Below are 144,179 nucleotides of genomic sequence, written 5' to 3'. Positions count from 1 at the left end.
GGCATTGTTCTGATTCCATAACAGTGTTTCTGGTATATTTTGAGCAGTCTACTGTTTCACGTGGCATGCTGTGTTCAGACTGCAACACAGTGTTCCCTCTGTAGCAGATAGAGGAAAAAAAAACCTGTCATAGTTTAAAGCAACAGGGTATGGATCTGCTTTTCAATACCCCACTTTAAGTACTGCTTACCAATGAGCTGTACAGAGCCATTTGTTTGAAGAGGAGGCTTTGACACTTAAAAGGAAATTGGCTTGTTTGCATGTTAATTAGATAAGTGTGACCTCTAGTTTTTGGGTGAAATGATAAAAGGAATTAAATCCAATCTATAAAGTGAATTAGGGGGAAGAAACAGTCCAGGAATGATGCAATGACTATTCACACCAGTATAATCGAGTCTTAATGCAGCAGGTTTTAATAGAGCTAGTTCAAACGGTTTAGTTGGAGTAATTAAAACTAAACAGACCCTCTACTGGAGGAGACCAATGGGTTTATTTCTTCTTTCAGAAGATTGTGTTTGTGAACTGCAGGCTCTGCTGTTTCTCATGTGTAATGCTGTTAGTATATGTCTGTATAACATCTCTGCATTATTTACCACTCCATTAGAGGACATTTAATCGACAGTGCTAGATATTTTGCTCTTTCCTCATCTTCTACCTCTTTTCTGATGCCCTTGAGAGCTATCAGTCTATTTTGGAATTGTCAAAGAGCGTATATGAAATATGACAGAGCCGTGATGTGTAATGTATCAGTTATTCAAACAAACAGTGTATAATACGACAGCAGTTTCTGTGTACGCATCTTGAAATGTTTGCACGTGTCTGTGTAAGTACCAGATGATCAGATGTGAGCTGGTGGTTAAAGGTTAATGCATCACTGAGGGATACGCATATGTGTGTGAGTGTGCATGTGGCATGTGCATGTCCATCTGCATTAATTTGCCCAGAGGGTATCTAATGAGTAGTCTGGGGAGTAGGCATGTGTCATGAGGTAGTCACTCAGAGTCTTGGTAAACAAGATTTACCAATACTAGACAGTGTCGACTTCCAATGGCTTTGATCCAAATTCCATGTAGCTTTAGCAAGAATGAAGGACTCTTTACTGTAATGTATCATCTCTTGAGTCCATAACTGGTAAGAAAACACTAAGTTGAATGGAAGCAGGATCATGTTTTATGTTTTCCAAGTGTGAGAAACAGTCGGCGAACAGTCCCAGTGTGTTTCATATCAACATTTTGGGAAGTGGATGTTATTTATTAAAGTAGATGCTCCAGACTTCAAATCAGTAGTCCAGATATGTTTGTTGTCAACATAACCTTTGACTGACCTTTCTTACCTTCATGTGGACAAGTTTACATCCAACACCTGTCACAAAATCTTTACATACTGTACATCCTGAGGTAGCCAGTATCTGTAAAACATCCAGAGGTTTTTGAAGCAGCACACAGACAACCTGAGCAAATAAACAAACACTGATGCTCGCTGTGTTTTTAAATGGTTTCATCTATGTATAGGTTGTTCAAGATTAGGCGTCTAACCTCACCTTCACACAGCAGATGTTCAGTTACTGCAGTTACTGAAAAGCTGCTTATGCAGTGCAACATAATGGTTCACAAACAAAAACAGATTGACACTCTATAATAAATTCTATGTATGTGTTGTTATTTTATGACAGAACTGCAGAAGCATCAGACCCTCCTGTGACTCTGCCATACTCCCCACTAAAAGCAGCATCAGTGAAATCTTTTAGGTGGATAAGCTGCTCATTAAGGCAGGTTTCATTGCAGGTTTACAGGAAATGTTGTAAAATCCCCCCCAAACACACTGGAATGATTTTTCTAGTCTGCTATCTGAAATGATAACAATAGTATGGATGTTTTTTTTTCCAGCTGCAGAGTGCTGTATGCCAGGTACAACCGAGGCACTGTACAAAAGAATCATGGCAAAGTCATATTATATATTGTCCTTCACACAGTACTACACATAATACTACACAGGCAAACCCTGCACACGTAGCCTGAAAATTGAGTGATTGTGCGAACATACCTTGTGCAAAGGAGTGTGTAGTTTGATTGTGCAAGTAAACAGCTTAATTGACTTGATTGACCTAATTGACTTGACTTTTTGTATTGTTTGCAGATGTATTTAGCAACATTCAATTAAAGTAGGCTGAGCCATAAAGTTCAGTACATGATAATATCAACTAGAACCACATGCCACATATGATGTCTTACTGAAAGATTGTGTGTTCTGTGATAGCATCATTGGTTTGGTAAATTCATAGTTAAATATCAGTGCAAGATACAGTGCTCACCATTTAAATGCTCCATTCTTTCTTTCCCTCAAAGAAAACAAAGACAACTACAAAAAATCTGACAGCAAAGATAACAGAAAAACTGAAAGACATCACCTGGATAGCCACCAACCAAGAACTACAGCATTAAGTAGCAGTCCTCTACTGATCCAAATCCTCAACAAAGCCAGAAAAAATCAATACCTCAAAATTCCACCAAAGCCCTGTGACAATAAAATCACTTCTTATCCAAGCATTATTAAGATACAACTCACCTTCACAAACAGGAAACATGGAGCACATTCTGCCAAAACCCCATAGACACAATCCTTGCTGACAAAGCCATACACTCCTGTAAATACCTTGGAAAATACCTACAATAATCTATTCACTTCAAACAGTTCTCAGTGTGCAATACCATCCCCTTACAGTACACAGTGTGCCTAAATCCCTCTCCAAAATAATAATACACAAGTAAATCTCACAGTCACACAGGTAAAAACAACTTTTAAAAAAACTTTTCTAACCTATATGAAAGCAACGGGCCTTCTGGGAATTCTCCAAGCCAGAGAGACGCCACAGACAGACTGCCTGAAGACATGACAGCCTAAAGAAAAAAAAACACCCAGGCAATATATTTTGACAGTGAAAAAGTGTCCAATGAAGAGTAATGCTAGCAAACAGTGGTGAGTACAGAGTCTCTAAAGGGCATGGGCCAAAATATAAAAGGAGGCCCACCTTGGTTGGAGGGGTGTGCATATGTGATAAAATAGTCCCCAAACTGTGACAGTTCTGAATGGCTGAATATTGTTCACACAAACACAAGACACACATGCACATACAGAAGATTTCATGTAAACAGTGAAATCAACCAACCATTTAGGTTGACCTTTTGTTGAAGAAACATGTTCCATGAGATGTTATGGCAATAAGTAAGCATGAGTCCCTTTAGGGCAGCCCTTCAGATGAAGAAGTACTAGCTTTTGGCAAAAGGTTACATCAGAGCAGCACTTGTGCGAGCCAAGGGGGCAATTGATTCAACCAGAGAAGCACCACGGGGGCACTTTGGACTGTGAGGTGGTTTAATTTGAGGTTTTCACTTGAGTGGTCCAAGTGTCCCTCTGCTATGACTTGAAGCATGACAATACTACAATAGGGGGACAAACATATCCTGGTTGAGTGGATGTTTTGTAAAGGAGCAGTTTTGCGCTCCAAGCAAAAAATGGCAAGAAACAATTTTCCTCTGTGTAACATCACAAAAAAATATGCCATTGATGAACACATCATGGAACAAAACACAAACCTCAGATGAAAGTCTACTGGTGCACAGGCTCCCATATCACATCTGGAGTCATCACATAGACATCATACTGGCACTCTGACCATTAGACAAACATCAATCCCTGCAGATCACCATGAAAGAAGCACAACTGACCACTGACACCAGACATGCACCACACACACACACACGCAGACAGAATGATCCCCACGATGTAACTAAACTAAAACAAATGCCCACATGCTCTGAACAATAATTGATACATTCATTTATTTGATACATTGTTTTAAGATGAAGTTATATGCATACATATACTTTATACAGTATATGATACTGTATGCATGTCCTGTATGTCACATTTGATTGTTTTAGTAAGAAAAGAGTTGATTAAGACAGTAATTTTCTTATTTACATATATATATTCCAGTCTCTCAAGCCTCCCTTGTCTTCTGCTAACATAAAAGACTGACTGACAGACTGAGAGTTTGCTATCCATAGCTCCAAAAAAAACACATGGATGTTTTTCATGTCAAAGCTCGACAACATGACAGACCAATATCCAATTTATATTAAAATTGTTCCATTACAGGAACTCTACTTCCCTTCGCTGCATGTTTCTGTGTCTCTTTAGCATTTTGTTCCAGAATTGCCTTTCTGCCCTTTTTGCTCGACTCATCGGAAAAACCTTATGTGCTATTGCTGTACCGCCCTTCCTCTGTCATTCCCTCTGCTGTGTTATTCCTTTTTCATTCTCTCCCTTGCTCTTTTCTGGCATTAGTTGCTCAGCAACATCAAGTGGTATTTGGTGGTACAGAAAAAATAGAGGGGAAGAAACAGCACATTTAGTGTGGGTTTTTTTTTTTTTTTTTGTCATTCTGCAGAGCTGTTAGGTCTAAAAAGCACTTGGATCTTTGAATTGAACTCTACTAAGACTGTTATTCACAGATTAAACAGATTTTCAAAATACACATATTTTAAAGTTTTTCTTTACAGTTGTCATATCTAAATGGTGAGTTCACTTTTTCAAAACTCTTCACACAGTCAGCACAACAGTAATCGATGTGAACTGCGAATAATTTTTAATTGCTTCTATGATTAATTAGATGATCGGTTCCTTTAATCACAATGACTGCATCTCTCAAATTTCACAAATTGCTTTCTCACTCAAACTCAACCACCATAAAAAACTGTATTTACAGTCAATTTTGCACAAGCTTACATATTATTTTAAAAAATGTTACATTTACTGTGTTCAAAACCTAACATGACACAAAATTACTGTAAATTAGACTGCAATTTGCTACTCTCTGCTACAAAATAGAGAAAAAAATACATAAAATGAAAGACTTGTGCCAGGTGAGAGAAAAAAGGGGCAAGAGAGGACAGAGGACATATATAGGACATGAGGTGTGATGTGGATGAGAAGTTATGGCCAAATGCAAAGGACAAAGAAGACTAGTGATGCTGTGTATCTATATCTGTAGCTATCATATAGTACAAGTATATATAGTATATATAGTGACATTTACATTGTTTGTCTTATATTGCATTGCTGGAATTACTTCATGATAATAAATAAATCAGAAATACTGAAGCACACTGCAGTATTTCTGATTAATTTCTGTAATATACTGCAAGGTAGCATCATTTATGCAATAAAGAGGTGCCATTTTTTTTTTTTTTATTAAAAATTAAAATAAAAGCTACTTAAAGGACAATAGTAATACATATTGTAATGTTACTTAAAGATCTCAAGACATTCAAAAAGGTTTCACTAATGTTCTATGAGGTAGGAAATGTACTTGTGATGTTTATAAGGCCTTAAAGGCTTTGCACACAAACACAGGTGTCACTTCCGGCTAACTGGACCTCTGCTCAGGTTGAAGTTAGGTGGAGCAAGCCTGGAATTGTGTGATGTCAATGTACAGAACTAATAATCTCTATATACCAAAAAGAATGATGAAGGTTTACTTTGTCCCTTCCTGAAAGGTGCAGCAAACCTAACAGAATCAGGGAGTTAGTATGTAAGGACCTACTGTCCTGAGAAGAGTTATAATCACCCCAAAAAACACCAGAATCACCTGGGTGTGCACAGGAAGCCTGTCATAAAAAGTGATGATGAGAAAGTCAGTTTGACAGTGAGTCACAACTGTTCAGAGATGTATGTCAATGGTTAGTTCCATATTTTCATTCCCATAGAACAAAATAGGTTGTGTAATTTACCTGACCGTATGAATAATTCACCAGGAGAAATGTCTTACTTTTTAAATATGTATCACCCTGTACATGATGGAGCACCATCTTTCTCCCCACTTCCTTTTGATTTTCAACTACTCAAAAATGGAGGATGGTCCTCTGAAGGAGGGGCTATAGCCATAACACATTCTATGTGAAACCAAAAATTTACTTTACTTACTTTAATCAGCTAACTTGCTGATTTCACTGACTCAACTTTAGAGAAGCAAGTGTATTGTTATCATTTATGATCCCTGTTGGATATGAAATAGTCTTCAAATGAAGCTCAAGAACTTTCCACAACAACACATTGATCCCAGTGTGCACCTCTAATTACAACGTACAGTACACCAATTAGCTCTAATATAATTGCCTCTTGAATGCTGAAGGTTGAGTGGCCTCTAGAGTATGGCTCCTTCTTTGTTTGAACCAAATATAGATCTCTTTATTATCCTGCAACCATGAAATATGCCTTTGCTTATTAGTCACAATTGATAACTAAGAAAGTACTGGCCAAGTTGTGATCTGACTAGGGAGTTTAATGCATCCTCCCTTTGCATCTGGCACTTACAAGATTATGCTAATTTAGCCAAGGGGTTAGCGCAATTAACTGAGGACCAAACAAGCCTTTCCCCTTTCTACTTTACGCTAGTGTAATGAATTTCTGTGTATGTCTGGGAGGAAATCCAGGATCCTCCCTCTGGATTTCCTTGAAATAAATATCTGTGCAGCAAGAGAATGCACAGAAATTGCTGTCACGTGAGTGGAATCGTATATGTGAAAAGATATGCATCGCACTTCACATAATTAGGATGATGTACAATTTAATCAAAGTTAATGCTTTTATCATTATCCATCAATTAATGACTACAGTTTTGTCATGTGCTGTGGAAACATTAAACATGTCTTCAAGTTCAATGAACACAAGCAGAGCCTTGTAACAGGGCTCTGTAAGTTTAGCCTCTCATCGCAGAGTGTCCGCACACTGAAATTTGCATAATGCATGCTCAGCCAGCCAACCTGGGATGACCCCACTACGAACCCTTTAATAAAATGGCAAGCATACCGGGTGGGGATCTAACATAGACAAGAGATTGGAGCCTGAGGGGCATTTCTGGGAGATGTCATGCATTTGGTTTTGTGCAATGTGCAGCATTTCTGTATTTGGTTGTTTTTTACAGTCTTTGCAGCCACGTATATGTTGTCAAGTTAGTGATATATTTCATTTCTTTGCAGTACACACACACTTGGATTCACCTATCAATACAGTTCAATCTCACCACTAACGACAGCCTCCAGAACAATGTGACATGATGTTGACTGAGACTTGTAGCAAGACATATAAAAGGGTTGTGTTTCTTCAGTCTTCTTTCTTTGCTGGTGTGTTTTCTCCTCAGGTCACTTATCTTATTGTAACTTACCTTCTTGCATGACTGAGATGACTTGGGGAAATGTCAGCTTGCCCATACTGAACCACATGCTGAATCAAGAGTGCTCGTGTATACTAAGGTTCAGCAACACTACAGATTTTTAAAAGTATGAACATCTTTGTATTGAAGCTACTTTTGGCTTTCAATGACACCCACTTATGACTCTAACTAATTGACTAACAGGCAGCACTTTTAAAATTTTAATTAAAAAAACTTTAAAGATGTGATTTACTTCAGGTAGGTCTGAAAAAGCATCAGTAAGCAATATGAATTGCATATTGAGTGCCTTCCTCCCTCTGTTCCTTCCTTTGTTTGTTTCTGTCTTTTCTTTCTTTTTTAGACATTTACTCAAAATAGAAGAACAGGGTATCATTATCATTACTTAACATGTAAATTAGGATATGAATTACATTTTATTGCAGGCAACTTGCCAAAGTTGAAGCCACAATGATTTTCTTTTGTGAGCCATCTAAAAAAGACAATCATTTTCCAATATCTTTTAGATTTTTTGTATTTTATATAATTGTAGTCCAATATAGTCTAACACTAATGTACTATACTATATATTGAACATCAAGTTCTCACCTCCCATGCAAACTGTAACTCCAAGCATCCTCAGGAACTTATGAATCCAGTAAAGGTACTGAGGTTAATCACCATTTCCTTCACATAGAACCTCTCATTTTCTTTTTTGTACTGTCACGGCCACCACTGCTCTTCTCCACCCACACTTTTAATCAAAAGCTGGATGCAACAAGTTGAGACCTATATTCTGGGGATTGTTGAGAGTCCTTCTGGGAACACAGAGGAAATAATAAACTGAAGAAGAAGTAAATAGAAAGAGGCTACAACAGTAGAGTAAATTAAAACATTTAATCGCAAACTGACTCTTAGAATATACTGATTATCCTTGCCTGAACACCTAGGGTTATTTAAGGCTTAATGCTTCCATTACGACTCAAGTAATACTTTAGGGAAGACTTGTAATTTATTAAAACCGCCTCCATCTTCATATGGAGATCTGTTGATAAGGTCAACAAGGTGAACATCAAATCGTTATTTACAACTACTCTTCATGTTAATCAAAACTCTCATCTCTGGTATTCTACTCTAATAATTTGCTGAATATTTGTTCTGAAAGTGCTGTATTGTGCCTTTACTGAAAAAAAAGGATTTTAAGCTCTTTAACTTGCACAGCAGCAGCAACTGAATTTTATAACTCTGTTTTATTCTGAGTTGGCACCCTATAGGTATTTCAGTTGAGCCATGCTGTTCCCGTGTTTTCATGAATTCTATGTTTACCTATAGGATGTTTGTTCTTTTCAAGGAGGGAATGTCCACATAGACTATTAAAGGACAATGAAACTTTAAAACATTAAAGTTTAAAGAAAAGGGATTAGCACCACCAATCATAGCTTAGCAACTGGTGTGTTGTTCTTCAAATATCTCCACACGTGAACTGGTGTGTGTGTGGGGCTGTAGTAAGATCGATTGCCTACCCCGAGTTTGGTGGTTTCTTTTCTTACTCTGTCCAAAAACTAAAAAACCAAGACCAACTGTAAAAGTAATGCATGTTTGTCTGCTCTGTAAACGTTAGCATGCCCAGCTACCTATAATTTAACATTACTTCGGAGGCCGGGTGCATGTCATACATTAAAAAGAAGCCCAGTTCACCACTTGCACGTCTACTGTGTAGTAGTTCCCTACTGTGTGGGAGGTGGTCCTGGATGCTACATCGGAGTGTAAGCTAACGTTAAATTTAGAATAAAATAATACTCTCTGAGCTTACATTTTTCTTCATCATACTTAAGGAGTAATTAGCTCCACACTGCAATACAAGAACATGCTGTTTTCTTACTTTTTGCCTGGGACCTGTAGCTTTAATCTTAGCCTTTTAGCACAGTATGTAGCCGTTAAGTGTCTATTAAAGATCTCTGGGTCCTCATTTAAAACAACTCAGCAGGACACATTAAAAAGTCAGCCAGAGACAACCAACTCATTAAGTTAATGCTAGCTTAACTGTAGCTATAGCTGATAAAATCTGCTTTCAAGCTGTATGTTCATCTGACAAAATGAAACAGCTAGAAATGAAAAGCCTGCTTTTGTCTACCACTTGTCTAAAATCAAGGAGCCACAGTTTTTGAAAATTATGAATTTTGAGTTGCAAATCCGCCCCTCTAACCATTGGAAACTGCTTATATTTTGTGCAAGAACAGAGAGCTTGACTAAGGTGGGTCTTAGCAAACGGTCAATTGCATGTCTATAATGCTGCAGAGGGAAAATTGAATAAAAGTCTCAGAGAAGTAAAATGAATCTTGTTTTGTTTGTGCAGTCAGGGTCTGCTGGCCATTCCCCTCCCCTCCCTGATGTCCTGCCCTTCACTGCAGCTTAGGACTCTGACTCATCATCTTTCCTGTGTTTTCCCACCATGTCTCTCCTCCTTTTCAGACTGCTCCAGCATGCATACAATTCAAACTTGGTATTGGAGGATAGAGCTTGCGGTACATGTCATCTCTTCATTATCTCAAGGCTTCGGGCACACACATCATACATTCTCTCTGAGTATGTGTGTATGTTACAGGTAAGGGTCAGTTCATTCTCTCAAACACTTTGTGGAGAGAGGGGCACTCCTTTGACCAAGCCACACAGATGTAAAATTACTACTGAAACATGTCATTAAAATGTCAGCCCAGCTGGCTTATGGTCAAAGTCATTGTATCTCTCTTAGGCTGAAGCTTACAGTTCACCTCCTTCCCTGAGTGTTTTCCAGTCTCACTGTGAAATGGCCTCCCTAGCTTTTCAAATTTAAATGCAGAAATAGTCTCTGCTCCTGTCTGCAGTCTTCATTTACTGGAATTTAATGTCAATAAATACTGTTACAGTCTGAGGTAGAGAGCTCTGCCTCTCTTTACAACAGTCTTTAATCAACATGTGCTGAAGTGATGAGACTGTTAAATGAAATTTACATTGTGTGAAGAGGCTTGCTGTCTTTGCTTTTGAACTTTAAACGGATATAAAATGTGACGACATTCTCCCGGAACGTGAAGGCAGGAACGAAAATGTTTCCATATTGCAGTGTGTTAATGTCCTCTAAATTCAAGGCTGAGTTTTCTCTTGTCACATAAACACGAGTACTGTGCTGTATGTCCTGGATAAATGACTTGTTATGTGAGGGAGTGAGGCTGAATGAGAATTATAGATTAGATTACATCATGTCATTTAATTATCCATTCAGATCAGAAAAAAAACACATAGTCTCAGTAGTCAATTGTTTCTATCACAGTATTACCAACTATCTCACAGGGGACAACAGCATACAGACACCTAAACTTACAACAGACTGTAGACTGCACATATCAGTCTACATTAGGGCGTAATGTACAACCAGGCAGCATGGGGATACTGACTAGACTGTGCTGCCTTGGAGGGCTTTTTCAACTCAAAGGATTAGACCATTGATGTGTGACATAATCAATTTTCAGCTCAAATAAGGGATTTAGCTCGCATAAGTATTCCATTGCCTGGTCAAATAGAAGTGCACAACAATTGCCTCCAACTATGTCTGATGCCAGCACTGACGGTTTTGTGTAAAACTATGGATTTTTAATGTTAGTCAGGTGCGGACTAGTTTTGAAGCTGCGAAGTGAAGTTGCAATGTAAAAATGTAGTGTTAATTATTCCTGGGAGGCATAAGCCTGGAAGGAGATCGTGTGTTTGGTTGTTTGTGTGCATGTATGTGTCTCGCATACTACTAGACCTATCAGCCTAACATTTTTTGTGCACATTTATGACTTTATGCTCAAGGACCTCTTGTGGTTGCAGTGATTCACAATTGTTGAAAAACCATAGACTGTATAAAAATATGGACGTAGTTACCATGACATCACCCATTGGTTTCTGAAGAGCGGTTTTAAAGCTCAAAGCGAGCCGCTCCGGCCGTTGCCATCTTGGCAGTGCGTGACGCTGCCTAACTCCCAGCCAATCAAAAATGGACAAAGAAGCAGGCCGAATGGCTGAAACAAGCCACCTAGCGGCTGGCGGACCTGTCACTCAAAGCAGCCATGTCCTTCATTATGCATAACTTTACGGCTTAATAAAACTTAAACGGGTGAGTTATAAAAAATTCATCCCCCGTACAGTTGTCATGAAAGGGGAAATTAGCTATAGAGACCAAAACCGTTTTTTCTACCAGGCTGTAAACATGTTTATTTCTGCTGTAAAGTTGGGCATTTTAACATGGGGGTCTATAGGGAATGACTCGCTTTTGGAGCCAGCCTCAAGTGGCCATTCAAGGAACTGCAGTTTTTGGCACTTCCGTATTGGCTTCATTTTACAGCCCCAGAGGTTGCCGCTTGTGAAAAATGTATTTTATAACACGTTTTATACTGCCATTGACTGCTGACTTCTCACTCCTCTTAACCAGCCAGTGAGAGCCGTAAGGGATCAACAACTACAGCAAAAGGCATTTACGGCAATCAGCTACTGAAGCAACTGAATGCACTCTTCTAGTTATGGTATTATTTCAGAATTTGAGGGTAAGATCACCTGTTCTGCAAACTGACACAAGTTTCACAAAGAGAAAAAAAAATAGTGATGGGAACCCAGAATCATTTTCAACTGTGGTGAAGAATAAAAGGGACTGGACATAATGTGAGAGCACCAGAATGACGACACCACTTGGGTGTCGTATAGTTAATTTCCAAGTGAAAATGCCAATCTTTGAGGTAGAATATTTTCCCCCTGTGAGTGTGACAAGAATTCAAATGGCTGTGATGTGAATAAGGCTGTTGGGGAGATGTGGGCTAAATATCAAATCCATCAGAGACAGGTCGATAGGTATGACCTTGTATAGAACATTCTTCCTAACTTGTCTCGGAGGGAAAAACATTTCTCATAACTGTGACAAGAGAGGAGCATCCTTTATGGGGGAAACAGTGGATGCAATGTATTCCTCTTAGATTTATTTTTTTATAGCTTTCCCTTTTTCTTGTCACATTCATGGGATTTATTTTTTTAGGCCAAGGTAATTGTGTGTTGTAAGAAATGAAATTAATCACAGGAACTGCAAATGAAAGAATCACTCACGCTGAAATGTGAAGTTATTCATAAACAGTTTGAATGGATAATGTCAGTATGAGAATGTGGAAATAACATGTTAAGTAGCATGCTTATAGAGAGCGTTTTGACTGCGGGTAAGAATGATTAACTGTTGTCATGAAAACACCAAGAATTAACTTTCAGTGCTCATTCAATATTTACTAATTAAATCCTGGCATTATCTTGCCGAACACTGTGAAACAAAAATTGAGAGAGCAACAAAAAAGAAATGGAATATCAGACTGTTTGAGCAAATCAAAACACACACATGCGGTGGTAATTGCTCAACCAACTAACCACAGTGTTTTTAGTTAATTAATAATTCACAGAATCAAATGTACAACCACTCACACTGAGAAAGACAAGGTCTGCTTCAAAGACTATAACAACCTTCACTCAATATGTTTTCTCTCAACATACACTCACACTACACAGGAACCAGTTTAATCAAGGCAGTATTCTTAAACGATCTATATATATATATACTATGATATTCTTCATAGTCACATTTATTTCACTTAATTCCAATAGTATTCATTAAATATATAAATTGAGGCCCATCCCTGCCTTGTGTTGCCCCCTCTTCCTTCTCTGTTTTCATTTTCCTGACATCTACCCTTATCCCTTCAAGAAAAGAAATGGCTTCTGAAAAGCCTACCTGTTAAATGTTTTAACAGGGGCTGCCAAGATCTATCCTGCGCTGTCTTCCTCGCCCTGTGAGATTTGCCTCCCTTGTCCTTGGCTGGTAAACACAATCTTCACGCTTGTCCCTTACCTGCTATTTAAGAGCGCACCGGCTCACTACCTCTCAGGAGATGCACTAGAATTTATTGGTAGGGAGGTCAGAGAGCCTATTGTCCTGTTCGGGATTCATCGCCATGCGCAGCTACGATACCTTAAGCACAAGACAGGAGAGTGCATAACAGTGCTCATCTGAGAGCATGTCTTTGATTGCATGGGGTGAGCTTTTTTATGGGTCCCAGTGGATCGGCTGTTGACAGTCTCTCAGGTTTTCTAACGAGGAGAGCCTTGGCATGTGCCTTAGGGCTTGTTCACAATCACTTGGTTAGCCTCTCTGATCACTCGCTCTTCTGCTTTATCTCCCCTTTTAAATGTGGCCTTTAAAGTCCACTTGAGGATTTTGAAAGGCAAACACAGAACAAGAACGTATACACCAGGTACCGGTTCAGGGCTACCACAGGAGCGTCATTTAGTCCACTGAATCATTAATAGCAGTCCAAGGTTTTCTCCAAGGATGTTCTGAGAGTGACTGATGCCTGGACTCCACTCAGTGGATTCAGGAAACTGTTACATGCCTCTCTCCTGGCAGTTACTATCTATCACCTGATTACCATTACACACACAGGAATATTAATAGTACTATTTGATGATGTTCCGCAGGAAGAGATGATACCATTCATTACCAATCAGGGAACCATTATTGTTTACTGTAAGTATAATAGTATGGCTGTGGCTTTCTTCTTAAAAGAATCATTTTACAGTTTGGAAAATACACTTATTTGCTTTCTTGCCAAGAGTTAGATAAGAAGATTGGTACCAATTTAATATCTGTCCATTAAATATCATGCAACAGCTAGCAGCCGATTAGCTTAGTAAAGCACAAGCAGGGGCAAATAACTAGCCTGGCTCTGTCTAAAGGTCAAAAAAAAATCTGTGCCACTAAAGCCAGCAAATGAACATAGCACCTTTGTTTAAACCATACAATCCAGAAGTCAGAAAATTACTAGTTGTGGTTTTAGTGGAAGTTATGTCAGCAGAATCTCTAGTATGTCACTGTGCCCTGCTAAGAAATAGTTCGGCACATAACCACAACCTGTCAGTTTTATACTTTGGTTCTTGTACAGATTAAAAAAACAAGATATGACCTATTATTGAGCTTTGAGAGGTTCTGGAAGGTGATTTTTTTTTAGTCTGGACAAAGCCAGGCAAGCTGTTTTCCCCTGTGTTCAGTATCTCTGCTAAACCAAGCCAAAGAATCTTGGCTGTTGCTTCACAGTTGATGGGCAATGGTATCGATCTTCTCATCTAACTCTCAGCAAAAAAGCAAATAAGAGAATTTCACAAAATGTCAAAGCATTCTTTTATTGGCCGTACTTCATCCCTTTGGGCACTTTTAAGAAGAAGAACTAAAAGTCACAAATGACCACAGAGTTCATGTTAATTTTATGAGCTATTTTAGTCTTAGTCTTAGTCCTGTGTCAAATGTCCTTGTTAGTTTTTAGCCTGTTAGCCTGTTTTTTTAAGTCAAGTTTTAGTTGACTAAAATCTGGGCATTTTAATCTAGAAAACTGTAACTATTTAAATATAGTTTTAGTCAATGAAAACTGTTGACATTTTAGTCATTTTTTAGCACTGATAAAAGTTAACAGGCTTGTTAATTGATGTATTTTGGTGATATATTTGCAGGCTACATGCTGGGCTTTGAGAATGACACACAAACTAGCTACCTACAAGAACATACAGTACACAGAAAATGGTCTGCATAGCATAATTTTAAGCAAAAGGTTAGCCAGTTAAACTAGTTGGGCTTCTACTTTTTCTCAGTAGAAAAATATACATGAAAGACATCTAACGTTAGCAATGTCCAATTGTTGAGAGATGCTATCCCGTCTAACATTATGTCTATACAAGATACTCAATCCTTTGTTAGCTTGACCACTCATTTTCAGCTCCTGCACAACAATTTGCTAGCCTAGCTTAACGAGTTTAGTTTGGCTATAAAACACTATCTACATAATGTAACACCACCGCCTTACTAGTTGGCTTAATATGGCTTAAAAAAAAACCTAATGTTACTACCAGGATGTTAACCTATCTCAATTTTTTTGTGGTGAGCCTTAATGCATTTCTTCAGATTTGTGGTATTCTTATCAGCTATTTGTATTTGGCCGCATTGATTCCCTTCTGATAAAGCAGTGCATTCATTTTTTTTCTCAGCTTCATTGAAACGAAAATGGGCCCAAATATCAGCTTGTTTCTTTATCCCAAGCCTTGTTGTCATTATTAACGTTAACTTGCTTTCTGTAAAATAGTTGATGTACTCCTCACTGTGCTCATTGTTCTGGTACAGTCCTGATATAGTCCTTGAGGCCTCTGCCGGGACTTGTGTGTGTTGCTGTGTTGTGTTGTCTTTCATTGTTACTGATTCTTTGTTGTTTGGAGCTGGTCATCAAGGACGTTGGAGGCAGTTGGCCACTGTCTCCAGGTTGCATAAAACCTGCCCCATCCTTGTAGTCTGGCGGCTCCCTTTTCCCTGGCACCATGTCGTGTTATGTTGGAGTTTCTTTTCATTTTCTGTATATTTTTTTTGGCATTATCTTGGCAGCATGTTTTCCTCGCCAGTTACATTTGTTAAACTAAATGAATATCTGTTAAATTATATTCCTTTCTTTTAGTTAATCCCTCAGGTGTGCTTCCCTTATGTGCCATGTTCTCAGAGCCGCACAATACAGGACATGAAACTGGCGCGTGCAGCACAGGAAACGGAACTGCTGCACATGCCACCCAATGAACAGGATATTTGGATTGTAATTTAGAAAAAAAACTGTAATAAAAACTGTAAATAATATTTTCTTGTCAATTAAATTTTTTTTAAAACTGTTTTAGGCTCATCTTTTTTCGTCAACAATATTGCATGTTGATACAGTCAGTGTTTAATGATGTTGGTGCAGTCTTGTCTTCGTCTCGTCTTAGTCATGGAAAAAACGTCATTGACAAACATATTTAGAAAAAGTTTCGTTAATGAAATGAACACTGAGTAAAATGAACAATGAGTAAAATAAATTAATCTTGCAATAAAATTAGAAATGATCTGAAATTATATATATATATATATATAAATCAAGTACTATAACGTATTCTGTATTCTTTGAGGTGCACTATGTGGTCTATGTGGTCTTTTCGATCATTCTTATATATATATATATATATATATATATATATATATATATATATATATATATATATATATATATATATATATATATATATATGTATATCAATAATGTGTGGATGGTGGATTTCACTCAGTGAAATGTTGTAGGTTTATGACATGCATTTCAGATATCCAATATAGATAGGCAAAATAACACTACAAAAGCAATTCATTTTGAATAATGACAAGAAAATGTACACAAAATCACCACTAACAATCACACAAATAGTGTCATGCATATCGACATTCAGTTTTTGAGAAAAGCTACTAATCACTTGAATAAGGAACACAAAATAAACTTAAATGAAACAGATTATTTGACTCTACAGACAGACAGAAGGCAGCATACTTCATAGACATCTGTATTTTACTGTTCTTTAGAGGATCATTTGTGTTTAGCTGAGGCTTCATTGTATTTCAAAGATCTCCTTTCCATTTAAAATACAGGCGCTTTTTTTATATCAAGTGGCTGATTTATGGAGGGAGGGAGATAGTTTTTGCAAAATTGCATATATCCACTTAAATCCTCTATCCCAAATGCCTGTGTGTTTGACAGACTTTTATCCACTGTTTTGCTGCTGATGCCCCCAGAATGTGATAAGAGTTTCGATGACAACAACAGTGCTTTTCTCGTCTGCTCCCCATTTCTGTCGTCTCTTAGCAGGAGTTTTAAACTTGTTTAGAATCTTTTCAAAGTTTTTTTGTTTGTTTCGTTTTTAGAAAAGCATATAAATAAGTTGCCTGATTAAAGCCGAGTTCCTACATGACTGAAATGAAGGCCTTGACAGAACCTGAATAGCAAAAATTCTGCAGTCCCAGAGCTGATATGTGGCAATGACATATACACATGTAATTGGCAGTTGTTATGGAGGTAATTTCAGCTCTTTGGCTCCCTACAGTAGTTGATCAGGCCCTTCATCTCCTCTATAGAGAATATAGCAACATCGGGTCGCTGAGGTTGCTAATTAGCGGAATCACAAAAATAGCTTAGAGCATATTACATCCGAGCACAAACTTTTCTAAGTATGGGTGTGATGGTGACAGAATGGATGGAGTCAAGATCGTTCTCTTGTTTTTCCCAGCCAGTCAGTGTATTGAGCAAATTTCCCAGGTTCCTTTCTGAGGACTGTGTGGAGCTGGGAGCCAGGATCACGCTCTAAAATGATTGCCACTCAATCCCTATTTGTGCTGACCGAGCACTCTGCCTGCATGCTTAATGTACTGCTTTGGGTTGCTGAGTTATATAGGAATAGTAAAAATGAAGTGTACATCTGGTGATAACCCATCTGTCATGTAGAAATGTTCTCTGCTGTATATGTGAAGAGGAATTCATCTTTGAAGTATATACTGTTTATGGATGATTTGAAATTATTACATTATTGCATTTGTAATGGGAATTAGAGGGTATAGATATTATTACAAAATGTAAAGGACTCTTGTCAGCTATAGTTTTAAGCAGCAAAGGGGGTCTACAGATATTTCAAGCCTGTTGAATCAAAAATCCACCTTTTTCCAGGGATTTTCAAACAAGCTCTGGTCAGCAACACAATACATTCGGGTCCTGATTGCCACCACACAATTTAGTTTATGTTTGAGCTTGAAAGCCTCCACTCAGCTGGTCTGCTGCTGTTGGCTGATCAGGGCCCGCTATTGTGACTGCTCTGACAACTCGCAGTCTTCAAAACGTATTAAATTAAAGCCCTTTTAACTAAATTGCATTTATTTGCGGAACATCATGAAGAACATTATTCTCATTCTACTTGAAAACAAAATTATGGTAATTGAGTTATACAAAACATTTAATTAATTTTCCAATATGCTTTCCTGGTGTGACACAGTAAGCCAGCAACCTCCGACATTAAACGCTACAGGCTGTGTGTATGTGCTGCTGACATTTAGGCTTTTTTTCAGCCTCTCTTTATCACTAATTGCAAATGGCCAAAATTACCTCTTGAAAAGGTGACATTAAAATACTTAATAACATCAAAGAAGAATAGTTTTAGTCACTCCATAGTTGGAGGGATGTGGTAGAAAGGGTATTTTTCAGCAATTACTGCCACAAATGCGTCAAACATCAGCCTTGAAAAAGTGATCTGAAAAGCTTAGTGCAGCATGTGAACCATTCACCTGTTTGTACAATCAAAAGCACTGAAACCTGCTGAACAAACAGCTCTGAAATTGTTGCATTATTAACTCTATCTAAAAGGCAAGCTGCATAGGCAGAGTTATATTTATTTATTTATTTTTATTTATTAATTTATTTGACAGGGATGATACATGTAGGCATTGTTACATTTAAATAAAATGCAACCAATGCAATGTATATGGGACAAACAACCACTACAAACAGTAATTGAGACAACAAAGACTACTGTCACAATTAAGAACAATGACTGAAAACGATGATTAAGAACAACAAAAAGGGAAAGAAAGTATGTATGCTGTATAAAGACATGTATCTTTAAAATTAGTTAATGTTTTTATTTCTGATAGCAGGGTATTCCAAATCTGTAGGCCTTTAACTGGAAAAGAGGATTGACAGAATGCAGTTTTAAATTTTGCTGGTTTGCAGTCCACTAACTGCTCTCCTCATAGTGGCTCCTTTGCTATTATTATTTAAAATAATTTGACTAGTTCTGAGGCAAGGCCATTCACACACTTAAAAATCAATTTTATAAATGAGAGATTTATAAAATTCTCAAAGCTTAATAGATTAATATAAATTAAATAAAAATTAAATACTTTTTCTGAATTTTACAATGTAGCCATTTTACTGGCTTCTGATCCAATATTTTCAAAGCTTGCTTGTATAATGAAATTGTAGATTTCATTGCCGATTGGGTTGCGTGGTCCCAGACAGTTACACAATAAGAAAGATGCGATAGAATCCTGGAGTGCATATATAGTCGGGTGGCCTTTATGGCTTTCTTTACAAGATCTTATTAGTCGAAAACAGTTAAGGTTAGTCCTGATGGTCTTAGACACTTTCCTAATGTGTGCTTCAAATTTGAATTGGGAATCCAAGACAACACCTAGATATTTGGACTTATTTATTTTCTCTAGTTCCTCCTGATCAATAGTAATTGTAAAGTCATCACAGATTTTTTGTCTTTTTGAAAAGCACATTGAAACAGTTTTTGCACAGTTCAGAGTTAGGAAGTTATTTTGAAGCTACTGTGAGACACTTACCATTTGCCTATTCAAAAAGCACCAGCTTCAGACTGTTCTGAACACTTGGTTTCCAACGGTTTTTTCTACTTTCAGTCCAAGCTGATGTTGGCTCATGATGGATTTCTTCTTATGGTCATCTGCTCCACACGCAGCGTGCGAGTTCACTGCTCTGCTCCATTAACATTATGGTGTTTATCCATTATTTTGGGGGTAGTCACACAAAGCTATGATTGGAGTCGAGCTGGCACACTGAGTGTTTTTCCATTACACAGCAGAGCAAAGTAAAATAAGTTGTTTACCTGTTGGAGGTGTGCTGGTGGTCTGAAGCTCTTCATCAAACATCATCACCACTTTGGCTGTTTCTGTTTTTACTATTTCTCCCAGCATTATTTGTGACTGATCCGCTGAACAAAGGGCTCCAAATATCTCCATATCTTGTTGTGTTGACTGGTTGTTAGCACTGCTAACAAAGCTCCGCTAATTCAGTGAGGAACATGTTTAATTTCCTGTACATTCTTCACAATAAAAGTCTCCCTTTATTTAGTCATTTAAAAGCTTTCAATTTGAGGCAGTAATCTTGAATGATCTAACAGAAGAACAATATTTCAGGCGGAGGTAAGACCATGTCAGACGAGGCACCTTTTGCTGCAGCTTTGATGCATGTTTTGTTTTGTTTTTTTGTACAGGTTCTCTCACAGTGGACAGTTTTCATGTGGGGTATTTCTTAATATTTCCATGGAAATCATACACAGTTAATTATTTATTCACCTCCTCTGTGTTGCTTCTGTTATTTTTATTATTCTTTTTTTTGTAATGCATTGAGTGCCACATTATAAATTCCATCCTCTCATTTGTATTGAAGGTGGAGGCAGAAATCCCAGAAACAGATATCTTAAAAAATAAATCAATAAACAATAAACAAATAAATCCCAAACTACCTACATGCATAGATGCCACCAGAGGTAACTGTCTTGGGTTTTGTTTTTTGTTTTTTTTAAACTGTCACTTGAACTGACCCTTTAAATTGACAGGCAGTGTCTTTGAGGGAATAAAGTGAATCACTGTTAAGTCCCAAAACACATAATACAACACCCAAATATTAATATACATTGCCTCAAATATGATGTTAATGGCAGTTAAAGTTAATATAAGCAATCCAGCCAACAGTTATGTAACATCTGGAGACAAAACCCATAACCAAGACAACAAACACAATCAAGTCAGAGGAGTGTACTATGAAGTAAGTTCAACATATCTAGGTTTTCTTTGTGTGAGCTGGCTCGACAAACCCTAAACTCACAGTCAGAGATAAGTGGTATGACAAAGGTGGTTATGAACTTTCTTTGTTAACCCGGGCTCTCTGCTTCAGGCTCTGTGTGCATTCCCATAAAAGGGGGCGTTTGGCGCATCATTTCACTTTTCTTCCGCACAAAATGGACCGATTGTGTGCTGCCTACTTCAGCAAGGAAACAGGTCATTATAATGGAAATCTATGAAGAATATAAATACATTATCACAGCAAAAGGCAACACTTGCTGCAAATAAGGAAAGAGGGGAATGCTGGCAGAAAATTGCTGATCGTGCAAATTCTAAAGTTAATATATTTATTTTCCCACTCAATGCACTCTCAATGCCTCCCAGATTCAGAGCTCTTAAACTTCAAATTTGATGCAGCAGATTTAAACATTATACTCAAGAAGTGCATTTAGTTCTGACTCTGTCCCCTGATGAAGGATAAGTGGAAATCATTTTAGTTTTTGGCAAAAATCAATCAAATCAATCAATTTTTGTTCAAAGTATTTTTATATTAGTTTTATTAGGTTGTTTTTTTTACAATTTGAAATACAAGTAACCCTAACCTATTGCACCATTACAAATTTACAATATGACATATCAAATCAATGGTAAGTATGATAAAAGACTAATCAGTTTTCTAATTGGTGTTCTAATAGCTGCAGTACCAGCAGTGTTAAACAGACTTGGCAGCAAATCAGATGGTTAGGAAAGGACAGCACTTTTTATAGCCAATTTAAACCGAAACATGGAATATTACCTGTTCTGCACCGAGTTAAGTTTACAGTATAAGTTACCATGGTGATCTAACCAGGTTAAAAGAGAGCCACCCTCGTGACATTGAAAAGCCTGGCTTTAGGCTCAACCTACCTTGCTAACTCACTAATCTCACTTTGTAGTACACCCCTCAGGTAACAGTAATTTACTTAGAGCTCAGACAAAAAAGACAGGCAAGGGGTCAAACAAGGTAATTGGTCTGTAAGGCAAACAAATCCAATAAGGGGCAGGGGAAGGGAATTCAAAAACCAGTCAAAAGGGTCAGCAACAAGTAGGCAGGAATACAGGACAGGAAGGCTTGGCAGAAAACACAGGTATATGACAGGTATATACACACAAAGGGACTAATGAGGGAATGGGATGCATTTGAATAGGTGGGCGGGGAAACTCAGGTGAAGGGAATGAGGTAATAAGAGGCTGGAGGGAGTGACTGGATCTAAAATGACGGAAGAACTAGAGACAGGATCAATGACAAACAAAGCATGGCAGACCACATGTGAAACACATTGTGGCGCTAAAGAAAAAATACAGTAGGATACTCTCATGAATCATGAATGTCTGTACAAAATTTGATGCCAATCCATCCAATACATAATGAGATATTTCCCTGGGTATGTGAAAACTTCAACCAGCTGGTGGTGCTAAAGGAAAAGTCAGGGGGTTTTCAAGGTCAGTAGGATTCATCCTCTGGGGACCATGTAGCAAATTTAATGGCAATCCATCAAATAGTTGTTGAGATATTTCAGTCTGGACCAAAGTGATGGCCACCCACAGAGCCATGTCACTATCATGGCTAAATAGACCTCTTACAATAGCTCAAAGTGATTTAAGGTGTTTTTGATTTTTCCTTTGTGGGTCCAAATGGAGGATTGCTGCTCTCTTGTCTCAGATGAGTATCTCAGCTGCATTCTTAAGCCCACTGCAGCTGTGAGGTCCCTGTGTGATCCTCGGGGTGCGACATACTCTTTTAACATCCTCTGATTCAGAAGAATTGAGGTGCAATTTGGACAGCTACATATGGTTCTTCTTTCGTCTGTGTTGGGGAAACTGGGAGTGTTCCTGAAAGCTGAAATGGCCCCTGAGAGATGTCCTTACAATTATATACATACTTTACACTCACCCAAAACAAACTGAGTTCAAAAGGTCAGTGCAGGAGCTGGAAAACTTTGACAATGTGCATAAAAGTGCTACAACGGTAAGTCTCAACTAACATCCTTGGTCACTGTGATCTGAATGGTAGCCGTTAAGTCGAGATTCAGGGATGTAAGATATTAAATGTAAGAATTAAATCTTATGAAAGTTAAGAAAGCTAAGGGAAACAAAAAGAAAAACCCCAAGATGGAATTTTCTTGGAAAACTTAATGTGAGGTTTTGCCGCTTGACATTTTTCTGGAGCATCTTTCAAATGGCACACCTCCTCTATGTTGTTAACAGGCCCTGCATCACACTCATGAAAAATCTGCCAGTCAAACAATGCAGTGGTGTCTTTTCCAATTGATTCTGTTAGTGTGAATTTCTATAGGTGGCATTCACTGTCAGTTCTCCTCTTTTCACTCTAAACAAACCAGAAACACAAACAAAAAAATATAACTTCCTGTGGGCCTGAGAGTTTTCCCTGTGAAGGACCTACCACAGTGTTTATACCGGCAAACATAGAGGCTCTTACAAAGTGGATATATTTTAAATCACAATTGCATTTTGTCATTCAGTGATCATGAAAAACTGACACTTATTTATATGATAATGTAGGAGATTATTACTATGATCTTTCATAACAGCTCAAGTAAATTTGATTGCTTCATTTAAATAACCTGTGTGTCTTGAATATGTAAAAAGACCCATTAAGGATGCAAGTAATCTTCTGAGACAAACTGTATTTGTTAAAGGACTCAAAAGCAGGTTGAAAGTAACATGAGTTTGTTGAGCTGAATTTTCCCCTGAAGCCATAGGGAGCATTTCTTGATTGTTTTCCTTGCGCTTGTGGTTCCGCATGAGTATTCTCTTTGGTCGCCTCTCTACAAAGACCCCCACTCAAAAGAAAGAAAGATAAAAAGAAATTACAAAGTCCATTTCTTTTTCTGCTCAGGACAGACTTGTCAGTTGTTATTATGTAGACTTCTTTTGCACTTTTCCAGGAAAAAATAAAGGGTTTAGCAGTGGTCAATCCTTTGAAGTGACAGAAGCCATCGCTTACATTTGTTTCAAGGGGGAAAAGGAGGAATGAATATTAATTAGGCTTCTTTTTCTGCCTTAAATTTCAAGGAGAGAAGAAGAGTTGCAGGCTGCAACAGTCTTCACGGTTGTATTAGGATCATAATCAGACATGTGGACATGTTTATGATAAATTCAATGAAATGTTAAAGATAAAGAGGCGGAGATGAGAACTTAAAGCTAGTTTGACATTTTTGGAAATACACTTACTTCCCTTTTGGCCAAGAGTTAGATAAGAAGACAGACATGAAAGTAGAGGCAATCTTCTCATCCAACTCAACAAGAAAGCGAATGCCTATTTCCCAAAAATATTGAAGTATTCCTTTAAGTCTACTTTTCAAATAAAATGATACTAACTGTTAGATTGGAGTAAATATTTGTTATATTACCTGACTTTTGTAAATTTTTCATGTGTGAATACCAGCCTCGAGTCACACCACCACTCCTGTTCTTTGTTGCAGTCAACAGCCCTCTTTACCCCAGCTCGTCATGCATTTAAAATTTCATTTAAATTGAAATGTTCTCATTCAGAAGTCACCATGTTCTGCTTTTAACAGTCAAAACACTTAAAGGTAATTTCAAGATCATGAAGAAGAATTCCCAGTAGTTTTACTCCCACAAAAGCAATTCAGGTTTGGTATAAAAGGTTTTTGTCACAAAAAATAATTTACATTTGTCATAACATGCAGCTTTGTAACACATATGCTAAGATTACTGCGCTAAAATCCCTCTCCTCCCTATTGGAGCCTTTACATTCTTTCTGTATAACTCTTGATGTTTCCCTCTATCTAAAGGAAAACATCCAGTGGAGATAAAGTGACTGTGTGTATGTGTGTGTGTGTGCGCGCTTCACAGCTAATCCTTCCCAGTAGCACATCCACCATATGTCGGAACACTTACGTAAGAAGACCTTTTCTTTTTCATCCTTTCTATGACAAACAAAAGGAGACACTTCATTGAAGTTTCAATTCATGTACTAAGAATGAAAAGAAATTATTGTAAGATGGTACTTTATTGGTTTCAAGAGAGATGGAATTGCACCAGCCCAGAGTCTTTAGTTGAATTAACACATCTTTGATTTAAAGCATTTGACATGTACAGTAGGTAGATCTACTCCAAAGTCATCTTACACAAACAATTGAGACATTCACTTCACCGTTGTTTAAAATCCAGTTTTAATATTTAAATGAACTATAAAAAGCACATTAAACCATTTTCTCATTTTAGTTACAAAAATGGGTCACCTAAAGGGCTTCTCATTGCATTCACAGAAGGATTTGAACAGTGGATGTCTAGCAGTTATGTATTTCTCTCTTTAAAAAAATCCCCACCCAAAATATATAAACTTAATTGCTTAACCAAGGTATATACAGGGCATAACATCCTTGCATCTTAAAAGGTTATCAAGAAAGTTTGAGGTATACAACCAAAATAAAAGCCTGTCAGAAAACAAAACTGAAAAAAAACAACAAATAGAATTAAATAAAAGAAAAATGAATGCCATGATTGCTTCCTACTAGCACAGGATCACAACATTAGTGGGAGATGTTGCCGTATACGTGTTGGTGTGATACTTCCAGTTGTTTCACCTACGGTCAGAAGGGCAAAACAGCAAATAACCTCAAGCTTTGGACTGTCAATATATACAAAGGGCATACAGTCTAATTTAGCAATAGAGAATTGTTTGAATGCTCACTTTATTTGCTTCATGACAAGTACACAGTATGTGTTGAACAAACAAAAAATACCAAAATTATAAATTTATTTGATTTAATGATGTCTTTAACTTACACTGTATATCTTTGAACCAACGTTGAAATTAAAGAGCCAGAAGCAGAATCTGATACACATGCAAGTTTTGAAAGTGGATTCAGAAATAACAGTATTGTACAAAATAATAATTACAGTTTTTATAATTATCAAAATACACCTTCTTTTCTTAGCACCTCTTTATACTTTTTTGTGTGTTTTGAACAAGCACCATTTGTAGTCGTTTTCATACAGCACCTGGAGAATCCAGAGAGGAGGTCTGTGTCCCCTATGTCGCCTGACCCCCTCTCTTGGTTACCTCCGATTCACCCTCCTCTGCCACGCTTTCAAATGTCCTTCACCTTTGCTCCGTGACGTGGTTAAGTCATGTGGTTCGAGCCCTACAAGGGCAACAAGTATTTTCCTGGGTTACACGTACATACATGGAAAGACATGTTTGCTACACCATCTCTTATTCAAAACTTGCATGTGGCATAGAAAAGGGTGGGGGGCTAGAAATGGGGTTTGGTGGTACCCAAAACGTCTCAACTTGACTTTCTTTGCTGGCCCCATCAAGTCCTTTTTTTTCTTTTTTCTTTTTTATTTAGCCAAGGAAGCAGACGGGCCCAACTTCAAACCCAAATTTCTGGTTAGGGTCCCCAAAGTCAGTCAACATGACATCGATGATTGGAACCTGATCAATTTTGGGAGTATTAATCTCCATCACAGTCTTTCCATAGCCCTTCCTCATCTGCAGAGAGAGAGACACACAAACACAGAAACACATTGGAGCAGATTAGAGAAGCACACCCAGAAAAATGAACATATTTTTTAATGTTTTCATTTCCACGACACATTTTACTGTGTGTTCCCACCGTGAGCAAGCTGATTATCAGGTCAGTCAATTCATTTCTTTTAGACCTGAGCTATTGAAAAAAGTAAGACTTGGGCTGTCAGCAGCTGTCATCAGCTACAATCATAGCTCTCCACAGCTCCTGTTAACATGCCAGTTGGATTTCATTTTAGGTGTAATAGTTCAGCTCAGCAACTGCCAAATGGATGAGAAACCGATTACAACCATCAAAAGCTTGACAGTTTTTCAACTTTTATTTCAAAGACCACCAGGAGTAAATGTGTCAAAAATCATGCTTGATTTTTGTTGAATAATAACCTCTTAATTAGTTTTTTTCTCAAGCACCAGCTAGCTAGGCTAACTCATCCAAAAAATGAAACATGACAGGCAAAAGAGCAGATCGCACATATTACAATTTGTCTTTTGAATCTCTCTCATTACTTGTATTAACAAACAGTCAGTCTGGACACTTGCTGCTGCTCACTCGGACACACGGTATCTATGGACGGGGCTTACCGCGCATCCGTCTGAGAGGGCCTTGATGTAGGGGTTATTGTCATAGGACATCTCCTCATCGTTGGCACCCAGGAAGCGCAGCGCCTTGTCGTAGCTGTCGCTGGTGGCGTCATGCCATGCCACGGACTGGTGGCAGCTGTAGGTGAAGTTTTGCCTGGCTGAGGCTGTCAGTAGTCTGAGGAAGGTCATCTGTACCATGTTTATTGAGTTTCCTTCTGCATCAACATAGGAAAGCTGTGGGGGGGGGGGGAAGTCAACATGTAAGAATATAAATATGTATTTTCACTTAACAGTTGGATTCAGTTATTTGGTTATAAAACATAAACATAGAAATACAAGAAAATTAAATAGCCAACACTGGGAAATAACCAGAACTTGTTCAACATGTTTTTATAAATAGACAAAGATGATAAATGTTGGGCTTCATAAGTACTTGTACAATCGTTTAGCCAGCTTCACTGTATCTCAGCTGCATTACTAGAACCTAATACAAGATAAAGATACTGGTAAATGTATAGGTCAATAACTCAATTAGTTTGAAAGAAATTCTAAAAACTCTTGAGTGCCAGCAGAGAGAATTGAACTAGAATTAAAAAAAGATGAAGTCTGTAGTTTATTAATTCTGAATGCTGTTAAAATGTTAAAAAAAAGGTGCTGATAGTTTATTTCTATGAGAAGAGGCAACTAATCTAACAAATTCCTTTTGTGTTATGTAAAATTCTCTAAGATATGAAGAGTATTACTGGCCCATAAAACACTGATGTAGGTTAGGTAAGGATCGATCTAACTATAAAAAATGGTTGAAGGACTGTGTTTCCCCTGGCTGATGTAAAAATACCAGCAAAAATTGGAGAGAGCGTTTCCAACTGAGCGTAGCAATCGCTGTGTACTGATTCAGACAACAGCTTTTACAAAGATAGTGTGTAGTTGCACATCAACACTTTGTCTCTACTACTTATAACATTACTGAAGGATCCGCAGTACTTCCATCCAAATGAACTGCTGAGAAGTTGAAATATGTTGAAATAGACTTAATTTGATAATAAATAAATAATTTAAATTTGATAATCAATATTTATTTCAGTCATTTAAAAAAGTGTCCCAAATTCTCTGTTATTAGCTTCCTCTGTCATGCTTAACAGTAAACTGAATATCTTTGGGTTCTGGACTGTTTGTCAGACAAAACAAGAGCTTTGAATATGTCACCTTGGACTCTGGGAAATTATAATTTGCTTTTTTAAAAAACTATTTTCTAACATTATTAGACAAACAATTAATCTATTAATCAAGGGAATAATTGGCAGATTAACTGATAGTGAAAGTAATTGTCAGCTGCAGCCCAGCTACAGAACACACGAGACCCTGACTGGGACATTAACTCTGTGTGAACCTTGTCTGAACATGTGTATTAAAGAGCTCTCAGTTCAGTGACAGGAAATGTAATGTACTTTTGATACTACAAAGCCGTACAGCGCTCTGTCACACTCAGTCTTTTAAAGTCTAGTCTCTGTGGAAATATATCAGCATGACACCAGTTTGATGGAGCAGGACAAACTTGTTTCTTTCATTTGACTACAAGAAATAGTAGCTGATGTTTACTGAGAGATTTTTAACTGTTCAAGGGCAGAGTGAGGACTACTGGAACACTGAGGTATTCTCTTTGAATCCTCTGTAATGTTTTATTGATGCACTGTTTTTTATAAGGAACTGTGTAAGAATTGTAATGTTACCACCATTAAGAAAAATGAGCTTCTAGTTCAAAAGGACATAGATTATTTTAACTAAAAGTCAATCTTGTTCATGATAAAAAAATCCCTTGCTCTTTGAAATAGTCTCTGTTCTGACTTTGCCTAAAATATGAACACACTCAAACCATTAGGTAGTTTGGGATTTCTTTATGGGAAGCAACTTTGGGTCACTGCCTCACAATTTCATGGGTGGTGCTGCTATTTGAGTCTATTAGCAGCAGCTTGCCGTTTTGCAGAGTCACTGCACGTAGATTGCAGGAAAGAATGCAGGAAAAATAGGAGAGATGAAGCAATCCTTTTAGTACAGCACGGAGTGAAGGAGTCTCTGGTTTGTGCAGTGAGTTAGAGAAGGTGGATGAAAGAAGAAGAGAGAAGACTTACTATTTTACCACGCTTAAATTCACTGAACCATGACCCAGGGACTTCTTTGGGCCATGAAGATATTCTTACCTGTGGAAAACCAAACCAGATAGAGCATATTATTGTAGACATTATCATGGGCTTTATTTTTGGTTATGAATCAGTAAACATGGAAAAAAAACAAAACTGTTGTATAAAGCACAGCCTCATGGGTAGCATCATTTATCTTCTAGGAGCATAAGATAACCCTGTTTGTTATTTTAATATCTTTGAAATATTGTTTTCACAAACTTCATAGAGTCAGATCATTCTATAGTATTTGCCTTTTGGAGGTGTTTGTGTTGTTTGCAGAAAAGTGAATATCAAATCTGTACCAGCTTAGCCCTGAAGCAAATCAAACAACTTCTTCTGACAACATCCGCCAAGTGCTGTGCTGTCTGCTGATGTGTCAGTTTAACATGATGACTTAATATTCAAGGAGAAACGATGATTAGAAACAGGCGGTTAGGAATCTCGTGGGTAAAATTCCAAAGTCACTTACTCCGTTGGACTTCTTATCTGGGTAGATGCAGGTTTCGCCCCCGGCAGTGAAGTTACAGTAGACTTTGAAGGAATCCCCCGAGCAGCCTTGGTTTGGATCAATCCAGTATTCGCCTGAGGAGAACCAAGCACACTCAAACATCCTGTTCTACTGATGTCCACAGAAAATGGCTTAAAGCTCCATTTCAAAATTAAGTGTGCTGAATTCCTTGATCCTATATGAAGTTGTGCTTAAAGGTAACTTAGTGCTCATTTTCATGGCTTATACACTGCTGGATGAAATTTTATTACTATGCCTGAAGCAAAGTATAATTCATGTGTAACAATTCAGTTGAAATGTTTTCCTCAACAGAAATAAAACAATAAACCTAAACCAGTCCACACTGCTGTCTATGATAACTTTGTTTTTACCAGCCTTACTGCTCACTTGGCATGTTGATGACCCTTAATGGTACTGAGGGGACTGAGGGCCCAGAAGTCATGTAGAATTATTCAATTAAACAGAAGGCACATATTTACCTAAATGGCCAGACTAAAGGACACTAAAGGAACAAGAAAAGCAAAAGCTTTAAACCTGCAATGCAGAACTTTTACATAGAAATGAATGTCTGTAACATTCAAGCCCTTGCCAAACAAGTTCACACAATGCTGATTAATCCTATCACCGCCAGTTAAATCTCTCTGTATTTCACAGTATACTTGAGTTTTTAATCTGGTGTCAGTGGTGACTTTCCCGTGCCGGCTGGCCACACTGCACAGAGCATGTGCATGAGAGACTTCCGCTGGCTGAGCGGTTAGCCTCCAGTTAGCTCTCTGCTAACTTGAATGGGGATAAAAATAATCTAATTGTGTGTAGGTCTCTTGACTTTTCAAATGTTATCGGACTGAATGGATCAATTCCTGATTTCACAGCTGTTGTGTGACAATATATCCACCGTTATACAGCAGCAACAGTAGTGATGGAGTAGGCTACAGTGGAGCTTATGACGTCAGCCTGTGTCAACAGTGTTTTTGTAATTACTCTCACTTCCAGAAGGGGGAGACAAAAGTCCCTCACCCCAGCTTTAACACTGACAAGTCCAAGAAAGTTTGTTTTTTTCACTTGAGTTTCATTTTGTCCAGAGAAATGGTGTCCAGAACTAATAACAAGATTTGAGAAAATAGGGAGCAATTCTGGTGTCTCAATTACACAGTGTTATGGAGCCTGAGACCTGTGATTTACACTGATAAGAGGGAAGTGTTTTTAAACAAAAATCTCTTCACTTTTAACTTACCATCAGGGAACTCTGGGTGGCAGAGCTGCAGATCTTTGCATGTTCTGGCAGGGTTGTTTTGTGTGCCCATGGGGTATTTCATACGTTCAATGTCCTGTTTCAGGTTGTTGAGTGAGCCGAAGATGTCCTCCATACCCTCGCCGTAGTCCATGATACCAGCTGCGTCTGACTGCATGTCACTGGAGCGCTTGGTCTTCTTGGGTGACCGGATGGGAAGAGGCTGGATAACCTCACCTGGTGAGCCCTATAGTGGGAAGCAATGTTTTAGATTTCACACTAGAAGGCTGCCCTTAGAGATGCTACACAACGTATACAGTGATACTTTGACAATTTTAACTTGGTCTTAGTTTAAAAACAGACAAAAGTAGTGGTCTTAAATACTCACAGGAGGACCAGGAGGACCAACTGCACCAGTGTCTCCTTTTGGACCAGCAGGACCCTGGGAGAAGCATGAATAGAAACATTCTATCCAAACTGCATCTAACATACACACTTTGCAGAAATTATTATCACAGTGACAATATGCCTTTAAAACATGGATGTACTCACAGATGAACCCTTGGAACCCTTGGGACCTTGAGGACCCTGGATGAGACAAGACATAAGCACAGCAATTTAGCAAAGTCATTCTACCTGCAGTGTAGAATCTAAATGAATGATTGAATCAGTAAAAAGCCTTACAGGCAGACCAGGGGGACCTGGGGGACCGAGAGGACCAGAAGCTCCATTGATACCCTGTGATAAGATGAGATGAAAGCAGGAGTCAGCCATATATTAAAGAAACATTGGAGATGAAAGTATCATTGTGAGACTTGTATAATGAGAGAATCGATGTGCAGAAAAAGCCAGAATGTGATGACGCAAGACGAGCTCAACAGATGCATAATGGTAGTCGCCTTTCACATGGAATTATGGATTTATTTTTTTTATTAACCGAGATAGAGACGAAGACTCTACTTTAGCTATGAAGAGAGGGCCAAATACTGCACTTGAGGGGTGACGTTTCTTTAACACAGTCATTCACAATCTTACAGCTCAATTTTGGCAGGAAATGAAGCCAAACAATATGGGGCCTATTTTCAGGCCCTGAAATAGAAATGGTAAACTGAGAGAAAACTTTTTTGAAGCCCTTGTGCTCTGACAAAAGTGGACATTATGATTTCATTAGGGTTAATCTCCAGATACTTAATCCAACCCATCAACTTAAATCACTCAGCCAGGGCAGGCTGAAGGCCACAGCAGGACAGAATAGCATATTCAGTCATTCTGCAATGTTTATTTAAAAATGGATGAAGGGTGCCATCAGTCCTTTCTCGAGACTGAGTTTCAACCTCTTTTCAGTGCTGTCTGTTTCTAACTATACATGGAGGGCTCAGTGGTTGAGAAAAAAAAAAAGTCTTATTATCATCGTGTTTTCCACAATGCAGGGTTTTATATTATCACAATAGGAATCAGATGCACAGACCAAAATGACACTAGGAGGTTTTATGGTAAAAAAGAAAATCTGCAGAAGTTAAGTTCACAGTGTTCAGGATGCTTATTAGAGAACAAAGAGAAACTGAAGAGAAATGGTTACCTGCTAACATAGCTGAAAAAATGAAGTTGTATATATTCAGACCAAGGTACTCCAAAAAACAGTGAAGGGAGAAAAAATAACTTAAAAGTTTAAACACAATGCCTCATAGTCATGTTAATAAAGATGTTTACTTACTAAGGTTTTCACATCTTTTGACTAAATTGAAAGAGTGATCCTATCTGTTAAAAGACAGAACCAACAGAATGTTTGCTCACTATGGTGAGTGAGGAGATGTGAATTGCATTGCAGGACTCGGCAAGCAAGTGACTGCGGTAAGTGTGGAAGGGCAAATGGGCTAAAAAATGGCAAGAGGTGGAGGGCCAATGACCAGAGGACCAGCATGGGAATGGAGTCATCAATCACTTACACCATCGCCCTTGCTACCAGGAGAACCTTGGGGCCCGGGCAAACCTCGGTCTCCCTTCTCTCCTTGTTCTCCAGGGGGTCCAATCAGACCAATCAAACCTGGGTGACCCTGAAGGATGAAAACAAATGCACACACACACACACACACACACACACACACACACACACACACAAAGCACATTAAAATATTAGAGCAATTCAGACACTCAAGCTTTAAAACTACTGTTATGACTATGACTGTTTATTTCAACAAAATGAAAAGCACATGGGAGGCTGTGATGGGTGAAGTTTCATTACAATACAAATCTTCAGGCATTGTAATTGAAATGTCTCTCCTGCAACAGACACAAAAAACTTTTCTGTAAATGCGAACGTGACCAAAACCAATTCACAACACACGGATGATGACTTTGAAATAGGTGAGCTTTAACCAGGCCCAGTGATTTGACAACGTACAAAAACACAGTGCCTCTATTGTGTGCTTTTAAACTGCTCTCTCTCAAACCATCATGTCAGTGTGTGGGAGGCAATTTAGATAGAGTAATGTGTGCTGTCTGAATATCCTTTGCAGTTATATTTCACCAGCAAATTTGACGGTGGCAGAGAAGAAAAGAGCGAGATTAGGCAGATTAGAGTGATACATCACATTCAGCTGCATATTCAATCCTGTTAAGAGTTTTTCTCTTACAGTGACGAAGGCAAAAACTAATTTGTTTCCAAAATGTTAACACAGGCCTACATTGGTATTAATGCAGCTTTTCTAATTCTGAAAAATGTGTTTCTTTTAAACAGTTTCAAAGTCTTGAAAGCTGTGTGCAAGGTGTGGGTAGCCTCGAAGTCTGAACCAAGATCACTGTCCTTAGGTTCCTTTCACTGTTTTGAGCTTAATCTTCCAGCCTGTTTGGGACCTGGGAAATGAAACCAGCGTGCAGTCAGACACAGGAAAAAGGGCAACACTCACCTTTTCACCCTTAGACCCAGGGTCACCTTTCAGACCAGGAAGACCAGGAGGGCCCTAAATAACAAGAACAAAAGTTAAAAATCAATTTCACAGAGAAAAGAAAAAAACAGAGACAGGACAGTATGAGACTAGCAAGACCAAAAACTTGAACTAGAGAATGAGGCAATAAGTACAAAGCCACATGAAAGGGACTGTGTCAAGATGAGAGGGAACAAAAGAAGAGGCAGGAAAAAAACATCAATTATCGAGAGAAAAGCAGAGAAAAGAGTGCAGAACAGATGAAAACCGTCAAGGTATTACAATTACTACTTATGGGGGCAGTGTAGCTTTTTGGGAAAATCACAAATCCAGAGACAGATAAGACGTTTAATAGCATATTCACCTCTGTATGTCAAGTTTAGCCTATTTAGACTGGAAGCAAGGGGAAGCTTCCTGCCAAACTCTACCTTCCAAACAAATCAAACTCTTGCTGGATAGATAAACACTGAGTGAGAGAGAGGGGGATATTAAGCATACTAACCATGGGACCAGGTGGACCATCTTGTCCTGGGGAGCCGGGCAGTCCTTGTTCACCCTGTGAAAAGCCGTTCAATTGTAGTGAGCATTATAGCATGCTGTATTTTCTCCAGCCTGCCATTGATTTTCTGTGCTCAGCACGATGATTAATAGCCCAAACAGGGAAAAAAAGTGTGTTGGAATAAACAAGCGAAACTAAAGTATAAGCCAAATGGGAGTATTGATTATTCCATGAAGTCTATCATCATGCCTTAGCAGTACTTTTTTACGTGTACACGCTGGGTGTATGTCTGTCTTCTTGAGAGTGGAGCTGAATTTACTGTATATACAGTATAAGCGGGAAAGATCATTGTTGTAACTCAGACTTACGACAGGGCCGGGGATTCCACGTAGACCCTCTGGACCAGGCTTTCCTGAAGGTCCCTGGGGCCCAACTGGTCCTGTTTTACCTGCTGGACCCTCAGCACCGGCCTCACCCTAGAGGATAAACAGGAGTTGTGACTCAGGCTGAACAATATAACAATATCCAGGGATTCAAAGTTATTGTAATAATGATAATAAGATGATTTAACTAAACATAGGGTTCACCTGATGTATAAAACTAACATTTTTGGATCAAAGCTGCTGATATTTCAATTATATTTTGAGGAGAATCAAATGAATGTCAAAGAAGTATTGTGTTTTCCTCCCATGATGGCAGGAAAAGATATAGTGATTGGGGAAAATGTGTGAGATGTTACTACCTTGAAATTCAGAATGTCTTTGATCAAAACATCAAACAGTTGAATAAACAAAATTAACAAAAAAAACTAGCAAATAAACTGAATTGCTATTTTATATAATATATATAACACTGCAAATTATAACAGCATGCAAAACGACTGCAGCACATAAATAACACTTGATATCGGGTTGTCAGGTTTTCTATGAGAGCCTCTTGGCATCTCAGAGTATTTTTTAAATCAGAATTCAGGTGTGGGCTGCTTTTAGCTTTAAATTATGCTGAAACAGTATGCAGGGTGTAGATTGGGCAAATGGGGACACGTAAACATGAGTCTGAGTTAACAAATGAGCCAAAGTGCTTCTGTTCCTCAAGGGTCAGAACAGGCACAACAATGGATGTTGCTGCATCCTGCTGTTTTCATTTGAAGTCCATGTGAAAACTAGTATAGCCCAAAGATCAGAGAGTGCCACAGCAGAATACTGACCAACTGTTATCTAAAATACATCAACATGCACAGTGACTAGACAGAGTACATGAAAATAAGATATCAAGTTTGGGCTGCAAGCTATTTATAGAGGAGGGACTTACTGCAAAGCAGCCAGAGCTACTTTACTGAATTTAATACAACCACTGTGTATTATTGGGATCCTCAAATGTGGGGAGGTATGTAAGAGACAGCTGTAATTCTTTCTTTCTTTCTTTCAAGAAAGCACAAATTCAAGGCAGATGTTTCATTTTAAAAACAATGATAGAGCATGTAACGTGTTTCATTAACTGTGGAATATAGAAAAAAATGCTTTATTATATAAAGAGTTCATAATGCTATTAACATATGACATTGCAAAAGCATACCGGAAAATTGAGTTTTACATCTATACCTATGTAGCCATTGGAATAAATGAGAAGTGAGGTATCTTTTTGTAGTCAATCTGGTTGATATACAGTATGCAATATGTATAGATACACACTGATGAAACCTGGAGATTGATGTAAAAATGCAGACTCAGAGCAATTTCAGTGAGCTCTGATTCACACTAAAAAGAAAAGCATGATAACTCTGAATACCTGAGGGCTAGACATAAAAAGCGTTGACTCCTTTTGTCGGTCTTGAAATTAAGCCACAGAACAATGCAAGAAACAAGTGAAACTTAGTTTTACTCAAATAGACTGCGTCCATAAATTTCCATCTAATCTACAGTGGAAATTAAATTACATCTGCTTTTCTGTGCTTTTAATTCAAGACGGGGAACAATGTGGGCACGGTGAGGGGGGGAGGACAGCCAAGGGACTTGCTGAGATGGCTCTACTGTGCAAAGGGTGCATTGATTTTGTTACCTTAGCGCCTTTCTCTCCTTGCCTGCCCTCTGCACCAGCGGCCCCCGGAGGTCCCTGAGGAGGATGACAGGACAGTGCTTTAGCATTTCAACACAACATCAACACACACTCAAACTGTACATCCAGACTGTACAGACAAGTGACTGATCACCATTGACCGTTTCAGAGACATAATTAAGCAAAAATAACAGTTTTTGTATTTTTGATTTACTTCTATGAAAATGATGTACAACTCACAATGTTTGCTGTATAAATGCTTTGGTCTTAAGCAATGAATGATAGTCATCACCGTAGATCTTGTCTGGTTGTCTCTCCAGCCTCTTGGCATTTCAGTTTACTTCTATTAGATTTCATATTGAACAATTGTCTTGCCTGATAAATACTTGGTGGGTGCTGTCTTTGAACAAGAGTGATAATAAAATGCCCTTGAATGTGCACTACTTCAGTTGTGTCAGGATCTATTTGAGTGACTTGGACATGCCTTTGTTTGGCCACAAAGATATACGATCATGCAGAGTGTACAGAGAGAGAACACACACATCCTACTTCAGTCATGCCAGGGATTGGCAGGTCATCTTTTCTTTCTGGTCAGGATCTCTCAGCCCCACAATAATTTCTTTCAACTCCACCTCCAGTCGTCCCTCTTCAAAACCGCTCTCCATCCAAATTTCACTCTGATCTGGCCGACTGCAGCCTGAGTGCTATTGACTGAGAGCCTATAATGTGAGCTCGCCTCCTGTCTTGGAGCTTTCATCTTCTCCTGATGTGTACCTCTCACTGGTGGTGAAGAGGCAGGCTCTTGATCAGCACAAAGAGCCATTGCGATTGTAGCACGATATACAGTGACCAGAGTCAATGTGTAGGTGTGTTCTCTTTTTCAAGGTTGCCAGAAAATCTTTTTGTTGGCTCTGCAGCATCAGGTGTATGAGACACAGTTTATTACTCTTCTTAATCGCACAAAATTGCTAACCATCACTGAGAATGGATAAAAGGATAAAAAAAATTAAGGAGTGACCTGAACCCAGATAAAAAGAATTAAAACCAGATGAGGTTAATGAGCAATTCCACATTACTTTTATCAAGAAGCAAAGCTGAATTAATTTTCAGTATCAAGACAATAGTAAATCCAATGATATTAAATTTGGTGCAATGCTAAATTGACTTATTCAGAATCAGAGGCTGAGCTGGAGAGAGCTTTAAGGATTATTGCACATTTCTACATGCAAAATGCTGAGAGGACACAACAAGGGCCAGCAGATCCTAAACAACTCTAGCTGTGAAATTATGTATTCAAAGGAGCAACCTGTTGGGAAGTAGCAGGGATCATTTTAGGTCCTTTTTTCCCCTCCCAAGCGATTAAAGACCCGTGTGTGATAAAATAGCCCTTTTCCTTACCATAATCCCTAGGCCATTTAGGTGCAGCATATGCTGATACCATGCTAAATACTCAGAATGTAAATTTCATTGGGCATATTAAAAAAGCAATCAACCCTGGTTTAAAAATGCATGACATGTTTTTGTCCCCATTGGACTGAGTCACAGAGTCTTTCTTTGAAATGCAGTCAGTCACTTGAAATTGTGACTTTTCTTTCAAAATTCAGGAGAATAGCTGCTGATTTTCATGTGGACTTAAAGCTTCATGTCATATTGGAAATATGTTAATGTTCCATCTTGGTTGTGTGCATTCAAAAAGAAGCTTACTGGCTCTGATATTTCACTCAGATATCTCAGCTTCCTACTGTGGAGTTCATGAAGGGGATCCACTAACCGGATGGAGTGAGAATGAACATCATGGGAATATTAACTTTTAATGTGGTAAAATCTTTGTATTCTATCGTAACTCAGACTTTGAGAAGTGTTCAGTAGTATAGTAAAGACCTAGTTCCTCTTGTAATGCCTGACCAAAATCCCCTTCAATGATAATGCCCCAAAAATACCATAAACACCAATTAAATTAAAGTTATTGCTTTTTGAAGGGGGGGTTTGGAGGTGGGAACTCCTACATCCCACCCCTCTCCTCTCATAATCTCTTAACGACTTTACCATGTCCGTGTTATGCCTTTGTTTTGCTCCAGCTGTCAGTCAGGCAGCCATGGATCAATAATGTGTCAGACTTGCTATATCTCTCTCACTTTCTTCCCACTGCCACAAGGAGTTTAGAACCCAGGGCTCCTTTTTTCAAGCTATTTTTTGGTAAGCCTTTTCAATTTCTTGCTAGGAAAAAAAAGAATTGATTCATGATTTTCACATCCTGACGTTCATTTCTCAACAGGCTTTGAGGCGGCTTTTCTTCGCAGACAGCGCAACGCTTTGACCCCTTAAATCTCCCACTTTGTTTCCCGCACTCTACTTTTAATGAAAATGAATCTCTCCTGCTTTACTGTCGAGATTGAGTTGTTGAGGAGGAATTATTGCAGCGAGGAGGGATACCGGTTGGCTAAGGAGCTACTGTACAATGCCAACAGATATACACTCCCTTCATCCATTTTAAAACATGGCTAAGAAATTTGACATGGGCTTGTTGAGTCATAAATTTAACACTAACAAAATCTTTGGTCAGTAAGAGATTTCATATCAAAACAACTCACTCTTGTAATAATGAAATGCCGCTAATCGGGATCATCAATCTGGTCTATCTTGGATTAGTACCCAAAGCACATCAATGATGCATACACACAAATAAAAATGGAATAAAATTAGTCTTAATGGCCTTGAACTCACCCTCTTGCCAGGTGGGCCAGGTGGACCAGCTTCTCCTGATGGACCTGGTGGTCCCTGAAAACAAGCAAGAAAACAGAAATGCAAGATGCTATTAAAAGACAAAGACAAAAAAAAAATTTAATAGATATAATAAAATATGAATTTTGATGAGAGCACAGCATGCTTCACTAAATCTCTCGTTATGTCTGCCAAAAGGACAATAACACAGAGAGCATATTGACATTTAGGGAATATTCAACCCCAGGATAGTCCAGAAGAGTTGAGCCAAAACCTAAAGTTGGATGAGGCTCTGCACTGACTGAAATGATACTCTGCTCCCTGAGACACTTTCATCCAATTATCTCTGAGTTAATTGCAAGCTATCAGACCAATTTTTATCATTTGCACTGGTAAATAGTATTTCACAGTACTGAGAAGTGAAAGCAGAGTTGTTCAGCTGTTTTATAGGTGTACACAGTTATGTATACATATGAATAACAGAGGGAGACATATATTTTCCTCTCTAAGTCACTGACTCTCTCTAACACTGAACAATTATACTGTATACACTATTCTCTCTCCACACACTAAACACTATTTTTCACTGTAGCATTGAAGCACACAATCAGTATTCATAATCAAAAACTCAAATATATTACTTTACAAAGCATAAATATCAGATTTTCTTTGTTTTTCTTTGGCAATGATAAAGGCTTATTTGCATTCATAAATGTTAATAAGAGCTGTGATTTGTTGCGCTTTACACAGGGCCAGCACATTACTGTTTGGCTTTTATTTCTAATCACACTTAATGAATCTACAGAATGTGCAAAGCAGATAAGTCCATTTACCCTACACCCAAGAGTATGAAGTAAATATCATGAATTAAAATGCTGCAGTGTAAATTATTTACTCACTAGATATAATTACAACTTTCACTGCAGGCAAACTTGTGGTGGACTACTATAATGTAACAACATAATGACATAAACAAGCGATATTCATACTCATTCATGCGCAGTGACAATGTAGCTGATTGTCAAAATAATGAGATTATATTATGTGCTTGCAAAGAACCCCTACCATATACACAATATGATAAAGTATATGCTTATGCAGACATGTGTTTGCTCTGTATACTGTGAAATGACAACAACTTACCGGTTGACCAGCCTCACCATCCTCTCCCTTCTCTCCTGCCTCTCCATCCGTGCCCTGTACAAGAAAGATGTGCAGGTTAGACTATATCTTCTAAATCTATCATATATTATAACTATCACACTGTTTACATTATGATTCACAATACTAAAACCTGCAGTATATGGTCTACATGGGCCTATAAAAGGTTAATATTGCTTTAGATTTCATACTTACAGCAACACCTGGCTCTCCAGGTGGACCAGGGTCTCCAGGAAAACCGACGGGACCCTTTAAGAGAGACAAATAAGATGCATCAGTGCAGCAAAAGAACCCGAGGCGTTGGTGCTGAGACACGATTTCCCTGGATACAGGTATTAAGGACATGGTAAGTAATTTAGACAGTGATTTAGTCCTGGTGTATCTGGTTATGGCCATTGAAGGCAATTTGATGGACTTAATGATGATGATTTTGCAAATCCATGAGAAAAGGCCTCACTGCATTCCATTACCATGCGGACATAAAATATATAATCTCCCTCAATAAAAAGGCTTTTTAGCTCTTGAATATGTTCTAGGATGCAATTGCCTGCCTCAAGGCTGGTAGGAGATATTTCCTTTTAAGCAGTACATTTGAGCCTGTGTGACTGAGTGCCGGAAAACACTCTTTACAGATTTTGAGAGCATTTGGCGGACTTACAGGGTTGCCCTTTGGACCATCATCTCCGGGGGGTCCTTTGGCACCAGCAGGTCCAGCAGCACCAGGGGGGCCAGCCTCTCCTTTTTCTCCTCTCTCGCCTTTAGGTCCCTATAGTGGAAGGGGTGGTGGAGGGCATTCATTACATCAGAACCACAGGTGGCAGCAAGAGTCTGTACTGAACTGAACAGGGGATAAAAACTGACGTGCAGTCAGAGTCCACTGAGAGAAATTGAATCCAAAGCTAATCTCAGTGTGCGTAACAGAGGACAACAACTCTGAGTGGTCAACACTGCTGATGTGAAATGATACTGAAATGCCTACATGTGTTTTTCAACTCTCTGAGCTCCTATGCCTCTACAGTCCTGATACAAAGGGACAACTCGATCTAAAATGTTTGATGTGTAGCATCTTAAACATCAACGTACATACAGTATATCACTGCACTATTTCTGAAGAATTACACTTAAGACCATGGGGAGATGGTTGGTAATCTTGGCCTCACCAGTGTCACACTAATTTAAAATTAAAATGTTTTTAAGAAACACTATGCTCCCTAATGAGAATAAATATGTTGAACATGGTTTTCATATCTGCCTTTATTCCTCTTCACCATCTGTCATTGCCAGGAACTTTGAAACCCCCCACTTCATTGCATTTGTGCTGATATAATGGTGCACTCTTCCTATTTTATATGACAAAGCACTTTTCCTTTGTGCCGTGAAAGAATCCAGCATATTCGCCAAAATATGATTTCAAGGGAAATCTGATTATGATTTGAATAAGAAATTATACTGTACGTCCCCTTTTGCTGCACCACATTTAGGCAGTCAGCTTCTTCTGTTGATGCCATTGTTCAGTGCAACTCTTCACCAGATGACATAAGAGAGCTGAAGTTTCAACTATAGCTCTAAATTTCCACATTTGGCTAAATGCAACATTGTTATTATTGTTTCTGCATTTTACTTCATGTTTGTACAACACACCAAAGCTCTTTTTAAAATGTGTTAACATCCACATCTTGATAGTGTTTTTATAATACATTATATATTAATCGTGTAGTGTAATGCTTTGTATGTTTGTCTGTTTGTTTAATGTACAGTGTCAGTGCCTGTTTTCAAATGGCCTGTCAAGGGACTGAAGATACAAATGAGCTTTTAGAAGACTCTAATATAATACAAGTTGTAACAGTTGTGTTGAAATTGTAAATGGTCCCTTAACAAAGCAGTTAAATAAAATTTACATTAAATTAAACTTGATTGGTGTTTTTTTCTGAGATAAATATACATATACAGTATATGGTGCTGTTTATCTATAAACTGTTTGTCTGTATGAGTTTCACATGATGAAGGTCTCAGGACAGAAATGTTAATAAAGTGAGTACAAGTAATCAACATTGTTCAAAATTTTTGTTTTTTTCACAGTCAGGGTTTATGATCAGAGCCACCTTGCTTCAGCAGTGCAAGAACGTTGTAGTGACTAAATTCTATTCAATTCAATTTTTCTCAATGCCATTTCTTTTTGTTGTAGAAACTATTGTATAATGATGTTATATTGTAGTAATTTTAAGTTATTATTCTCACATTGTCATTGATACTAAATGTAACACTTCTATTTAAAAGACAGCTGAAAGGCATTGGCTTGAACTGTGCTTATGATGGGGCCTTAAGCAGCACACTGACTTTGGAAATGTCAATGATACCAGCAGTTGATGGGGAACTAGCAGGAGACATTATGAATGCTTGTAATCACACTCCTCTGCCACTCCCACTGGAGACAGGCCATCTTTTCAATCTGCTGCTGTACCTTAATAATGATAAATGATGCTCTAGAGCTAATAGAGCCATCAATGATGGGTGTTTGGTAAAAGTAAAAAAAAAGCTAAATAAATCGTCATAAATCTCTGTTTGGCAATAACACAGGCAAGCATATGGTTATAGTAAGTTAACATACAATCTTTCAAAAATCTTTTAAAATGACATTCAATACAACAACACTAATTCTATGAAAACCTAAATAAATGGTATTGGAGAGCATCTACAAAAAGTCCCTCACTACTGCCCCACCGTAGCTACTGAAACAGGACAAATCACAGCTAAAAGCTGCACTCATCAAAGTGTGTTACTGTTGTTTTGAAGCCAACTTGCTTCATAGTGGCTGCAATCATTGTTCTTTAGAACAGAAACAGCAGGCATATCCTCCTGGTAATTATGTCTTAAGAGTCAGGGAAGAGACTCAATTTGGCAGGCCATGTGGACATGTGGTGCAAAGCAGAAGAACCATGCTGAGATGAACTACCAGCCTCAATGTGAGGAGCAATTATTTTCACTGCAATGAATACACAGTGTCACACTGTAGGAAAAACTGTTCCCATTAGTTTGGATTTTGTATCTATTAAAGCAACTGTTTTACTGTGGATAACTTACAAATATGTGTTGCTGATGCTGCTGACACTGTTACCTACCATGCTGCAGCAAAAATAAATTCTACCAACCTTAGTGGTGTGTATATTAAAGTAAATTAAGTACAGCTAAGTTACATTGTAAAAGTAAAGCCATACAAATATTCATACTAAGGCTGGGTGTGATGTTAAAGACTGAAAATGTAACACATGAAATGCATGTTTATCTGCAAGATGTGCTGTATGTCCAAACATACATAGGCATGCACACACATACATACAGTACATAAAGACATACAAACACAAAACATGACTGCAACATATATTTAGCTTGACAGACTTACTTACCCCAGTTCCAGGCTCTCCAGGTGGTCCTGGGTTTCCAGCTTCACCTTGTTCACCCTGTGGTTAGACAAATGTCAGTGTCCGGACAGATAAACATTCTCCCTCATACATGGAGTCCAAATTCAGACACAGCATTTGAAAAAAGTCACACCTACTTTAACAAAACACCTCCTGCATACTAACTCTTAATGACAGCAGCGAACTTGAATACATGTCTGTCAGAATGACGAATGGAACTTTTTTTTATTTATTTCTTTCTGCAATGGATAAAAAAAATAAAATATTATAAAAATAAAACATTTCTTGAATTATTTAAAGAATACCCTAACTGCTTAACATCTTCCACTCCCCCCAATCACAGATTTGGTACAAAATGGAACCATTTTTGATCACTTGAGAATTGATAAAAATGGTCAAAAATCTCTCCAAAATATCACATTAAGACATTGAGGAACACCATAGAAAAATCCATGCTATCATTTGATATCAAAAACTTTTGACATTTGGAGATTTCGGTAAGAATTGTATTGGCGATTGGATGGTGAGCACTTCTGTTCTGGAAATTGCTCAGAAACCTCCTTATTGTCCATATACCTAGGAAAGCCATACATCCTCTGAATGCCCTAGATCTCTAGTTTGTAGATGTAAACTTTCATGAGACTGTGATTATCCTAGAGGCCACAATAGGTCATTTCATACAGTGAGGTCAAGTTTCAAAAAATGGTCTCACTACAATGAAATGGTTACTGTGGGGATTAACATCATCACACATGAATACAATTGGATTCATTGAATCCACAAGAGTCTCAGCTTTCTAGTCATACCCAATTCATGCAATTCCAAGACCGTTTAGAGACCCCAGTATGCAGAAATATTCAAATACATCATTTTTAGAATAGGCGAAAATAACATATGTATACTGCATGCAAAAAACTGCATGGATTTTGCACAATACTGCGTGGGATTAGCATAAAGTAGGCATGTCTGTAATGAGGAGACTCATGGGTCCTCATAGAAGCCATTTTCATTCAGATATCTTGAGGTGAGAGGTCAAGGCATCCTTTTGAAAATGGCCATGCCAGTTTTTCCCTCACCAAAATTTAGCCTAACTTTGGAGTGTTATTTAGCCCCCTTCCTGACAAGCTAGCATGACATGGTTGGTGCCAGTGGACACCTAAGGTCATCTAGTTTCATGTGATACCAGTATTTTCACTCTAAATCTTTAAAACTGAGCCCGCTAAAGTCTCTGAAAGACAATAATGTCGGCCGAGGATGCTGTCATCTTTGTGGAGTTTAAGAGGTTAAAGAAAATATAGAGGATGGCTAATGTGTCAACTTAATGTCAACAAAAGCAAGCCTTTTAACTTCTCTGCATTGTAGGAACATTATAGTCCATAATTGTAGTTGATTATCAAAGGTGTTAAAAGTTACTGTACTCCAAGTGCCCTCCTAAAGTGTTGGTGGCCCCTCATGTTTCATATTCCAGAGTCATTTTAACAGCCGTGGTACAGCATTAAGTATTTATAGTTCAGCCGTCTGCCAAATGGCAGTAAAATGGACGAATCTTGTTGGAAGCGTTGTAAAATAGACATTAATAGTGTCAAAGCACTAATTCAGAAAAAAAGAGACTGGGCATATGAAATGAACAGACTGCAGGTGGTAACAAAGAGAGGCAGCTGGGTGGTCTAGAGTGGGCTGGAAGGGGTGGGCCAGCAATATTTCACAGTCTCAGTGCCCACCATGCTAGGCAGGCAGAACACCCTTGGGTGCCATGTTCTGACGCTTACCTTCTCTCCCACAGATCCCACGGGGCCCACTCCGCCTGGAGGACCTTGTGGACCCTGCAGCAGGAAATAAAGAAAAAGATGAGTCATCATCCATCACCTTGGAAGAGGACACTTGATGATATTGAGGCTTTGCAGTGTAAGATACAGTAGGTAAAGTAAAACCACTTAGGATGTAGTTATTTGCATTATGTCACAGTCTTACATGGAACAGATCCTTTTTAATCTATACAGGTGATATGGTTTTTTTATATAAATACATTGTCATCAATTAGCCATACATACATCAGCTCCACTAGGACCTTGAGGACCTCTGGGACCAGGGGGACCAGGAGGGCCCTGCAGAAAAGAGATACAGTGTTGTTTAAGTCTATTTAACAATTGTAAGACAACTTACAAGAAGCAGATGTATCTCTTACCATGGGGCCGACATCACCGTTCTCTCCTTTCTCACCAGGAGGTCCAGGAAGCCCCTGAGAATGAGAAAAATGAATTCACAAACATATTATCATACAAGAAAACAATCATGTTACAAACACAAGGTGCTATTGCATGAATAAGCAAAGGTTTTCTTAATGATTTAAATTTGTTTATGCTGTTAACTGTATTCACAACAGCTGTTCCTGCTTGAGATTTAATTTGAGATTGGATTTGACTGCTGGAATACATTGTAGTGATGCACTGAAATATTAAATATATCTGTGGGCCAGAACATGCATAAATGAATTAGTTGAATCCATGTTTTAACTGCAGTCTTGTTCTATTATCTGTTCAATGAAATATTCAATGAAAATATGGTGAGCATGGCCAAGAACAGGTATACTACAAGATCAGCCACATACCTACAAAAACTAGTCAGTCTTATGTGGACAAAGAAAATAGAGCACTAGTAGTACTGAAAGCAGTGTAATTAAGTAATGACAGAGGAAATTTTATTTTATTTTAATCTTTTAAGAAGATGAAATACATTAAAAGGTCTGATCTAGTTAGATTTTCTAAAATAGCTGCTTTTAATGAGGAACTCAGTAATATATCACATATCTCCACACTTGGGTTTGACCACAACAGGTGGTTTAAGCTTTCTTATAAATACTCAGGCAAAGTCTGAAATGATTTTATGCAATTCTGCCTCCAATTCCACAAACATGAAGAAAATACCCCTTTTCTGTTTGCTCTCCTTTTTAGTAGTAGTCAGTGACTTGCTCGTCTTCCCTCAAAGGTGGAGACACAGATCCAACTCGCTCATGCATGTTAAATGAGCAGCCTGGTCAAGACCTCATATGTGCGTTTGATCCCTGACATTTCTGCCAGTAATTGCTGTGATTAAATTGCCGTACGCAGCTTTTCCTTCTGTGTGTGTCTGCTCTTGATTCAGAGGCAGTTTGTCATCAGTGTTAGGTGTAAGGTTGCAAGATATGATATCAAAGACTTCAATTCCTCTACATGTGCTTACACCAACCTCTAATACTCATGCAGCTGAGGGAAAAACAAAAGACTCTTTGCTGACTGTTGTAAGTTTGTGTGTGTGTGTGTGTGGTATGTGTGCATTGCCCTACATTTAAATATGTATGTGTTCATGCCCCTGTTAGCAAGTTTTTTCGGTGGATGTTAAAAAGTGTGTGTACTGCATGCTGATTCCTCCCATGCTGAGAAATCTCATCTGTGTAAAGGTCTCCTCTAGTCTGAGATCGTTAGATGTGCTACTAATTATGCGGAATGCTAAATGTGCTCAATGAGGAACTGACTATTGGAGCAGGTCAGTCCGCGCAATTAATGGAATTGCGATGGGAAGTGAATTACTCCCAATTAAAAGTCCATTGAATACAATCCTGCAGAGATAGGATAGCACCTTGGAATGAGCAGTAGTCTAAGTAATTTCATCAACACAATGACCCCAATCTCTGCAGTAAACTCTTAACGTGTTTATTTTAAGATGCTGCTTACTAATAAAACCGATAATTACTAACAAATGGGCTGCTACTACGGGAAGGTCCTACCTTGTTAAATTATTATTATGGTGCTACAAAACATCATTAACCCTAGTTGTAGTGTAGATTAGTTTATGGGTATGTTTTTGCAAGCTGACATACCTCTTCAAATCATCCTAATATTTAAGCTTAAACTATGTCCTTGGACAGGTAGAATCTACTTTACAGATGAATAACAAATAAGTAAATTGTAATACTGATGATAATGTCTTCTACTTAAGTTCTATACACACTGACAAGACTTGTTGGTCTTTGAGAATTCGTAGCGAGGAGCAGTGGCAAAATAGACATTTTGATGAGAAAAAATCCTTACTGGCCTTTCCTAACCCAGGTGGTGATGGAGAAAAGATGTTGCCAGTGAGTGGAGGTGAAAGGTGTAAATATTACCAGTCAAAGCTAGGTCACAATACAACTCACACCACAGATCCAAACAAAGCGGAACATACTGCATGGGCAACTGTGTAAATGTGAATTTGTGTGTCTTTATTTGCGTTGTAGCATGGTGTGGGATGAATACATGACACAGTGTCATAGCCCCATGCAGTTTAGAGAGGTAATTGAGTGATCCTGATTCTATGTCATCACTAGACGTTGCTACTGCTACTACAGGTTGGAAGAGTGAGTAATTGACTGAAAAAACATATTTCAATTCACTTTATGGCAGACTCTAAGTTCATAGTAGTAAAAGATATGAAAAGTTAAAAGATTAGAGTGTATAAAATAGATGTTTGAGAAAAAATCTCAATCTTGTCCTATAACACATGTAATGTGTAGCCCATAGTATAATCCAGATGTATGGTTATAATGGTATATTGTTATAACAGCATTGCACAAAATATGAACAACATGATGCATATAAAATTATTTTGAAGTACTGCCCTGGATTCAAGATTGTACTGTGTGCTATTTCAGGCAATTCCTCATCTGAAGAGTCTGGCTCCAGCTATATATGGCTCAACAGGAAATGTCTTGTTTAATATTATCTTTATGAAGCCAGGACTGTGGCTCTTAGAGGTCTGGATATTTTTATACCTCAGCAATAAGTTTCCCTTCATCCTGCAACAGGCCAGCTACCACCTACGGGCCTGGTGGCAGCCTGAAGAAGGCAGGGGAGCAAAGAAAGCAAGGAAGAGGAGAAGGGGAAAAGAGCTAAAAATTAAGAATAAAAAAGGATAAAACAAGCAAACAAAAAAAGAAAGGAGTAAAAGGGAGGGAAAATAAATAAAAATACATAAATACATGAAATTCTGCCCTGACCCAGCTGTCTTGACTTGACCCGCCCCAGATCCACCTCGACGCCTCTTTATACTTAGAACCCAACCAGAGATGCCCTCCAAGAGCAACTTAGCTATTTTATTTTTTTCTTTTTCTCTTTCTTTCTTTCTTTCTTTCTTTGGTTAATACTGTCTCCACCTTTTGCTCTCTCTATCCTCTATATCTTTCACACAGAAACCCTACCCACCCACACAAACACGCACACACTAACACACACACGCTTACCTACACGCATGCGTACTACAATAATAAAATCTAGGCCAAACATTATGCTTTTTCTTGTTTTTCATGTTGTTGTTGTTGTTTTTGTTGCTACTGGTTTCCCTTTTCCCCCCTTTTGTTTCAGTTCTTCCTCTTGTCTTGTGCTGTGTCATATTTGTCTTCATGTTGGTCACTTGTATTGCACTATATAAAAAAAAAGTTTCCCCTCATCCAAGGTGACAGCTACAAGACTAAAGAAGGAGAAATGCTATCTCCTGACAAGGGACGCAGTATCAGTGCAGTAGGAGCAAGTCTGAGAAATACCCTGGAGTGTCAGCACTCCCAAAAGCAGCTGGAAAATATGACAGTAGCATATTTGGTCACAGGAGTGGGACGTCCACTCGGGCCAACATGCACAAGGCAACCACAGGTGTGTGGTGTTATATGGAAAATAATTGGCATGGCTGTTTTGATGCACCCATATTCCACTGATACTCTACGTGTTGGACTAAATATGGATGAAACTGAGATAGACAAAATGAACATTGTCCGACTTCCCTCCAGACAGGAAAGTGCAATAACCATTATCTAATTTCATATTAGATATATGTAAGATATTTAGACATGTTTCTGTCACAGAAATGTCTAGCCATACTAACATTTCATCTTAATAAATCATTTACTCTATAATTGAAAAAAATATTGTCTTTAAACAAGTGAAAAAATCTGGAAATAGGTCAAGATTGATTTGAAACCAATTTGAAGAATTTTGCATAGAGATGTGTCCCTTTCATCGTACCAGTGCAGCATTCTGTCTAATTCTGTCTTGTTTCATGTCGATGACACTTCTGACACAAATGAAAGTGCATCAGATACGAGTGGCATTACCGACGGCAGAACTTCCCCTATTTTCTACTGTGAGTCCAGTCAGTGTGTAATGTCAATGGAAAGGTGGTGAAAGCAGGTTTGGCCTTTGTTTTGGCTTTTGTTTTTCATTCATTTTTGCGCATATTAACAGTGCTGCCTCACTGTCTTAAACTAAGGCTGCAACTAATGAAAACATCTTTGCTCAATTAATCTACCGATTATTTTCTTAATTTATCGATTAATCGCTCCATCTATAAAATCAGAGAATTGTGAAAAATACTTATCACAATTTCCCAAAGCCCAAGATGGTGTCTTTAAAAGTCCAACCACACCCCAAAGATATTCACTTTACAATGTTATAAAACAGAGAAAGCGGCAAATCTTCACATTTGAGAAGCTGGAACCAGAGACGGTTTGTAATTTTGATGTAAATGATTAGGCGGATATCAAAATAGTAGCTAAATACTTCTTTGTCTATTGACTAATCCATTAATCAACTAATTGTTTCATCTATATCTCACACATTATGTCTTTATTGCTAATGTAAAATTGGATTGGTAAATAAATTAATTATCTACACAATATTTATTAACTGAAGGTCTCAATGTACCCATAGCATAAACAAAGACAAATGAAATTGTGCTGCACTACTGCAAAGGAAAGCCAGTATAAATGTATAAAAGAGGAGCCCCATAATGGCTCTTGCTGTTTGTAATCATAGCTGGCTTTGTAAAATGTAGACCTCAATAGTGAGAGTTATGCGAGACAGGTGTTTACATGACACAAACAGGAACACTATATAAACAAGCACCATATGGGCTTAATGTAAGTTACTCTTTATATTTGTAGCATGTGTTTGCACGTGTGTACATGTGTGAATGATACTAACCTGCAGACCAATGGGACCAGGGGGTCCAGGGAAACCTCTGGAACCTTCATCTCCCTTCTGTCCAAACATACCCTGCTGACCTCTGGGCCCAGGCTCTCCATCAGCTCCCTGAGAAACAACAGACACACATCTTCTTGTGACCCTCTGCTCAGGTTTAACATCTTGCAGATTTCAACTATGTTATCTGCATGGTCTGTGATTAAGAAATTTGAGGCTATCTAAGCTGAACTTAAGCTTAAGCTGTCAGCTTCCAGTTTTTCTGTCTGTCTCTGTCTGGTTTGTGATGCTACAGACACCACTCATTCATGTTCCATTACCGCAATTTTGTCAGTGCAAGATAGGTGAGTTGTACTTACAGCAGGACCTGGGGCACCTATGGGACCTTGGAGACCAGCTGGTCCAGGAGGACCCTGAACACAAATAAGAAAAAGTTATTATAAAGACATCCCAAAATGGTCACACAAATGTAAAAACACTCATGTATGGTTTTGTGATAAAACACAGCTCACTCTTATTGTGTTATGAACGTTAGCATGATGAGTATGTTTGTGTAAGTAGATATTCATTGAAAACTATGTAACATCACCAACTCCTGAATTACTGCGAATAATGGATGTAAATGTGTTTGCAAGAAAGGAGTGGGTGGACTTTGCCTCCCATAACTCACCTGTTCTCCCTTGTCGGCTTTGCTTCCCTTCTGACCGGGCTCTCCAACCTCTCCCTAGGAAAGACACACATACACACATAAACAGTCAACCATCTCAGATTAGCCTTGCTTCTTCTCTAAATGTCAACAGCTTATGAAAAATCGTTGAAAACCCTCGGCTTAACACAAACAACTATTATCTGTAGCCATAATCTTGACACAGCACTGTATAGGTGCAAAAATATGGAGATATAAGTTTTTAAACCTCTAGTTCATTGCACAGCAAACCTCTGCAGTGACAATTGTTTGGCAGCTCAATAGAATCCCTGATAGGAACCTTAAGGGGCATAATGATTGCAGGAGATGAAACCAGCAGCAGTATTTCACTTTTACATATCCTCTGATTGCGTTTGCTGGCACATTTGGTTATGAAGATGGATAGGCAACAGTGAGGAGAAAAGACAGACATATTTTTGATGCAGATGGCCTGACTGTGAACATGGGAATGAAGATTGATTGGCAATCTGGTTCAGTCCCAAAACGTATCCCAGTCTGGGAATGGAGAGGGGAGTTGTAACTGGACTGACAGGATAAAATGGGGGGTGGTGAGTGTGGTTAACAGACCTTGTCACCATCCTCTCCAGGTGGACCCTGGGGTCCAGCAGGCCCGGGCAGACCGACAGGACCTTGGACACCATCACGACCAGCTGGACCTTGAGGTCCTTTCTCACCCTAGAAGAACAGACATTTGTTCATATTATATTTTGAAAACTAAAATCAGCAGAACTGAGGGTCAAAGGAAGAGAAACAAAGAAAGAAACTGTTAAGTTGACAGACATTTTTTGTCTGCCTCTGTGGGAGAGAAATAAAATACTTACAGGTGCTCCCTTCTCTCCAGCGGGCCCTGGGGGACCCTGAGGGCCAGGTCTACCAGATAGGCCAATGGGACCAGCTGGACCAGCAGAACCTCTCTCACCAGGGGAACCCTGTGTGTGTGTAAGAGGGAGAAAGAGTGTGAGTGTGAGAAAGAGAAATAATGAATGAAAAATAAAAGGCGGAAGCCAGGTTTTATCTACAAAGATATATCTAGTTTTGTCAGTCTGCACATAAATATAACCTGAGTATGCTGAACAATAACCATTGCCATTAAGACAGCTACAAAGCAAGACTCAACTGAGTTCCACTGCTAATGGATTAATACACACATACACAAACCCTTTCTAAGAGGAAAACTGAGAAAACAGCAAGAGCAACACACAGTGAAAGGTGGCTTTTAAGTTCTAATAAAGCAGTGCTGCTCCTTGAAAGCATCAGGCATTATCCGCTGTTCGGGTGCTGACGCCTTGGTGGCTCTTTAAGCTCTGAGCAGCTCACTCCTGCTGCTGGAAATGCATTAATAGGGAAGCTTGTGGCTGCGTTGGATCAGTACTCAAATACAGGAACTGTGAGGTGAATTCACAAAGAATGAATTGTGGCCTCTGATGGCACCATGAAATGTGCATCACTTGCAACAAAAGTTATTGCACTAATCATATTACAGCACAAATACACTATAAAGTTTTGCAGCTGAGTGCAATTTGCCCTTGTTTTGTGTCTGATTGCAGTTATTCATGTGGCAAAGTATAAATGTTGCTTTTACACCAAGAACACAGTAGGCAGGACAATGGCAGAGCGAAAGAGAAAAATCAAATTTTCAGACTGCAAGCTACAAGTCCTGATCAACAAGGAGCAGAGACATTCCTAATAAAATTCAAGCAAGGAATTTAAATGTGACAGAGAAAAAACATATTTGGGATTTAATTTGTTTATTCGTTTATGTAATAACCTTATTTTTCATTCACTCCGTTTTTTTCTCATGTATTTTCAAAAATGACAATGTAGGGGAGCTTTATTCATTTAGTTTTCATGACACAACTGTGATTGCATCCCGTCACTGCATCCTCTAACAAAATAAATGAGTTTGAGCGGAGCTCTGGTTCTGCTACCCCTTATAAATGCGCTTCAGTTACCACCAACTCTCTGAAGACACTAATAATTTCACTCTAACTGCATGTGGGCAATGGCACTTATCTTTGTGAATTGGACTGTTTTTGCAATGAGGCTCACTTGTGTAGAAAGGGGCCAATTTTGCACCAAATGTATGCATATTACCTGATTTAAATACGTGCAAACAGCAAAGGAGCGCTGAGATGCTATTTGCTTGGTGACGCAGTTAGGGGTGCATTTCACCCTTTGTGGGTGCTTTGTGAATTACATGATTTCTTTTTGTCTTATTTGTGCAGGTTTAGCAGCTGCAAAAGCCACACAATCATTTTGTGAACTTGCCCCTCAGTGTTCAACTAAATCCATAAAACATGATGGTGAATGACACTCAGCATTTTTATCTCCGCTGCACTGAATCAACTTACTGTGTACCTGCATGCATGTTAACGTTATGTTTCCAGGAATACATTGCATTATCATAAAACTGTCAATACATGTAAAGAAACAAAATATAAATTAAGACAGTTAAGGCTGTGAAATCAAAACCTATACCTATATATTTAAAAATGGTTCTTTTTTTAATCAATTATGTGAAGGTTGAGATGCATTATCTGTCATTTAGAGGAAGAATCACACTGCTTTCTAAAAAAGTGTGAGTTTTAGGCCTTACGTCCTGGTAAGAATAACATTCTGCAGGAAACACAAAATACTGTAATGTTCAACATGGAAAACCCTCAAACATATACACATACTAACTACTAACCCCATGTGTTCTCCTCTACAGTGTAAACTAAGTGACACTCGGCTTAAACCTACATGAGAGTCATTTGACTTTCATTACCATCTCTGCAAAAACATTCAAGGCAGTTATTGCTTGTAAAAATATAATCTAAATGCACTCATGGAAGATAGTGAGGGGGACAAGCAATATGATGTCTCAATAATCCTTTTCACACCCAACCTCCGATTTGAAAGTGTGTCTAAGGTTAAGATAGTATTTGTACATACAGTCTACAATATGTATGCATGTTGATGTGCGAAAAGTTAACTTAAGTTTAAAACTAAAGCTTATTTATTGTGTGAAATCTGTGGCCTTGGGTAGGAAGATATAAATGTATTCATTTACCATTGCTGTGGTGTAGCTAGATTATTCTCAACGATCAACATGTTTACACTTGCATAGTAAGTACCAAACACTAGACAAGTAAGTGTCTCCTGAGCAGAATATTATATCAAGAGAAAAAGAAGTAGAACGAAAACCACAGTGTTTGCCATGAAGAAAATTACATTATATGGAAACTTAACTTTAATACTGCAATAAATGACATCTAATACAGTATATGCAACTTCAACAATGTACAGCATGCTAAATGTAATATCAACATGTCTAGAGAAAGGATAAGGGCCTACTAAATGACTTCATGAAAAAGGTTTTCATATTAAGCCATATTTTCTGGCAGCTTGTGTTTTGTGCTTGTGTTTTCTGTTGATACAAAATACACGAGTAGGTGCAAATTTATAAAAACAAAAACAATAAAATTCATAATCAGGAATGCTCAAAAAATGTTTTTGTAACAGCAGAAGGCAATGATATCATGCAAACTCTAACCTCGAGTCTAGAGTCTTTAACAATCTGAGAAGTACAGGCGCAAAGAGCTTGAATGCAACCTCTGGGACTGATGAGGGATGTGAAGGGAGCAATGCCTGGGATAACTAGACTCTGTGACTCACCATATGGATGCTCTCCTCCCTGTGTGGTTTTGTTGTGTGTTTGTTGGTTTGTTTTTTGTGTCTGTGTGCCAGAAGGCAATGGAGCAAACAGTCTTGATACCCAGCTACTCTAGCGCATGATTGCTCTGATGACAAATCGCTGTGTGCAGTGGGAAGAGATGAAATCCGCTAACGCTTTCATTGGAAAATGATGATGACATGACCATGATGGCTTAATGATTTTATACCTATTACACATGTACTTAGTTCACTCTACTTAGTTCAGTGCAATTACATTTATACTATATATTCATATGTGTTTAGAGGAAAACTCAGCGCTTCTTCCTCTGTAGCTACAGTTGTGGTATCCTTGAGCAAAGCACTTTTACCTGGATGCTTCAATGATTTAAACGCTGGACATCAGCAGAATGTGTAAATGTGTATAGATTCATGAATGTATAGCACTACTCAACTGAAAAAGTGCATATTGCTCATCAAAACCTTACCTGAGGCAATAAAAGTTTAAACAGATAAATAAATGTAATTTTCTCCCGTAACTTTGAGAATGCTGCCTAAAACCATAGAAGCCTCCCTGGTGGTGATGTCAAAAGGAAAGCAAGTATACAGATGGTCTAGCAGTTAGCCAAGCAATTTTTAAGGCATTTCATGTCCAAATCATGTCAACTGCCCTCTAGTACTTGGCATGTGCAGGCCTCAGTAAAAAGACATATACTAAACAAACTTCCACACTAATCAATCACACAAATCAAATACAAAAATGTCATGAAAAATAGAGAGAAGAAGGCAACCATCAAGATTAGCTTAGGCTTTCTTTCTCTCTCTTTTTTTTTAAGTGAACTTTGATCTAGTAGTGTACTTACAACAGGACCAGGTGGACCTTGGGGCCCCTCTCCTCCCTTCAGACCTGCTGGACCCTGAAGAAAAGAAGAAAGAAAGGCATGAGTATTGCTTTGACATAGCTTTTAAACCCAGTGTAACTTTATATCAGCCTATGTCTTCAGTGTACTGCCCTGCATTTCAGTGTGTGATGAGATTTTTAGCACATACAGGGATGCATAAGTCATGACAAACATGACTGTGTGTACAATTTTCTCTGTCTCATTCTGCACATGTAGGTTTGTGTGTGTGTGTGTTTGTCTGTGTGTGTGTGTGTGTGTATGTGTGTGTGTGCGTGCGTGTCCAGCTCCCTAGTGGGTCACAAAAGAGCACATGGCAGGATGGGTAATGAGTCTCTGCTGGCTCTGGCTGTGTGCTGGAGTAAATTACAATGGCAGAAAACAATCAGCTGTGCTGCTGGCCTGCAGAGTCTGACTGACCTTGGAGAAGCAGGCGGCACAACACTTCCGCTCCCTACAGTATATCCATTCACAGGCACCACAATCTAATTGCCAACATTTCTCACTTAATAATTTATTAACTAAATAATGCATACAGATACAAATAACTTTCCTGCCCCCCAAAAAATGCTGGCACTGAAATATGAAAAACAATCCAAGTCCTTGAGTTAAACCAGGGAAAGATTTTACAAGTGGAACCCTAATCAACAATTCCCTACTTCTATAATAAAGGACCATGATGCATTGCAGCGGTTAAAACAGTGGTGTCAGTGGCAGTGGAGCGATTCAGAGGCACGCCTGTTCATTTGTAAGATGTCGCTTTGGATTTCCTCTGCACTGGATTGATTGCTAGGAGTGAATTCCAGGGCTGGTGTCTCTAATGAAGTGAATAGCTCTAGATAGACGCTGGTTCATTTGTTATGTAGCAATGTTCTGTCACTTTCTACTAGCAAACACATATAAAGGGAGGCTATGATGAATAGGTGCAGGTGGAGTGGAGCTCTTACTGTGGCACCAGGTAGACCTCTCTCTCCAGGAAAGCCTCGAAGGCCAGGGGGACCGTCTTTACCGGAGGACCCCTGTGGTCCAGGGTCTCCCTAAACACAAAATCATACATATCAGTGTTAGAGTTAGTTTGCATGAATGCAACGTTTTAATAATTAGGTGATTCTAGATAACAATGCATGAAAAAAAATAATTATGTGCAACAGGGAACATTCCTTTTCTGCTGGAGGATGAAAATACCAGACAAAGCCACACTACATCATGAACACAGTTTTCACTACAGTCAAATCTGGAAAACATCTTCCTAGAAATGATTCAGTCTGACCAGATATGTGCACTGCACAGCCTATTGCATATCTCAGATTTATTAAGAAGCTGAATTTGGTAATGATGTAGATAATGTAATTAAATTTGACAGTGTTTCTGGAACAGCTGTTGCATTTTTCCAGTTTAAAAATCAGAGGCAAAGATCAATCACAGCCCAACAGGCGGTGTGTTAGTGCAATCAGGTGTAGGAAAGATGTCTGGGTAAAGGAAAGTGTTGCCCATCATCTACTCTTTGGCCTGCCTGAAATGAATCTCATCCAAGAAAAACACCATTTGAGCTTTGCCAGACAATGAGTGTAAATTGTAGGCGATGCCAAAAAATGCCAAAAAAATTATTATACTGAAATTAAAAGGCTTGACTACTTCCTCAGGCAGGTTGTTACACAGTTCAAGCATCCAGATGACTATCAGCTTTACACCCTTTTATACAGGAAACATGTGTATGATGAGCTTTACTGAATACCTGTTCAACCTTTGACCTTTTCATATGAGACTGCTATCACATGTGAATCATTGGTCACCATTTACAGAGATTTAAGTCTGCAGTTGTTGTTCCATATAAAGCATTTTTACATAGATTAACTTAACCTAAAAAATAACTAAATAAATTAAAAGAAAGTTTAGCCGTTCTCCTCACACAGTGTCAGTCTCAAAGGGCTATCAGTGTTCAGTCATTGCTGCAGCACCAGCGTGGCAGATTAAGTCTTGGCAACAGCAAACTGAGAACTTGGAACTTACTATGTTTAGATAAGTTTGTTATTCTTTATTCAAAGTTGAGTTATCCACATACTCCACCAATATGACTCTGTTTCCTGTGAAGTGTTAAATTGGTGTTGGCATAGTGTCGTTGTCAGTTTGGAGATGCAAAGCACATGACAGCTAAATCTTGCATTTCAGAGCTGCACTCCACTCAGACAGAAACTTGCGAATCACAAGTTGAAAATGTCCATCCCACTTAAAGATGCTAAACGTCTGCCTCTTCTGAGCCCTCTAGTGAAATGTTTACATGCAGGTACGGTTTAGCATTTGTGTATTAAAGTAAGGTACTAATTACACCGTTTGCAGCTGGGTAAGGATGAGATCTAAATTTCTAAAACAGAAATGAATACAGAATGTAAAGCATATGACAAGCTAATATCGTATATACTAATGGCTTTGTTCATCCCACCAGGAACAGAAATGTGCTTGTTTGTTGCTGACATCCATCTTAATGGGCCATTAGCTGCAATTAGTTTGAATCATGTATGTTTTCTATGGATGCATTAGCACTGTCACCACAATGTCAATACATAAGCTTTGACTCTAATCAAAACCAATGCAGTATTGCTTTCCAGCAAAGATTTTAGGTCTTCTAAACTCAATGACATTTGTGTTTATGATGTTATGAGATGGAGATAATACACAAAGGGCTGCTTAAAGACTAAAGGGTAAAAAGTTCAAAACATCATGACCACCAAAAGCCTACGGGCAGAGATCTTTTTTAACTTTTTTAACTACACCCATTTGCATGCTCTTCCCCCTTCCCCAACTAACTCTAAAAGTTACTTTGTATTTCATCTACAAGAAAGGAATAGTGTCAATAATTGCAGGGTAACTTCATTTACTTTCCAGTTCATTTTGTACAGCACATCTCTAAAACATGGACATTTTACTTCAGAAAAAGTTACTTCTGGCTTCGTTCTCTGTTCCTTTTGTATTGGCAGGCTGACTTTATCTGCAAACAGGAAGGTACAGAAGAGTGGGCTTGAGAGGTATAAGAGGATTTGGGCTCTGGTGCCAAGACCTCCACAAACTGTCCCTGGCATACTGATGCACAGGCCAGGCGGAGTGGAGAGGAAAGGGAGGCTGTGAATGGCGGAGGGTTTGGAGTTGATAAAACTGTCTGCTTGGGGAAGACAGGGAGAAAATGAAAGCAGAAGACATGGGGGTTTGAGGGAGGGGATGGGGAACAGGGGATGCTGAGTGGTCCTGGGAGTCAGGGGGTTGGTTTGGAGCAGCCCATACTTCTACAAAATGGCTGCTGTCTGTTCCTAATGGGCACTCAATTGCCGGGCGGGGAGGGCTGGGGAGGGAATTTAGCCTCAAATCGTAGGTACTGTATCTTCAGCAGTCACTGCTGGAGTCTTGTATAGCACAGAGAGTAAAGATTTGGCATTTGCTGGGGTGTGTTTCTAGGTGAATTTATTGCTATATATTTGTTTCTGTGTTCTCAGTTTTATTTAAGCAATCCAGTAGTATATTGAGCTTTGCATGCCCTCCAGAAATATAACTGCTTGTGAATTCAGCTGGCTCAATCTGCAAAATCAAATTATATACGATAATTGCAACTGCATAAGTTCAATTTGCAGCCCACCTCTATACTGTTGATCTCTCTATCAACCTCCTTGGCTTCCTCTCTTCAGTGTAACTAACGCAAATCCAATATGAGAAATCCATGAGCAAAGCCGAACCCACTCTTTTAAACAAATTACTATGTATAACTGTAGGAGTGAAGGAGAGCTATTGGGCCATGTCTGGCATGCTATGCTACTACAGAAAATAAATGGTTAATTATTTAACAAGAATATTTTTTAGGAATACTTCTGGCCCAACTAACAACTACTTACCCAACTAACTACTGCAGTATACTGGACATTGCCTGTTACCAAGTCTGTATGAAACTCATTTAATCGCTCAGTAGTGTAAATTGGTCTTGCTCATTCATTCGTCTTACCTTTGCTCCCTCCTTGCCAGCAGCACCTGGAAGACCCTGCTCTCCGGGTGGACCAGGGGGTCCAGGGTGACCTCTCTCACCAACAGGACCAGTCTCTCCAGTGGGTCCCTAAGATATCATCACAAGGTTGGATATCATTTGCAGTGTAACATAGAGATGATAGAATATGGCCAATTCAGAATTTTTTCCCCTTGTTCTATAAATAATGAGATACAATAATTAAAGGCCTATTCTAGTCTTTGATTTACACTAATACTTCAGAGCTTATGAGTGGAAGTTGTAATTTTGCTTCATTTAGTCATAGAGAGTCCAATATTCATATAAATGAATTTTCTGTTGCAAAAATGTGAGCTTTTATCAAAAGATGCACAACAGATCAATCACATTTTGTTTTAGAGCTCAAACAACATCCAACAGCACATTAGTAATTTGTATCTTTTTGTTGTCCCATCGCCCTCAAGATGTCACACTCAAAAATGTACTCTTTAATGATACATACATTTATTCTTAATAATATATTTCTCTTACCTGGGGCCCAACAACACCTCCTGGGCCTGGTGGACCAGTTTTTCCTTGGAAACCCTAAAGAAAGATTACAGAGCTTTATTCACACAGTTATAATAACACTGGAAACATAAAGCTTATCTATTAAACTCAAGTAAATAAACCACAGCAAATCTACTTGAATTTGTTTCAGCTGATAGGTAAGGATTTACATATTGGCTTGTGTATGACCTTGATGTATGAACAAGGGGTACACAAATTATATTCACAATCAAGGATACAGTTATACTGATAATCTATTAAAATGCTGGATGGTAAATAATTGTCAGTAAATGCATAATCTTTTGATATGCTGTAAACATTGATCTCTTCATGAAGTAGATGGATACCCATTCTTTAAATAGATAGATCTGATCAGAGACAAAAAATACTGCAATATTTTACCCGTGTGGATCATTTGCATGCTGTATGCTGTATATGCATGTAAGATATAAATGTCAATTACAGAATCTTTTCCTTCTGGTAGGTTGTTTATGGTGTACACTATATAGTGTTTCCCCTATATTCATTCTGCAGCAGCGCACTGCCACTGCAGAATTATGAGCTCTGCTGCTAAAATTTCACATGATCATAAATATAAGTGGGCTACTAATGATTTTCACCCGCACACTGTGCAAGCAGGATAACGCCCCGTGTTATCATGGAATTGTTTTGAGTCATCAACTAGTGCATCAAATCCCAGAATCCTCCCTCTCCTCATTCTTCAAAGGACATCTGTGTGAAAGGTACTGTTATAAGAGTAGCAAAACTGCTTTAAGGAGTAGGGTAGTGTGTAATGTGTGTGCGTAGCAAGTGTGTGGTTGGGCGAGTGCCGAGAGCAAGCAGCAAAAAAGTGACGGTGAATGCGAGCAGAGCAGAGGAAAAGGTTAGCAGTATGTTGTCAGTCTGGCAATAAATGTACAGTACAGGCTACAGTGTGTCAGTTAATAAATGCTGCAGCTTCTCAAGACCAAGAAAAGTCTCTTCTATTGCTTCCCCAACTGCTGGAAAAGTGAAGTGGGTTAGCCCCGAAGTTATCCACAATGGTTTAACCTAAGCTGACCAGGCTCACTGAAGGTGGACTGACATTGAAGGTGGACCAGCTATTCTCAATTTAGTGTCAATCTCAGCCGCTCCTGAACAAAGAAATGTCTGGCTGCTGAGTCTCTCCCAAGTTTTGGTCAGCACTCAACCTACCCACCCACTCTGCAGCTCTAAGCCGATTTTAGATACTGCTTTGGAGAATATATGTTTCACAAACAATCCATATAAAACTGTAGGCACTTGTTTCCAGCAAACAAGTGGCTTGTTATACCCACTTAATTTTATTAGCAGTTGGTGAATAAAACCATAGCTACAGTAAAATGTCAGTGGATGTTGGTCTTACTTTCTGGTGGCAAGAAACACAAATTTAGTGGGTTGACAATGTTGCTATTAGTCTGCTGAATGTGTAATTAGGCATATACTAGCTATCATATTAGCTACAACTTCATAAGCCGTTCATTCTGTCAGTGTGTCTTCCTGCTCCCTAGAAGTCAGCAATTGCTTGCAGCTTTAAATTTAGCCTTTCCTTTCCTGATAACACTTTAAATGACACTGCTCAATCTGAACATTTACTGTATAAAAACCAAACAACTACACCATGCATTTTGTTTCCTGGATTTAAGAGATATCAGAATGTATAAATATTAAAAAAAGAAGAATCATCCATTGGAAGTTAGCATACAATATTCTCTGGGGGACTATAGACTAAATAGTTGAAGTAAACATGTTGCATACATTCAAATTCAGTGTGTGCCTGATTTGCATTGCAGTATGGATATGCTTAAACTGATTCAAACAGCAGAGCAGACTAAGCCAAAAAGATAGAAGTTGAACATTTCAAGCATCGACTCCAACACTGCAGCACAAATCAAATAAACTTCTGTCTTCTGAGAGAGGAACAATCCAATCTGTATTGACTTAAGTCTTCCTCTAAGTACTCTATATTCATCTAATATTACCCCAATGTGATGCTAAGAAGTCAGCTATTTAGTGAAGTAACAAAGCAGAGAGTGTGAAGATAAAGAATGGCTAGTATCCTTATCATAGATTTTATAATCTAATGAAGAAATATTTGTTAGTTTTATCTGAGTTGCTAAATGCTGGGTGTATTTTCAGGCACGTAAACATGTAGTATTTTAAAACAGACATGAGTGAACACAGTGTAAGTCTATTAACGCTGAAAGTGATTAGCATAAAACAAACATATCAGCCTCCAAGGGCAGAGTGTTGGGTGCACACTGACTTTGAGTACTCCACTGATTAGGGTTCCAAGCAGTGAAGCTGCTGGAATCCTTTTGTTTTTGTTCTCATTATTCTTCTTATTTTTAGGGGTCCAAACAGCGAAGCTTCGCTGCTGGAACCTTATTGTTTTTGTTCTCATTATTAGGGCCCGAGCACCAAGTGGTGTGAAGGCCCTGTTGTAATGCAAGGAATTATTATTCTTTTTTGTCCAAACGAATTGCATTTTCGAGTGGCTAAAGGTACTTGAAAACTCACTGAACATTGCACATGTGTCAGAAGAGGTGAAAATGTTGTGCTTGTGCATGGATGTGGCAAAATGGCTTGATAGCGCCCCCTACAAAATTTCAAAGTTGAAGCCCCCACATTTAGGTTTCACCTAGATGTACAAAATTTGGACCAAAATGCCTCTTCTTAAAAAAAGCCTCTGGAAGTGATACCCTAAATCCAGCAGGAAGTGAGCCACTTTGAATTTACTGTGCAATCTTTGCACAGTTTTTGCCATTACCCGGTGTTGTACTTTAACAAACTTCTCCTACAAAATTAAGCAGGGCAACTTCAAATTTGGTCAGTATCATCTGAAGACCTTAAGTAAGTTAAGGCCTTATAAGTTATAGGCCTTATAATTTTACAAACTACTCTAAGCAGGTTAACTAGATCCCACCTAAAATTTGGTCAGCTAAGTTTTAGAACGCTGATGAGGCTAAACAGTGAAGCTTTTGAGTTTTCATCAAATAGCCATAGCGATGCATTATTCGCCATGAAACAGGAAGCTGTTTTTGAAGTGCTACAGATGCTTGAAAGCTCACCAAGCTTGGCACACGCGGGCACAAACAAGGGGTGTACTTTGTTGTCTGATATGGGTCTTGGGCTTAAGGTGTGGTAAGGGGGCTCAATAGCATCCACTAAAAATTTCAACAGAGGAGCCCTTGAGGTACGTTTCACCTAGACATACAAAATTTGGTAGCCAGCTGTAACATCTCCAGACTCCAGAAGTAAGCCATTTTTCCATTTTTATTCTGCTATTTTTGCGCAGCTTTTGCCATTTACAAGTGTTGTACTTTAACAAACTCTTCCTAGAGAATTAACCATAGCGACTTCAAATTTGGTAGGTGACATCTAAAGACCTTTACGATGCTAAATTGCAAAGCTTTTGAGTTTTCATGGAACGCCCTTGACATGGGGTGCCGGTCAATTAGCATGTTTCGCCATGAAACATGTAACTTGACTGGACTTTGTCAAATCTCCCCCAGTCAGCCTTATGTGACAAACATCATTTGATTTACATGAAATTTACATGGTGTGGTCTACACATCACATACAGCAACATGACGTAAAATTAGTGGGTGTTCTCTTGCGCGACATAGTGGACACAGGAAGTGATATTTAACTAAACTAACTAACCTAAAGTCAAAAGTTTTTCATCATTTTCATCTCTGAAAATCTCAATTTTTATCAAAATAGATAAATACAGTAGATCTCGCCAATGCATTGTTTAATTTAACATGTTCTTTACGACATTCTGTGGATGATCCCCAATTGTCGTATAAATAGACAAATAGGAGGTGCTATAACTACTTTTTTTTTCAGTGACAAATTTTCAGAAAAACTTACGACTCATAATGACATTTTCTAACTAACTCAAAATATTGCTTTATTAATTTGTGTTCATGTGTTCATTTGACTCAATTTCAAATGAACACATGAACACAAAGTATACAATTAACATAAGTATCTAATCTGTAAAATTCATTCAATTCATAATGTATGCATACATGCATTCAACACTGACTTTGTCAGTAACTAAAAGGGAGTTTGTTTCCCGATCCAAAGGCTGAGGGTTCAAACCCTGCCTCTGCCTTACTTCACCTGGTCTTACTGGTAAATTGTCAAGTTCTTGAGCTGACTGTGTCCCATCATTTCAGCTTGCATTCATGAAAATCACATTTCATCAACAGTTAAATAAGAAACAAGCATCCAAATTCTACCAATCTTTTTGGACCCTGATCATTGCCGCTTGCGGCTATATTTTCCATTTGATCTTTGAAACCCTCAGCCATCAAACTCCGTCCACTTTTCCACAACCAATTTTCACTGAGGGATTGCATTTATAACTCATTTTATTTGCAACTTATTATCCAACAACCAAACAAAGTTTTCAAATCCAAGCTCTTAGAAAGCCGATCCTGGCTGACTTATAACTCCAGGCCTATTGATCACGATGTGTTGTGATTTATGGTGATGTATTATTCAACGGAAACCCTCAGGCCATGCTGTTACAGCATCGGCCCTGACTCAGAGACACAGACTCAAATCTTTATTTGCACTTCCTCAGATGCAACTTGTGTTGCCAGGGCTGGGCGCCTATGAGCATGTTTATTGCTGTGATCAATTCTCATATTGGATGCTTGCAGAGCATGTTCATCAGTGCATAAATCTATAGCCATAAACACCTTAATGAAGACTCTATCGTTGTTGCTTGAATAACAGCAAAGGCAAAGAAGCACTCGTGTGTGGTGTATTATGTTATCTATAGGAAAGAGGCAGGCGGAAAGGGAAACTTTAATGATAGAGGCGATGATCTGTCAAGCTTTTAGTGGAATTTATTGCCCTCTGAGCCTCGTCAAACCAAGGTGCACTGATGCATACCAAGTAAGGAGGAATCGAAGCTGAGAGCAGGGATTGCAAATAGATGTGATCAAGTCAAACTTTGCTTTGTTTTATTTTATTGTCAGATAAATCTTATGTCCCATGGGATACTGCATCTATGCATCAATGCATCTTTGGTACAGATTTAGTACAACCATCTCTCATTATACTTATAATTATCTTGAAAAAACTACATGAACCACTGTTGCACGCTGTTGCAACAAACTTTATGTCGGCTGGTTTAGTAGTTATACCTCAATTATTATTGCTCAATTATTTTAGAGCAGGCAGTCCTACACAAGAACACGTTGTTGCAACTGGACAATCTAAGTTCAGCATCCTTCAAGTGGATATTTGCAAACTTGCCAAAATAACAACAAATCAGAAGCTCCATCAGAAAAGGAAAGTTCCCCAACTCCCTGTTGTCCATCTCTATGAGATAGGGGTCAGAGCCATTGGGATTTACTCAAACAGAATGCAGACTCAGACAACGTCCACCAGGGCTTTGCTTTTAGAGTTTTCCTTTACGAGACATGTCTGCTCCTTTGGCATCCCACTGAGATGTTGTATCACTGATTGTAATCCCCTGCATACAAGAGCTATACAGATAAGTAGTGAAGGAGGAGGAGTGGAGGGATTCAACTGATGTGCAGCTTACTGATTGGGAGGATCAGATCTGTCCTGCAATCAAGAGGCAATTTGAAGAATGAGAGCTAAAAAGGTCTACTTGACAATGTGTACCTACATGGCAGTGAGTATATAGACTAACCAAAACAATTCTTGTGGTGATAAAAGACTGAGCCCTGAAAAAGATTAAAAATACGTTTCACACTGTCCTGCTGATTCAAGTTGTTTTGGTTTTTATACCAAAAGATCCTTTAACACTACTTAGAATTTAATATCCACAGTTGCTGTGGAAATGCTAAATCTGTCCAAAGTGTGAAAAATGAAGTCATATTGAGTTTCTAGCTGAATCTAAGGTCTGATGTTTCCAATCCCAGCAGGAAGTGAGGGGCTGAGACTGACCGGAGCTACACAGGTGACTGACAGCTCAAACAGGATATTGCATCTTTAGTACTCACTGTCTCTCCACGCTGGCCAGGGTGTCCAGGCAGCCCATCCTTTCCAGGTGGTCCCTGTTAGAGAGAAATCAAGATACACACTCACTAGGCAGCCCAGTACATTCATCATCATCCCTTTCATATCTGAAGGGAATAATAACAAAACCAAATTGGCCTTTTTGTTGGAATAAGAATTTATTTTTCCAAGCAGTGAGATTTTGTTTTTGTAATATTGTGCACTTGCTTTGTAGGCACTATATGTAGTACAAACGTGGTTTTCAGACTGGCAAAGTCATAGTCAGACCACAGGAACACTAACGAAAAAATAAAGGGACCTTTTTTTGTTGAAAGGAACATCACTGGCTGAGGGCTACAAGCCAGCTATGAATCTAACCTGAATCGATAGGTGGAAATTACCACTTGTCTCCCGCCTAGACTGGGAGTGAGAAAATGGGTTCTGCTTCAATAACAGTTAGACTAATGATCCCTGCACAGAATTAGGGATATTGCTATGTATTACTGCACCCCATGAACTACTCAAATTGAATAAATTGTGACTTACAATGTTTGCAAACTAAGCTAATTTGCTATTGCGACAGTAGGAAGAGAGTAGTAGTAGAGAGAGTGTAGACTCTGAGCCTCAGGAACTAGCTGGAAGCCATATCATCTTACTGTAGATGGTTTTACATTTAGTTGTCAAGTGCATATAGTGTCCAGGAAGGAGGAATACTTACAGGCGGGCCCTTTGGTCCAGGGAAGCCCACTGGTCCCTGAGGTCCTTGAGGTCCCTGCAATAAACAAACAGACTGATGACATATGCACAAAGAATAAAGCTATGCTGGCTTTACTGCATTATGCAAAAAGAAAACCAAGACAAAATGTAAAAATAAGTAAGTTTGAACTCTGGAAGGATATCATGTGGGGATTAGACTAATTCCAGAGCAGCTTGAGAGAGAAAATTGAAGCTATTCAGTGCAAAAACTGACGTTATAGTTATCGGGTGAGTGATTGTTCTCCACGTCACAGACCATGTGCTCTGATTAGCCCTTCTAGTGACATGAAGTCTTTGTAGTGACTAAACTGGAGTGACAAAATGTATAAAAAAGCTTGGTCATATTTTAATGGTCCAACTAGGCTTAATCTAGTCTAATCTAATAATCTAATATCATCTAATGCTTCAGTGGTGATATTTTAAAGAGAACATTTCTAAAGTTACACATGGGAAAAGATACATTCTGAGTAACTGAATAAACAACTTGTTAAACAAAGTCAACTCCTGTCACATCCCATTGTGATTTCACAGGGCAAAGGGTAGTAATAACTTCATATAAACCAGATAACAGGGATATTTTTTTTTATATGCCCAGAAAACCATATTGCATCCCAGCATATTGTTTCCATTACAGTACATACTTAAGTATGTTGATCAGCTAACAAAATCCCTTGTGACACAAGAGTTTTGAAACAGCTAATTGGATGTTAAATAAATATTTTATTAGAAACAGTGCGTACCTCCAAAAATTAGAAGTGCATATATATTCAACTGGTATATTTAATGATTGGTTGAGAGCTGCAGAAATATAGAATGGAAGTGTAAAATGAGACAGATGGAGGGAGGAAAGTAGGATCCACATCAGCAAATGATGAATAAAATAAGCAGAAACAGAGAGAGTCTAAAATATGTAGAATGTGAGGAAAAAGGTCAGCGTAGCGCTGAACTGACAGAGATGTTCATATTCAAAAGTTGTGTTTTAAAGTTTCTTAAAGTGAAATATGTTGATGAAGTGATATTTTATTTGAAGAAAGCTATATTGTTGAGGAAACATACGGGTTTGGGATTTAGGGATATTATATATAATTCACATATAAAATATCAGATGCAAATTGATTTAATCTTTTGCAATCTAATACAAACATGCTTAAAAGCTGACTTGATAATTTAAGTTTATCTTTAAATCATGTTCATCCATCAGATTTGAATTTACTTTCTACTGAAGTCATTTTTAAAAGATATTTTGCATTCAAAGAAACATGAGGCTGCAGAAGGTGTTAAATAATACAGATAGAGTTCATGACATCGAACTTTGAGTCTATCTGAACTGCACTCCTCCCACACAGAATCTTGTAGTTCAAAGGTCAAGACCTGCCCATCAACATCTGCTTCAATACACTATGGATTTTTCTGAAAAGCTGCACTATATGGGAAGTCCTGGGGGACTGAGGGCAGGCATTTTAACTACATGAATTAAAACATACAGTAAAGAACATTGACTCACTTGACTGTTCATTCAAAATTTTAAACCCTGACACTCAAATTCAGAACTGAAAATCCTGTTGGTTGATTTTAGGACCTCACAGTCAATATTTTACATTTTCTATGTTACACAGTGAAATCAAATTGCACTAAAACACCGCTGGAAAACAAAATCTAATGAGAAGTATTAAATAACTTGGCACTGCTGGAAGGCTTTGATTGTGAAGCAACTATAGAGATCGTTAACTTTGCCACTGAGTCATCCACCTAGGGCTAACTCATGACTCGATGGAAACTGCTCTAAATCTTGATCTAGACAATTGTCTTTTTTTCTGTTAGTGGATCAGTTTAAAACACTGTAAATGAGAACAATACTTTATAACAACTCTGAGAACAGATGGCAAAGGGAGGGGATTTAAAAAAAGGCCACACTGGTGGTTTCTTAGATGAAGGTTAGAAAAGGTACATAGCATTGAAGCTAAATCTCACATCACAGCACCTGTTGCATGACAGTATGTGTACAACATGTTGCCTAAGTTTCCCCAACCAAAAAACTTGTTTGGGGAAAGGGAGAAGTGGATGATACCGAATGGCCAAGGCACAGTTTCTAATGCAAAGGCAATACTGACAAACTATTTCAATGATATAACTTTGTTTGATATAACCCATGTGTATTAAAGCCACGTCAGACTCTGTGTGTGATGGACTTACTCTCTCACCAGGCGGGCCTGGAGGACCATCGTTGCCTGCTGTGCCCTGAAACACACAACAACAAAACCATTATCAGTCTTTTTGATATATTTTTTTTCTCTTGGCTTTATGCACTCACACTCTATTTTTTATATGTACCTAAAAGTGCAACATTGGTATGTAGTGGAGGGGGCAAAGGCAGCATTGTTGAGAAATGTGAAATGATTTTATTGGTTGGAGTTATTATTCATGCCTATTGGTGGTGCAAAAATAATAATAAAAAAAATTCTGTGTGAAGTTTCTTTTTATCTTAAATACAGTGTTGTGCTTCTTGATAGAGTAAAGCTACCCTGTAAATAGCCTAAAATTTTGATAAATACAGTTGGTGTACCTTGGGACCTGGTTTTCCTGTTGGACCTCTGGCTCCTCGACCTCCACGAGGACCCTACAGAGAGAAAAAAATAACTCAAGAGTCAGACAGAATACCTAGTACTATCTATAAATAGTCTAACTTAATGGTGTCAAATCCTAAAATGTGTTAGAATACATATCATTTAGGTAGATGGATTATACAATATGATGAAGATGATGATGATGATGATAATAAATTAGTTAATTCATCAGAGAAATCATGGAATGAACTGTACATACCGTCGGACCTCTTTGCCCCCTTGGACCAGGTTTGCCTGCAACGCCCTATTAGATAACCAAAGGCAAAACACTTTAGGCACTCACACATACTGCTTGTCTGTCATTATTCAACATTAATCCACTTCTGAAAGCACTCTAACATATGTCCTGCAGAAAGAATGGCTACCATCACTTATACAATGCCAAACAGCTACACAAGAGTTTGTTCTCCTTTATATAGACTAAGATAAATTATGAATCAAACAGAGGCTGTGTTTAATAATGTTTTCCTGATCTTTCAAAAAAAAAGTGAGTTTTGTACTCTAATCGTTAATATCTTTGTTGGGGAAAAAGTAATTTCTTACTGACAACTAAAAGTACTGGAGTTGTGTGTTTATAGGTACAATACACACATTTTAATGCCCACAAAGAATATGCTAAGTAATATTATTTCCACTTGTTGGCTGACCAAAGCAGCAGAAACATCCTGCCAAAAACTGCGGCGAAAATATTTCTACAATACCAGCAAAATAGTTTTTTGGCCTTAAGTCAACACTGGCCAAAATGTGATTTTATGAAAACAGCAGTGAGTGTTTAATTTTGGCAGGTGGACTTGGCATAACTGAGATAATGTACTTCAAAGTGACCATTAAATGACTCTGATGTACTCAACAAAAGAAATAGTTAATTACTTTCCACCACTTTATAGATTTAAGATCATTTGAAATGGATACTTGTTCTATCATTAACTCAATGAATCAGCAGTTTAATTAAGGTGAAACAACTTAAACCAGGTACATGTTTGATAGTCAACTGTTACCTAAACTGGCCTCCTTAAAAGTAAAAACTGTACACTGAGCAATTTCTCAGCACTTCTCAAAAATCCTGAGTGCAACTTATTATTTTCCAGCATAGAAATTGGGCGAGGGGCTCAATGAAAGCACAATTGTTTCCACATCTTTTGTTCTCTTCCCAACATTGATTTTGCTGCTGTTATTTTTGTGCCGAGTCACCATACAGATGCCTTTATAATAGGAATCAATTTTCTTTTGTGCTGAGATATGAAGGTGTGGTGATTTTCATACGCAAACAGAAGCACAGTGTGTGTACTCTATGAGTGTGTGTTTTCTTACCCTGGCTCCTTTCTCGCCATTGGCTCCAGGGAATCCAGGGAAACCGCTCGAGCCCTGTCAATAGCACAGGGAGTTATCAGGGATGAATGAGAGAAACAAGAGAGAGGCTGGGTGGGTCAGTGCATGCATGATAATGAGCGCTCATCCTGTATTTCATCTGCAGTATTGTTAGATATCACCTTCATTCACACAGTTAACACCTTGGCCCTTATGTAAAATTCAATGAATTTAGCATGAGTTTTGAAATATAAAACTTATCACTCCCATAACCTTAACACTTTGTTCCTTCCTGATTTGTTAATGTTGTTTTTCTAAAAGTGTCTCTACTTCAGTTGGGCTGAACATCACTGTCTCTTTTTTAGATATATTTTTGGGCATTTTTTGCCTTTAATGGGCAGCTGATAGTAGATAAGCAGACATGAAACAAGGGAAGAGTGAGGGGCATGACATGCAACAGGAGTCCCTAGCTGGAATCAAACCAGGGATATTGTGCAAAACATGTTCTATTACATTCCTGTGAAGTGCAAGGTTTACAAAAAAATCACCTAATATTTCCTGCCATCACAAGAGAATGTATTGAATTCCCTCACTTTCTCCACTCTGCTAACTCTACAATGTTCATAAAGTTAGCAGAATACAGCTTCTGAGACAAATGATCTGAACTTCCATAATCATGTGAGGAACACATGCACACATGCACAAATACACATGGAGAGGGGGATATTTGAAAAAAGACTTAGCACGAAACACCTGTGCCCACAAGACAAGGTGACATCACTTTTTCTTTAGTCAAACTCTGTGAACAGGGGATTAAAATGCAGCTTACCCATTTTGTAGCACCTCACCACATGTTGCATTGGGAACATTAAATAAAAATGTAATCAGTGAGAAACCCTTACTTCCTCCAAATGTAAGATTTCCATATAACTACTGTTCTGTCATGTCTAACACTATAAATCAATTGTCTCTGCACAAGTCTTTGTCCATGTCCAAATTTTGCACTGCTAAACTTTGATCTATTTAGCAATTGTGTTCATGTTTTGAGATTGTGAGTGATGCCCTTAGGCTGTTTCAACCACACAATAACCTCTAAAATTTGTAAATTCAAAAACAAATATTCTGCTATTGCTCATCACTAAAATATCAATTTTAGGGCATGTTATGGGTCTAGCGACCTCTGACATTAGCGTCATGCCAGCAGCATAAAAAATATGCAAAGTGCGAGACAACTTGTCTGCAGTATTTGATGAAATACAAAACAAAACAGCACACTGTGTGTCCCATGGGCACTGCTTCATCAGAATCCAAGCTGGCAGCACTTCTCCAAATCAGATCATCTTCACTTAGACCTACACTCACAGAAATTTATTCTACCGGATCGTCAAACATATGGGTAAGCTCTGAATCCACATTTGGAGTGGATGGTGGACAGCAGGCATGATGATTTGATGGGTAAGAAATAAGCAAGTGCAGGGTGAGTGATGTTCATGAATAATCTTACATAATGCTGTGCATGTAATAAATGCAAGAACATGCCGTCAGCTGTTACAGGGATCTAAATAATCAATAGTTTAGTTAGTGTTCTGGCAAATCTTGCTCAACAATTGAATTTTTATAGAAACCAAAAAGAAAAATGTTGTTTTTTTCCTGTAAGGCTCAGCATGTAGCAATTGTCATCAATAAATCAATTCAGCATAACCTGTGAGACATTAGTAAAATTCCCAGACCAAATGAGATCATGAGTTAGAAACTGTCAACCAGTGTCGCCACACACATTTGACATTCTGTGCCACCATGTCTGACCTGCTAGGAAATCTGCAGTCACTACATTGTGTGTACATGCATTGTAAATATGATCGACAGTAAAGCCCTCCTCCTCCCCAAGAACACAGGTAGCACTTAAATCCATTGACTCTCATGCTGATGTGCACCAAAATGGTGAATGATAAATGTTTTTTACTCCGAACATTAATCATACTTAATAATATGGTGAAATAAGTTGTTACTCAAATCTGTTTACATTAAATCATCACACTGTCCAAGGCTGATGTTTTCATCTGTTGTGTCATGCCAGTGTACCCTCCTAACTGTGTTGCCTTCACAGCTCTGGTAACAGAGCAGACTGCTGCAGAATTTTAAAAATCCTTTTTTCTGGTGAGAGTGACACTAACTTACCTTAGGTCCTTGTCTTCCTGGATAGCCTGGCAATCCTGGGACGCCCAGTTTACCCTGAGAGACATTAACAACATACTTCAGCCCAGCAACACAAATTCATCACAATAAGAGCAAGGTTAAAGAAGGAAGCAGCTGAGATGAAAACATGGCGTGTTTTCATTCTTATAGAAGCTTTCAAAAATCTTCATTATTAAGTGCTATTACCTTTTCCCCAGCGGGACCAATGGGACCTGACTCTCCACTGGGACCAGATCGGCCCTTAGGACCCTCAGGACCATCCTCTCCACGGGGCCCAAGCATGCCAGACTCACCCTATAACACAAACACATACAGACAAGGAATATTGAGATGAAATGTTTGACTGGCCTGGCCATGGAGGAAGTTACTTATGTGACAGATGATATTAATTCAGACAAGCTCCTCACCCGGTCTCCTTTGATTCCCATGTCTCCCTTGAAACCTGGGAAACCATCCTCACCCTAAAATGAGACAAAAAGAAGTTAATGCATTTGCCTGTAATTGTTTGGTTATTTCATAATATTTTTATTTAACAAAATTGTTTATTTCCCACTAAGAGGCTTTGAAATTAATTATTATCTTCATTTCATTGGCAAACTCATTAAGTCTTATGACATTTTGTATTGATCGAGCATCTGTATTGGGCTCACGTTCAGTGTCACGGCCCCTCTGTGGATCACCGGATTGATGCTGCTATCTGCTGGCCATATAGTGGAACAGCACATGCAAGGTCCTCTGAGTTTAGATGTTGGTCAATGAACTCTGCTGTGTTTACATACAGTATGCTCTACACCTAGCACCTGCACCAACTGATTTGGGGAATTGGGACTGTGGATATATTGATGTAATAAACTAGATTATATATATTTAATACAACAATTTCCAAAAGGAAAGACACTGGTTTCAGTATATCTACCATACAATCAAGTTTCCATATAATGAAACTGGATAACAACTTTGTAAATTTTGTAATTGAACCAAAATTGTTAGCATCAGCTCAACAGGAATCAAATGGATGCTCAAGGACATCCAAAATAGTCAGCCAAACCTCTTACTATTTTCTTTGACACTTTCTCTTTCTAGTCTGTCACCTGTCCATGTTTTCAACCTATCTGATGCATAATGCAGCACTGAGCATGTCTGTTGCCAGAAACTCACATCACCAAGACCACACACACACACACACACCTGAGGTAAAGCACATCCTTTATTCATAACAAACCCTTTCTCTTCAAGGTTTTGGCTTTTGATTCTTTTCGCCATAAATTATTCAATAAAAAAAAAAACTGATATGAATACCCGTCACTGTAGCGAGAACAACATCTCACAGTCAGATAATGGATTTTATACAGCAACATAACTGTATCGATCTCAAATAAACTTCACTGATATTAAAAGGCAGCTTACTTTAAATTCTACATGGTGACACAAACAGCCGAACACTTCAAAAGTGCTTGAGATGAATCGTAGTATTCTTTGAAAGCAGAAAGCCTTGAGCATGACAGCTTTATATTCAGCAACTGATTGAGGGTCACTCCAAGAATGTCTCTGTCTGTCTCTGGCTATTGACTGACCTCTGCATGATGCTTTCAGGCAACAAAAGCTGCCCATCCCAGCTCAAAAGAGTCAAAAGAAAGTTGGGAGGGCAGGTAGACAGCCACAGTTACAGACAGAATATCTGTGACATGAATATATTTACAGACTGTTGGCAAACTTTATTTTGCTGCCCTGACCTTCTTCACAAAGTGACATTTAGACTAAGAGATTTACAGCACATCAATTTGTTTAAACTTAGTTTTTGACAGAAATGAGCCCACTGAATTTAGGTACTTTATTTACTAAATTTAATACTTTAGAACGGAAAAATAGAAGTTTTACATATTACATTTTTAACATTTTCCAGCTACTCATTTACTGATATTCTTATGTGAGAATAATGCCAAAACAGAACATGTTAGCATGTTTATGTAGATTCAAACAGCTAAGAATTTAACCTGTATCATTACACCGAACAGTGATAGGAGCTTTTTCAAAACCGCAAAAGAGCACGTCCAAGACAAAATACAGATCTTATGAAACAAATTTCACAAATCTGAAAAAAATATGTTGCAATTGTACAGTATTTTAAATCTTTTTTTCCAATACCGTCATTGGGTATAAGATTCACCTGACACAAATGCTGAAACCTTTATGAACAGCATCTTTTATTCTGTAATGACTATAACATACACTAACTTGGGTATTAACTGAAGAAATTATGTGGAAAGCATTTAGCCTTTATTTCATACCTTCTCTCCCTTTGAACCCTTCAGACCGCGGACACCGTCGGCACCCTATTGAACAAGAAACACAGATTAATTAGCAAAGAAACCAGAATAAAATAACATACAATACAGCTACACAGAAATGAAGAAAAGGGAGGACTTTCTTAACTGGTGAGGATTGATAAAGGCGGCTGGTCAATCAAATGCCTGATTAAACTCAAATCGTACCTTGACACCACGAGGGCCAGGATAACCGATAGGACCCTGTGGACCCAGTGGACCCTGGAGAGAAGAAAATATTGCATAGTTACTGTGGTAAAGGCTTTATAGTGTCATTAGCTTATCAATGCATGTGACAATTACTTACTTTGACTGTAACTTATAGACTATGTATATATGTAGTTTTCAAGTTGTTCTTAAGTCACTAATTTTATATATTTATTGTATTTATATTTATATTACACAAATGCACACATTTTTTCTATAATTTAACTTAGTTTATTGATGTGAATAAATATGTTTTTTGTTTGTCAAAAATGAAAAAAAAAAAACAAGAACAGATCAATATATAATTCCTTTTTAGAGGCACCTACCTGTCCTCCTTTCTCTCCAGGTGGACCCTCTTTTCCAGGATGACCCTATAAAATAAGAACTTACAGTGATTAAAAGAGCTTGTTGCAATGTTGCTTTTAAACTAGACACTCAGCAGACTGAGTGGTGTGAATGAATTCATGTTATTCAGCTAGTTGATGCAATAACTCAAGATGTTGAATCATCTTTGCTAATAAGAAGTGCAGTATTTGTGCCTGTACTGGGCTTACAACCAATATCTACAGGGGAAAATATTGGGACAGTGCAGGAGGAAAACTAACAGCATGTGTTGTGTCTGTGAGTAAAGAAAAAAAAAAAGACTTTCACTAGTGTGGTTGCTACTGGTGGTGTCAGAGTGATGGGCAGGTAGATAGGTCCATATGAACGGCTCGATACACACCCTCACACAGAGAGCTTTAGCTGCGAACACCTGGCACTTCCAATCTGAGGTGTGAGGTTGAGGCGGGGGGCTGTAAATCAGCTGACTCTGAGGCCTGGGGGCAACTAAAGGCTGCTTACCTCTTGAACTTACACACCTCTCATAGCGAGGGCAGAGAAGGAAGAATGACATGAGCGACTACAGGTCTGGAATAACCAAACTCAAAGGCGCATTATTATATTTATGCTGATGACAGATGCCGTGAGACATTTCTGAAGGCATAGTTCTGCAGCATTTCACAAGACGGCTTGGTGTTTACTGCAAAAGGGTAAACCCATCAAAACAGTCTCGTCACAGTCTACCTACATTTTATTTGCAGGATACAGTTAAATTTTTTATATGGGGATTTTTAGTAATATGAATCAGTTAGAAAACCTTTTTGGTATCAAAGGTGGCTGTTCCCTTAAGATAGCCACTGTTAATATTTTACATTTTACATTTATAAAGATTTGGAAGATTTGTAAAAAGGTTGTACACAGGTCATCTCTGTGTTGGGAATCATGGGTCGAATATATGTCAACCTTTGATTGGTGTGAAAAGAAAAATAGTGTTCAGAATATAACCACCTCTACAACCACCAGTTACTTACTCACTCAAAACTGGTTATATATACTGTATATCTGTAGGAACATCCCTGTGTTATAAGCATGTTTGTGTGTATGTGTGTGTTGCCATACAGATATGTGTTTTAGTGCATAAAAAAAACAGAGTTTCAGAAACATATTTCTGTGTGTGTGTAATACTGATATACTGTATGTACGTATATAGGTGATAAGAGCACGCACAGGAGGCCCATCAGCTCCAGGTAATCCAGGCAACCCCGACCGGCCCTGAGGTCCCTGCACAAGGAAAAGAAAAAGACAAATGAGATCAAACATCAGAGGTCACAAACAGAGTACCTGCAGGTTTCAGAAAACCAAACGTAAAACATTTTATGACCTTTACACAAATTTAGGATGTGTGATTTGGGGCCAAATAAATAAAAGTGACTTAACTTTCTAACCCTGTTTTGTATCAGTCAGAGTGGACATGGAGCAAAGAATCATGTCATTACATGGTCAAAACACATCTCATATACTGAACTGAAACATTTATATTTTGTTTAACCCATTATGATAATGTAGTTTGACTGTTCTGACTTTTTGGGAACCTGTAGGTACAGCACCATTAGAAATGGCAAGAGTTAACTTAGTCAAAAAACTGCATTACATTGAGCATTTTGTCATCCTAAATATGATTTTAGGACTTGCAAATGTAAGTTATTGATTACCTTCGCCTAATCACACAATGACTTAGAGTTACCTTCTGCTATCCTTAGTGGTTTTCATTTTTTTTATATAACAGAATAGAAAAATAACGACAAAAGGTTACTTACTTTTTCACCAGGTGGTCCAATGGGGCCTTGAGGACCAGGAAGACCCTATGAGGTGAAGACACATTGACAGAAATGAGAGTCTGTTGCTATAGCAACAACAAGCATGCTCAAACACACACACACACACATACACACACACACACACATGCTGTATAAATTGAGGATTTGTTGGAGCTGTAAATAGTTGAGCTGGTGAAGGAATGTTAAGCTTGTGTGTTTGTGTGTGTAATGAGGGGGGTCAGAGGACATATTAGCATCTAGCATACACTTAAACATTTGTGCATGTGTTCACCTATATGCGTTTGTAGGTGGCTACTTGATGTGTGCCAGTGTTTCTGTGTGTGTGTGTGTGTGTGTGTGTGTGTGTGTGTGTCACAGGGTAATTTGAGGCACTGAAGCTTGCTCCAACAGGTGTGGCAGCTTCGCAGGAATTCCACCAACATGAATAAGATGCTTTCAAATGGAGCAACCCCGAAACATTCCCCCTCCCAAGATAAACCCCTGAAAAATATTTGAGAAAAATGGGTGTGTGGGGAGTGTGTGTGTGTGTGTGTGTGTACTTTTTATGTCTCCAGGGGGAGGCAGGAGGAAGAGAGTAAGGGTGGGCAGAAAGAGAGGAGGAGCAAATTCAAAAAGTCAAAATGAAGATGATTATCTGTTTTGACAGCTCAAACACCTGGAGAGATAAACAACATCAAACCATGAGAATGAAGCTGTTCAACTGCGTATTTAATTAATCAAAGGCATACGCATCTGAGCTCCAAAGCTGTCAAATGATAAATCCAGAGTAAATCTGCTTTTCTCTGAGTTTGTGGTGTTTGTGGTATAATGTACAGACAACAGTGAGGACAAATGTGCCTGTGGTCTCTACACTGCATTCGCACATCATGGTGCATGCATCCACAATAAACATTTACTTTTGTTTTTGTCATGATTTTGTCATGGTGGTGAGACAGAGTGTGATAGACTCATTTACCTGTGTTCCAGGGATTCCCTGCTGACCGGGTGGGCCTGGTTCTCCTTGTGGTCCCTGAAAAGAGGATTGAGTCTGTCATAACAAACACTAGTCCCAGAGTAAACCTCAGCACTGTCACTAGAATTGTACACATCAATGTCAACAATTAGGTGGGTGCCATCAAACCCTCTGCCTATCAACAGGATAAATTATTATGGCAGTTTAATACATGAATCTGCTTTTTGTTAGCTAGTTACAGTGCCAAATGGACTGAATTTTAACTAGTAGAGTATAAGTCACAGACTTATATATTTGAATATTAGTGCAATACATCAAATGACAACATATATAATAAATATTGTAAATGGTCCTTTACAAATAAATGTAAAAAAGATGGGGAATAGGGCAGACATAGTATTTACTGTACCAGTCCAAACCAAACTTTAAGATAAAATCCATCACTGTGTACTCTTACTCTATTTGACATTTTCAAGCAGTCTGCTGATCAACTCATCACTTTGTGAAGAATTGTTTTGGTGTACCTTCTTCCCCTTCCCTGCCTGGTCTACTTTAATTTTAATGTCTGTCTGGTTTCCTTTCACCTAAGACTGTGAACGTTATGTATTCTACTGTGAGTTCCACAAGCAGAGTGCAAGAAAAACACCCTTACTCACATATGAACACCCATGCCATGTAGTTACTTTGGACTGTGGTCTATGTAGTCAGCTGTCAGAAATGGGAAAATCTGTCTCTTGTATGATGGATTTGTGACTGTTGAACATCAGGGCAAAATATAAGCTCAAATAAGAAGCTCTTGCTCTCTGATGAAGAGGAATACCAAATGTAGTATTCATGTTTTTCTGATAACAAACTGCACTGTAGCTTTGGTGGAAATGTCCTGTGTGACGACAAAGACTACACAAAATACATGAAAAAAGTTAAATGTATTTAAGGGCTTGAGGGTTAATTTTGCCCATAGATCAACATTTTGTCCAGTAGCTATTATCATGTAACACATATGTTGTAACACCTCTAATGTATGACAGAAAAGGCAGCACCGCAGTTTAGCATTTGATCCTTTGCTGCCTTTTAAGTGGCTACTTTCCTTCTCAGGTCCTCTGAGGCATTGGAATGACCTTTGACCTCACAGCTGTGAATCCTAAAGGACTTTTAACAGTCTAACCCTAACAGTGCAAAGTTATAGACGCAGACAGCCTCCCCAAACTCTGCAGCCTTAGGAGCTGAGGCAACATTTCAACATTTTACTGAGAGGAAGTTGTGTTCGTACCATGTTTCCTTTGGGACCAGGAGGCCCATCAACTCCAGCGACACCCTGTAAAAAACAAGTGAGAAAAGACCCATAAATATTTCATGTCAATTATAGGGAGTGATATCAGAGGAAGGGATGATAAAGCTGATGGTACATACAGGCGATCCAGGGGGTCCCGGAGAACCACGAGGTCCCAGCAAACCTCTAGGACCCTATGAGGGATGAGACATTATTTAAAATAAAGTCAGTTTTACTCTATGCTAAATACATTGATGAATCATCTTCAGTAGGGAAATCCTGTCCCCTGGTGGATACTTTTGTCAAAGAGTGATCAGATGTCAGAGATCTTTAACAGGATTTTGTTGCAGCTTGTTGTAGTCCCACATGTTTGAGACAGCCTGATGATCTAAAAGCAATAGCAGACAAGTCTTACACTCTCGCCAGCTAATCCTCTGGGTCCGATCTCTCCATCCTCGCCCTAAGGGAAGAAAAAGACAAAAGTCAGAGTTAATTTACTGAACTGACCTTCACTAGAGAGGTTCAGTGTTTCATGCATTGTTATTTCTATACATAGACAACTGAAGGAAATACTGGCTGGAAACACTACATATCAGCTATCACTAATTATAATCAAAACATAGCAGTTCCAAAATCAGCTGTTGAAAGCCTGTATTAGTCAGGGCTTAATCTCAGCCAAACATAGCTGAATGCAGTAACAGCCCAGAGGTGGCGGTAGGGGGAGGTGGAGAGGGGTAGTTAGTTTCACAGGGAGGAAATGTTAAACACAAACCCTCCTCCTCTCCAGTTCATAGGCACTGTTCACACCTGGCATTAACATGCGTCTTAGGTGATCCGATCACCAGTGGGCGGCTCTAAGTACGTCAGTTCACACCTGGCATTAAAATGTGTCTCCACATGCGTCTTGAGTGACCACTTGCGATTGGATCTCACTTCCTCACTCTATATGCAAATAAACATGTACATTATTTCTGTTTGCGAAGACCAAATGCGGTGCAGAGGAGAGCAAAACTCGGGAGAGACTCGACGGCCAGACATTTCTCCCTAAGAACCGGCTGTGATTGTCACTAGAATGAGAATAGCTGGTCCACCTTAAAGGTCAGTCCACCTTAAGTGAGCTTGGTCAGGTTAGGCTAACCCATTGTCGCTAACTTTGGGGCTAACCAACTTCACTATCATCAGCAGGTGGGAAGCAAGACACGGGAACTTGGCTTTGGTCTTGAGGAGTTGTAGCATTTATTCACTGACAAACAGCCTAAGCTGTACACACATTGCACTGCTACATTCACAGCTATACTGCTAACTTCATACTCTCTGCTCCAGTCATCAGCCTCCTTGTAAGTTTTGCACTTTAATATGATGCTGTTGGCGCGTGAATGAGAACGCACTTCCAGTAACGCAGAGGACATCAGTTGAGTAGGCCATCCTTCAGTGTAGCCCCTGACACATTGTGATCTGAGCGATCGGATCTCAATGCATCCTCAATGCGTCTTGGGTGCATTCACACCTGTTCACACCTGAGCTTTCCACTTATGATTGGATCACCCAAGACACATTTTAATGCCAGGTGTGAACAGAGTCATAGTCTCAACCCAGCTGCCGCTGCCTGAGGGCTGACCTGGTGGCCACAGCTGATGGCAAACTGAATATGTCAGTGGTTCACCTAAGTTCAGTGCAATTTTCTTAAAGGACCAGTAAGTTTAGTGGCATCTAGCGGTGAGGTTGCAGATTGCAACCAACTGAATACCCCTCCCCCTCTCCTTCCAAGCATGTAGGTGAACCTACGGTGGCCGCGAAAGTCATGCAAAACGTGAAAGGCCCTCTCTAGAGCCAGTGTTTGGTTTGTCTGTTCTGGGTTACTGTAGAAACATGGTGGTGCAACATGGCGGCCCCATGAAAGAGGACCCGCACCCTATGCAGATATAAAGGGCTCATTCTAAGGTAACGAAAACACAACGGTTCTTATTTTCAGGTGATTATACACTAATTCAAACATACTTATGAATATTATATTCCATTTCTGTCAAGTCTGTTTTACTAGATGCCACTAAATTCTACACACCTTTAAAATTTGTAAAGGATATTTTATTTACAAGAGAAAGTACTTACTCTCTGTCCATCCTCTCCAGGGGCACCTACGGGTCCCATTGGCCCTGGCTCTCCCTGAGAAAGAGAGAGAAAGAAAGGGAATAAGAGAGAGAAGAGAAAGAGATACAGATTTCGATTTTTTTGTTTGTTTTTGTGACCAAATGTTTTATTATTATTTGAACCAAAGAAATGTAGACTAGATTTTATGAAGTGACCAGACCATGGTGTTTCATTCTTGGTTAAAAAAATTGGAAGCAGTCAGTTTTAGGCTTGTTACATCTGTGTTCATTTTTCTTTCTTCTTTATTAAATATATTCTCATATTGGACAAATCATGCATCGTTTTGCCTTTTTCTCTGTATGCTACTTTTATTTGGAAAAGTCTTACTATGCTGTAATCTATGCCTTATATCATACCTTTCATTTAAACTGTGACACTTGTGAACATTTTTGGCTGATTTAAAACCTTTTGTTTCTCCATTTTTATGAATTGCCTGATTATTTGTGCTTCATTTGTGATATTTGCTATTGCATTTGCAAAATATGAAGAGTCTAAAGATTACCCTCTTCTACAACAGACTGGTTCATTAAATTGAGGTGAAAGATATACCTATTCAAAACCATAAAACAGATGTGGAATTACTGGTAGAGTGCATCAGGCTGATGCAGTCTGCAATAAAAATGCATACAACTTCAATTTGGTTTCATTTATCCTCCACGCTGAAGTAATTTCTGCCAGTCTTCTTTGTTAAATGTGGCTCATTTTACCAACTTGGAATGCATCAAATACGGTTACCTGGCTTCAGTAAATCTTTCCATGTGGTTATGAGCAGGTACATTAGTGAAATGACACAAATTATAACTTCTTATTAAATTGTTCCCAACATGACATTGCAAGTATTCACTCATCACACTGAAATTTAAGGAGCTTTTTCAACATTGTGATCTTACACAGATATTGAAATTCAAAACTTGGCTGGTGACAGCAGCCAAATATATTTCATTACATTCAAAACCTTTGCCATCGAAAAGATACCCAACCTTTCGTTAAACATTGTAAGTTTTGTGACTTATCACATGAAAGCAACAATGTTTTGCCCATAGGCTTAAAAACATTTAGAGGAGTTGTTTCTCAGGGAAACAACATTCTGTTGTTCAGTAGGACTCCTTCAAAATCTGGTTCATTACACACTTAATGGGCAAATCTCAAAACTATTCAAATTCAGTGGATCTGCAACAGTAGAGGACTAAAAAGCTGTTGTTTGAGAACATCACAATTCTATATTTTTTATACATGATTTTGACAAACTAAATAGCTGATGTCAACCTATAGTACTCACCCTGTGTCCCTTCTCACCAGGCAGTCCGGGGAGTCCATCAAAGCCTCGGTCACCCTGTATTGAAACACAGCAGGTGATGTCATCAGACCATACAACATTGACAGACCAACAGATCAAACTCATCATCATCACTGTAGTATGCAGGGAGCAATGCTTTACAAAAAGACAAGACTTTCACAATTTCTAATTTGTAGATAGTGGCATAAACATGAAATGGCAGAGAATTGGCATTTGGTACCTTGGAGCCTGGCTCTCCGGGCATCCCACGGGCACCGTCGGCTCCGGCACGACCCTTAGAAACAGCAGCAGAAAGATTAGACATATACATAGAGACTGACATGTTGCTACAAAGTGCCCTTAATTTTGGATATAAATCTGTTGTCAAATAATCACTCTGTGCGCTGGGGGTCATGCAGGTGATATGTTGTAGTGTGTAGACCAGTAATAAGAAAAATTAGATATTTTAAATCAGAAAACAACTGAGTATGCAGTCTGAAGCAGTAGACAGTATTGGCACCACAGAACCACCAGTAGAATAGAAATAATGCTGACTAACACAAATAATTGTCAGAAAATATTAAATAGCAATTAAAAAAAAAAATCAATTAAGCAATCAGGAGCTAGAAGTGGAACTGGGAAGGCTGGGAATTATCTATAAAGCTTCCTGCCAGCTTTATAGATTGTAGAAGAGAAGTCATTAGATCTATCTATTTATTTATCTATCTATCTATTCTTGTTATTCTTAAACAAGAATAACATATATTTCTTAGACACTGATGTTATATTCTGTTGCAGTGATGATTAAACCGTCCTTCTTCTCTTCACCTTAGTTGCTTTAATAGTTTTTCTTTTGACAGTTTGAAGTGAAGTGACAGAGAGTGGGATGCAAGAAAAATCTGGTCTCATATGACAGAAGATGAGTGGTTTATAAACAAACACTTACGTGAGCAATTTTCTTTATCACATTTTGTGACATTAAAAATCAGCTAGTGTCTCACATTTGACCCATGAATCAAGCTTGTATTACTAATTTGCCTATGACTGGTTTATGTTTATTAGTAACCAACTAGGTCAAGACATTTGGCCCTGTAGAGTGACTGCACTGTGACACTAATTGCGCCCTACATCCGTAGCCAGTTTTCCCATTTTGGCATTTTCAGACAGATTAACTGGCCGGCCATTGATCCGAGGATTGGAGGCAGCGCAGGCCTTTAAGCACATATCAAGCAATTGTTTGTTGGACTGGAAATAAGCCTCTCAGCGTTTGAGCAGTGACCACAAGTACAAACAACCGCACAAGCTCACGCACACAACAATAAACACAGAGGCATGTGAGCACACACACATACACACACACAGAGCAGTGAGAGTGGACCGGGTCATTGAGTTCGCTTACCCTTTTGCCAGGTTTACCAGTTTGTCCTGGAGGCCCTTGGATGCCACGGGGACCCTGTGCAGACACATAAGGACCATTTAGTGACCAACATGTTCTAGATTATTAACCTGAGATGTGGCCATCAGCAGCTGATGAGGGATATTTTATGCATCATAGGAGCATCACTTCTTTCTCACCTGAGGACCAGGGTCTCCACCTTCACCTTTCTGTCCATTAGAACCAGGTAGACCCTGAAGAGGGAGAACACAAACCAAACATGTATACATTTCAACATTTCATTAAAACTGTGACACAAGCAGTTTGTTGCAGGACAGATGGGTTAAAAAAACTAGTGTTAAGGAAACAGCAGATGGCGATATTTATCTTAATATGCGCATTCTTTTTGTGTGTTCAGAAATCCACATGATTCCTCTTACTACAGATGCATGAGCTACCTGGTTACTCAAGTGAAGACACTGTCAATAGGGTCCTTTAAATTCTTATCAAATCTGTTGCTCCACTCTGATTGCTTTTATGAAATGATGGTTTGGGTGAAGCTGGCACAAACAGTACTGTTCATTTGGATGCTACAGGTTTGTTATAAGCATATAAATTAATAGCATCAGCTTGAACAGGTTTGTGAAATTATCCTGATAGCTCAAAATCAACATCTGAAGCATAAAATGAAGTGACATGAACATACAGGCAAATTAACACAGCTGGGTGCCCTGTGGCATATACGTATATATACTTTAGTCTAAAAATGCAATGCTAAATTGTTGGTCTAGGCAGAGATTTTGGGCATACTGTATACTTTAATCTGTCTGCAGACAAATATGGATTCAAAGATAGTGATTTGGCAATTACAGACATACATTTAGCATCATAAAATAGCTCAACTGTCTGAAATTCTGGGTTTTATACAAGTACTGCACTAAATCAAGAAAGGGAACATTTTGGTGAGATACATTTGCAGCAGATAAAACTCACAAATCCTCATCTCATCCACTGTTTTGTGTCTACATATTGCCATATCATTTCAGATCATTAAGCTTGGCCTTTAGCTTGTGAAGGGCAGACTTAACAGAGGGTAGTTCTTCGTGTCTTTTGTAGGGCCTTTTCCTGCAGATAAATAGTGGATCGTGTATCAACAAGCCTGAGAGAGAGGAGGGGGGATGAACCAACAACAGAATGAAATTTCTTGGCAACTGGTAGCACCTAGATAGTAACAGACAGGCATTGTGGCCACTGAGCCACCAAGTGCTGATGCAACAACATTTCCAAACAAGTAATCTGGTTTGTATTGTTTGTCTCTTCCAATTATTTTTTCAGAGGAAATATTAAAAAATATTAACATATGGCTGACACTTTTCCTCAGGCAATATTGAATTGACAGCACATTACAGACACACTGACTGAGATTATGACATAATGGGAAAAAATGTTATGCTATGTTGCCAAAAAGGTAAAGGGGCCACATTCCTAATTATATATGGTTTTCACTCACCTGGCCCCCCAGTTTATTGTATTTTCTTTTTTTTTTTTGTTGAAAGGAACAGGAATGGGATATGTGAAGACAGTGTTGGCAAAAAAAGAAGAAAAAAAAACAAGAGACTCACCACTGGCCCTGATCTTCCTGTCAAACCCATTGGCCCTGGGGGTCCCCTCATAGCCAGCTGCAGGGCAGACACAGATAAGCACAAAGACCAAATTCCACTTAGTAAAGAAATTAATTCAAAGCAATGTATTACCATATTTGAGGAAAAATAATCTACATACAGTACAGTACAGCACACAGTACGTATTACATGTACAGGTTTGTACATGTTCTATTTTTCAAACACTGTTTTGCTTCAGTTTTATGCATACATGTAACACCTTAATTGCTTTTTATACCTTATGTCCCATGCAGAGGTGAATCTGTGATTTTAGCTTTCTTTCTCTCTTGGTTTTATCAATATCTGGAGTGGAGTGTGTTATCTGTATGTTGTTTTATGACAGAATACAATCTAATTAAAATCAGAGTGTTATGATTTGTTTTACTTTGGTGGTATCTATTATTTTCTAAGAGCTGCTGTAACTTTTGAAGTGGTTTTACATGTTGCCAATTTTCCATACTGTACAAATTCTGGATGATTATCTTATTACTATCTTACCTATCAAGGATTAGCACACTCATAGATAGATTTCCACACTTCATATCTTTGTTCACTGGGGTGTAATTAATACGGGATAACAGGCAGAATCCACCAAGACTCCTAAATACCAAGGCCAAACCAAAATCCAACTCCTCTCCCACATAAACACAAAAACATTTTGTACACCTGTTGGTTTAGCCCACCCGCAGGTTGAGAGCCTCTAGAGTATTTTTAACAGTCTCTCCTGTCTGTCCATCTGTTCATAGTGGCCTTTTTATGTTGTTGCTCTTCAGCCTGCTCGGCATGTCTCCTTTTAGTCTTGCAAGGCCGACCAAACTCAGCGTACCCCCCTCCTCTCCCCACCAAAATACTGTCTCCTTCATCCTTCCCCTCCTTTCTCCCTACAGCTGTGTGCAGGGAGCAGGGTGGGGGTGGAGGTTTGTCCAGGGCCTTTTGGCTCCCCAGTGGCTTGTTTAATGTCCTTGTCTACTTACTCTGGCCTGGGAGAGGATGGCTTGGGCTTGGGCTTCTTGGGCCGACACCACTGGACCCTTCTCACCATCTCCACCGAAACGGAACTGTTTGACACACACAAACATTTAAAAAGTTACTCAGTCTGTTTAGCCATGGTTCCTCATTGCTCAGTACACAAGAAATGAGTCTGGTTAGGGGATTATACGATAAAAAAAGTGGCTGATATGTGTTTTGTTGAATTATTCTGAGCACTTACTGGCAGCATCAGCATTGTACCAGGGGGACCTGGCAAACCATCAGCACCAGGCAAACCAGCACGACCAGGAGGACCCTGAAACGCAGAGGAGACACAACCAGATTATAAAATGATCAACTGTATGAGAACTGTAAAAACAACAATTGAATGATGGAGATTTTGATTTAGTCTTCCTCCAGTGGCTCCTTTGTGATAATTAAATAACACAATACAGAATGCAGCTTGTATATATGTATTGTTATCACATGTAAACTTAAGTAGAAAAGCTATATTAATAATTTGTGAGGTCTTAACTAAGGTTGCTTTACTGCCTATTCCTTTTCTGTTGGCTCTGTAACATCACAACACTAATATGAACATGTTGTGGCTTCAAGGTAATAACATTTACATCTGGGTTGAATTTTAAGAATTTATGATGGTGTAGATCACTCGCTTTGAAAAATGTACAACAAAATGTAGACAAATGACAGAATATATAAACATATGTATCCAAATACTGATTATACAAATAAATACTTTGAAAAATGTGCCTGATCTTGAGATATTTTGAATCTTGAAACTGTGCCATTTAATACTTAAATGGTAACAGCAGCAGTAATATGAAATGAACACAAACACAGTGACAGACTGTCACATATCCACACACCACAAACCGCACACTAGCAGAAACACAGATGGGGCAGTACATGCTGGAGGTGTGTTGTTTGTTAGTTTGATTAACATGTGCTCCTCCTCCTCCAGCACACATAGACTGGTCCTGTCCATCTGTAAGCCATGCCACTATCTAAATTTCAAAACAAATATTCCTTTCCATGAAAGCTGGTGTAAATGTGTCTGTGTTTGTGTTTGTGTTTGTGTTTGTGTGTGTGTGTTTGTGTGTGTGTGTGTGTGTGTGTGTTGCATTTCTGTGGAACACAGAGTCCAATGAGCAAAGCATTAAATATAGACACTTCTTACCAAGGGAAACCAGGTGCAAAAATGATTCCTCATCTTACAACCGTCGAGAATTTGACCATGATAACTGACTTGTTAAAACTCACTTTTATGTCTCATCTTCAAGGATTTGTATGGAATTATTTGTCACAGTGCTGAATCACAATGCTAAAGTATGCAATAATGCATGAGCAACAAGAAAGAGTGAGAAAAAATGGATGAGGCCTTGGTCTATAATGCCACAACAAAAAAAAAGTCTTTATTTTCTATATTGAGATTCCTTTGAGTGATTATTGTGTGTTTAAATTGACATTCACTCTTTGAAGTTTGTAATCAGTTTAAGCTATGGTTAGTATATTTTCACCATGTTGAGTGAAGCACTCAAATTATGTTTGAGATGTCCCAACATACAGTTTTGGTGGGCATCTGCCAATCAAAAACTTGATGTGGGCCATGTAGTGCCTGGATACAAATTTTGGGGGTATTAAACTAGCACACCACATTTTTGCAGACTGGTCACCTTACCAATTAAGTCATAAGTATGAACACACTAAAATCCTGTCTAGAGCATTGGCTGTGGTGTTGCATGCTAACACTTAATAGTAAGCAACTAGCATGATCTAAAAAACAGGAGCTATTAATTTTGGCACTACTAGAGATATAACATAATTAAACTGAAACAACATGCAGCTAAGTGAAAAACTTTGGTGTAGGAGATTGGTAAACCTTCACATAAAACATACACAACTGTTATTTGACACAACAGTCTTTGCATAGTTCACCAGAGTCATTGATCATCACCAGTTTCATTTTGGCTTGATTTCTTGGTCTCCCTACATTTTAACTTGACTTTTCCTTGACTTAACAGTCAATAACGGTCAGTAAGCTGACTAATACGACAAATTTACTAGAAGCTCTGTGTATTTCTTTTGTGTATAAATACCTTTGTCATCACAGACTAGTCTATTGTTTATTCTAAAATGTGTACAATAGCATTTCCTGCTATGTGGTCCTCAACAGGCCATACTGTATACATAGTCTAATTAAGTATATAGACTACTCAGTACTATATATACAGTATGAGTCAGTTTCTTCTACATTGTCCCATATGGCTGTACAATATAAACAACTAAGATACAAGTAACACACATAATATCCATAATATACATACATTAAAAGAAACATGTTGCTGGTTTGGGGACATAAATAGCAACTCACCCTGTCACCAGGATCTCCAGCAGGTCCTGGGGGTCCTTGTAGGCCTGAGGGACCTGGAAGACCCTAAAAAGACACAGCCAAGTCAGCAGACCACCAGCATGCCCGGACATTTAATCATTATGTTTAGGTACAAAACACTGACTTTTGTTGACTTGTTTTTTTTTTCTTTAACATATACTCACAGCTGGGCCGGGGGGTCCTGGTGGTCCTTCAATCAGCATGCCCTTGAAAAAACAAACATACTGTTTAACACCATGAATGCTTTCCTGTGAGGTAACAGTGCTACAGAAAAGTGATGAGTAATGAGTGAACAAATTCTGAGTAAAAGTAAGCTGCAATTTTATGTTTTTGATTAGTGTTTTTAATGGATCTTAAAAAGAGTGTTTGCTCGATTTGTGCAATCTTAGTTTAACAGTTGACTTTATTACACTTGGTTTTAGATGATTTATGATTTATAGTAACAGAAAGAGAGTTCCAGCTCATGAAAAAAATGATATCTTACTCTGAAGCAGAATAATTTGAGCTAAAATGGCATGTAATCATGATCACATCACTTTAGTACATCAGCATTGAGTTATGGAGCCTTACAGGTTCAATCACAGCTGGCTCGCCCTTTTCTCCCTTCTGGCCAAAGGCTCCTGCAGCACCAGCAACCTGCAGTTACAAAGAAAGCACAGAGGTGACAGTCTTCACACTTCAGTTACAGTCCACAGGTGAATGATAGCAATGATGAGCAATGACAACTAAGGAGGCAGTTAAGGCCAGTGAAAAGAGTGTTGGAACAAATTTTACTCAATCAATCAATATCGTATATTGAGTTGAGGCAGAGAGTGAATCAAGAATAAGAATAACACAAAGTGTGATGACAAAACAGGCAAAATGTTAGTCGTAATGAGCAAGAATGGACCTCTATTCTATATGCTTGAAATGGAGCAATGCTGTCATTGCATTGCCATTGTGCAGTGTGGCTAATGGTGACCAAATAAAACAACATTAAACACCAACAGATTATTGTCATGCAAACCTCACAAAATAACACAAACAGATGTAGAGACATAGAAAGACAATAAGAGATATTGCCCTATGATGTAACGTTTCTCTTCTTTGTGCACAACTGAAAATGTATATATAGAGTGCAGGTTGGGTCAACATACACTGATTGAAGGCTGTGTGTGATGAAGATGAAGTTAAAAGAAGAAAATGCTTGAGTGTGAATGATTTCTGTACTTGTGCACACATTGTAGAGTATGTCAGAATCTCCCAAATTATGAAGTATTCAGTTACGCCCTTTCAAACAAAACAGAGATGCATGCATTGTCTGTATCATAGATGTCAGTCATTAAATCACCAGTCACAGACAGCTGTAAGACAGAGAGGCATTTACTGACTCCACACTCAATATGTCAATGACACATTTCCCATGCCAAGCAACCGACCAGAAAGGCGTGCACTGGAAGACGGAATGATTCCCTAGCACGTGCCGTTCATGCACACACCCCTCAGTCACCAAGTCAGGGTGTGGTACTTACGGTGCTTTCAGAAACGTCGGTTTCAGCAGCAACCCCAGGCCCCACCTCATCATCGTAGGACGCCGTGGGTTTGGATGGGGCTGTGCCATACTCATCATATGCCCCGTAATCATACAACCTGTTGTCAACCTCGCCCATGTCATACTCCTTTAGGTCATATTCCTTAAAGTCATATGGTTCTGCACCAGTGTCCACGTTATCCACCGTTTCTGGGACAATGGTGGGCTCCGGAGCAATGGCAGTGGCCTCTGTGACATAATCACCAAAGGCATCCTCCTCCACAGCCTTTCAGGTGTTACCCAAGCGAAGAAGGGGGAAGTAATGGTGAGCAACCAAGGAAATAAGGATGTTAGTGTAGCAGTTGAGGCAATAGTCTACTTTTAGATGTTATTAAAGCAGAATGCAAATAAATTCAGCATGGTATGCAAAACAATGTGTAAAATAGCAGCGGCAACACCTTATTTATTCCAAAATATAGCAATTTTAAGTTATGTTGGAGGAACAGCTAAAATTCAGTCACTGAGAACATGGTAAAAATAACAAATGAGTGAACTTCAGTAGTGCAGTGATCACTCAGCACACCTTAGTTCAGTAAAACAGACACATTATAACACGACGGAATAAATAAAGTGTTACCGTTATGACTGAATAAAATCATTATCAACTCTGACAATCAAAAGGCTGTTAATCATATATGTCGAGACAGACTTTTTGTTATCTCAGCCTTCTTTTGTTCTTTATCATATAACCATACATGATGTACTGATATTGACAGTAAAGGAAGGCTGAAATAAATGTCTGAAATGACACTTGCAGCATTTTGCATGAACATCAAATGAATCACTAGATTGTGGCTCTGCAGATATACAGAGTGCATCAGGACTCACAACAAAAATTTGAATTTGTTAGTGAAAATTTATATTTTGATGCCACCTGTGAGTTTACAATGGTGCACTCTGTATTTTGCACAAGTACTACAACCACAATCCCTTGGCACAATTGTTTCTTTCATTCAAAACTGTGATCACTATGGATTTAGCTTTGGAGAGCAACAAACTGGATGCAATTACACAGTTATTATTGGCAGTACTCCATCTTTCCAAATTATACATTCAAAACTGCCTGTATAATCACACCCACGTTGTCAAACGCTGCAGGAGACAATGCAAGTTCATAGCTGGCTGTGAGGAGATTTTGGTTTGTTGATCATAGTTCTTAAAGAGATAATTAGCAGAACTAGTGATCAAAACCAATCTTATTATGTGATGGACAATAGGGCATATATTTTCAAACAGATAATCTGCAGTATCATTTAATGTCATTGGTATGGGCTCTGCCATTATCAACTTCTTTTAATACTGGATAAGGCTGCAAGTCTCTCCTTCTCTTTGTGTGGGTAATAAAAACAGACAAGCCTATGTGACTGAGGCAACATTTCTCAGCAAACAGCACTGTATCTAAATGTTAGAAAACACATGTTTGGCTCTTGGTAAAGGAGCACATGTTACTTCACTAAAAGATTGAGTGGTTCTTATTAAAGGGTGGGCCAATGAATCTCGAAGCCACATGTTGCCAGAACAAAAGCCTCTTTATTATCTCAAATATTAAAGGGGACCTATAATGTTCAATTCCAGCACTATATTTTTATTCTGGGACTCCACTAGAGTATCTTTGCATGATTGACAGTTCAAAAAACTCCTTATTTAACTTATATTGGCCCTTTACGCAGCCCCTCAGTTCAGCCTCTCTCTCTAACAGGCAGTCTCAGTTCCTGTGTCTTTAAGGCCCGCCTCCTGATGAGCCCACTCTGTTCTGATTGGCCAGCTTTCCAGAAGTCTGCTGAAGGGCAGCCGTAGTCGTGTTAAGTTACTCCCAATGAAAACCCAACATTTCCTGCTTTTATCGCTTCATACTAAAAGCTTTTAAATTACTAAATTACAGGAGATTTTTATTGTCCGAATTAGCACTGAATTAGCAGAGCTTCGTTAGCGGCACTAAAAAGCAGTCGACACAACATCTGGCATCTGGACATTGGAGCTCTCTGTTTAGCGGCTCAGTTAGAAATAATGCAGGGAGGAACAGTACAAGCTGATATAGCTACAGTGATAATGATGTCTGATGAAGAGCTGCAGACGACCAGCACACCTCCAACAGGTAAACAACTTATTTTACTTTGCTGTGTTGTGTAATGGAAAAACACTCACAGCGTGCCAGCTCAACTCGAGTCATGGCTAAGTGTGTCTACCCCCAAAACAATGGAAAAATGCCCTATATTAGTGAAGCGGAGCAGTGAACTCGCATGCTATGTGAGAGGTAGATGACCATATAAAGAAATCCATCACGAGCTGACATCGGCTCAGGGTGAAAGTAGAAAAATCAGTTGGAAACTGAGCATTCAGAGTAGTCTGAGGCACGTGTATTTTGCTCACAGGGATTACTTCTACATACATTTACCTCATTATTTTGACACTTTGGCCACATTTAATATGAACATCCGACATTGACTGAATATAAGGAAAAGCATAATAGGTCCCCTTTAACATACAGAAAGTATGGCAGTTTCTGATAGAATCATCTCAGAGAGCCCATAGTATCGCATACCTTAAACTCATAATTGGTTCAGCTGAACAATCGAACAGTGATGTGCCAAACACAGATTTTTTTCTGCAGCCTTAGCCAAAATTGATTGACATGACATTGACATGACATTGACATCCACTGCATTATTTTCTAAAGATGCAATGCATCCCAAGAATCTGCTTGGTGTTTGCAGTGGAACAAGTGGGTGGTAGCTTTTAAACAATTTTAAAAATTCCCTGTCCATCAGTTCTACCACACAACAAAATCTTATTAATTCAACAGACACATCCATGCCTTTGAATGGTTGTGTCTTTGTCATTTCATACCAGGTATTTCCTTGGGCAAAATCGTCCTGGATAACATTTCCGAAAACACCTTAACACTGTTTCTTAAAAGTAGATGAGAATGAAGATGAAAATTACCTCCATGGGTCCACTCGTGGCAAAGGGGGACTGAGTTTGAGTACCATCTACAGTTCCGTAGTCAATGTCTGTATTGTAATCTCCTTCTACATTGTTTAGCTGAGTCATGTTGAAAAAAGGAAAGAAGAATAAAGCGAGGGTTAACACAGAGGCGCTCAAACCACAGGTTGTTTGCTAGGGGTCCTCTCAAGCTGGCTACAGACTCTGCTACTTCTACACGGAAGAGGTTAGGGAGCTCTCAGTCTACCATCATAGATTTTCCCTTCAAAATTCGGGGAAGGAAGATCTTGATGGGATTTGGTCTTTTCTTTACATGAACGTTTACCCTAAAATTGCCTCCGGGTCGTGCCGGCGCTGTCGCCTGGTAGCCAGGCATCTGTCGCTTCTTCTTAGTGGCAAACTTTTTAGCTGGTGATTTTTTGGCAGCCAAGAACTTTAAGGGCTTGGCCTTAGTTTTACTGAGGGACTTTCTGGTCCTCTTCTTTTTCATGGAGACACTACGTTTCTTTCTCTGGAAGAGGTGGCGGCGACAAAGAACACCAAGACAAACATGGAACATTCAAAAGTGGAAATGATTTAAAGGCACAATCCGCGACTGATGTACAGAGTCTTTTCTACTTCAACTGTCAGAGCCCATGTGCTCCACTTTCAAGTAGCAGCCCATGTAGTTGATGTGCATGGTGCCCCTTTAAATGTTGACCATGTACAGTACAACAACTACAAGGGCTACAATTGGAATTCAGAACATACTGACTCTACTTTCAGATTGTGGGACAGTTGAGTGGAAAGGGTACTGTACAACAATCGAGAACTGGGCCTTTCATGTGACACACAGGAGATTTTTTGGGACATATATACTGTATGCATGACTCTGGGACAGATGCACAAACAAAACATAAGGGATTTGCCTTTCAGCAACTCTTTTCGCTATTGCAGTACAATAAAATAGCCACAATGGTTGGATTGCTTTTGCTGCGGCTTCCAAAATGGACAATAATGCATACAATAGTTTTAAAGACATGCTGGAATGCAAAGAAACAGTCAAAGCAGATAGCACTCAACCAGTAAGAGAAGGCAGCAGCCTCATAAAACAGACACAAGGAGGACTGACACACTGAGTATGTTTACATGCACACTCAATAGTCTGCCTCACCCCTCTCACTGTAAGGTCATAATCAGAGTTGGCATAACCAGGTCAGAACCTAGATTATTGCCAAATTTAACAGGCCAAGTCAACTGATATATACCGTATGCACATCTAATCAAAATATTATCATGGAGCTGATTACTCACAGTAACTGGAGTATTAATGTGCACATAAACATAACATTGAGACACACAGACACACAAGACAAACTGAGAGATGGATGACATTACAGGAAACACATATTTTTTTCTTTTCTTTTCCTTTTTTCATTTACCTGTGGTTCAGAATACTCATCAGTTGGAACGATGTCTGTGGCTCCCTCAGAGTAATCATAGAACTGAGTGTAATCTAAATCATCAGTAGTGTACTAGAGAGGTTGAGAGAGACAGAAGAAAGAGAGAGAGGGGGATGGAGAGAGGTCTTGGTGTTAGCATTAGCATTGAGGATGCAGAGTGCTTTTTCAGCAAGAGGATGATACATATATAACATATCATCATGAGCATGCCACATGTTCAGATGGTTAAAGCCATGTAATTTTATATCATTATGTATGGCAAACAATACTTGAATGAAGAATTGCGGTAACGATACGACTAAAAAAACATTTCACTCTGTATTCCATGTACTAGAACGCTGTTCCAGTACATTCAACTGTCATAAGTATGTGCCACAGCACTGAAAAATGGTTAGAGATTGAATAATATCAGTACATTATTATAATTATACACACATCATCATATATCATAATATAATAATATATTAGGATTAAGGAAACATTAATGAAAACATTCTTCATTACCTTTAAATAATAAGAACCACGTGTTACTAAATTAGATAATGGTCTTAGTATGGTGAACACATGAGTAAACAGATGTTGAAAGTGACCATGTTGGTCTTAGCCTACAAACATATAAACAGATGGGAAGTTTAAAAGCTCATAAAACAAAGGAACACAACAGGGAAACTTAAGAGATAAAAATGCCAGCTGCATTTCACATCGTAATGGAACTTTCTCATTGCAAACATGTAAATTATATACTTCAGGACTTCTAAGGTGAGCTAGATTAAAGGGGTCTGATTTAAAGAAAAAGCACCCTCTCTCAGTTCTCTAGCAGTTCCTTATCGAGGAAGAAAAAACCTAACTATACAATGTAATATTAGTCAGATGAAATGCAGGGGAAAACCCTGACATCTGGTCATAAAAGTTTATCACTTCATGCTGCCACTTGGTAGACAAATCTTAACATGTTTCCTTGCTTAACTGATCAAAAATTATGGATTATGTTATTTGGCAGCATGTACTTATATTTCCAATAACCAATAATTCAAACATGGTTGGATCTCAGTTAAGCTGCCACTGACTTAAATTCAGGCCTCACATTGTAATTTTAGGGAGGAACAATTTCACAGGTGGTCAGTGTCCATGATTGTTTCACCCTGCCCATCATAATCATCTTAATGATTTATGGGCAAACATAAAAGAAGGGTTAACTTGTTGCACTTAGTCGAGTGCATAAGTGTTGCATAAGTGTTAAATATGTGAGTAGTTAAAATACCTAATAAATCTACAGGCTAACAAGGAAATAAACCTATTCCACTGTGTCCCTGACTGCTGCTTGGTCTTGTTTTCAACTCATTTTACTCACAGGAATAAGAATTATCAGTAAACAGGTTAATAGACTTTTACATTGCATCCGTAAGTTTGAAGAAGACAACTGAGGGAAAGAGGAAAAGATTAGAGAGACAGAATAGATAGCCCTATCAGCTGCTTTCAGTAGAACTTAAAAACACCTAACACCTTACACTGTATGTCAAGCAGAGCTGAAATGCTGAGCACTGATGCCATCATCAGTAAATTAACCTGGTATCATGTTGATACTTGAAATGCAAAAATCTGTACACACTGAATTTCACAAGTCAGACAACAGCTGCTGCACTGCTCTCTATTTCTCTAAATTCAAGCAAGTACATGAGTGCACATGTGGCCACACCTCCAATCAGAGACATCACAAGCAGGCATTTTACCTTGAACAGCTGATGGAGGACATGTGCTATGACATCACTGACTGAGGTGTGGTCAGACTACTGATTTAGTGTGTATTTACCCTTTAAGGGAACACCACAATGGTGCAATATACAGCACCAAATATGTGAAAATACAGAAATACTGCTGTTTGTGCAGCTCATACTAATAGCAGTGTAATAGCAATACAAAATATTTATGGTAGCTTTCGTCACATATTTTAGCAACTTTTTTCTGTGAAGTAACTGTGAACATCTACAGTGTGAATTACTCTCTAGAGAGCTGTTTAAACTTGTACAAGTGTACCACAGGATCATGCACCTTTAAAACTGCAGCTTAGTCTCACACAGAAGTGGATCTTTGAAACGCATTAACTGAACAACGCAAAGTCCTCGCCAAAGTGGACACAGACACAAAAGCACTTATTAAAGCACTCCTGGAGGGAATTTCCCAACATCTAATTAATTACTTATCAAAATACTACAGCCGAGTCACTTTTGTACACTAAACCCCTTTGGAACAAGTAAAAAATTAGGTCACTAAAGTTGCAAAATGTCTCAATGCCTCCAAATCAAGACTAAATCAATGTGAATGCACAGACTTATAATCTGCAAATACAACCTGACAACTATGCCTGTTAAAGATATCAAGAGGCTATGGATATGAGCAATATGCAATGCACAAGTTGAAATGAGGCTTTTTACATTCTTCCTCTAAGAAAATCACAATTAATCAGGACCCTTGAATGGTACTTTGTGGAATCTCCCCCACCCTCCCTGGTTGGCTGACCTCGTCCTCTGGTTGCTGGGCCTGCAGGGAGTCACTGTGGGGAGTGTCACAGTCTGGGCTGTAATGTTCACAGTAGTCATACGCTGCTTTGGGATCGGCTACAATCAGGAGTTGCTGGATGTCACCCTGCAGAAAAAAAGAAAAAGAAACTCGAGTCAGTTCACTTACTTCATGCAGGAGCAGATTTTGCCCACATGTAATCTTCCATGCCAAAGATACAGTTAACATTAGAAATCAATATTTTGAATTTGAATGATTTACATGCATATTACCACTACTAACAACTCTGTACGTTGCTAAAGTTTAAATAAAACCAGATCACAAGTGACAGACAAGACAAGGCGGCACAGACAAACTGACAAGAGGACTCATGTCTCATCTCATGTCTCATGTCTCATGTCTCATACACTCACACAGTATGTGTGAGGCTGGCATAAATGTAAATCTTAAATTATAGATGAGATCTCTCAGGTCCCATACACTTATGGAGTCTGGCGGAGTAAATTCCCCCCTTGTATGATTAAACAGCTCGACACACACCCCACAGAGTCCACACTCACATGGTGCAGGGAGGAAACTGAGTTCAGACAGCAGGGAAATTATTATTATCAGTGCTGGGGTTTACCTCAGGAAATCAAATAAACATATATCTGCAAGACACAAGCAACACCTGGCAACAGCAACAGCCAGAAAACCTGCTTGTATAAAACATATGAATGATCAATAGGGTGCTTTTTTGTGCATATTCAATCCTTAATTTTCTTAATTCAAGTGTAATTAATTTTTTGTGTTTTTATTTACAGTCATTATTCGAATTCTAATTCATTTTCAGTCCTTTACTGTTTTATTTATTGTTGCAGTATTTTAGTTCAATAGTGAAATATCTGGCCACAGTACATGTCTTTGTTTCAACTCTTCAACTCTTAAACTCATATAACAACATTGTTACTGTCAGTCAAGCTCTGAAACAAACCCGATCAAACCCAATTGTCAACAGGTTTTAATTTGAATATTTAGCCCACATGACCACATGGTTGGTCACATGTCTGGTGCAATGACTGTCAAAGGGGAGTGTGCTAAAATTAAACCATCTCTAAAAATGTCCCTTGGGAAAGCTGAAAGAAAATATTGAAAAAAACCAACAATACACAATGGCTTTGTCTGAAAACCTTCAAAATAACACACAGGAAAGAGACAAAAGGAAAACCTTTAAAATCTCAGACATGGTCAAGTAAAGTCCCACAAACCAAACCACAATGTTCTCTATGGTTGGGACAGGACACCACAATGCTTGACACCATTCCAACACTGTCTCGCCTTGTTATCAGTCCTACAGCCAAAGAACACAGCTCACTGCAAGGGAGAGAACACATTGGCGAAAGAATCTGGGTTTTACTCTGGAGTCAGTAATTGCTTGTACTGAGTTCCTGGAGGCTTTTTGAGCCCTCATACACATTGCAAAGACAGCTGAGGAGTTCTTGGGAGGTGGATGGAGGGGTATGTCTTGTGTTAGCTCACAGAGAGATGCCTGAGCCCAGAGGTAAAATCCTGATGCATTTGTGTGTGTGTTGAAGAGCAGAATAGACGACTGGCAGTGAAACACAAGAGAAATGAAGCAAGCTGCAACTTGTCAGGAGAATGAGTGTGTGTGTGTGTGTGTATCCTCCCTGTGTAAAAACTAGATGTATGGATCCTTAACATGTACCTTAGTATTAACATCTATGTGCTAAGGCTTGTCCCATGGGAAAACAAGGAGAGCTTCTTGAAACTTTCTCTGTGTAACCATCCATCAACATCTCGTTTCACAGTTTTAGAGATTCCTCCCTGTATGCCTCTGAGTTTCTGGAATGCTACTTTAAAGAGGACTTGATTTATCTGACTGGTTGAAAGCATTTTTAATAATAATAAAAGCTTATATTGTTAGTCTATTACAAGTAAGACACTTATCCACAGTGCATTTGCACCCCAAACATAAAACAATGCAACAAACACCCCACTCTGCCTTTCTTTGTCAGCCATTACAACAAATGGCCCATTCCATCCAGTTTATCTGATCTTATATGAATGTTTTCTAGTTTTGTGGGCTAGTCACAACACCTCTCCTCATACTACGTGATCATACTGCTGTTATTATGATGAGTTATTATTGCAGTGTGACCAGGACTTCTAGTGTCTGAAACCCTCACGTCTGCTGTGCTATAGGTGATAACTGTTCAGTTGAAACATGATGATAAATGCATTTTAGCAATTAAAGCTACATGCAGCTATTGCTAGAAGGTAAGTTTTCTCTTTAAAGGAATAGTTTGATTTTGGGTAATATACTTATATATACTACAGCAATAATACTGATAAGCATATTTCCCAAAACAAAATATTTGAATTATTCCTTTAAGTTTTGGTGAATAAAACAAAAATAACATATCACGCAATGAAAAAAACAGTCATAAGGACAATGATGCACCATTCCTGAAAGATATGATACCTCTTAACCGCTATGTTAACTGTTCAAAACATTTACCATATCGATTATGAAAGACAAAATGTACCTTCCAAGTGGCCATGGGACAATACTAAAACTAGGTGGCAAGTCTGAAAAGGTCTCAGTTGAGGTGTGTGTGTGTATGTGTCTTTGGGGAGGTTTGACGGAGAAAGAGAGATCAAGCCTTGCCCTGAGTCAAGTTGACATGTATTACCTCATGTGTCACCCTAAGACCAACAGTGAATGCTTGAACCCTGCCTAGAGTCAGCTCTAATTAGTCCATGTCTGAGAGCCACTCGTCTGCACACAAATAGGCTGTGGAGACATGGTGTTCAACCATCAGACCAGATCAGCACAACTAGAAAACTTTTTGACTGTTTCATGGGAGGGCATGAGCAACATGACGGATATACTCCCAACATGTACATGGGTTTAAAAGATAAAAGTCTTTTAATTTTGGAGTGCTGACATTGAAGAACACCTATATCAATCATCTACAGCATATCTACTTGTCAAGGTAAATTGTAGTAGTTGCAGCATTAGATTGTCTTTCCAGCAGAAAATAAGATTGCAGCTGAGTCATCTGACAAAGAAGAACCAATTCACAAACCCAAGACAAGACAAGTGAGAAACTGATGTCAGGGAAGGAACACCAAGAGGGATCCAGAGACAGTCAGGCCAGGATTTAGAGAGAGCAGCTGGGATGGTAAAAGATGTTTTGTGCTGGGAAACACCTGGGGAGAGTTATACTGAGGTTGTGGGCCTGTCTTCCATTGTGGACTGCTGAGATAAAAGCCTCTGGCAACTTGGAGCAAAGCCAGAGCTCCAAAATATGCCCCTCCTGGCTACAGCATAGCACAGTACTGCACAGAAACAGGCCCATGAGGCTGCGTGTTAATGACTGCGGTGTCAGAGGTCAATGAGGAAAAGAGAGGCTGAAAGAGAGAAGTGGGGTCAAGATCAACAGCTGAGACTTGTGAATCCCTGTAGAAATCAATTTACAGCTTTAGACCTGCTATGTATATACACTGTTTTGTTATGCATTCTTTCTGAAGAACATGAGAGTACATGACAGTTAATATTATCCATGAAAGATATATGGTAATAAAGTGAAAATAACTACAGGGTTATATACCTTAAGGATAAACTGTATAGTCTATGTACAGTCATGGTATGATACTAAACTGTGTGATTTTTGAAATAATTTTGTCCACACAAAGACCTACTTTGAGTCTGCGGTGTCTGTTCAGATCTAATAGTGTTAACTCATCGCTACTTAATTTGACATGTGTGGCCTGAATTCTTACGCTCTGTGTTAAATTAAGGATTAAGGATTCTCAGACATTGGAATTCTACTTGACATGACCTGCAAAAACTAGGTAACTGGGCTACTGTTTTTAAAACTTCATATTTTAACTTGCAGTGTGTAAATCATTACTTATGGAGTCATTGAGTCATTTTTAAGCAATAACTTCCAGTTAGGCATGTTTAGGATCAGATAACATTTACCTTGAACTGATGTGTGATGCAGTGCAAACAGGGAAACAGAAAAAGCAAGGGAAATAATGGTGTTTTTGGACAGTGTACAGCTCATGACAGCATACCAGATCTTACTCTAAAACCACTATCCACCTTGACCTCATCCTGACTACAAGGCACCATGGGATATAAATACACAAGGTGGGGCCAAAGGTTAAAGCAGTGCACAGTAAAAGTGTTTGATTTCCACAGACGAGCTGCATGAAGACAACATCCATGTGTTGAATGATCAGTATACAGTGGTGCCTTTGTCTTTTCTCTACTAAAATCCAATTGCATGTTGTAATTACAGAGCGAGTGCAGGGCATCACTGGCCAAATCAAAACACAAGCAGTCGTCACCATGAGTCCTTTGACATACCTCTGCCTAGGGCAACATTTAGTCCAACCATAGCCAGCTGTAATTAGACGTCCCCATACAACAATTAGCCAACCCCCTTCAAAGTCTGTACAGTGCAGTTGCCCTGAAGAGAGGAGAACTAAGTCACCAAGAAAAAGCAAAAGGAGCTACCAGACAGTTGGACTGTCAAGCCTCCAAAACATGACATTAAAAGACTGAGACAGGGAAAACTTTGCTAGCTTTGAATTTTTACAGTACAGTAGGCCACTGCTCTGAATACAGCCATCAGTGCTGGCAAGTACTAAAATGGAGTGACAGATCCAAGATTTTTACAAGTGGAAGTGAAAAATATATTGCATTATAAAAATGTTTGTAGTAAAAGTCAGCTCATTTAAATAAAAGTTACAGAATAATTGCTACATATTTCCCTATGTGCATGTAAAAAGGAACTATAATATAAGTGGATTGTTATGTGTTATTTGCAAGTTATATCTGTTGGCAGTTAAAAAAAACAAATTTGGAAACTTCTTATCATATTGCATTTGTAATAAGCACACTAAAAGCCATTTTATAGATGTTTCTTTTGCTATTTGCTATCCAGGCTGGTAGACTTGTTAAACAATATCAACCTCAAACCAGTATCTTATTTTTAGACAAGATGCATCTTGTAATGTGGGCACCATGACATGGAAAACCTCAGCTGAGACACACTGAGCACTGATGAGTGTTTGCTACCCAGAAATAGGGGGAATAGGCAGGTATGTATAGGAGTGTACTCGATTCAGACAGGTAATGTCAGCCAGGCATGAATAGATGGTCTCATGGCTTTGGCACGGTAGGGAGGCCTCAAGGTGGGGAGGGTGGAAAGGGAGGAGGAGGTGGTGAGAAGGGGAGAATATTCAGGGAGGGGAGGAGATGAGGAAATGAGGAAGGCCTGACGGGCAATGAAAGACTCCCATTCATCTAAACCAGATCCCTTTGCGACGGTGGTCGCCTCCAACCTGGGGCAGGTATGGCATGAATAGACTTTTATGAAAAATGCAGGTCAGCTTGTGAAAACGAATGTCAGAGTTTGAATAAGGGAGAAAATGGTTGTAATGTTTTATTATTATTGAATTTATTATTAAATATACTCTCAGAAATCAAAACCTCTCCTACAACACTGGTTTAAAAGGGAAATAAAAACTTAACTTTGGAGGAAATAGAGAAATAGTCACTGCTAAAACAGTTAAGCTAGTGCCATGTGTTTCTTACTTTTCTCAGATTTTCTTATACATATGTTACATTGTAGATCAAGTTATTGTTACTTGTCTTACATCAAGTAACCCCATTGCACTTTCTTATGCTTCCACATCAAAACAAATCATTTTGACAAACGAAAATGACAAGAAGCTGCAATAAAACTGATTTTTTTATCATAACCATTGGCTTGAATGCACAAGACTGAGGTATTTCCTTCCCCTTTATATCCCAGCATGCAACGGGCCCTGAGGATCTCTGAGGAGAGCAGGGACAGAGAACAGACAGGAGACCTGTTCCAAAAACCACACAGAGAAGACCCTGTTGACTTATGGCTCCTATTTTCAGCCCTTCTTCCACTGGCCAACCTCTGACTGGACACACTGTTTCATTCAAATGCTGGCTTCGGTGCCTTCTCATAAATCTAATCAAACCTGTCAGGAGATATGAACATAGACCTGCTTATAAAACTAATAAAAATAACTAATCAAACTTATAAAAAGCTGAAAAAAATAGTCGCTAGATCTTCTTTGTTGAGTATATGATATAGTAATCTCCACCAGTCTGCAATCAGATATCAGAGACTGTATAACTGATTTATTACTAATGGAGGACAGTAAAATGATTAACAAAAACAGTAAGAGGTGCCATCTTCTGTCAGTTCACCACTGACAGAGGCTAAAATAATCTTTATTAACTTGATAAATATCTTAACATCATACCATGTATCATCAAACTGTAAAAACTTATATGTATAGTATGATAACATCTTTTCAATTCTTTGTATTAAATCCTATTGCTCCCATTGCATGAAATCATAGCTCTAGTTATAACACCTGCATGCTATAATGCAAATGACCTCAGTGTAGCACTAGGTCAGCACACCATGCAGTACAAATATCTGAAATGTGATATACTGTAATGAGAAACATGGAAAGTAAAAAAATCCTTGTGCACACAGACACAACATGGTCTCAAATATGCACAGCCCTGTGTTCCTGTGGCGATGGCAAGGAATGCCAGAAAAAATGGCTTTAAAACAAGAGCACCAACATCAATCATTCAAACATGGCATCAGAATAATGACTAGTCATTCCTGCTGCCCATAAACAAACCAGCCCTCTCTCACAAGTAAACACAGCCCCCATACAGCCTTTCAGTGACGTTTACTTCCCCCCAGAGAAGACCAAGAGTGTCATGACAATTCAGCCATTGTCTGTCATTATTAACATCCGCCTGAACCCATGCCAGTATCCACCTCTGGATGAACTGTGTCTCAAAGCAAAGCGATCACATCACTGAGTGAGGGGGTAGTAACAAACCCTGAATCCCAGAAAAATACCCATTATAATTTAGTCTCCATAATTTGATAATGAGCGACAGTTTGGCCAAAAGTGTTGCTTATATTGCAAACAGTTTGTCCAATATCATTTTTTTGTAGGTGGCACAAAATGTATCACTTACTTTACAACAGAACATTTTTTCCCAGGAAAGACCTAACAGACATGGGGTATGTCGAACAGACACAGGTAGCCAATTAAGAAGCAAGAAATTTCACACATTTTCTGAATTCACACATTTAAATTCCCAGATGTTGGACTTTCCCAGCAGGACATGAACTACGCATACAGTAATAGTGAATATTACTGTAAAAAGCTAAAACACAATCATTGCCAAGTGATATTTGCCCTTTGAAAAATAGGTGGTAGGCTTATGGACACTGGAGGAATTATATTTTTGTATTCAGCTAGACACATCCTTGGCACCTCAAACCTTCCAATTCACCCACTGTAAAAGCACAAGTCTTTCTTCTCTATGGCCAATTTACATGTAACATGACAATATTCTAATCTTTTTTTTTTTTTTTTTTTTTTTAACCAAAATTGAATGTTTGGTAATTGAATACACTTTTCCACACATAATAAGGATAAATGCAAAGTAACTGCTATTGCATTCATAATTTGATAGTTACATGGCATCTTTTTATACCAAAATAGGAGTTTAAGAGACAGAAAACCTCTCACTGTGCAAGAAGTTCAGTTCAGTGTGTGTATCATATCTCAATCAAAACAACCTAATTCAAATGAAAGCTAATATTATGGCTGCCATCTATCTAACCAAGTCATTCATCACTTCAAGCCAACGTAAACCATCAGATTACAAGTAAATCCAAAAGAAAAAAGGTGCTACTTTTTGGTAAACCCCTAACATGTGAAGCTGCAACAGTGAGTTAGGGGTTTATCAGGAAAGGGGGCTTCTGTGGCACTAGGTGTCTTTAATTACAAGGTAAAGAGAAGCCTATGTTAGTTCACCAAAAGCCCAGGTGTGCCTTGCAGAAAAACTGAAACAAACAAGCAATAATGATGTATAAAAGGTGGCAAGGCCAACCACAAGACATAGCTTGGGTGCCAATCTCACAAAATATGACAACATGCAGCCACCAGCTTAGAATGAGTATTGACCTCTGTTGGCCTAGAAATCACTATATTACCATATATTTACCATCATTGTTTGCTGGGACTTGGTGATTTTTGGCTTTATTCCTCAAGAGTGATTACAGAATGTTGTCAAAGCAAGAAATATACTGTTCGACAAGCCTGTTTGACCTCTACATAGAAAATTTCTCCTGTGACTCTTCCTGCATCAAGCTACGCCATAGCACCAGATAAAAGGCCTTGGATATTTATGATATCTTTGTGGAGTTCCTTGTAAAATCAAAAGAATTGATGACCTCCAGATTAGTCCTGGTTTCTATCATCTCCACATTCCTTTTTGGCAGCATCAAAGAGGGATAGTGCTGCCATGATGGGACTTTAGCTAAAACCCTGTTTGGCAAAGTAGTTCAAGTAACATTTTGATAGAGAAGGAAATCCAGACACACTATAAATACAATTATTTGGAATGAAGTGTGGAAGAAAACAAAAAAAAAAAGCTCTACTGTAAACAAATGAGCTGCAAAATCCAAAACAAACTAAACCTCTAGTCTGTAGGACAGCTTTCTTTTGCAACTCATCCCTTCTGGCACAAGTAACTCAATCACAATGGACATGTCAACACAATCCATCGTGCTGAAAACTTTACCTGGAAAACCTCCTCATCCTGAATTCTGGTGCCGAACACAGTAACGCCGTTGGTGCTGATGGAGGCTTGGTCACTCCTGAGGAGAGGCTTGGTGATCTTCTTCTTACAGTCTACAATGATGGTGACCGTCTTCTTCTCCACACTGATGGCCACACGGTGCCACCTGGTCAAAGGAAGATAGAGAGGAGATTGGTAATAAAAGAGGCCAAGACCATTCAGTACAAGAGTCACCGATTGTAACTGAAAGATTTTAGTTACTGTGGTGCATATAGGTTATTTTAAGGCATTCTTACTGCCTATCGTGAGTCTATGATAGTTACTGAAATCAGAGCATAATATAATATAAACGCCATGCAAAAATTAGGACCCTAAAGATATAATCCTCTTTAAATACATCACAACGCACCTAAAAGAGAGACAGAAACCCAGAATGCTCTGTTGTACAATGTAGTTCATTATGAAAGCAAATGCTCCAAGAAACATGAACAACAGAGTTATGTATCATATGTTATGATCGACAACACCCATAGATGCAAAGGGTTAACCGGGGTCACACGTGAGTCTGACACCTCCTTCTCCTCTGGACCATTTGCCACTGCACTTAAGGGCTATTGCATACCAGGCAGCAGTGGACCACATTCTTGCCCCCACACTTTGGCCCTGTTTAACACGGGATTACACTCATTAAACTCCAAACTTAATCCTCCTTCTGGGTTACTCGGCATGACAGACATGGTGAACATTGTGGAAAGTGTGTGTCAGGATCCAGGAAGGCCTGCCTTGCCAGAGCAGGAGACACATAGTCAAAACATTGTTCTGAGGTGGAAGATGAGACCTGGCAACACTGTAGCTCCAGATGGAAATATAAGAAGCGTTTATCACAGGTACAGATATACAGTATATCTGATCATTTACTAATTAATCTCTTTCATAAATCTTGTTATCAGAGGAAGAGAAATGTTCAATTCCTTTGAACACAGCTCGATCATACAGACACATTCCAGGATGGGGAATGGAGCTTAGAGGAAAAAAAAACGTGCAACACTCTCAAGGCTTAGCAGCACAGCAGGACGGATTACTTGTCACCTTATATGGCAGGAATGCAAATGTTGATTTCAATAGATTTAAACAATTTTTCAAACTTTTGGAGTGCATTATGATCAGAAGAAGAAGAGTGACATTGTATTTGAAAAAGCAAATATAAATGTGATCTTTTAAAAAGCATGTTTAAAGAGCTTAAATAAGATTAGACCAACTGTATAGAATGTGCAGCTCACTAAAAATCCTCCCATTCACCTCCCCTTCCCTTTAAATAAAAGGATAATGCTCTTTTTCGCCTCATCAATATCATCATTGTGCCTCGCTTTTCAAGCTTGGCGTACGCTTCTTAGTAACAATGAATAACTGCATACTGTACACAGCCTGAGCTGTAGTCGCTAAAGATTTAGACAAGGCCTGGAGCTGGAATGCATCCAGACCAAGAAGCGTTAAAAATCCTCTACAGAGAACATTGCCCCTTAGACAGCGGGTCACAAAACTACACAGTGGACAAAACAGCCTTACAAGACTAACACAAAGCTGGCTAGGAGTGTTAACTCTTTCTCTTTGTTGCAACCTTCACATAAAGAAGTTATTGCATACATGAGACTTTTAAAAGATTTACCAAGCTTCCTTCCATCATAATAAATGTGTACATACTAGATCTCATCTAAAGCCCATTTGGGTCACAAAAATATTGTGACCGGGCTATGACTTCCTTTAAAAGCTCAAAAAACAAACTATTCTCATGTAACATATTCAACAAGTAAAAAAACAACTCTAATAACATTGGAGGGCACCATAAAATACTATTAAAAATGATGCATTTCCCAGCAGCTGCCTATCTGTTTATTTATTCCTCCCTTAACCCTGCACACAGGCTCATGTCAGCTAAGCCAAAGCTCTGAGTGAGAATTCTGGGATTTCTGAACCTGGGAGCAGATAATCAGGTTTATGCTAAAAGGTTAGAAGCACTGTTTCTGGTTGGGTGAGGTAATCCGAGGGGGTAAAAGGGAAGTTTAGAACTGCCCCTTTCCCCTCCCCCCCCCTCTCTAAAATAACAGAGGCAGTGAGTTCATGGATGAGGTCAGGCTGCCCATAGCAGTCCCTGCTGTGCCCCAATAATCCAGTGTCTCCCTGTCTCTGACCTGTCTCTGTGCCCACAGACCCCTGATGAGATGGATAATCCAGTGATGAGCACCTGTGGTGCAACAATGGGAAGATCTGGGTTGTTTTCTCTCTTTTATCAAGAACAAGTCGGTGGAAATCAGAAAGTGTTTGAGTATTTGAATTTGTTTTAGTTGATGTGGTAATTTATCTAGTTTAAATTAAAAATGCCACTGAAATCACTCCAACTTAAGAATGCCCACTCATGTATACTCTTGGGAATTCAAATGCAAATCAAAATACAGCACAATCCATTCCAGTTTCCCATAAATGATAATATATTGATCAACCGTATGACATAATATATAATCAAATGAAAGCACCAGTTATACATTTTTTAAAAAGCAATATCCGTAGATTGACCACTACAGGTGTCTTCAGAACATCTGTGTTGCAGCTACTTGGTTGATCTGTATCAGCTGCAAGAACAAGCATTACAATATATGCACAGTACCAGTCAAAGGTTTAGACACAGTTTCTCATTCAAGTGAATGAGAAAGTATGTCCAAACTTTTGACTGGTACCGTATATGCTGGATTACCCTGAATCACTGCATCCAGTGCTATGAACTGGCATAGCCTTGATGGTATTAACAATCCTAAATTCTAAGTTTTAAATCTTAAATTATTTGGTGACTGTTCTGTTGAGCTAAACCCCAGAGAATCCTGTAATAAATGAATAAAGTGTGCTGAATGTGCAAATACCTTCCCTAGTCAACAGTTTATGCTAATCTTGGTATGTTCCCTTTGAACCAGCTTGGTCTTTACTCCCCTTTCTGCATGCTACAACACCAGTTCTTCTGCATCAGCTTCAACAGTGAGTCTAAGGGTGTGTGAGTGAATATTGGATTGTGTGATTGAATGTTTGAGATTTGACATACTTTCCATCAGCAAGGTTGAGAGTACGGAACAGGGGGTAGTCCTCCGGGGCTGGCTTGCCAGTCTGATCCTCATACAGGAAGACAGGTGAGCGTCCCACTTCCACACCCAGCTGCTGGACTCTCTGCTCGTTGTAAATGGACAGCAGGAAGGACTGGAGGCCGGACTTGGGGCGCAGTGTGGTCAGGATAGAGAAGTCCTCAGGAAAAACACCTCCTGCAAAACCAAAAGAGGAGGAATGGAGGGGATAGATGCATGGGTTACAGTCATTGTGATAAAGGACACTTCCAACATGACAAAAACATACTATTTGTCATATTATATGTTTTGGTTTCTTCCCATTCCCTTAAAATGCAACAAGACAATAACTTTTTATGTAAAACCTGGTTACTATATCACTGATGTATACAACAATATGATGACGTGACATTGAGTGATTTCAGCTTGCTTTTACGTGTATCAATTTGGTCTCTTTGCCAGGTTTGTTCTTTAAACCCTTAGTTGTTGACTGTTGCATAAAGAAAATGTGCAATAGGTAGTTAGCATTAGCAGCAAAATTACAGTTTCATGGCTGAGGTGACCAAAAAAAAAGAGTTCTTCATAAGTTTCCTTTACAAAATTGGTGCAACAACAAATACTCAAATGAAAAAAAACATAGTACTTGACATTAACCTGTCATTACTCCTTACTCATCTAAGAAATTTACACATCAACACAATTTTAAGAGACTTGTTTGTGTCTCTTTAAAAGTGTCCAGTTAAAAGTTTAAGCAATTCAATTCCAATCAATGACATTCACAGAGCTGTCAAAAGGCACTTTGGAAACACAAATAAAACACGCAAATGTACACATATGAGTTAGTTGAAGGGGATTTAAGACTGAGAGGTTTATCTTACCAGGGAATAACTGTGTGGTGGGGGCACTGATCTGGACCTGCTTGGCAACTCTGTAAGCTGTGTCCGGCTTCGATGCTCTTCGGTTCGTGCAAAATCCTGATGTTTTCGTCACTCCTTCTGGGGTATTTTGAAATTCTAATACTTTTAGAACATCCACTGGCTCTGCTGTTCAGGGAAGCAGACGAAACATCAGTTAGGTCAGAGCATTGTTTTTTTTTGTAGGTAACATTTGGTGTGAAAGTGTTCTTGGTTAATCACCATGATCAGCATATGAAAAATTTTTGCTAAGAACCAATGCACAACACCAAACTGCCAATTGATCAGACATGTGAATGGCAAAAGTGAACATAAAATGCTGACTGTATCAAAGTGTTTTATTTATGGGTGGTTATATGGCAGTTCTTCTGAATTTTAAACACATGCATGTGTGTGTGTTATATAAAAGTATTAAGCATAATAAAACTCATTATGTTGGCTAGGTGTGGGGTAAATTTCTCACAGATTTCATTATTAGTGAAAAAAACAGGCAGCAAAGATTAACCCAGTTTATGCTGTGAAGCGCAGATTCCCTCATTATGATCCCATACCAACACTATTACTGGTTTTCCTGTGTCATAAAAATGGCACATTTGTCCAAGAATCACTGACACTTATAATATACCCCATCTATGATTAACTTATGGCTAACAGGAGGTCAATGCATTGACATCAAACATAGGCTCCTCTCCTTAATAACATTTCATGAAATGATATACCCCCAAGTGAGCCAGTCTAAATAGTTACGGTAGGAAATGCTGCTTTCCTGTGGCTCTGCAGGTTCATCTGACAGGAAATATCTCTGTCAAGGATAACCAAAGAGCATAATGAACAATGTGCCAACAGAGATCTGGTTCTATAACACCTGGGTAGGTTTACCTTGATAAGAGTCACCAGAGGCTCTCAGAGTTTTCTGTTCTTTTCAACCTGATGCACTTTACATAAAGGAGTCTGTGTGGCCCAGTGGTGCCCGTTGAGACCCACGAGAAAGCACTGTAATTATGCTGCTTCTTCAGAAACCCTCTCAGTATAAAACATTACCTTGGTGATCCTGAGAGGGCTATAGTATATTGATTGATTGTCCCAATTGGGATTATCAAAAAGTAAAATTCATGCAAAATGAGATGATAAACGTGCCACATTTCGCTTTAAATGTGGTCTTTAAAATCCATGTGTTAAAATTAAAACAGGAGGCCACTTCACTCCACAAAGCAGAGCAATGTCTGGCTAAAACCTGCAATACAATGGCAGACTGTTAAATGTAATAACACTAATCTGTTTTTGTAGGGTAAATAAGCAAGCCAAGGTGTCTGAAAGCATCAGCAAGCTTTTTCTGACAGCTCTAAAGCCACTGTTTTGGTTGGCATGTAGAGGTCAAATCTCTCTGAAAGTTTCTTTAACTTCTTGATACAAGGGGGTCTTAAAAATGTCTGATGTTGCTCTCAACACTTTCTGGTCAACATTCCAGCTGCGGCAAGGAAAAGCAAATTTGGAGCCTGTTCCATTCTGCTCAGAAAAGCATGTGTTTTGGGGAGAAGTCCCTGTTTCAACATGAATCTATTTCTACCGAATATTAATTGGTACCACGAGCACTACTCAGACTGCAGATGGTTTTCACAAGATCACCAGCTAGTCAGTGCAGATTACACAACTACTTGAGCCCACCATTCAGACCTAGTAGGCAAAAATCTCACTGCTGTGAGTTTTTCCTACTCAAGACTTTCATTCATATGGATGGCAAGCAACAGAACACATTGAATGAATATTTTAAGTTTTCTATGTCACTTTATCATGCTGAAGGTATTTTCATATAAAGGGCCTGGCCTACATCTGGTCTACGTATCTTCCAGAACCTCAAACAAAACCGGCAATGGGCCAGATGCACTTCATGATGCAGGCAAAGAGAGCTGGTCAGCTTCAATCAGCGTAGTACAAAACTCTAAACTGTATGCAGTCCAAAAAAGCAAACATTCTTGGAAGAAAATGTACATTTTTAGAACTCCACCAGCAAGCCAGTTCACAGCCATCATCTACTTTCTTCTCTCAAAATTACATGTCTTTCTAAAGAAAATTTGTGTGGCATGGTCAAGCTCGGTTAGAATAAATGAGCATCTTCAGTGTCAACTCAACACAATCCAACTCTTTCCCATTTAAACAGAATAAAGAGAGGAAACAATGAAAACAAAATTATACGAAAGCATCAGAAAAAAACGTGATGTTGAGAGCAAAGTTAGCACACTGTTACTACTAGGAATGCCATTACTGAGGACAACTTGGCCTTTTATGTAGCTAGCGAGGATGAACCAGCTACTTACTTTGGAGAGTGAACTGAGGACCTCATTGTGAGCTCCTGCAGAGTTGCTTTCAGTTCAAACTCCAGGACTCATATGTTCCAGATGTGGCAATTTGGCCAGGCTACGACCCTCACACAGAGGTGCTGAGAAAACGTCAATACTGGCCAATCCATTAAGGTGGCCAAATGAGTATGTACAGGTTTTAAAAGAGTGCATCTGATGAGCTGGTGTGAGTTTGCCCTCAGGGCTAAGCAAACAGACCACATAGCTACCAGCAGAACTCAGGTGGTATGGAGGGATGGACCTTCCTAATAGTCTGGTGGAGAGAAAAAATTCAAGCCAACCCTAAGAGGCAACACTGCCTCTATTGCTCAGTTACTGGATCACCCAAACATCGTTATGCAAATTGTAGAGGCATTGGGGGGAGGGAGGGGCAGTATGATGCATTACCATAAGACATATGTAGATCGACTAATTTGATATCATCGATGTCATGTTCACAGGTGTACAACAGTGTAAACAGCGTGTTCCAAGAGATAACACAACACCATTCTCAGGACAGAGGCCAACAGAGGTCTGTCTCAGCTCATCTCTTATCGTATAGTATGTGAGATCTGAGCATTCTGGTGTCATAAATCCCCCTCCTGCTGTGTCATTTTCAGCCTTTACACCTTTACAGAAATGTGAAATTGGCTGCTAAACAGAGGAGGACCTTTTCACCTGCTGCTCCCTGAGACTCTAATAATATCTTCAGCCAGAATGTCTCTCTCTCTATATCCCCCCCTCTCCCACTCTCCTTCCATAACTTCCACCACGCTGTCGGCTAAAACAAGACGGCTTTATGCTGGTGTCATACCAAGGAAACTTCACTGAGACCTACCCAGTTTTTCAAAGCATTTTTTTCCCTTCTACCCCCCACCCCCCCTTGAGTTTCCTCTCATTAAATCCTTTTACTGTACTGCCTCCATATGGATATCAGAGCATATTATCACAGTATTTAAACCTATTTAAGCAAGATCCAAACAGGTCATGTAAAAGCTAGAGAGTTCTCTTAAAAACCACTGTGGTCATGCCCATTTCCGAATTTGAGTTTGAATTTGAAGCAAGATTTCCAGCTGCTTTGTGTGGAAGGAAGAAAAGCTTATCTCCAAAAGATCCAGCATGACTATAAATATGTGACAGCTTCAGTAGCACAAAGGTCCAGCAAGGAGCTGATTAGCTGATGTTCCTGCTTGAGCACATTAGGGAGAGGACGTTAAGGAGAGAGAAAATGCTAGCTTTGTCTGCTGGAATGCACATCTGAGCTTGCGCCCCGGGGGCTGAGAAAACGTGTCTGTACACTGCTAGATGGAGAGGGCACCCTGCAGAAACAGCTTCGACTGCCATAAAGAGCACAGAAGAAACTGACTAAGATCCCGGTAAACAGAGCCTGCAGCAGAATGCTTAGGATTTTTAACAAAAAAAGAAGCAGGAGTTGATGAGTTACAAAACTACTCCAGTCCAGTATCTTCTGAACTAGCAGGTTGTAATCTTAGCAGGCAACGAATGATTGTAAAACGAGAAAATGTGAGGTGGATAAATGAATAAAAAGTGAAAGAATCATGGTTTATGCAATGTAAATTGCAGTTTCAATTGAACTGCATTAACTCCAACTTTTGGCCATTTTCCATTTTAACTTCACTGATCATTTGATTAAAGCGTTGAGACATTTGCCCCCCCAGGGACAATGAAACCTTTTCTAAATCAATTGCATAAACTAAAAAGTATATATACAATATATCTCATTTTAAAAACAATGGTGTCTTTCATAGAAATTGAAATTGTTGAATAGAATAGAAGTCGACACGGTTAAGATAAAAGATATATCCTAAATCTATACCTGTATTTGTATTCAGTTATAAATCCTTACAGAGTTGGTGTAAGGCCTATGTAATCCTGAACCCTGTGACTTGTGGCCATTATGGCTGCAGGCTAGGCCCATATGCAGGCCTGCTCTTTGAAGGCTCTGAAATCATAGGGAAGTGCAACAAGGACCATCATCAAATAACTGCTCAGTACTTAGAGGGGAAGCATTCCCACCAGTCACACAACACAGCCTTGTCCTGCAGCCGACCAAACATCTAAGTGCAAAGTTGAGGGGAAGAGCTGGGCACTGGGGGGGTTGCACAAGCCAGCTTTTGGCCTTCAGTGTGGACCAGGACAGTGTGGAGATAGGGTGAACCTGCCTGACCACTGAGCCCCCTGCAGACGCACAGGGGCTTTGCGCTCTGCACCCACAGGTATGAGATCCACTAAGGTCTTTGAGGAAATGTATTTCACTACATATTTATTAACACACCAATGCTGAACAATACGCAACATCCCTAATATCTGCAGAAGTTGTTGTGTGCCAAATAACCATCAATTAATCATTCATCTTGGATAGTCTATCCTCCACTTCCCATAATAGGATTTTATGCTCTGCATTCATATAGATGGCATCTATATGACTGTATTGACTGTATCTGCTTAAAATAAAAAATATCTATAGCACTCCAAAATACCGTACAACTCAGTATCAATCTGACAAGAATATCAGATTACATGTTAATATTAGTGGCATCGGTCTTAAATTGCATGTTATCAAAGTCATGTGTCTGACAAATGTCCAGTATCATCTGGCAGAGGATATCCACCCTGCTAACCGTGTCCACATCCACCTAGCGGACCACAGTTCAAACAAAGAGCTTTTTTCAGTCTAAGTGAATCTTAAATAGCGAGGAACACTGCTGTGTTCCCGAGCTCTGCAAGCACATACCAGCGGGTTAGGATGAATTTAATTAGGCGAGGTGTTTCATCTTCGGGGCGGACGTTTTCCATTCATGCGTAAAGGTAGCCCGCGGTAAATTGTCTGTTAATGAATATAGTGTTTTGGCCAACAAAATATGTGCAGCTCAAGATATTACCCCCCTGAGAGCAACCTGAGAGCAAGTACTGTCGAAGTTGTCTCTAGAACAGTGTTTAACAGTCTCGCTTACTACAGTGAGCAGGGTACAGTTTTACTGTACCTCACTAAGCTTTTTGTTTGGTGGCTTCTTATTCCAGCGCCGCTCAATCACACAGGTACATATTACCTGTATGATATCACGCTTTAATGTGACTATTTTTGTTGAGGTGCGAAAAAAACACATGTTGCATACATTTGCCTGTGAAGTAAACATTACATTATTGTGTCCAAGTGAATCTGGTAATCCCCCCAATCTCCATCATCAATTACCGAGTTTCCCAAACGGCCGCCGCTTCGTTCCCTTTCGATCAGATAAAGTTCATTAAGAGACGATTTGCCCCTAATATTCTTACCTGCTGTGACATTGGTAGCCTGTAGAACCAGGGTTAAAGTGATGAATGCGGTTACAGTGGAATCCATTAGCCACCTTTTCGTTTTCCACCTTGTGGACCACCTTTGCATCTCCATGGTCGGGCGCCCACAAGTGAATACAACTTTTGGGCGACTTCAGGTGATTTTTAATGACGTCCCTTCCACAATCCCAAATGATGATGGAAACTGTCCTACAAAAAAGCCATAAGTGAGGAGTTTTAGCCTCTTCTCTCAGCCACAACGAGGCCCCCGATCCTCCTTCCCAGTGCCCAGCCTTCACAGTGAAGGTAGTCGGGCTTTAACCAAAACGCACAGAGTGCAGCCGGTACACTTGGTGCGTCCACGAACAGGAGGGCTGGGCAAGCTCCACAAACCAGAGCCACGATTACAGGGAAATGACAAGGGAACCAGCCCCCGATTAGCAAATCACGGGGCTGGAAATTCTCCTTCGGGTCCACCCATTAGCTTGGTAATGCGCCCCCAAGTCTCTCCAGAGTGCGTCTGAGGAAAGAGGGAAAAAACTGTGACAAAGTTGATAACGACCTGGGAATGATGAAATGGCAAATGTGAATGCAAGGTATTTCTAAAATATTGATAAACACAGGTCCGGCCCACTGCTGTTATTGTGAGAAATGAATACAGTATTTAGTGAACACAATTACGGATTTTATTTTAGGAACTATTTTAGGCATACTTTTTCAACAGTCCTTCATGAAAGAAGAAAAAAGAAAAAAACTATTCATAAAAACATCTGTAATAAATAAACTTACAGTAACCAATCATATAAGAAATCACAACCACACATAAATATATACATAAACAAACATGCAACAATCATATAAATAAAATACAAAAAATAATGATGAGCTTAATTAACTTGAAACTAGATGTGCTGGAATCAGTGCAGTGGTGTATGACTGTAGAAACACTGTATTACCTATAGTACAGGTACTTGAGGTTTAGTATTATTGTATACAGTATGTGTCACACTCCACCGATCCAAATGTTAGGATGATTAAAAATAAACAGAGATGGGAAAGAGCAGCATAATGAGAACTTTGATCCTGGAAGGTCTCATAGATGGGTGACAAATGAAAGGAAACGCCTGAATAAATGAGTGGAGAAACATAACAAATGCAAATGCTTCCATACAGGTCATGAAGGGTGACTGAATGTTTTAGATGAGCATGAACATGTCAGTCTATGGCCTTCACAGTCACCAGATCTCATGACACATGGAAGATTTTGGACCAACATGTCAGACAGCGCTCTCCTCCACCATCATCCATCAAAACCAAATGAGGGAATATCTTTTGGAAGAACGGTGTTCATCCCTCCAGAGTGTCGGAGATGTGCAGAATCTATGCCAAGGTGTAATGAAGCTGTTCTGGCGGCTCATGGTCCATAGCCGAGCACCCATTTATACACTGTATGCACTGAGGTGTCCTTACCTCACGCATCATTTCTTCATGTACGACACAATGAACTGGCAACGACTTCACTCTAGGAGACATTTTTCATCAGTTGCTCTGTTTTCAAATGCATTTACTTTAAATTTCATTTATACTTAAAACATCTTTTGGTTCAATTTGGATCATCATATTCACTCAGACACACTCAACATCCTTTTTTATTGTGCCTTGAATCTTTAAAGAAATTTGGAAACGTGCTTTTAAGTTTAAAGCACCATCAGATTGGAATGATTTGCCTAACTCATCCCTAACTATCTACTTGTTCTTGTTTTTGATTGTATCTTCCTTCATTTTTGTTCGTAGGTAGACTCTGTGCTTTGACATATTATTGATTTGATTCATTTATTTTATTTCTCATTCATTCTTTGTACCAATGACTCATGTAACAGAAGCAGTGGGTGGGGTTTGGGATGGTGGGAGAGCCCTTATGTGTATGTCCATGTGGACGTTACTATGTTGATTGTTTTGCGTTATTGTATTGTTTCATTTATTATCATTATAATTACTAATGTATTTTGGTTTTTACATGTTGTAACTTTTATGTTTTTGGCCTGAGGACTCCCTCGAAAAAAGATTTCACATCTCCTCTAATTAAATTCTGAAAATGCACTGAAAAGATATCAACATAATGTATATATCAGTCATGTATTAAAAATCCTCAAACAATGGATGTTATATTTCTTTCTAATTTTAATATTTCTTTTGTTGATTTACTCTATCTTGTGAATTATTTATTTAAATGTCAAATATACTGTATGTCAGAGTTTCTTTATCACTGAATAGGTACTGTATACAGGGTCACTATACTTTTAAAAGCTACCTGCTTTGTTAACTAATGGAATTATTTGCCAACAATGTGAGATAACCCCACTTGTTCCCAATGATCCCTTGTTTCAGGAGTATCCTAAAACGCCACACATTATGGCAAGTTGACTGAAAAGCACTTTTGGACAACACTAAGGAGTGATTGCAAGGGGATGAAGGATTCCAGGGTTCCTCATTTAATGGCCTAGAAGCAGGGGTCAGTTCAGAGGACAGTTAGCTCCTTGTATCTCTTGGCTCACTCCAGTGAAGGCATGGATACTGACCAGGCTCTGTCTGTCAGCCAGCTCGTCCTTCCCAGCCAGCCAGACTCAGCCTGTTTCCAGCCAAACAGTATCAGATGCTCATCCTGGATGCCCAGTGGCAGAAAGCAGAGCCATTTCTCTGGGATGAATTGGTGTCTGGGCAGAGAAAGTTTAATGCAACATTTTTATCTTCTCATGGTTCAGAGAACAGGAGTAATCATTCCCAAAGTGGGCTCTAGTGGCTTCCGTAGGTTGTTGTGGAGGTCCCAGCCATCCCTTTTAATGGGGATATGCGGAGAGCCCAGTATTTGTATTTGTATCTATATTTGTATTTGTCGAGGCAGTGAAATGATTTGTATTTGTATTTAATTAAAAGTGGAAATTAGTGTAACAATCCTGTTTATATTTTTATTACACTTCTAATTTTAGGATAGTAAAGTGTTAAAATAAGTGTTCTTGAATAAACTACTTCACAAAAGAGGGTTCCCACACCAGGTCTCCAACCCCAGTCTCTCAGACCACAGACAACTGCGCTGACCACTCAGCCAAATCTCAACTCTGCCAGACACACAGACCTGCAGCTATTTATAGAGGGCAACAGAGACAGCAATGCAACCTCACTACAATATGAGTCCTGACCTGCAAGCTGTTATTTTACATGTTTTGGGTTTTTTTCCCCAAAAACAAATAATTTTTTAAATATTTGTATGAAATAAATATTCATAAAAACCCACTATTTGTGCTTTTCCGAATACTGTATTCAGATTTGACTTCCCCCCTGCTTTGTAAAATTGGTGACAGCTTAATCTCTCTACATTTTATTTCACAGGGAGGTTTCCAAATAGAGAAAAAAGAAGTGCATGGTGTTCCTTTGACGTTTGCAGTTACAGGTTTCACTCTCATCACTAGTACCTCCCACATATACATTTTTACCAAGTACCAAACCATAACATGTTTGACAGCCTTTACTTTAAATAGTCAAATTTGCACTTCAAAGGAGATATTAGTGCAAAGGCGATCTGCAGTGGGTGATGCTGGGGTGACAGTGGCAGATGGTAGCCTCAGGGATAGTGAGGCATGCATATGATTTGAAGTTTGCTGGTTTGATTTCCTGTAGGATGGGGAAAATCTGGACAATCAGCAAGTCACATTCCCCCTTCATTCAAGTAACCCTGCCAGTACACTTGCAACCCACTAAACCACAGTTCCTCTGTTAGAGATGCATTGTGACCAACAGTAGATGTCTACAGTGCTAGGAGGCTCTCAGGTACTGTATATGTGCTGGGTGCAAATTCAAAGACAAATTCAGCTGAGTCAGCTGAGTAGATAAAGTAGCTGCAGTACATTTAGCAGCAGTAGTTATGGCTGTATTATGTGTAGCTGCAGAATGTAAAATGATAGGGTTATATGGACAGATGATAAAGATAACCTCAGTAAGGGCTTGCTGTATGTTTTTAAATGTCCTTAATGAAGAAGGTGGTGATAGTATAAGTACTTTTAGAATAAAGTGCAATTCAAAGTGTCACTGTGATGTACTGCCCAGTGGACATTTTGACTTATCTAACTTTTTTTTCATTTTATAAATTGCATTTTAACAGATTCAGAACTTAAACTTTGAACTAAGCATTTGTAGTCATTCAGTCGATTTATAATTCAAAAATGTGAAATCGGTGTGTAAAACATTGTCTGTCTCAAATATTCTCCCATGATTACTGCCAGCATGTGCATGTAATTGTTATAAGCTGTGACTATATTGACAATCAGCCTTTGTCCACAATTGTAATTGTCTCCACTAATGAGATGGCCCTAAAACCAACAGATAACTAAGCCAACTAACTGCTGCCAAACAAGTGATGAATAATCTTTCTGGCATTGTGTTCTACTCACTTTGCAGCAGTTATGATCAGTGATCCTGTACAGTATTCTGTGAATGATGAGCAATTCCTTTCTTTGAAGACCCTTGTTTTGAAGATGTTTTGAACTGGACCACAGATTAGGTATTGTGCTGCCGTCATTCTTTTGTGACTAAGAGGCTTATTTTTCCTGCCCTACTTTTTTGGACCTCAAAAAGCCAAAATCGATGCAAGTCATGATATGTGAGAATATGTAACCCATGTTTCAATCTAGCGTTACATATTACTTATAAACTGATGCAATGGCAATTGAGCTGTTTTTTGTTGTTGTTTTTTTTTTTTTTGCTTATTTAGCTGCTAACGCTACTTTTCTTTGAAGGTATTCTGGGCATGACTGATAAGAAGACAAGCTTAGGGCATACACAGCACTTGATGAACTTTTAGGATGAGATGCAACAAAGAAAAGGACTGCTCTACTCTCTTTTTTTACCACCAGTGACATAAACCATGAAACCATCTCAAAATGGATGGGTGGAACATGGTACAGTGATTGGCACATCTGACTGTGATTGTACATCCACATGCGAGCTCTGTGGATGTACATTTCATGTATGACGTTTCATAGAAAGTGCAGGTTTGTAGCAATCACAGCTGTTAAGCTCTCTCAAGCATTGAAAGCTTTTTTTAACACTAAGTTCTTTATACAACAGACACCTCACAAAAATTCAGTGCATGTAGCTTTCTTTATGAATGAGACTGTAGGAAAGCAGCTTTTACTGAGGAATGCAAAATCTCAAACAGCTTAGGAGGGGTTTAATGCCCATGTTCCCTCTTGTCTATACAAATATACGTATGGCCATGTCATGAATGAAACCAGATAAATAAAAATCAGGTGCCTAGGAGCAGCCATAGAACTGTTGCTGTTTTGTAATTCACTTAAGTAGGGGCACAAATGCAAACCGCAGGTCAGGTTCCTTCAGCAAATGAAAGCAGTTGTTGACAGATTATTTTAGGTAGTCATATGGCAAAGTCCCAGACCAACACATGAACTAGGGAGGCCAATGACATTTTAATCAAAAAACACACTAACTTTGAGCTGCAAAATGATATCTGAATTTAAATCCTGATAATTATTTTAAATATATGCTGTTGGACACATGTATTGTGTATGATATAAATAAAAAATGGTTAAAATGAGAATAGCCCTGTTATTTGCTATGAATTTTACCTGACATGGTATTGAAACACAAGCACTTTTCACAGGCACACTCGAGCCAACCACCAGCCACTGTCTGTCACTGTTTACACACTGCGCAGAGGAGAGTATAAAGAGCTCTTTCTCTACACTCACTCTAGTCCTCTGTCTAATACAAGTGAGTAAAAATTCCCCCACTTTACTAACATTATTTTTGGCTGGCACAGTATTTCATAAGAATAAATATGCTTTATAATCCTGTATCAATTGGTAGGTTTAGGCATCATGGATCTAAAAGGCTTTCATTAGTAGCCTAACCCTATTTTGGGTAATTTAAGGTAATCTGTGGAAAGCCGGGGTTTCATTTGTTTGAAGGTTTCAGTGCCAAGAATTCTGGTTGGATATATTTTGGGATATATTTTTGCCATTGAAATGGCTCTTCTATGTCACACGCTGCATCCTGCAACTGCCAACCATGTATTTTCAATGTGGTCTACCATGTAGAGTACCAGAATTAACATCTAGCTAAATGCTGCCTCCATTTTGAGAGGGCACATGCAGGCCTGTGATATACAATTATACAGAGTTAGTGTCAGTGCTTATTTTGTTCAGATAAACATACAGAAGTATGACATGTGACACTGTGCATCAGATACAGACTTGATGTAGAGTACACTCATTACAGTCATTTACTGTACTGCAATCTCTGAATATAGCATGTACTGGTTTTGTATCAGCTGGCATTTTCTTTGAATTTTCTTTGAATTCATGAATCTGTTCAAAACATGTAGCTACTACTGTTTCTAATACATTCTTTAGTATTTGATCTCTTGCAGATTTCTATGGTTGCATGTGTTGTTAGTCACCAGAAAGGGAGATTTTTAGAGCACTGCCATCACAATTTATAAATCATACATTGATTTACATTTTGAGCAGATATGAGCCATCTCTTAAATGTAGGTCAATGTATGATTTATGAATTGTGATGGCAATACTCTAAAAATCTAAGAATATTCAGATATAAGATGAACTTAGTTTGCATATCTCAGGACTGATTTAGTATCTTTTGTACCTAACACAAAAGGTATGTTAAACATGTTTTTGTTGTTCACACTGATTAGAACCCACAGGTCTGTATCACACATGCAGAGAAAAAAAAATCTCTGTTGTGAACTTAAGTCAGTCTGGCCTGGGCTACAGGTGTTTGTAATGGGAAGCAGCCTGATTCTGTACCACATAAGAGAAAGGAAGCGGCAATCTTGCAGCCAGACATGCAACAAGCCGTTTATATGTCTCAGAAAGTTAGGAATGTCCTCCTGTCTGAGTACAATGTAGCTGAGAGGCATCAAAAGTGATGGCTTCAGCTGATAAAAGTATAATTTCACTTCTACGATGTTTCTATGTGTATGAGATAACCTTATAATGCTGTTTTATTAAAGGCAGTGTGAGTGGCAGTGTGCCACACTGAACAATAACAATAGCTGGGATCCAGATCTTGGGTATGTTTATGTTAGAGAACAAGAAAACTCGAGCTACATTTTTGTTTAATGCCATTTGTTTTAATGCTTTTTCGTCCATCGACCTTTTTAAAATAACTTTTCTCCACTTTACACTCATAAACCTAAGCCAACCACAGGAAAAGAGTTCCTACATGGCAATTTTCAGCCATAACATAAAAACTTTGTATAAGTAAAGTTTATGGGGTTTTTGAAAGTTCACAAAATTGTTGAGGAGCACAGCACGATAACTCTGTGTGATAGCTTCATGGACAGTTTAAGTGCTACACCAATTTCCTTCCCTTAATAGAACAATTTAACACCTACTGCGCAGCTCTACTTTCAGCCAATCATACACGAGTTGAATGTAGAGCTGTATGTTCACACCACCTGGCCGGGGCAGTTCTCCAGTGAGCCCTCAGGACGAAAATGTAGAGTTGGGAGGGTTGCATGACCTTGGTATGTGAGGCTGCGGCTGTTAAAAAACAGACGGCAGATATATTCTGCAGCAAATATTCTGCACATGTTCTGTTGCACCATCCTTCTTACAGGTGGCAAGGTGAAAGATAGAGGTCCAAAATGTGGGTATAGTCTGTTGGGACACTGATTTGGTGTAGTTGGACACAGAATGGGTCTGCGGGCTGGTGTTTAGAGGTCATGGCAGTGTGTGCTCAGGTGGCCAGATGGTGGGCTACTGACTGCAGTAGGGGTGAAGAAAGCAGGGTATCACTCTGGCTGAATGGGAAGATAGAGGGACTACTGTGAAGTGAAGGTGGGTGGCCTCAACTAGCTCTGGCTCTGTGTGTGTATTGGTGGTCTAGGGCATTCGTAAAGCAACAAAACTCTTGATAGGTCAGCCAACAAGCCATCTATCATGACTCCTGCACAGACAGATTTATGATTCAAACAGAAACCAAGCTTAAGCTTTCACACCAGCAGCACAGAATAGCTGCTCAATACACTCACATTTGAGAAGAAACAGCAATAAACTGTGCAGTCACAAACTGTCAGTTGTTTGATCCAGAAGTGGCTGCAACACAAACACAGACTTGGATTTAAACCGAATTCCAGACACACATTGAAATGATTTTTTTTTTTTAAAAACATGACAATGAATTATCATTACAGTTGGAATTTGTTAAGTAATAGACCAGACAATGTGACAATAAATGTCAAGATAAATTCACATAGAGATACATGTATGTGTGCGCAGTTATGCAAATATTAAGCATTTCTCTCACTTAAACCTCCTAAATCTTTCACTGATGGTTTAGGAGACTTAACATATGTACTTGTGTGTTTTTGTGTATTTTTTATTTTTGTATTGATAGTTGTTTTTATTAATTGTTGCATTCTTTTTGTATTCATTATTATTTACTGTTGTCTGTAAGCCAAATTGCCCTTCTGGGACACTGAAGTTTCACTCTACTCTATTGTGCTCCATTTTAGACTTCACATTTGTGAGACAACCCACATTAAATTCAAGGCGAAGTGACAAATACAGCATGTAGCATTATAACAGCCATGTTATTATACCTTGAATCATGTTATAATGTGATTACAAAACTCTCATAAAGTGCCTCAGAACTCATGAGCAGCACATATGTTACCAATATAGAGCAGAGGTTTGCTCTTCTGAGCAGGCACTGACTAAAATCTTCTTTCTCACATTTCCTGGTTTGCTCTGTGGCCAGTCGAAGTCATGCCTCATTCACAGAGCTTCTTTTCATATACGTCTGTTTCCCCCTCCCTCCCTGTGACTGAGTTGTTCAGAACTGTCCTGTAACAGCACGCAGTGTTCACCCGCAGGGGTGGCACTGAAATACTGAAATGGAAGCCCATAAGGCAGGGTTCACAGACTAGCTGAGTGATGCGTTGTAGAAGGTATACTGTGTGTCACTATTCATATTACAAAATGATAGGGTGTGTGTGCTACTGTTGCTGTTTGATGTGGTGGAGTTTGGATTCATGTTTGATGCAAGTCTGTCTGTCTGTGACTGCCACATATCTTATGATTGTAAGGGAGCATCTGAGCACTAGCAAGCTTTTTCATTTTCTCATTAAGGTCCTCCCAGTCACATTTGCTGTTTCAGCCCATATGCTGTAACCTACATGATAATCTGTTGGTATTGAGTCATTTTCACCACACAGCTGCTTATAGCTCTAAAGCTGTTCCAAAGACTTTTTTTTAAAGATTCTATCCCAACTAAAAAGAGCACAAATAGACCAGTTCATACAACTGCATTTATAGCCTTCTTAATACAAGTAGTCATATATATAATGCTGGTGTATAAATGCAAAGGAGAGCCATTATGTGACTGTAAAACATCATAATTTCAGTTGCAAGTAAGAATAGTGCTTTGTAGAAAAGACATGACTACAAGCTGACGTGGTATTAGATAGGTACAGTACCAGTCAAAGGTTTGGACACACTTTCTCATTCAAGGAATGGGAAGGTGTGTCCAAACTTTTCACTGGTACTGTAGATGCATTAACCTTCACCTCTGATGACCCTTTCATTTGTTCATCACTGAGATGTGCCACAATACGTGTTCAAGGATAGAACTTCAAATAAAAGATGCTCACTTTGAATTGCCCTAATTGTTTGTAGAGAAAGAAACACTTTAACCACACTGCACTAATTATGTAAGCTATGTTTATGAGGACAGAAGTGGAAGAAAAAACTTGAATATTGTGAAAACGATCATCTTAATTTGGCCATGTCCTCAATTACAGAGGTTGCTGTTTAGCAGCTGACTCTAGTCTGGCGTGCTATAATTCCCAGAAGCACTTGAAGGCACCAAACATTGTCATGAAGTGATAACACATTTTTGACAAAAAGTAAAAGTGACAGAGTATTCACTGTGATGGATTACCTACTGTATGTCAAGCAGGTTACACGTTTGTGCACGTCGATGCTCATACCACACAGTCATGGCTTGTAACCGGTGGCTGCCTGGAAGATAGGAAACATCCATCAGTTTAACAATTCTTTACATTCATCACTCTAAACACCTGTGCTTGTTTTGAAAAAAGAGCAGTAATATAAACTGTTCTTCATTTGCTGTATACAGAACACAACATACAGAAACACTGGCTACAGAAAACCTTTGGCTGAGGTAAACTGTAAAGGATTGATTGCATGAGCAGTGAGACTTACCCAACAATACTACACACCACAAAACCCAACACGTCACGAGGATTTTCTAATAGTGATGCAAGGAACAGACCTGTGTCTGTCTTTCTACTGAACAAGCACATTTTAGCACAAGAATATGTATCAGAAAGGTAATAATTTATACCTAAATTACCATACAGTAGTCCACGTCATGTATGCCAAAAAGAATGCCAAACAGAGCAATCCATCATAAAGATCTGTAAAGTCAGTCCAACTGTCAAACTATCAAAGAAAACAGAGGTGGCCAACAGAGTCTGAGCAACAATGCTACAACATTATAAACACTTAATATAAACATTATAAACATCTTGTAAAATTTAAATTCATTTTCTAAAAATGTGGGTAAGAACAAATGTCAAAGCTCCAAATATAAACAATGTCTTTAGGGACTTTCGTGCATTCTCCAATGAACTTAATAAAGTCTTTTCCCAGTTGACAGTGCTTAATTACTTGAAAACACAAGCTAACTTGGTGGTTGTTAGTAGATATTCCCAGCATTCTTTTTATTGCCTCAGTTCACAAACTGCAAGAGGATTTGATTATAAATTCCTAGTTGTGTAATCTGTTCTGCTTTTGGCTGGCAAACTCACTGACTCACTGTCGGCAGACTGATTGAAAAAGGATAGGATATCACGCTGCTGTTTTGTGCAGCTGCCCCATTTGACCTTTGATCCCTAGGGGGGTGGTTGGAGAAGAGGTCACAGCATAGCTCAAGACAAGTCATGTAGCACTCACCTCCAGCCAGAACTGCCTGTTCTGTGCTGCTCGTGCCGTCTTTACTCTGTCAGGCTCTAGCGAGTTATCCAACACAGCCCCCCAAGGCGAGCTTCCAGTACAGACCCTTGGTGTTCAGGTATGCTGCGGAAAAGCATGTCGGAAGAATGAAGAGGGAGGGGGAGCACAGTGCAAACCTTCCTCTTGCTGATTAGGTGATTAGACAAAATATTTTGTCTGTGTCTTTTACTTTATAAGCAGGTGCACTAATGAGGCTTATTAATGCTAAAATGCTGATAACACTTTACAACTACACAACTTAATTGTTTCCACACAACACATTAATACTCCATTAAGCAAAGGACTGCTAATATGTCAAATCCAAAAAAGACCATGGACCTGGTATAGACCATTTTCAACAACAGACATTTTAGCTCCTCATTGCAGGAAAGGCACAGGTGTACCAAATAATTTTAATTATGGCTCTGCTGCATTTGGGTGTGCCAGTAACCTATATCTGAGGCAACATGCACAATACCAAGGCCCTGGCCCTTGGACACATACTCTAGATGGAATACAGCCATTATTAATGTTATTAGTTACATCTGTCATGGAAAAGGTCCACTGTGCATGCTGGCTCACCTGTAGGGCTTACTACCACACCTAATGGAGCCATCATTAATGTTACTAGTTACACTTGTAGTTTACTTGTCTTCATGGTTTTGCAGCTCCATTAAACCTGCATACAGAACTTTTACATGTAAATGAACATCCGTTACATTCAAGCCCTTGCAAGTTCACACAATGCTGATTAAGCCTATCGCCGCCAGCTAAATCTCTCTGTATTTCACAGTACAGGGAGTTTTTTAAATCTGGTGTCTGGCCGGATGAATGCATACTGCCCATGCTCAATGGGCAGAGCATGTGCACCAGAGACTTCCACCAGCTGAGTGGCTAGCTTATAGTTGGCTGCTAACTTAAATGGGGATAAAATAATTTAATCGTGTGGCTTTTCTATACTTTCCAAATGTTATCAGACTGAATGGATCAAATTCTGATAGTGAAACAAGTCGTTTTGCTGGAACAGTAGCAACAGAGAAGACTACAGCGGAGCCTATGACGTAAGCACATCAACAGTGTTTTTGTAATTACTCTCACTGCTAGAGTAGAGAGACAAAAGTCCCACAATCCAGCTTTATTTATGCATTTGTTATTAATACTGAATAAAACAAGTCCCTGAAACATGATGTAAATACTGGTAGACCAACTAGAAATCACCACCCATCTTATTAACAGGTCTTTGTTGCTTTTTCTTTTCTTAGCTAGTTTTAGCATGCATGGTTCATTTTGTATGTGCTGACATCTGTTTTTGGCATTTCTGACAGGAGAAACAATATACAATATATAAGCTTGTATATTGTTATAACAATATATAAGCTAGTTTGCCATTGCAGTACACAACTGTATATGACAGTTAGCTTTAACATTAGCAACTGTAGCTGTCAACAGTTAGCCTAATTAATTTTACACTAGCAGGTTTAGCCAAACAGAGAAAATTACATATCATTATGAAGAGAGATTAAGCACAAACACAAATAGTTTACAGAGGAACTTACTCAGTACTAAACTCTTCTCTTATACCAATGGTTTCTTTTGACTTATCTTCGAAGTACTGTCCATATAGAGCGCCATGTCAAACACACACAGCTGTACTTCATTAACACTTAATTGTGTCTTGAGGGTGATTGGCTGGCTGGGCTGGCTGGTCTGGCTGTCAGTGCCAAAATGAAAGCAATCAATAACTTGTTTGTTGTCTTGACAGTTTTTTGGATGTTGGTCATTTGAACAGCTTAAAAAAACATATTACAGAAGCAATATGCCAGTGGTAAGAAAGCAAGCATGTAAGAAGCAACTGCATCTGGATCAGAGGGTTAACAATTACAATTCTTAAAAACCACACAGTACTATTCTGACTGTCAACAATTAGTTAAAAGTGATTTGGTCCAACTTTGTGCCAACTTTGTGACACCTGAACCTGCAGTTATAGGCAGTAGTGGGAAAGTTAATGTCAGATTCTTACTTCCTTCCCACCTTAGAATGATAGGATAAATAGTCACACATTTAAGTGTAATTTCAGTGTATTACAAACCTCTCAATATTACTTTTACACTTTGTGAATTATTGTGGATGTAAAAACATATATAAAAAGCTAGGCCTATTTGAGGATTAACAGTGAGGCTAAAGGCCTTAACTGAGAAATAATAACATTATGAGAAAAGATTATTATTGAGGCACTACTGATAGTGAATCTATGCAGGATATATATTTCTAGTGTTTTTAGCAGAGCTGTAAGACTATATCTGGAACCACTTAGAGATGTGAATGGTGTCCGTATGTGGAGTCTTTTGTTACCAATGCTGTTGCGCTCTCAGCGGTTATATTATAATGCCTGCTCAGATGATGTCAGAGCAATGTAGAGTTTTACTTTAAGTTTATTTTGTTTTATTATACAGCTTTCTTGTTTGAAAAAAAGTTAATGTGAACACAGAGTCAGTACCTCTTAAAGAGAAATCATGTGAAGGAATGGGAATTACTGGGTACAGCTGACATGGGGAGCTGATAGTTTTAGCTGTTTCAAATCTAGAGAATGTTTAGGGAAGGCCTTTTGTGGTAATGTCAGAAATCAATGCAGATAAGATTATACCTAATTGTTGTCTTACATGGAAAGTTCTTACCTAGAGCCCAAACAACAGTTGCAACCACATCACTTAAACCCCAAACTATTATATGCACATCACCACTGCTATTAAACCATCTCTTAGTCAAACCAACTTCAAAGGATCTGTAATATCCCCAGAAAACATAATTCTCTTCAAGAAAAAGTGGAGGACGCCTGCTGTAGTCCAGCTGTGTGTCTCCATTCACCATGTGGTTCAGTCAAGCCCAGGGAGGTGCCCGTGCATTAGAGAGATAATTAGCAGTTTGGAGACGCTAGTCTGGCTGAACCGGTGGATTGGGGTGAAGTGGAGTGAGGAAACATCAAACGGGATGGCATAGGAGAACACAGGGTACGGAACTCCTTAGTAAAATTGTGATTAAGGGATCTTTGCACTGAAATAGAACATCTGTGTCCCAGTATACATTTGGCTTGCTAACTTTGCAAGTTGAAAGATTTTACAACTGCTGTTGCAGTTTCACTGCCAGGAGGCAAAAATACGCTGGATACCAGCTGACTGTATATCCACGAAGCATGCAGTCATCTATGTTTTCTTATCTCTAGAGAATGGTTATAAAATGTTTAGGATGGTTCTTGATCATTTTTAGTCACACTAGCAGTGTGGGTCAAGGGATGGCAATGTCTGTTCACCACATTGTTCCAGCCTGAAATGGCTATATTTAACTATTGCTACTGTTGGATGAATTGCCATGAAATTTGGTCTCCAGATGATGAATCCTAATGACTTTGGTGATCCCCTGACTTCTACCTCAACCCTGAAATATCTACCTATCAAACAAAATGCAATGACATTTTGTATAGATATGGAATGGGACAAATTTTTGTAGGGACATTGTTCCAAGATGATGTATTCTGATGACAGAACATATACATTTCATGCCAGAGCCCACCGTGGTCTCTTAATACCTCTGAATAAACTGAGTACATACATGATGTCAAAGCAAGCTACTGAGTGGGAAGGAAATATTTGAAGTGCATATGCGATTGGTGTTACATGTACACATAATGTGGAATAATTATTGACTGAGTAGTTGGTAGTCCGTGTGGTCTTGGATAATAACAATCATCATCATCTGTTCAACAGGTTGTTTTTATTTAATTTGCGGGATTGCAAATGCAAAGCTCTCTTAGTGGCACTCCTTCAAACAATTTAACGCATTAGGTGCAAATTTACTGGTGGACTCTCGCTAATATCACTCATCCTGTAACTTTGACCCTGAGCCATTACTCTGCAAATCCTTAGATGGTATCTCTCGGTGGTTACTGGTTTTCAGTGTTCAGATCTGCAGGCAACATTCCTCGCATTCTGCTTTAACCCTGGATTCCTGACCTGCCTTCACCCTCAACAATCTCCTTCCAGAGTGGGTGACACTGTGTTTGATCCCTGCACACTTTTTTACCTTTCTCCACCAAGGCATCTCCTATGTGGCCAGGGGGAGAGCGGATAAATAAACATGTGAATTGGTTGAAGCCTGTGCATCGAAGTGCTAGTTGCATTAACAGAGGGGCCTCATTATCAAAAATCATATAGGGCAGTTACGGGCAGAAGTGTGCGCACTGGCCAGATGTAAAGTATCTCTCCATTTGGAAGTCTGTTTACATGGATCCTAAAATGGTGGAATTTGGTGTTCAGTTTCACCTGTAGAATTACAGAGGATTGTTATCTTTTCACTCAGTTTCAGAAAGTTGAGATTTGAGTGCCACAGCTCTACTTTGCGATTGAAACTGAGATCGGCTATGATGCAGACTAGTTAACTCCAGCTCCAAAATGAGGCTTGAGGCGATGTCAACAGTGACTGACTGTAGCTGCTACTTGCTTCATTTTGTGATGTCTGATGTCAGCTCAAGAGAATTTCAAAACCTGTCCTAAGAAGAGTATTTACTACATTACAGTATATTGTTGTGCAGGTTTGGTTTAATGCTAAACCTACATATCAATTGGCTATCTCCTCTGCATCACCATGCATCAAATGCTTACTGGGATGTACTGATTAAACAGAGACTACCCAAAATTCATATCATTTCTGACTATGCCTGGCTCTTATCAGCTATAGTGACTCCTGAGAATTAGAGGTTATTTCAGTATCTAAGATCCACCATGTGCCATGATTATCAACATCTTTCCTATCCACAATATGTAGCTTTAAGTGGCAACACACCTACCTTTTCTAAGCATTGTTTAGGTAAAGAGCAAAACAAAAATTATCTTTTATTCCCTCAACACATCTGCAGGCCATATGAGTCTTCAATGCTCAGATGGCTTTGTGTCTGTCAGCAGGATGAATTTGTCATCCTTTCTGACATAAATCAAACATATACATGAATACAAGCCTGTAATGGTCTTATATAAACAGCATGTTGTGTCTGTTAGTAACTAGGTGAAATATAAATCATATGTACCATTCATGTCAGTTTGGGACACTGAGAATTGGGACTCACTTGAATGTGGGACATTTCACCCTCTCTCTGAAGACAAAGCTGTCTATGACTTGAGTGAAAGGTTATTTAATCTTCTAGAAGCAGACGATTAGTGGCTCATATCAGTTGCTTTAATTTTATCATTAACATTTTCTGTTTGCTTGCTAATAGTTTGTCTAGCTGATTAACTGGGCTGAAATGAGTTGTTTCTTTGAAAATACTAGGTATATGATAAGACATTTTACTCACTGTATGAAAAAAATACTTTAAATATGGAAATAGAATTATTTTTAGCAACACTGGTGGCGTGGCTCTAGGGATGGCAATGTCAGCCAATCGCCCAGCCCACCACTTTGCTCCAGACTGAAATATCTCAAAAACTATTGGACAAATTGCCAAGAAATTGCCATGAATCCTTCTGACTTTGGTGACCCCTTGATTTTCCTCTAGCACCACCATGAGGATGACATTCATTGTTCAGAGTAGGCTATTTATATCTCTTGACAACAATTGGATGGTTGCGATTGCTGTGAAATCTGCTACAGATATTCAAGGTCCCTGAAAGAGAAATTGTAATGATTTAGGTGATCTCCTGACTGTTCTTTTAACATCATCATCAATATGTCAAATTTTCAATGTGTTCAATACTTTGGATTATGACTAAATACCTGCAGAAGTAACAACATTCTCAACAGCTTCAGCTGTATTTAGTGCTAATTAGCAAATGTTAGCATGCTAACACACCAAACTAAGATGTTGAACCTGGTAAATGTTGGGGCCAGATGATACAGGAAAACCTGTGATGCAAATGCCAAACTTTTGTTGTGACCAGTAACTGTAAGGTAGTGCTCTATACTGGCTTTCTGTCTGTTATCAGGAATATAGTCTTTCATTTTTAGTCCATAAAGACAGACAGGTTATTGCAGATTGTGACCATTAAACACAACAATGAGAGTAAGTAGTAAAGTAGCAATACGCTAATTGTAAAAATGCCTCATCTTTCAGGACAGTTTCTGAATTTGTGGAAGTCACTGTGAAAGTCACAACTCCCTCTGTGCAAACATATAAATGGCCCGTTCAAACAATTAGCTTGGCTTGTATGCTTCTGTAATCATGAATGCCTGGACTGAGGGATCACTGCTCTGAGCGGGAGGAAAGTACAGACATGAAACTCAAGTCACTACATATTGGCATTCCACACCAATCCGAGAGATAGGCTTTGTCAAACACACACACATGCACAAGGTTAAACAGACAGACAGGAAGAGGAAGGGATACAGCTGCCTCCTCCTACCATATTTCTACTGACAATATGAAAGCTAGCTGGAGTCACTGTTAAATACATACATAGAGTGTAAGAATGCCATAAAAGTCTAAAAGTTCTTTCAGATGCAGTTATTAAGAAAACACGGAATATGTGAGATGAAAATGATACATCTTAAAGGTGCAAGTTGCTCTCAACCCAAACCAGTTTTCCAGATAAATAAACCAAAGCTTCTCTGTAACATATTTATATAGGCACAATGGAGGCATGATATATTCAGGCCCTGAGAGTTTCAATGCAGTTTCCATGAAGGCTGCTGGAAATACACACACCACAGAGGCCCGGCTGCCCCATTCATTGCCCCAAATCATGAAAGAGTCCATTTAAAGGCTTGGAGGCTGGACATGACCTGGGTTTACTGTCTACGGTGTATTAACCTTCTCTTGGTGCCCAGTCAAGGAATACACAGGCCATGGGGAGTTGATCAGGAGTCTAGGACCCTGTTGAAGGTGCTGAGCCTGAGGAGTTTCTCTAAACCTCAACATATACTATATATTTTGTTCCTTTATGGTCCAGTACATGTAATTTTGTTTCCAAATATAAAACAGGAGGAGAATAATCTTCTTCACGATGTCTTTGCCACTAAGTATTTATATATTGTGAAGACTGGACTGGTTCACTCTGGGTCACTCAAATCCTGCAAACTGAGACAGGACCTCTTTATTAGGAAATCCCTCAAATTCACAAACAGGAATGGATGTGTGCAGTTGCTAAATTTCTACATCTGAGGCTAGAACCTAACTGGAAAGCATTTCTGTGGACAACCTCAAAGAGGAGATGAAATACCGGAGAGACATGAGTAGAATGCTGAGCACTGACCTTATTTCTAAGGCAGACATTTTGAACACCCAGGTGGGAAGCTGTGCAGCAGCGTAAGCTTGACAAGCAAGATTGGTGGATGATTAAATTATATTGTAGGGTTAAATATTTTATATATATTATATTATTTTTTTAAATGTGTTTTACTTTCTTTTTTTTAGTTTCCCCTCGCAGTGCCGTCCTTGTTACTTCTAACTCCCTCTGTTGGCCCAGGGAAGACGTGGACAGCCACGTGTCACATGAAATACTGGTGAAAATAAGTGGCTTCACCAAAAAAAAGCATAACACATAGAGGGGTTCATATTATCCCACCCAGATCCCACCTCCTGACCAGGTTCCCCAACCAACCAGTAGGATGTGAGAAATCCTGTAACACTTTCAGGGACTCATAGTTGAATTATCTCCTGGCAGCTACATTACTGACTTTTTCGATTAACGTGAATTTTTCAACACAATTTCTAATTTTTTTATTGATGTTTCAACTGGGCGAGTTTAATGTACATTTAAAGTTGCTCTAATCAATATTTCTATATTAACACCGGATCAAACGCCTGACTGTAATGTAAAAGGTGTCGCTCATAATGACAGATCCAAAGAGAAATATTGCCAGACTCTGCAGGTCCTCTCAGTTCTATGGGAAATTTGAGTGTCTTTTAACTTATTTGGTTTTATGGCCCACAACTTACCTGTTTTAATTAACTCTCATTTCTCTTTTTAATGCCATTTTTAGCAAAAAAAAGAACTCTAAAGTCCTGTTGCACACTTCCTGCTGGGACGGCAGAACAATGACGAACAATGGTGACGGAACACAGACAAAACTGGTGAACATATAAGCAATATTAGATATCTGTGCATGCAGTTTAAATGTGAGTGACAAGTGCACCACATATGGCAACAAAATTAAAAAGAAATAGGACCGAGCTGTTTTACATTGTGTGTTCTCCTCTCTCTATAGTGACTCAGTTTGTTTTTCTGATGAATCATCGAGTGGGTGCTGAGCTTTCCTAAAACCTATTGACTGGAATAAGACACTTACTCTGTTGTCAATCGATGTGAGATTGTCTTGATGAGCGCATCAGCTACAAACATAAATATTCATCGTGGTAACTGCTTTGTACTTTATAATGTCTTGCTGATAGAATAAAGGCTTTTTCTGACTCAGCTTCCCTGCAGAGGCAGAAACAGCTGTTTCATCGTGTTTGCCATTAAAGTTGTCAAATTTCAAGGTTTTCTTGGCACGAAATATTCAGTTATCTGCAGCATTATCCCCCAAAATATTGCCCTCGGCCCAGCCGTTTGAACCTGATCACTCTTCCATCAGACTCGGCTCATTTTTTCCCTCTCTCTCCCAAGCTACCACATTCCCCATCAGCATCTCTCTCCCTTTTCCCCTCCCTCAGTCTGATGCCTTACATCGGAGGGAAGAAGGAGGATCAAGTGTCTACCGTTCCTCCCATCACCTGTGAAATTTCAGAGCCAGGCCACGGTGAAAGGGGGTATTGTGTCCCCCTGATGAGGAATGCCCTTGCGTTGCTCCTCAAAGAAAAGGCTTCATTTGGCCAGGAATTTGGAGGCATCTCGAGAAGTGTAGGGGAGATTTTCTCGGGGGTGGGGATGGGAAGCTGAAGGTCTTCATAAGGCTGAACCTAGAGGGACAGGCCTTCCCTAACTGGTACTCAATCCGTGTAATACTCCTGGATTAGCATTCACCCATCAGAATATCACTCCAAGGCCAGAGGTGGTTAACGTTTTTAAAAACCTCTTTATCTATGAATTAATAAAGAACAATCTAACAAGGTCTGTGAAAGAAGGCCTTTTAAATTCGTCTTTAGACATATTAATACATGTTTTGGTTAACTTATCACTGTCTGATAAATTAAAGTAAGACAGAATAGGTAAACTGAAAGTAATTTTCAACCTGCATACAGTAGTTGGAAATGTCAGACTCATTACTGCTGCAGGAACTGTTATTTCATGTGGCAAGGTTGACATCTGCTGGTGAAAATCAACAACTAAACATTTGGTGTGTATGGCTGTTAATTGGAATGCATTACATGGTGCAGGGGTTTACATTGCTGGATTACAAAGTGCATATTATTGATACAGATACTGGTAATATTACTAAGATTACTATGAAAATCCTTTTTGATATTTTGATAGTGTTAATATCTCTATAATTCCCACTGAAGTATGATTTGTAGTCTGTAACAGTAACCTATAGTGAGTAATCATTAAATGTTCATTTCTGTATTTTGGAATTGTTCTATGAAAGTGTTACTATGCTGTCATGTTTGCATTGATGTGTTGTGTGTTGTTCTTCACTGTGACCACTGGAAGGCAGTAAACAATCATTTTTAATACACCAAAGCTCAAATGTTACCACCAACTAGCATCAAGTCAGGCAGGAGACTCCTAAAGCCCTCAGGCTGAAGGACTGGTACAAGAAGAGAGTCACCTGACAGTTGGAGGTAGCCAAAGACATCAATAGGGTTACTTTGAAGGAGCTTGTGAAAGGTTACTTAGATTGATCTAGGTAAAGCTCACTAGCACTTGGCTCGGCTACCCCTGTTGTCACTTTGCTTTCATCTTGCTCCTGGTTGCAGTCCCCTGAATCTCCCACTTTATCACAGGACAGTTTACTAGAATGTATTGCAGGGCTTTATATTGTTTAATTGCAAAGTATACATGATCAATAAAGATAGCCTATCCAACTATCAACTTCAAATGCTAAATAGTTGTAAAAATGTTAACAAATTACACTATATATATATATATATATATAAATTACACTATATATATATATATATATATATATATATATATATATATATATATATATATATATATATATATATATATATATATATATATATATATATACATAATATCCGGAGTCGGTCAGCTAAATCCTATCTGTTGTATTTTAATTTACTGAAGAATAGGCCCAATTGGCTCCTTTTTATCAGATTTTACAGATTTTTATCATCTATTATAAAGTTGGACAAAGTCCTAATGGTTGGGGATTTTAATCATCATATTTATAACATTATGTGTAATGCTGCTTCTGAATTTCTTAATCTCACTGCCTCCTTTGATTTTAAGCAATATGTATCTGGCTCAACACACACAGGTGGGCATACTCTGGACCTTGTGTTTATACATGGTATAGATATTGAATTTGTTGGCTCTAAGGACTTATATGTAAGTGACCGTACATGTATTTTATTTGACATTTGCTCCACATTTGAGTCTCAGCCTACTTGCCATATGAGATGCACCTGTATCATAAATGAGGCTGTGGCTGTCAATTTTTCTATGGTGTTTGACAGCAATATTGTTTTAAAAGGATGGAAACATGGACACTTTAGTCCAATAATTTAACACTCACTGCTCCTCAGTGTTGGATAAATTGGCTCCTCTGAAACTAAGAGAGATCTCCAAAAATCCATTACCATGGATAAATGAAACTATCTGGACATTTAGGTGAAAATGCCAAAAGATCGAGCGCTTGAAAAGCGAGCTTTGTGGCTTTCCGCGAAGCTCGAGGTTCACAGACTGCATCTCAGAGAACTCATGGGTACCCTCAACAATATGGTGAAGGCTGAGAGATCTTCTTATTTCTCTAATCTAATTACTGCCAGAAAGAGAGACCCTAACGTCCTGTTTGACACAGTAAACTATATTGTCTCTCCCAGCACCCCTAAACTTCCAATCTTATCAAACAGTGAGTACAATAAGTTTCATAAATATTTTATAGACATTGATGAAAATGTTAGGGCAAATATTTCACCATGTCCAGTCCGCTTACTAGTGGCTCCTGAAATCCATCCATCTTGGACTCCTTTTGTCCTGTGTCCATAGATAATATTGCAGCCTTGTTAGGACAAATGAAACCCCCCTCGAGCTCACTAGATGTCCTATCAACCTCTATGTTTTTAAAGGTTTTTAACTCTATTGGCCCTTGTACAGTCAATATCATAAACCATTCTCTTCTATTAGGGTGTGTCCCCAGCTTCTTTAAGCAGGCTATTGTTCAATCTTTCAATCTCCCTGCCAGAGAACTACAGACCCATTTCAAAACTTTCTTTTCTAAAATTTTAGAAAAGGCAGTTGAGAAGCAACTTGTTCATACACTGGAATTGCATAGGATGTTTTATAAATTTCCATCTGGTTTCCGTAAATTGTACTCCACTGAAATAGCTCTCTTTAAGGTCTCAAATTATATTTTAATGGCTGCAGATGCCGGAGATTGTTTTGTTTTGGTTTTATTAGACCTTAGTACAGCGTTTGATGCTGTGGACCACCACATTCTAATCCACAGGCTAAATCACCTGGTGGGCATTTCTGGGACATCCTCATATCTCACAGACAAGTCTTTGTCAGTCTCAGCGGAAAACTGTTAATCTAATCTGGCAACACTGCTGATTGCATGCCGTAGCTTATCTTAGCTCAAAATGGCCTCCCATGATAAATACAGAAAAGGCAGTATGAGGCGAGCCTGTCACTAGGAACACTATGTTGACATATGACAAAAACCTGCCTAAATTTTTAAGTATGGATCCATAGCAGCCACATGTAGAAGCATACATCTAAGTATAGATTTGTTGGCAACTTTGTAAGACTGTGTCTGACTATGTCTGACTGTGTCTGAGCGGTGAATAGCCCAAGCTAAACCATTAATTCAATTAACTGTTTTAACAAGAGCCTCCTTTCATTTTTTGGTATATTGATGTTTTTCCCCCCATCAGTGATGGCCAGAGTACAAGGAGTTTAGAGAGAAGCCTGCAGCAGCATCCGATTAGTCACCCACCACTTCCGATTAGTCACCCACCACTTAAGTCCAACAAGAAGAGAGTAAGGTCCTTGAGCAAAGAACTGTCAAGTGAGGGAAAAAGACGATGCGTGCCATACCAAACAATGGGGCCAGAGAAAGATCAGAGCCTGCTCACTCTACAGTGTGCCAACAGACCTCAACCCCACAACTGAAGGCATCAAACTTTCCTCTGTCAGCGGAAACTAAGTAGTCACTCTTAATTTTACCGACTCGTAATAATGAAATTAGTGTTAGACTCTTGTTTGGTAATGTTTGCTCATACTTGGTCACAGAGTTGTATCCAAATTTTGCTACCATTAGAATTTACTGAAACATAGCCGTTGTAAATAGTAATGACCAGTTTTAAAAAAGGTGGTAATTTGTCAAAATTATGAAGAAAATAACTTACCCACATAATCTTTAAGGGGTATTTAAAGTAGGGCTGGTTGATATGGACAAAATAAAATATCACAGTATTTTTCCACCAAATACCTCTTTCAATATTGTGATGGGGATGACATTGGTGCTTTCACAGAATGAGATTTTTGATAAATAATCATCAGTAATGTGGATATAAGTGGGTAAGGCAAATAATAGAACAGCTAGAACAGTCTGATAAGTTCAGAAAACATCACTTTACTGTAATGCAGCCTTTAAAACACAAGACAACACTTATCATATCACGATATCTGAAAATCTAAGACGATATCTAGTCTCATATCACACTATCAATATAATATCGATATATTGCCCAGCCCTAATTTAAAGGTGCATTGTGTAGAATTTAGTGGCATATAGTGGAACAGACTTGGCAGTAATGAAATATAATATTCATAAGTATGTTTTCATTAGTGTATAATCAAATGAAACTGAGAATCATTGTGTTTTTGTTACGTTAGAATGAGCCCTTTATATCTACATAGGTTCTCTTCCACAGTGCTTGCCATGTTGCATCACTATGTTTCTATACTAGACCAAAATGGACAAACCAAACACTGGCTCTGGAGAGGGCCTTTCACATCTTTTGTGGCCACCGTAGGTTCTCCAAAGCAGAGTGTTCAGTTGATTGCAATCTGCAACGTCACTGCCAGATGTCACTAAATCCTACACACTGGTCCTTTAAAGTTAAGTACCTAAAAGCTTTTATTGGGCAAATAAAAATAACATTCTTGCATTACCAAATAACATCTGTACTCACTTCCCTTTGTCCTAGAATTCCAGAAGAAAGTGCTTCAGCTTCTAATAGAAATAAGTGATTCAATAAAAATAACTCAGATCCACTGCTGGGACAGCATTTCAGATAAAGCCACCCAACACACAGATAGACTTCCAAGAACTGGAGAATTGTCTGGCAGATGAAAATGAGAAAGCAGCTTCAAATGATTCATCTTCATGATCATCTTTGTGCATGTACATTCAGGTGAAGTGAATGAAACCACTTAGTATTGTACGCTTTTATGTAGATACAATTCTTCTGGTCCACAGTCTTAAAGGGGACCTGTAATGCTTTTCCTTATTTTCAGTCATATATATAATGTTACAATGTTGGATGTTCATATTAAATGTGGCCAAAGTGTCAGATAACGAGGTAAATGTATGTAGAAGTAATCCCTGTGAGCAAAAAGCACCGGCTTCAGACTGCTGTGACCACTCGGTTTCCAACATGACTGGAGTTGAGCTGGTATGCTGGGTGTTTTTCCATTACACAGCAAGGCAAAGTAAAATAAATTGTTTACCTGTTAGAGGTGTGGTCGTCTGCAGCTCTTCGTCAAACATCATCATCACTGCGGCTGTTTCTGCTTGTACTATTCCTCCCTTCATTATTTCTAACTGATCCGCTGAACAAAGAGCTCCAAATATTTCCATATCTTGTTGTATCAACTGGTTTTTAGTGCCGCTAACAAAGCTCTACTAATTTGGTGAGGAACGTGTCATTTCCTGTAAATTCTTCACAATAATTATTCTTTACATTATTTAGTCATATAAAAGCTTTTAATATGGAGCAGGAAAGCTGCCTGTTAGACAGAGACTGGACTGAGGGGCTGCATAAAGGGCCAGTATAAGATAAATAAGGAGTTTTTTGAACTGTGAATCATGCAACGATACTCTAGTGGACTCCCAGAATAAAAATATAGAGTTGGAAATGAGCATGATAGGTCCCCTTTAGTGAATTCCTCTGGGTCTCAGTCTTAATGAATTCATCTGGTCCACAGTTTTAATTAATTCAACAAAAACTTCCCAACATTTGGCTATGCTTAAATCTATTGTTGTATGTACTGTTATAAGGTTTTTCACAACAGTGCACCATAAATACTGAATGTGCACGCATGCATGCACAAATGCACACACACACACACACACGCACACACAGAGTACACACAGCCTAAAGTAGAATCTATCACTCTAGCTCTCAAGTGTTTCCTCCTCACAGTGTTCAGTGGCAAGATGCTGACAGAAGGGCGTGCAGTGCTCAGTTCATGCATCTTATTGTTACATGGAGCCAGTTCTCAACCACTGACCTCTTTATTCACTGTACCATACGTTGTTAAAAAGGTGTCTCAGCCAATGCCAATTCATTGTGTTGTTATATACAACAAACAAACAAACAAACAAACAAACAAACAAACAAACAAACAAACAAACAAACAAACAAACAAACAAACAAACACAATGATAGGGCACATGACAGAATGCATGTTAGATGATAAGAGACAGAAAAAAGCAGTTTTCTAAAAGCTAATGTTAGTGTTTGTTGTGACTTGACACTGATGACAAGTATAATTTGCTATGTTCATTTACATCATCATCCCCTCTCCCTCGCTGAATAAAAAATAAAAATCTATAAAAAGTGGTTTGTTTTCATTTTTCATTCTGGCATCTTATACATTTTTTGCTCCCATACAGTGTGGAACTCCTGCATGACAGAAAGAACAGTTTGGAAGTCTGACTATATCTGAAAGAACGTCTTTCCATCTATGAAAGATAAATTGCAACAGCTGCTTTCCCTCATATTTATTCAGGAAGGTACCACAATGTCTTTTTCCAGGGAGTCTCATTTGATCACTTTCAAGCTTTACCTCTGAGTTATTTAGAGGGGTTTATTTTTGTGTATAGGGATAGTATTGCAAGCTAGGCACAGCAAGTGGCATACATATAATCAAAAGTTGAACAATGCATTGAAAACATGGAATATGTAAATCACTGATTCAGTCAGTATTGTCATGTGGATCCAATTGCAAACTAGGTTATAATATAATTGAATGCACAATTGTGTACAGTGTAGAATGAAAAGGAAAGTTGAAATTTCAGTGTTGACTCGCCTTTCAAAATCAAAACAAAATTCAACAGTGATTCAACCTTGATTCATGACATTGATTCACCCCGGCTGGGTACTGTTAACATAAATATCCTTTTGATACATATATGGTATCCCACTAAAGAATGCGGAGTTGAAATAACAGAATTAAATAATATTTAACATGATTATTTCACTGCAATTTTCTGGACATTTCAGTTTGGTCAGTGTACTGTGAAAGTACCACGGGAAGTGTGACTATGCTGTCATATCTGCATTAGCACCATGGTAACCATGGATGTTTAATAAGATGTTATAATACATCCATGTTGGTAGTCCCCTAGCATCAAGTTAGACACAACGGCAAAGTTTCAAAGCAAACAAATGTTGTGACAAGATGTAGACAGAAAAAATCAAATCAAAGCCAGCGATGTCACTATTTTGACTGTCAAACGCATGGAAGCAATTTCAATACGTGTATATGCTATAATAATTCAGTTCAGTTACCCTCCTGTGCAGAAGGGGGCGCGCTGCTTTATCTCCCGCCAGAAATCTCCATAACAAAGAAGAAGTGGATTTGTTTGACTGCAAACCCCCAGGAACAGCGCCGGGGTTTCACCCGCGAAATGACTCGTTTCACCATCAGAATTTGATACATTCGGAAAATCTCGACTGAATTATTTTATCCCCAGTCAAGTTAGCTGGAGGGTTAAACTGGAAGTTAGCCGCAGTTCCCCTCCTGTGCAGAAAGGGGCGCGCTGCTTTATCTCCCACCAGTGATCTCCGTAACGAAGAAGAACAGCGTTTGTGTATTGGCTTCTGCAGGCAGGTATGCTACCTTATCAAATACATCTACTGAGCTTTGAATAATTTTCTTTATACAGCTATTTGGTTTATACTGGTGACTGCGTACAATGTATTGTCTTCGGAGTGAGAAGAGAACAAGGAGCTGGCAGATAAAGGGTCAAGATAACTCGTGAATTTGCTTTCTTCGTGCCACACTAACACTGAGCT

General features: G+C 38.8%; 2 protein-coding genes and 1 long non-coding RNA gene across 17 annotated transcripts in view; 2 read left to right on the top strand and 1 right to left on the bottom strand.

The window, feature by feature from the left end:
• The first annotated feature begins 7,465 nt into the window (after nucleotides 1-7,465).
• Nucleotides 7,466-15,871, top strand: LOC122972146. 2 transcript variants are annotated; one of them, XR_006399649.1, is made up of 3 exons: nucleotides 7,466-8,976; nucleotides 9,683-9,815; nucleotides 15,760-15,871. It is a non-coding gene; the product is annotated as an uncharacterized LOC122972146 (long non-coding RNA). The 2 variants fall into 2 exon arrangements; XR_006399650.1 differs by lacking the exon at nucleotides 7,466-8,976 and adding an exon at nucleotides 9,011-9,464.
• Nucleotides 15,872-24,896: 9,025 nt separating this feature from the next.
• On the bottom strand, nucleotides 24,897-129,535 carry col11a1a (collagen, type XI, alpha 1a). 11 transcript variants are annotated; one of them, XM_044339794.1, is made up of 72 exons: nucleotides 129,376-129,535; nucleotides 127,781-127,903; nucleotides 126,748-126,823; nucleotides 124,834-124,897; nucleotides 116,766-117,285; nucleotides 111,097-111,261; nucleotides 110,203-110,416; nucleotides 107,118-107,280; nucleotides 98,441-98,566; nucleotides 95,903-95,995; nucleotides 94,807-94,992; nucleotides 94,482-94,580; nucleotides 91,480-91,764; nucleotides 90,539-90,604; nucleotides 90,133-90,174; nucleotides 89,951-90,013; nucleotides 87,800-87,874; nucleotides 87,564-87,647; nucleotides 86,551-86,607; nucleotides 85,129-85,182; nucleotides 84,953-85,006; nucleotides 83,795-83,848; nucleotides 83,557-83,610; nucleotides 82,239-82,292; nucleotides 80,545-80,589; nucleotides 80,270-80,323; nucleotides 80,130-80,174; nucleotides 78,863-78,916; nucleotides 77,887-77,931; nucleotides 77,297-77,350; nucleotides 76,075-76,119; nucleotides 75,710-75,763; nucleotides 75,506-75,550; nucleotides 73,625-73,678; nucleotides 73,404-73,511; nucleotides 73,200-73,253; nucleotides 71,025-71,078; nucleotides 69,913-69,957; nucleotides 69,653-69,706; nucleotides 69,283-69,327; nucleotides 67,052-67,105; nucleotides 66,339-66,392; nucleotides 60,310-60,363; nucleotides 59,782-59,889; nucleotides 56,744-56,833; nucleotides 55,761-55,814; nucleotides 52,065-52,172; nucleotides 51,811-51,918; nucleotides 51,208-51,261; nucleotides 50,897-50,950; nucleotides 50,541-50,648; nucleotides 45,740-45,793; nucleotides 45,606-45,659; nucleotides 45,324-45,377; nucleotides 43,540-43,593; nucleotides 40,794-40,901; nucleotides 40,331-40,384; nucleotides 40,118-40,171; nucleotides 38,978-39,031; nucleotides 36,257-36,310; nucleotides 34,567-34,674; nucleotides 34,202-34,255; nucleotides 33,682-33,735; nucleotides 32,722-32,829; nucleotides 31,460-31,513; nucleotides 31,328-31,363; nucleotides 31,164-31,217; nucleotides 30,779-31,022; nucleotides 29,506-29,618; nucleotides 28,986-29,054; nucleotides 26,857-27,090; nucleotides 24,897-26,238 (listed from the first exon to the last, which is right to left on the bottom strand). In XM_044339794.1, exons 5-72 carry the CDS (start codon nucleotides 116,878-116,880, stop codon nucleotides 26,092-26,094), a joined length of 5,619 nt encoding a protein of 1,872 aa, XP_044195729.1. In that variant the 5' UTR covers nucleotides 116,881-117,285; nucleotides 124,834-124,897; nucleotides 126,748-126,823; nucleotides 127,781-127,903; nucleotides 129,376-129,535; the 3' UTR covers nucleotides 24,897-26,091. The 11 variants fall into 11 exon arrangements, with proteins under 11 accessions (XP_044195729.1, XP_044195725.1, XP_044195722.1 ...); XM_044339790.1 differs by lacking the exon at nucleotides 94,807-94,992 and having other exon boundaries at nucleotides 111,097-111,258; nucleotides 129,376-129,534; XM_044339787.1 differs by lacking the exon at nucleotides 94,807-94,992 and having other exon boundaries at nucleotides 126,744-126,823; nucleotides 129,376-129,533.
• Nucleotides 129,536-143,718: 14,183 nt separating this feature from the next.
• The window catches only part of rnpc3 (RNA-binding region (RNP1, RRM) containing 3), a 16,112-nt gene continuing 15,651 nt past the window's right edge, over nucleotides 143,719-144,179 (top strand). For 2 of the 4 annotated variants that reach the window (XM_044340251.1, XM_044340248.1), the window contains exon 1: nucleotides 143,719-143,994. The gene's annotated coding sequence lies outside the window, so the exon portion shown is untranslated. Of the gene's footprint in view, nucleotides 143,995-144,034; nucleotides 144,129-144,179 lie in introns of those variants that run through there. The other 2 variants (XM_044340249.1, XM_044340250.1) reach the window with 2 other exon arrangements.

This window comes from Thunnus albacares, chromosome 21 (genome assembly GCF_914725855.1).
Source record: "Thunnus albacares chromosome 21, fThuAlb1.1, whole genome shotgun sequence".
Classification (NCBI taxonomy): Eukaryota; Metazoa; Chordata; class Actinopteri; order Scombriformes; family Scombridae; genus Thunnus; species Thunnus albacares.
This window is presented reverse-complemented; position numbering and strand designations above follow the sequence as displayed.

Bases quoted from the DNA above. Each gene is read 5' to 3' on its own strand.
- col11a1a (XM_044339794.1), bottom strand. From the start codon at position 116,880: ATGGAGATGCAAAGGTGGTCCACAAGGTGGAAAACGAAAAGGTGGCTA. The intron at 85,183-86,550 runs GTGAGTCTCTTG...CTCCCTCTTCAG, and splicing joins CAGGAAGATCAGGGCCAGTG to GGTCTACCTGGTTCTAATGG. The intron at 31,218-31,327 runs GTGAGTACATCC...TGCTTCTCCCAG, and splicing joins AGGGTTCCAAGGGTTCATCT to GGTCCTGCTGGTCCAAAAGG.